The sequence below is a fragment of the Salmo trutta genome, chromosome 7 (genome assembly GCF_901001165.1).
Source record: "Salmo trutta chromosome 7, fSalTru1.1, whole genome shotgun sequence".
Taxonomy (NCBI): Eukaryota; Metazoa; Chordata; class Actinopteri; order Salmoniformes; family Salmonidae; genus Salmo; species Salmo trutta.
The window spans coordinates 24275112-24419290 of NC_042963.1; the positions used below are offsets into that span (position 1 = coordinate 24275112).

Genomic DNA, 144179 nt, shown 5'->3' on the forward strand with positions numbered 1-144179 from the left:
CGCTCAAGGTACTAAATGATATCATAACCGCCATCAATAAAAGACAGTACTGTGCAGCCATCTTCATCGACCTGGCCAAGGCTTTCGACTCTGTCAATCACCGTATTCTTATCGGCAGACTCAATAGCCTTGGTTTTTCTAACGACTGCCTCGCCTGGTTCACCAACTACTTTGCAGACAGAGTTCAGTGTGTCAAATCGGAGGGCATGTTGTCCGGACCTCTGGCAGTCTCTATGGGGGTACCACAGGGTTCAATTCTCAGGCCGACTCTTTTCTCTGTATATATCAATGATGTCGCTCTTGCTGCGGGCGATTCCCTGATCCACCTCTATGCAGACGACACCATTCTGTATACTTCTGGCCCTTCCTTGGACACTGTGCTAACTAACCTCCAAACGAGTTTCAATGCCATACAACATTCCTTCCGTGGTCTACATCTGCTCTTAAACACTAGTAAAACCAAATGCATGCTTTTCAACCATTCGCTGCCCGCACCCACCCGCCCGACTAGCATCACCACCCTGGACGGTTCCGACCTAGAATATGTGGACCACTACAAATACCTAGGTGTCTGGCTAGACTGTAAACTCTCCTTCCAGACTCATATCAAACATCTCCAATCCAAAATAAAATCTAGAATCGACTTTCTATTTCGCAACAAAACCTCCTTCACTCACGCCGCCAAACTTACCCTAGTAAAACTGACTATACTACCGATCCTCGACTTCGGCGATGTCATCTACAAAATAGCTTCCAATACTCTACTCAGCAAACTGGATGCAGTCTATCACAGTGCCATCCGTTTTGTTACCAAATCACCTTATACCACCAACCACTGCGACCTGTATGCACTTGTCGGCTGGCCCTCGCTACATATTTGTCGCCAGACCCACTGGCTCCAGGTCATTTATAAGTCTATGCTTGGTAAAGCTCCACCTTATCTCAGTTCACTGGTCACGATAACAACACTTACCCGTAGCACATGTTCCAGCAGGTATATCTCACTGACCATCCCCAAAGCCAACACCTCATTTGGCCTTCTTTCATTCCAGTTCTCTGCTGCCAGTGACTGGAACGAATTGCAAAAATCGCTGAAGTTGGAGACTTTTATTTCCCTCACCAACTTTAAACATCAGCTATCTGAGCAGCTAACCGATCGCTGCAGCTGTCATAGTCCATCTGTACATTGCCCACTCTACCTACCTACCCCTTACTGTTTTTATTTTATTTACTTTTCTGCTCTTTTTGCACACCTGTAACTCTACATGCACATCATCATATGCTCATTCATCACTCCAGTGTTAATCTGCTAAATTGTAATTATTTGCTGCTCTGGCCTATTTATTGCCTATCTCCTCATGCCTTTTGCACACACTGTATATATACTTTCTTTTTTTCTACTGTATCATTGACTTGTTTGTGTTATTGGCTTGTTTATTGTTTATTCTGTGTTGTTGTCTGTGTCACACTGCTTTGCTTTATCTTGGCCAGGTTGCAGTTGTAAATGAGAACTTGTTCTCAACTTGCCTACATGGTTAAATAAAGGTGAAATAAAATGTAAAAAAAAAAAAAAAGAAAGATATCTTCCACAACCATCTTTCCCATGTGAGCGAGAAAGATGGTCCATAAATGTTTGGCTGCTATAGGAAAATCACAATGGAACACTTGTGCAATGTTGGATAAGGCAATACTGTACTTTCAATATCAATGGATTAAAAAACAAATTGTTATTTAAAATTTGGCATTTTCAAATGGATTTTATTTTACATAAATCACTATTAGTAAACTATACGTGACTCATTGATTACTAATATGCTAAATAAGGGAAATATTAGTGAGCACTGAGTCAAAAAAAGTGTGATTTAGTTTCTGGTTTGTCACAAGTCCTTTACTTCACCAAATGGGTGTACCATAAATTACAGAAATGTTGCCATTCACATGTTTTTATTTCAGCTTTCATGTCTGGACTGGAAATGTAGAAGTCCAACTTTCTAGCAACACTCCTCTCACTGGGAGGCAGTGACATTTTGGTGGGGAAGTGCTATTGCTTGCTCAACAGGCAGCCAGTTCAATAAGCACAGATTAGCGTGCCCTTACAAAAAAACTGTGAAAAATCACGTGGGGAAAAAACATGGTTTTCGGACATATATATAAACACACGTTTGAACAAATTGATTCAGACTGAAGTATGTGACTGCAATCATTGAAGTCAATTGTGGTGATGACAAAATCAAGGTTGTTGCACGAAACAAAGTAATCAGCGATTGGATCATCTCTAACCAATCAGAGCATCAAAGCCATGGATGCATTTTCAAAACGTCGCTCCTTTACCTACGTGTGTTCTGGCTCTGGCCCAACCCTTCAGTTTCTGAGAACAATCCGAACGGTTACAAAGTTTTTCCATACTATAAATTAACAGGGACGTACTCAGATGCGGACTCATTGTGGAGAAGAAACTAACATCCATGGGCGTGGCATAGGGTCTGGCCAGTGCAAGGAAGCCAGGCAAATTAGAACCCGGGTCTCCCATGGGAGAAGCCAATTTCTTGACCAATAGACCAAGAGGGCCAACATTGGGTTTCTGTTCGAATGCATATTTATTATCAGTTTGTCTCAATCTCAGAAAATGGACTGTTCAATTCAAAATAGGACTGTGAAACATATTTTTTTTTTATCAAGTTAATCGCAAGATTTGCTGTGATTAATCACGATGAATTCGGATAAAAAAACTTTTGGGCTTAATACTTTTTTTTAATACTTATTGCTTTTAGATCACAACAGAATCACAATAAAATATACACTACATGACCAACAGTATGTGGACACCTGGTCATCAAACATCTCATTCCAAAATCATTCGCATTAATATTGAGTTGGTCCCCCCTTTGCTGCTATAACAGCCTCCATTCTTCTAAGAAGGCTTTCCACTAGATATTGGAACATTGCTACAGGGACTTGCTTCTATTCAGCCCCAAGAGCATTAGTGTGGTCGGGCACTGATGTTTGGCGATTAGGCCTGGCTCGCAGTCAGCGTTCCTAGGTGTTCGGAGTTAAGGTCAAGGCTCTGTATAGGCCAGTCAAGTTCTTCCACACCGATCACAGAAAACCATTTCTGTATGGGCCTTGCTTAGTGCATGGGGGCAATGTCATGCTGAAACCCGAAAGGGCCTTCCCCACAGAATTGTCTAAAAGCACAGAATTGTCTAGAATGTCATTGTATGCTGTAGCATTAAGATTTCCCTTCAATGGAACTAAGTGGCCTAGCCCAAACCATGCAAAACAGCCCCAGACCACTATTTCTCCTCTGCCAAACTTTACAGTTGGCAATATGCATTGGGGTTTCTCCTGGCAGCCACTAACGCAGATGCATCCTTCGGACTGCCAGATGGAGAGGTGTGATTCATCACTCCAGAGAACACGTTTCCAATGCTCCAGAGTCCAATGTCAGTGAGCTTTACACCACTCCAGCCGACACTTGGCATTGCAAATGTTGATCTTAGGCTTGTGTGCGGCTACTCGGTCATGGAAAACCATTTCATGAAGCTCCCGACGAACAGTTATTGTGCTGACATTGCTTCCAGAGTCATTTTGGAACTTAGTAGTGAGTGTTGCAACTGAGGACAGACGATTTTTACGCGCTACGTGCTTCAGCGGTCCCATTCTGGCCTATCACTTCACAGCTGAGCCATTATTGGTCCTGCATGTTTCCACTTCACAATAACTGTACTTACAGTTGACCGGAGCAGCTTTAGAAGGGCAGAAATTTGACGTATTGACTTGTTGGAAAGGTGGCCTCCTATGATGGTGTCACGTTGAAAGTCACTGAGCTGTTAGTAAGACTATTCGACTGTCAGTGTTTGTCTATTGAGATTGCATGACTGTGTGCTCAATTTTACACACCTGTCAGCAACGGGTGTGGCTGAAATAGCCAAATCCACTAATTTGATGGGGTGTCCACAAACATTTGTATATATAGTGTACTGTATATACACTGAAAACGTATAAACACAACATGTAAAGTGTTGGTCCCATGTTTCATGAGCTGAAATAGAAGGTCCCAGAAATGTATCATTCACACAAAAAGCTTATTTCACTCAAATGTTGTGCACACATTTGTTTTACATAATTACTGTTCGTGATTATTTCTCCTCTGCCAAGATAATCCATTGACCTGACAAATGGCATATTAAGAAACCGATTAAACATCATGATCATTACACAAGTGCACCTTGTGGTTGGGCCAATAAAGGCCACTCTAAAATGTGCAGTTTTGTCTCACAACACAATGTCACAGATGTCTCAAGTTCTGAGGGAGCATGCAATTGGCATGCTGACTGCAGGAATATCCACCAGAGCTGTTGCCAGAGAATATAATGTTAATTTCTCTACCATAAGCAGCCTCCAAAGGTCATTTTAGATAATTTGGCAGTACGTTCAGCCGACCTCACAACCATAGACCATATGTAACCATGCCAGCCCAGGACCTCCACATCCGGCTTCTTCACCTGCGGGATTGTCTCTGAGACCAGCCAGCAGGACAGCTGAAACTGTGGATTTGCACAACCAAAGAATTTCTGAGCAAACTGTCAGAAACCATCTCAGGGAAGCTCATCTGCGTGCTTGTTGTCCTCACCAAAGTTTTGACATGGCTTAACCTGACTGCATGGCAGCGTCGTAACCGACTTCAGTGGGTAAATGCTCACCTTCGATGGACACTGGCACGCTGGAGAAGTGTGCTCTTCATTGATGAATCCTGGTTTCAACTGTACCGGGCAGATGGTAGACAGTATGGTGTCATGTGGGTGAATGGTTGCTGATGTCAACGTTGTGAACAGATTGCCCCATGGTGGTTGTGGGGCAATGGACAATGAATGCAATTGCATTTTATCGATGTCAATTTGAATGCACAGAAATACCTTGACGAGATCATGCATACACACACTTGCACTTCTACACTCGCATACATGCAGTGACATACACATGTCCACCGACACCTGTCCATTTAAAACATGTACAATTTATCTCCTGTTAGGGCCTATAAATATTTAACAAAATAATGTCATTTTAAACAAATATACACAATAATATTTATCCTATATCAGATAGTAATTTGGTTACTTATTCTATCATTTCCATACTATAGATTTAATTAATTACTTATTTGTGGTGCCAGCGGTTTGAGCCAGTTTACAGTAATCTGTTTAAATGCTGTTATTCTCATAATTCTGAAGAGGTATTCGAGGACCAGTGCATGAGGCGCTCTCCCCATGATTATGTGGTCTGGATTCAGAGAAACTGAGTGTTCAAACATATTATCCAAAACTTTGTATTCTTTGGTCTAGAACTGATTGAGGACTAGGCAGGAATATAATGTGTGGGTGTGGTTAGTCCTGCTCTCCCCACAGTTATGCCAGCAATTTGGTGTGATGTCACGGTTGTATTTTGATTGTATTATAAGAGTTAGGAAAAATGTTGACTGAATTTTCCAAGAGTATCCCTCTAAAGTAGAGAGTTGGTTATCTTTGACGTATTTCTAAATATGTCCTCTCAGTCCTCTTGGGTTATTACTATTTGCAGCTCATCTTCCCAATTAGTTACCGCTCATCTTTTGTTTATTCTTTGATAATTCTGTATATGTGCCCCAGCACATTCTTGGTATTTACCTTGTTATATGTCTTTGCTATATATCTAATTAAAGGATGCACAGTGCATTAGGAAAGTATTCAGACAACTTGACTTATTCTAAAATGGATTACATTGTTTTTTCCCCTCAATCTACACACAATAACCTATAATGACAAAGCAAACACAGTTTTTATTTTTATTTTAACAAATGTATAAAATAGAAAAAACAGAAATATCACATTTACATACTGTAAGTATTCAGACACTTTACTGAATACTTTGTTGAAGCACCTTTGGCTTCTCTTAGAATGACGATACAAGCTTGGCACACATGTATTTGGGGAATTTCTCCCGTTCTTCTCTGTAGATCCTCTCAAGCTCAGTCAGGTTGGATGGGGAGCGTCACTGTACAGCTATTGTCAGGTCTCTCAAGAGATGTTCGATCAGGCCGAGCTCTGGCTGGGACACTCAAGGACATTCAGAGACATGTCCCACAGCCACTCCTGCGTTGTCTTCTGGTTTCCTCCAGAAGTGACACTTGGCATTCAGGCCAAAGAGTTCAATATTGGTTTCATCAGACCAGAGAATCTTGTTTCTCATGGTCTGAGAGTCTTTTGGGGTCTTTGGCAAACTCATAACAGGCTGTCATGTGCATTTTACTGAGGAGTGGCTTTCATCTTGGCAACTCTACCATAAAGGCCTGATTGGTGTTCTGCAGAGATGGCTGTCCTTCTGGAAGGTTCGGCCATCTCCTCTAGAGCTCTTTCAGAGTGACCCTCGGGTTCTTGGTCAACTCCCTTCTGCCCCGATTGCTCAGTTTGGCCGGGCAGCCAACTCTAGGAAGAGTCTTGGTGTTTCCAAACTAATTCCATTTAAGAATGATGGAAGTCATTGTGTTCTTGGGGACCTTCAATGCTGCAGACCATTTTTGGTACCCTTCCCCAGATCTGTGCCTCGACACAATCCTGTCTCTGAGCTCGATGGACAATTCCTTCGACCTCATGGCTTGGTTTTTGCTCTGACATGCATGGTCAACTGTTAGACCTTATATAGACCAGTGTGTGACTTTCCAAATCATGTCCAATGAATTGAATTAACCACAGGTGGACTCCAATTAAGTTGCAGAAACATCTCAAGGATGATCAGTTGAAACAGGATGCACCTGAGCTCAATTTCGAGATTTATAGCAAAGGGTCTGAATACTTATGTAGATAAGGTATCTGTTTTTTGTTTTTAATAGACTTGCGAACATTTCTAAAAACCCGTTTTGCTTCGTCATTATGGGGTATTGTGTGTAGATTGCTAAGGATTATTTGTATTTAATCCATTTTAGAATGTAATGTTATAAAATGTGGAAAAAGTCAAGGGGTCTGAATACTTTTTGAAGGCACTGTATATATCTATTAATACAGACTAGCTAAAAAGTAAGTGCATATTCTCACAAATTATCCAATGGATTATGATAATTTTCTTGTAAAAAAAAGTGGAGGTGCAAAAACATTTTCTCCATGCTCAGATGGCCAAGCAGACACAAGGCAATTTCAAATCAAATAAAAAAATGCTTGGTCACATACACGTGTTTAGCAGATGTTATTGCGGGTGTAGCGAAATGCTTTTGTTTCTAGCTCCAACAGTGCAATAATATCGAACAAGGAATATCAAACAATGTCACAACAATACACACAATATACACACATCTAAAGTAAAGGAATCAAATTAAGAATATATAAATATTTGGACGAGCAATGTCAGAGTGGCATAGACTAAGATACAGTAGAATAGAATACAGTATATACACTACTGGTCAAAAGTTTTAGAACACCTGCTCATTCAAGGGTTTTTCTTTATTTTTACTATTTTATACATTGTAGAATAATAGTGAAGACATGAAAATTATGAAATAACACATACGGAATCATGTAGTAACCAAAAAAGTGTTAAACAAATCAAAATATATTTTATATTTGAGATTCTTCAAATAGCCACCCTTTGCCTTGATGACAGTTTTGCACACTCTTGGCATTCTCTCAACCAGCTTCATGAGGTGCCTTCTTAACCTGTTTGGTATAGGGGGCAGTATTGAGAATTTTGGAAAAAATATGTTCCCATTTTTAACTGCCTCCTACACCAACTCAGAAGCTAGAATATGCATATTATTGTTCAGGTTTGGATAGAAAACACTCTGAATTTTCTAAAACTGTTTGAATGGTGTCTGTGAGTATAACAGAACTCCTATGGCAGGCAAAAACCTGACAAGGTTTCAAGCAGGAAGTACCCTGTCTGACAAGGAGTCGTGCGTCTTACCTCTTTTTATTGAAAAGTAAGGATCTTAGCTGTAACGTGACAATTCCCAGGGCTCCAATAGGCTCTCAGAGCCCGCGAAATAACTGAAGGTTTACGAGGGAACCTCAGGTTGAAACATATTATCGCCTTTTGTAAGTGGATGCTCGGAGGACCTTTCAATGATGCGCGTGCATGAGTCGCTTCTGAGGAGAAATTTTATTCGGCTGTTTAGGCTCAATGCATACTCCCGGTCGGAATATTATCACTTCTCTACGACATAAATGGCATAAAAATTGGTTTTAAACAGCGGTTGACATGCTTCGAAGTACGGTAATGGAATATTTAGACATTTTTGACACGCCAATGCGCCATGCGCGACACCGCGAAAAAGCATTCTAGAACTCACGAACAAAACGTCGCTGTTTGGATATAACGATGGATTATTTGGGACCAAACCAACATTTGTTATTGAAGTAGAAGTCCTGGCAGTGTATTCTGATGAAGAACAAGCAAGGTAAGAACATCTTTCTTATAGGAAATGTGATTTTGGTGGATGCTGACCTGGGTGGGTATCTAAATAGCTAGCCCTGTAATGCCGGGCTATGTACTTAGATTATTGCAAAATGTGCTTCATCCGAAAAGCTATTTTAAAATCGGACATATCGAGTGCATAGAGGGGTAATGTATCTATAATTCTTAAAATAATTGTTATGCTTTTTGTGAACGTTTATCGTGAGTAATTTAGCAAACTGTTAGTAAATTCACCGGAAGTTTGCGGTGGTTATGCTTTTTCTGAACGTCACATGCTAATGTAAAAAGCTGGTTTTTGATATAAATATGAACTTGATTGAACAGACATGCATGTATTGTATAACACAATGTCCTAGGTGTGTCATCTGATGAAGATTATAAAAGGTTAGTGCTGCATTTAGCTGTGGTTTGGGTTTATGTGACATGATATGCTAGCTTGAAAAATGGGTGTCTGATTTTTTCTGGCTGGGTACTCTGCTAACATAATCTAATGTTTTGCTTTTGTTGTAAAGCCTTTTTGAAATCGGACAGTGGGGTTAGATTAACGAGATTCTTGTCTTTAAATAGCTGTGAAATAGTCATATGTTTGAGAAATTGAAGTTATAGCATTTCTAACGATTCAAAAATCGCGCCACTGGATTTCAGTGGCTGTTACGTAGGTGGGACGAGTTCGTCCCACATGTACCAGAGAGGTTAAAGTTAATTTGTGTAATTTCTTTCCTCTTAATGCGTTTGAGCCAATCAGATGTGTTGTGACAAGGTAGGGGTAGTATACAGAAGATAGCTCAATTTAGTAAAAGACCAAGTCCATATTATGGCAAGAACAGCTCAAACATGCAAAGAAAAATTACAGTCCATCATTACATTAAGACAGGTCAGTCAATACAGAACATTTCAAGAACTTTGAAAGTTTCTTCAAGTGCTTTCGCAAAAACCATCAAGCACTATTATGAAACTGGCTCTCACGAGGAAAGGAAGACCCAGTGTTACCTCTGCTGGAGAGGATACATTCATTAGAGTAACCAGCCTCAGAAATTGCAGCCCAAATAAATGCTTCACAGAAATGAAGTAACACACACATCTCAACATCACCTGTTCAGAGGTGTCTTTTTGAATCAGGCCTTCATGGTCGAATTTCTGCAAAGAAACCACTACTACAGGACACCAATATTAGGAAGAGACTTGCTTGGGCCAAGAATCACCAGCAATGGAAATTTGTCCTTTGGTCTGGAGTCCAAATTGTCTTTGTAAGACACGGTGTTGTTGAACGCATGATCTCAACATGTGTATTTCCCACGGTAAAGCATGGAGGAGGAGGTGTTATGGTGTGGGGGTGTTTTGCTGGTGACACTTGTCTTATTTATTTAGAATTCAAGGCACACTTAACCAGCACTTAACCACAGCATTCTGCAGCGACACGCCATCCTTTCTGAGTTGGGCTTAGTGGGACTATAATTTGTTTTTTCAACAGGACAATGACCCAACACACCTCCCGGCTGTGTATAGGCTATTTTACCAAGAAGAAGAGGGATGGTGTGCTGAATCAGATGACCTGGACTCCACAATTCCCCGACCTCAACCAAATTGACAGGGTTTGGGATGAGTCGGACTGCAGAGTGAGGGAAAGCAGCCAACAAGTGCTCAGAATATGTGGGAACTCCTTCAAGACTGTTGGAAAAGCAGTTCAGGTGAAGCAGGTTAAGAGAAAGCCAAGGGCGTGTAAAGGGTGGTGTCATGACGTTGGCCTGTGGGTAAGGTTTATGACCCCCCCATAAATACCTTTCTCCCTTCCCCTCTCTTACTGACCCTACTGAAGGACTGCTGTCCTGTTAAATATAGAGAGTCTGGGAACATCAAACAAATGGGGAAAGGAACCATATTTTGGTAATAAAACCAGTTGGAAATATGCTTGATAACGTAATGAGTATGTATGTCAGTTCATTGTTATCTGAGACATTATGATTGATGACAGGACGACATAAACTGTACCTGAGAAAGTATACACCCTCTAGTTATCAGAGTCACATGGAATTGTTATACAATTGAAATGTTTGATATTGAAATTGTTTGTTAGGAGATTAAATGTAATTTTAGCTTCCAAATGAGAGAATTGGGTTTTCATAAGGAAAGTGACCAGCTCGATCAGTGGCCCAACCCTGTGAAGAGACAGGGGTTATAAACGATGAAACACCTCCTTTCCCCCTCTCCACTATATAAGCCTTTGATGAAAAGATAACCAGTAGTTCCAGTACGTGAGGTCTGCAGCCTCTACGTTAGAAGGACACATGTCAAGAACAGAACTAAGCCAACCTCGGCGTGAGCTATGGTATGAACTGGTATGAACTTTGAGCTTATTCACTACAGAAGTGATACTTCCTAGCCGTTGAGTTAGCAGCGGCCGCTGTAGACGGGGGCTAGGAAAGGACGGACGACGGATCGAGTCTAACAAACAGACGAAGATACCACCACGTATCCAATTTACCACCAGAGACATTGTTCCGAGTACAGGAAGATCTGTTGGCCAACCCGGCCAGCATCTACGACCAATCTACCGAAGCGCAGCTCAGAGTAAATATTTATTGCATTTTCCTTTTCCAAATGGGCAGTAATTTAGAATGCATAAGATAATGTATTTACGATAGCATAGCTGCTGTTTCTTTGTTCCTAAATCTTACCGCTCTTTCATTCAAGCCCAACCCCCTTTCCTTTGTGTAACCAGGTTCCGTCCACCGGGACGTTTTCTGTATGACCTCATTGGTGTTCTGTGTATTTGTAATTCTGTGTGATTAGTTAGGTATTTAGTAAATAAATAATTAAACCCAATTTTGTATTGCTGATTCAACTTGTTAGCCAGGGTTCGTGAAGATAACCAAGAATTTACAACTTTCATTATGAGACTGAAAATAAGATAAGGGTTAATATTGACTGCTATCGATGTAAAATATTACTAAGTATTTTAAGAGTTTAATCGGAAGATAACCGCTCTATAAACGTTCTTCCGTGGTGCCCCGACTTTCTAGTTAATTACATTTACATGATTAGCTTAATCAGGTGATATTAATTACAGAGAAATCATTTTATAAGTTAGCATGTCATATCACTTAATCCGGCATAGCCAAAACACGACATATGGTGCCCCCTGTGAGGACTCTAATACTAAGACGCGCGTTGGGCCAATTTGATAATAACATAATGACGCCCCGTGCGAGGAATCTAAAATAGGATGAAGCTTTCATTTTGATTCAGTATATATAAAATTGAAAAGCAGATTACATAATATACCAAGTTTATTATATACATCATGGGAATTATTGGTGCGTGTGTGCTCTGGAGAATCCCCTCCGTGTTGTGCTCTGAGGTAATCAGTGGCGAGCATAAGCTATATAGTTCTGTAGGAGGGCTTATAAAGCTATCTGAGAAATAGCGCGTTTGGCCAAACGCTGGGCTATTTCTGCCTCGCGCGTTTCAGACGCGTGTTGGCTAGGTCATTATTAATTTCTCGAGCAAGGACAAAGAGCCAGCCGATCGAAATTTAGGAGAGATTAGCTTGACCAGCGATAAGTATGTCTGTCTCTCGCGTTTCGATGCGAGTATACCACGGTGCATTTTGTTGTTTACCGCGAGTTCCGGTTAAAACATCGTCAAATATCGCCGAAAAGGGTTTGAACATAATACGTTATAAGTAAAACCTTTCCCTTGCCAAGGGAATCCTATGTTGAGCATTTTTCAGGCATAAAGTAGCATTAGCTTGCTCGAGATGCTAAGCTAACAAAAGGGAAAACAGCCATTTTGTTTGTGCCACATTGTAATTCATCCGACTTGCGGAACGAAAGTCCTGCCCTGGGGTACTTCAGTTTGATTTCAACGTGCGCCAGCAGACTCCCCTATGAGAGTCACCAGTACTTTCCTTCAAATAATTAGTCAGGTGACACTCAAGTTGTTACTCATGATATCCAGACGGATATCGATGTCTTATTCAATTGAACTAATAAGTGAAATTTCCAGATTTACATTCTGAAGTGGATCTTTTAAAAAAATATCCAGATTGATGAGTTTTCTAAATGAGACATTGTAATCTTTTTTCCACATTAACCTAGATGAATAAACCTCTCAGGTTAATTAAAGTTTAAATCCCAAATAGCCTATACAGGTTTGATTTATCATTAAAATTGATCAATCAGTAAAATTTGTTTTTTGCAAAACCCATTCAGTAATCCAGTACTGACAGAAGTCCCGCCCCCGCGGGAATCTCATGTGGCTTCGGCCCAAGGAAGAAGTGTACCATAGTGGGGAGTGTGCCCAACATTTGATCTACTGTTTACACATATGATATCCAATCAATGGAGATTGTATGGATTATCATCTCATTCAATTTAATAAGTTAAATTGTTGAACATACCTTAATGTTCTTCCAATCAAATGAGACACTTTTAAAACTTCTCATATTAACCTGGATGAAGCAACCTCTAAGGTTAATTCAAGTTTAATACCCAGATAGCCTACCCAGGTAGGATTAATCATTGGCATTGATTAATTCATTCAATTTGCTTTTGCAAATTCATTCACATCCAACTTCCACATTACTGGTACAGTACTGATGGTTCGTCAACATCTATAAATAGATTAAACTTGTCTTTGCAGCTTCCAATGAATTCCAAACCCAAACATTGAAAAAAAAAAATAGGAACATTTTTCCTCTAAATTTTTCTAATAATGTGCAAGCTACCAAAGGAGGTGGTCACCACTCCTCCGCTAATTAGTGAACCTCCACCCATAAAAGGATTGATCTCTGACCTCAGCAGCGATACCAACCCTAATTATGCCTTTAGTGAAAAATCAGCCGAAATTGCGAACGCTGTCCAAAATCAACCATCAAACACAGGCTTTGTGACGGTTCTCTCCACTTTAGCACTTATGTATCGCCATCAAAGGTTGGCATCGATCCAATACCACAGTGCACAGCTGAAGCATGTGCAAGACATGGCTAACATGAGGGCAAAGGTGGAGAGAACTGAGCAACTATTGACAAAAGCAGGAAATGAAAACATTCTGCTAGTCGAGGAACTGCTTTTGAAATCGGAACAATTAAAAGTAATTGCTAATACTTATGACGATGAACGAGCACAAGCTCTTCAACAAAATCATATGCTACAGGAACAACTCGATTTAGCCAAAACTAAATACGATGATGTCCACGCCAAACTAGATAAATCTGAAGAGTTATCTACAAACAGGAGCGCTCAACTTGACAACATGCATGCTGTTTTGTTGAATGCTCCTCAAAGCGCTGCAGACCAAAGACGATCAGTTAATGAACACAGTGACAAAGTTGGATGATAAATCAGCAGAACTTATTGAAGTTGCTGACCAAATGAATGATGAGAGAACTCAGGTGATGAGGATGGAAATATTGATTTCTAAGCAAGCAGAGGAAATCTCGTCACTGAATCTCTCACTCCGTACTCGAGACCTCTATCTGCAAACCATGACAGATAAGTTTGAGACCGAAAGGAGCAGGTGTGACACTCACGTGTCCAGAATTGGTACTCTAAGCGCTCAAGTGGACTCTGCAATGCAGCAGAAGACCACCCTTAGGTACCATCTGGAGGAAATCCAGAATGGTCACGCTCTACAGCATGACTACCCATCCAAGCAACCGGAGTCCGGTACTCAAAGGAGTGAAGACGATAGGTTTCAGACATTGCCTCCATCATGTGTCCCTCAGTCTTCTCCTCTTGGCCATTCGGCACTGAGTAATATGGAGCCTCTTGGCCAACAAAGCCAAAGCTTGGCTTCTCCTCTTGACCTTTCGGCCCCAATTTCTCCACAGGATGAAGCCAATCCTCTCCGCCCGCTTGGCGCGGAATACTTTGACAAACTCGTCAAGAATTTCCCCACCTTTGACCCCGTTCCAGGTCAACCAAACGATACTGAGACGTTCCTAGCTGACATAGAGGATGCGTTGGGTGGCTACCCGAATGCTACGGGTTCTGACAGGGTTTACCTGTTGAAGCGAACGTCGAATAGACACGTGACGAGGTTCATTCGCCTACAACAGCAACACGTGCTAAATGACTACGCTAAACTTGCCACAGCTTTGAAATTAGAATTCAGTGGTTCTGCGACTCGCAAACACGATAGCTCACTGGCTAACACGGTAAAACAAGCTCGGAACGAACACCCATAAGCTTTCTATCATAGGCTTCGTTCAGCTTACAATGGCCTACTCACGGAAACAGGAATGGAAGAGCTGTTACCATTCAAACAAATGTTTCTGTCGAACATGTATCCCACCTTCATTACCTACTTGGGCCCTGCAGCCCACGTTGGCTTGCCTATCTTACAACTCAGAGAGCTTGCAAGCACAGCTTTTGAGGCATCAAAAGCTCGCAACTCTAAGAGCCCTGACCACTCAGTTTTGAAGTTTGACCAGGAGCACTCACTCCAGTTAGAGGGTTCATTATCAGCTATTGGAGCGTCGAGAGATGACGCACAACAACAGTTTCTACCACGAAACCATGATTCCAATAACCGCCGCGGTCGAAATAACTGTAAAGTACGTAGCCATCAACATGACTACCGCTACAATCGACCCGTTCGCTACATTCCTGCACCCAACCCACAAAAAGTGTCGGATCACAAGGGTAACAAAGGGTTGAAGGACGATCAAAACGTAGACCAATGTTCTCCAGAAGTCCCACTACGGGAAGAACTTAAGCGAGAACAATTTGAGAAAAGGGTAAAAGATAAGTCAGAAGGACTAGACGGGGAATTACCGGACACCAGGTCCGAAGGAATTAACACCCATAGCATGGACGTTAAAGTTCAAATTTCTCCCGCTCTCATTCAAGACCCTATCCAGGGCTGGCTTGATCAAGAAACAAGCCCCCGGGCTTTGTCTATAGACTCTGATACAAAAGCTGCGAACAAAAAGGTCAAATGCTTCGTTAAAGCCAAGCCCACTCAAAATCGGAAAAGTCAATCTGCTTCCACCTTGAACAGAAAGGGCACATCACGTCGTTGCGAACGACCACTCCACTTTGTGGGGAATATGTCCACTAACCACGAATCTAAACGGCCATACCTGGAAACAGTCCTGGAGGACTGCTTAGCTTGTCATGCGCTAATTGATTCCGGTGCGACAATATCACTCATCTCTCAAACATTGTTTGATGATCTCAAAAGGGCTTTGAAGCCAACTAAACGTTGGTTAAAAGTGGAACGATGCGACACTAAACTTCGAGGGGTCACTCAGACTACCTCGCCTCTCACATTGAGAGTCATGCTGAAACTACACTTCCAGGACGTATCGCTCGTTCACCCTGTGTATGTTACCAGCCTCGAAACTGTAACCCTGCTACTTGGAGCAGACTTGATGGATCGGTTACTCCCATTGATGGATTGGAAAACCAACCAGGTATGGTCACAGGCCACAGTGCCTTCTCCACTGACCACACTGTCTTCCCCTAACGCTAGCTGCAACGCAGTCCTTCACGAGGGGTATCTGCCAAAAGCACCCCTTGGGAAAAAGACGTTTAGAAACCTCTTGGTACAAAATCCGATCCACGGAGATAGTACGATATCTCGACACATTCCATCAGCCAATCTGATTGACCATTCTTTTCATGATTTCGAGCCAGCTGTCTCTGTGAATGAGCAACTTCCCTCCTCCTTGCAGTCGTGCAATACGGTAGTTGAGATTAACTTCTCTTGCTCTTCGGACACTTACGCAAGCACCGCGGCCGTCTCAGCAAGAAAAACATTGATGTGCAGAGTACACTCTGCTTCCGATGATACACCTTCTGCTTTGTTGGGGACTGTCACCCCTTACAATGACACTAATGGCGTCAGTCCAGCAACTGACCCGATGACTCCCACTGGTGAAACACTTTGCGATATCACAGACCGATATCCTTGTCTCAGTTTGCAGGTACTGAAGAGGTTGCCACACGCGGACGCGGTGGTGACTGACAGACCTCGACAGCCACTGAGGGTGTTGAAGCACAAACACCAGGAGATTTGGTTGAAAGGTTACAGCCATTCTCATAATAACGCGGCCACTGACAACTCGTACATAGGGTCCGACCATTTCGTTTGCGCCTCGGACACCAACACCACACGCTGGTGGGGGGGTCCCGAGACACAAAGGGGGGGAATAGTAGCCCAGACCCATGATGAGCCTCATCGAGGCCGGTGGGGGGGTCAAGACTATGGACAACACCGTACGAGGCCGCCAGAGCATAAATCAAATCTAGTTGTAAACTCCCCTATGAGAACAGTGAGGAGCAGACAGGCCCCTAGACGGGGATTATCTTAGAACACATCTAAGATAGTTCTGAGGTGTACCACACTGGTCGTAATGGAAGTCCAATGGACTTGTCCACCTCCAAAACAAATGGCAACAATAATCATTCCTTGCCATGTGTAGGTTCAACTACAATACAACTAGTAATATGCTCCAATCATGTGTTCCGGTAGATAATATTTCAGAATAAATCGGTAGGACAACTGGACCCCTTGAATACCAGTACCAATACCACAGTCAGTCCAGCAACACTCAGTAAGAGGATTAGTAACCTCACAAGTTAAATTGCTATTGATAATAGCGACATAGGAGTCACTCAGAGTGCAGCACGGTGAAGGGAATCTCCATTGCACTCTTCCAATGGTTAACACATGCCACTAATAAATTGCCAAAGACACGACAGTGGCTACTTTGAAGAATCTCAAATATAAAATATATATTTTGATTTGTTTAACACTTGTTTGGATACGACATGATTACATATGTGTTATTTCATAGATTTAATGTCTTCACTAATATTCTACAATGCACGAACAAAACGGAGGTATTTGAATATAACTATGGATTATTTGGAACCAAAACAACATTTGTTGTTGAAGTAGAAGTCCTGGGAGTGCATTCTGACGAAGAACGGCAAAGGTAATCCAATTTTTCTTATAGTAAATCTGAGTTTGGTGAGGGCCAAACTTGGTGGGTGTCAAATTAGCTCGCCGTGATGGCCGGGCTATGTACTCAGAATATTGCAAAATGTGCTTTCGCCGAAAAGCTATTTTAAAATCTGACACCGCAATTGCATAAAGGAGTTCTGTATCTATAATTCTTAAAATAATTGTTATGTATTTTGTGAATGTTAATTAATGTTGAGTAATTTAGTAAATTCACCGGAAGTTTGCGGTGGGTATGCTAGTTCTGAACGTCACATGCTAATGTAAAAAGCTGGTTTTTGATATAAATATGAACTTGATTGAAAAAAACATGCCTGTATTGTATAACATAATGTCCTAGGAGTGTCATCTGATGAAGATCATCAAAGGTTAGTACTGCATTTAGCTGTGGTTTTGGTTTTTGTGACATATATGCTTGCTTTGAATATGGCTGTGTGATTATTTTTGGGAGGGTACTCTCCTGACATAATCTAATATTTTGCTTTCGCTGTAAAGCCTTTTTGAAATCGGACAATAAGGTTAGATTAACGAGAGTCTTGTCTTTAAAATGGTGTTAAATAGTAATATGTTTGAGAAATTGAAGTTATAACATTTTTTAGGTATTTGTATTTCGCGTCACGCGATTCCAGTTATATCCAAACAGCGGCGTTTTGTTCGTGCGTTCAAGACACTATCTGAAAGGGTAAAGAAGGGTGATGAGCACGACACATTTCGTGACAAAAAATGTCTAAATATTCCATTACCGTACTTCGAAAGCATGTCAACCGCTGTTTAAAATGCATTTTTATGCCATTTTTCTCGTAAAAAAGCAATACTATTCCGACCGGGAATCTGCGTTTAGGTAAAAAGACGAAAGAAAATAAAGCATGGGGTCGACTCGTGCACGCGTCTAAGCCCATTGTCCTCTGATCGGCCACTTGCCAAAAGTGCTAGTGTGTTTCAGCCTGGGGCTGGAATGACATCATTCAGCTTTTTCCCGCCTTCTGAGAACCTATGGGAGCCGTAGGAAGTGTCACGTTACAGCAAAGATCCTCAGTCTTCAATAAACAGAGGCAAGAAGCTCAAGGAATCGTCAGACAGGCCACTTCCTGTAAGGAATCTTCTCAGGTTTTTGCCTGCCATATGAGTTCTGTTATACTCACAGACACCATTCAAACAGTTTTAGAAACTTTAGGGTGTTTTCTGTCCAAAGCCAATAATTATATGCATATTCTAGTTACTGGGCAGGAGTAGTAACCAGATTAAATCGGGTACGTTTTTTATCCGGCCGTGTAAATACTGCCCCCTAGCCCTAACAGGTTTTAAGCCCAAATATATCGTGCTTTGACTAAAATTAAGACATTGATTTAAAACGTTTTGCAACATTATGGGTAAGCTCTGGCCATCGTCTTTCAGCTCGAAAAAGTTGATTTCCACAGGTGTGGGAAATTAAGGTCAAGACTTCCAGGGCTGAGTCTTCCACTATCACAAAGGCTGTCACTTCTCTGAACTCCAGTGGCCCAACCTTCTTTGAAAGTTTTTTGCCTAGAGCACAATTGCACCAATATATATACTAGCGCTGTTTTTTTAATTCTGTTAACCTGATTTTATGCTGTTGCAACCAATTGGGACAACCAAGATTTTCTGACTTTCTAAATCTGGTTTTAGTCTTATCTCAGAAACATACTTACTGGTTTCAATTGAATGGAGCCCATTTCTCTGCAAAAAACCCTAATAGAAAATTGAATATCGATAATAATGTAATCACTCCTTCAACACAGTTATAGCATTCTAATTACAGTTTGTTTGTAGGTCGTAGGTCAGGTAGATGACAGTGATGCTTACATGCCACCCTTAGCATACATACAACATGAGGCCTAAGCCAGCTGGTGCTATTCAGAATGCTGTTGTGTGGCTGGCTCTGGCATTAGGACTGGGTGGGAACAGCTTGTGTTTAGGAGATGGGTTATAGCGTTGAAAAAGCTCCAGGGTTTGATAAATGAGGCTGTGTGGCTGGTTGCAGTACTAAACTGCTTCGCTGCTCAGCTGTGGTGACAGTGTGATTAATATTTGCACAGCATTAAGATAATTTATCATGGCCACGTGCGAGCCTCTGGGAGAAAAGAGTCTGTCATATGGAGGCTGAGTCGGAGAGGAAAAAAGTGTTGGCAGAGTATGACAGCAATTAATTCAAGCAGGAATAAACAAAGAAATGGAGACTCTATAGACTAAGATGGGGGTCACATTTCTATAGGAGCAGGAGAAAGCAAGGTGCTCGCACAAGGTGTTGTTTCTGTCAGAATTGCCATGCAAGGTGGCAGCATTGCTTTGTGTGGACCCATATTGCTGCTGTATTTTGTTGCAAAACATTGTTTTCCCATAAAGTATAAAGGCTCATGAAATATGAGCAAACCAAACAGGTAAAGCTATTTTTGAAACTGACAATGCAATGCTTGAGTCCAGTTTAAACACGCAGCACTGAGCCACTGATATAATTGAAGTTTGTATTTCACCATTTGAATAAATCAAGTGTGAAATCATGTGAATCAGGCTAACTTAGAAGGGGCAACTGAAAGGCAAGGAATTGACAAAATGGCAAACACTAAATATTGCAACCTCACAAAATGCACCATCTGCAGTCTAACTTTTCAAATAAATGTGTAATCTCCAACACACAAAAGCCAAGATACACTACCATCTGCTACACTAAGACTCCAACTCTTGTGCTTTCCTATACTGAATGTAAGTCTTGTATTTTCCAAATCCCAGGTAAGATTACGAATTGCAGCAAAACATATCCACAAAGAGATTAGTGCACTTGTTTTGAGGGTGCCTTGAGAATGCACATACTTGGCCTTCTGAACTACATTTACACACTTTATCTCAGCCCAGCATCCCAATAATTTGATTTTCATAGCAAGCTAGGATGACTGATGGTTTGGTTAGCTACTGGAAACTAGCAAGTATTTGTTTGTTTACCAAGTTAACTACCGTAATTTCCGGATTATTGAGCGCACCTGAATATAAGCCGCACCCACTGAATTTAAAAAATAAATATTATTTTGAACATAAATAGGCCGCACATGTCTATAAGCCACAGGTGCCTACCGGTACATTGAAACAAATGAACTTTACACAGGCTTAAACGAAACACATTTTAGTCATTTAGCAGAAGCTCTTATCCAGAGCGACTTACAGTAGTGAATGCATACATTTCATTTCTAAACATCTTTTTTCTTTTTTTTCTCTGTGCTGGCCCCCTGTGGGAATTGAACCCACAACCCTGGTGTTACAAACACCATGCTCTACCAACTGAGCTACAGGGTAGGCCACTGAGCTACAGGGAATGCCTGTAACACGGCTTGCAACAAAAATAAATAGGCTTTAACGAAACATGGCTTGTAACAAAAACTAAAAAATTTGCAGTAAACAGTAGCCTACCAAGAAAGTCATTGGTCACTATCTTCCTCCTCCTGTGCACTGAAACCACTGAAGTCATCTCCTTTCAAAAAAAATGAAAGCGGGAAAAATCCATATATTAGCCGCGTCATTGTTTAAACCTCTTACATCTAGACGTTCCACTAGCGGAACACCTGCTCCAATATCCAATGAGGGGTGTGGCGCGAAATACAAAGTCCTCCAAAATCCGAAAACTTTCATTTTTCAAACATATGACTATTTTACAGCATTTTAAAGACAAGACTCTCCTTTATCTAACCACACTGTCCAATTTCAAAAAGGCTTTACAGCGAAAGCAAAACATTAGATTATGTCAGCAGAGTACCCAGCCAGAAAAAATCAGACACCCATTTTTCAAGCTAGCCTATAATGTCACAAAAAACAAAACCACAGCTAAATGCAGCACTAACCTTTGATGATCTTCATCAGATGACACTCCTAGGATATTATGTTATACAATACATGCATGTTTTGTTCAATCAAGTTCATATTTATATCAAAAAACAGCTTTTTACATTAGCATGTGACGTTCAGAACTAGCATACCCAACGAAACTTCCGGTGAATTTACTAAATTACTCACGATAAACGTTCACAAAAAACATAACAATTATTTTAAGAATTATAGATACAGAAGTCCTTTATGCAATCGCTATGTCCGATTTTAAAATAGCTTTTTGGTGAAAGCACATTTTGCAATATTCTGAGTAGATAGCTCGCCATCACAGGCTAGCTAATTTGACACCCACCAAGTTTGGCCCTCACCAAAGTCAGATTTACTATAAGAAAAATTGGATTACCTTTGCTGTTCTTCGTCAGAATGCACTCCCAGGTCTTCTACTTCAATAACAAATCTTGGTTTGGTTCCAAATAATCCATAGTTATATCCAAATAGCGGCGTTTTGTTCGTGCGTTCAAGACACTATCCGAAGGGTGACGAAGGGTGACGCGCCTGGCGCGTTTCGTGACAAAGAATTTCTAAATATTCCATTACCGTACTTCGAAGCATGTCAAACGCTGTTTAAAATCAATTTATGCGATTTTTCTCATAAAAAAGCGATAATATTCCGACCGGGAAACCCTGTTTTCGTTCAAAGACTGAAAATAAAAACATGGTGTCGGCTCGTACACGCGCCCCCAGTCTCATTGTTCTCTGATCGACCACTATCCAAATGCGCTACTGTTTTTCAGCCATGGCCTGCAAAGGCATCATTCAACGTTTTGCCGCCTTCTGAGAGCCTATGGGAGCCGTAGGAAGTGTCACGTTACAGCAGAGATCCTCAGTTTTCAATAAAGAGAGTGTAGAAGGCCAAGAAATGGTCAGAGAGGGCACTTCCTGTAAGGAATCTTCTCAGGTTTTTGCCTGCCAAATAAGTTCTGTTATACTCACAGACACCATTCAAACAGTTTTAGAAACTTTGGAGTGTTTTCTATCCAAAGCTAATAATTATATACATATTCTAGTTTCTGGGCAGGAGTAATAATCAGATTAAATCGGGTACGTTTTTTATCCGGCCGTGAAAATACTGCCCCCTATCCATAACAGGTTAAGCCGCGAGGTTCAATGCGTGGGAAAAAAGTTGCGGCTTATAGTCCGGAAATTACGGTACATGCTAGTGTCACATCCTGATCTGTTTCACCTGTCATTGTGCTTGTCTCCATCCCCTCCAGGTGTCACCCATCTTCCCCATTATCACCTGGGCATTTAAACCTGTGTTTTCTGTCGGTCTGTGCCAGTTCGACTTGTATGTTCCAAGTCAACCAGCGTGTTTTTCCCTTGCTCCTGCCTGTTCTATTATTTTTTTGCTAGTCCTCCCGGTTTTGACCCTTGCCTGTTTTCTGGACTCTGTACCGGCCTGCCTGTCCATTCTGCCTGCCCTGACCACGAGCCTGCCTGACACACTGTACCTCCTGGACTCTGAACTGGTTTTGACCTTTTGCTTGTCCACAACCATTCTCTTGCCTAACCCCTTTTTGGATTATTAATAAATATCAAAGACTCAAACCATCTGCCTCCCGTGTCTGCATCTGGGTCTCGCCTTGTGCCCTTATAGTACGAACTGACCATGACAGACCCAGCAGACTTGGACCAGCTCCACCACACTGTTTCCCTCCAGGGGGGCATGAGGAGCTACTGCTGGACCTTTTGGAAGGGCTTTGTTCCCTGACGGAACACCACGACCAAGGGTTCAAGGTTATTATGGACCGAACCAGTGAGTTAGCTCATAGGCATCCTGCCACCTCTGAGACCTCCCAACCACCCAGTAACCTGTCTACTACCAGTGGTGGGTTTGTACAGCCTACCCTGGCTCCCCGAGAACCCTGCTTATCTTCTCCAGAGCGATATTCTGGGTATCCTGGAACCTGCCATGGTTTTCTTTCTCAATGCTCCCTTATTTTTGAGCTACAGCCATCTTCGTTCCCTTCGGACCGGTCGACAATAGCGTATATAATTATTATGCAAATGTCGTGAATGGCGCTCTCCTGGGCTACGGCAGTTAGGGAGCAACAATCCGCCATTTGTCGTCATCTGGAAGATTTCATGGCAGAGGTGAGGAAGGTGTTCGATTTTCCAGTATCCGCGAGAGAGGCGACCCAACAACTACTTGAGGTACGTCAAGACTCCCGTAGTGTGGCAGACTACGCAGTAGATTTTCACACGTTGGCCTCCGAGAGTACCTGGAATCCGGAGTCCCTAATCGACACCTTCCTTCATAGACTCTCAGAGGAAATAAAAGAAGAACTAGCAGCTTGGGAGTTACCCCTGGCCAGATGGGACGCTAGGTCCCAGTTACATGACAAATGGTCCTTTTGTTCGATAAAGTCCCTCTTTATATCCATAAAAACTCAGTTTAGCTGGCGCGCTTCAGTCAATAATCACTCAGTTTCCCTCCTTCAAAATGCATACAAAATGAATCCCAATCCCAAACGTTACCAATAAACTTATCCAAACAAGTCAATCAACATTTATAATCTATCCTTAGGTACCCTAATACGCAAATAAACTATAAAATTTAAGATGGAGAGTCGTTATTGTCTTTACCGGAGATAAACAAAAAGAACGAGCTCTCTCGGCCATGCACTTGGAAACACTACAGCCAAAATGGGAGCCACTTAGAAAAACTACAACTTCTCCCTCATTTTTCCAAAAACCAGCCTGAAACTCTTTCTAAAGACTGTTGACATCTAGTGGAAGCCATAGGAACTGCAATTTTGCCCTATTATAAAAGTGCCAGGCATTGAAATCAGTGGTATGCTGTATTATTAGGTTTTTGTTGATGGTTTGTCCTCAGGGTTTCGCCTGCCATTTCAGTTCTGTTATACTCACAGACATTACTGTAACAGTTTTAGAAACTGTAGAGTGTTTTCTATCCAAATATACCAATCATATGCATATCCTAGCACCCTATCCCAAAGAAGTTAACTCCAGGCAGGCCCGGTGGGCTCTGTTATTCACCAGGTTCAACTTCACCATTTCCTATTGCCCAGGGTCCAAGAATGTTAACCTGTTATGGATAGGGGGCAGTATTTTCACGGCCGGATAAAAAAACGTACCCGATTTAATCAAATTATTACTCCTGCCCAGAAACTAGAATATGCATATAATTATTAGCTTTGGATAGAAAACACTCCAAAGTTTCTAAAACTGTTTGAATGGTGTCTGTGAGTATAACAGAACTCATTTGGCAGGCCAAAACCTGAGAAGATTCCTTACAGGAAGTGCCCTCTCTGACCATTCCTTGGCCTTCTACACGCTCTTTATTGAAAACTGAGGATCTCTGCTGTAACGTGACACTTCCTACGGCTCCCTTAGGCTCTCAGAAGGCGGCAAAATGTTGAATGATGCCTTTGCAGGCCCTGGCTGAAAAACAGTAGCGCATTTGGATAGTGGTCGATCAGAGAACAATGAGACTGGGGCGCGGAACGAGGCGACACCATGTTTTTATTTTTTCGTCTTTGAACGAAAACAGGGTTTCCCGGTCGGAATATTATCGCTTTTTTATGAGAAAAATCGCATAAAAATTGATTTTAAACAGCGGTTGACATGCTTCGAAGTACAATAATGGAATATTTAGAATTTTTTTGTCACAAAACGCGTCGGGCGCGTAACCCTTCGTCAGCCTTCGGATAGTGTCTTGAACGCACGACAAAACGCCGCTATTTGGATATAATTATGGATTATTTGGAACCAAACCAACATTTGTTATTGAAGTAGAAGGCCTGGGAGTGCATTCTGACGAAGAACAGCAAAGGTAATCCAATTTTTATTATAGTAAATCGGAGTTTGGTGAGGGCCAAACTTGGTGGGTGTCAAAATAGCTAGCCATGATGGCCAGGCTATCTACTCAGAATATTGCAAAATGTGCTTTCACCGAAAAGCTATTTTAAAATCGGACACCGCGATTGCATAAAGGAGTTCTGTATCTATAATTCTTAAAATAATTGTTATGTTTTTTGTGAACGTTTATCGTGAATAATTTAGTAAATTCACCGGAAGTGTTCGGTGGGAATGCTAGTTCTGAACGTCACATGCTAATGTAAAAAGCTGTTTTTTGATATAAATATGAACTTGGTTGAACAAAACATGCATGTATTGTATAACATAATGTCCTAGGAGTGTCATCTGATGAAAATCATCAAAGGTTAGTGCTGCATTTAGCTGTCGTTTTGTTTTTGGTGACATTATATGCTAGCTTGAAAAATGGGTGTCTGATTATTTCTGGCTGGATACTCTGCTGACATAATCTAATGTTTTGCTTTCGCTGTAAAGCCTTTTTGAAATCGGACAGTGTGGTTAGATAAAGGAGAGTCTTGTCTTTAAAATGGTGTAAAAGAGTCATATGTTTGAAAAATTGAAGTTTTTGGATTTTTGAGGAATTTGTAATTCGCGCCATGCCTATCATTGGATATTGGAGCAGGTGTTCCGCTAGCGGAACGTCTAGATGTAAGAAGACCTGACACCCTCTCTCGCATGTACAGTCCCTCTGCCACATCATCTGACTCCGAGACCATCCTCCCTACCTCATGCCTTGCGGCTGCTGTGAGCTAGGGTATTGAGACCCTGGTCCCCATGGCACAACGTTCCCAGCCTGCCCCTGGAGTGGGCCCAGCTAACCGGCTGTTCCTCCCTAACTCAGTCTGGTCCCAGGTCATGGAATGGGCTCATTCCTCCTGGCTTACCTGTCATCCGGGTTCCCGTCGAACCCTGGCCTTTCTCCGACAACGTTTCTGTTGGCCCACAATGGTTCCTGATGCATTTGCCTTCGTCACAGCTTCGTCACAGTTTGTGTTCAGAATAAGACCCCTTCCGGCCTCCTTCAGCCACTACCTGTCCCTCATCATCCCTGGTCCCATATCCCCCTGGACTTTGTCACTGGTCTCCCTCCTTCTGATGGCAACACCATCATTCTGATGGTAGCAGATCGGTTTTCCAAGGCCGTCCATTTCATCCCTCTCCGCAAACTACCCTCTGCCAAAGAGACGGGCCAGCTCATGGTGCAGCACGTCTTCAGGATCCACGAACTCCCGGTGGACATGGTCTCCGACCGGGGTTCTGGAAGGCATTCTGCACCCTTATTTGGTCGTAGGCCAGCCTGTCCTTCGGATTCCATCCCCAATCCAACAGCCAGTCGGAGCAGGCAAACCAAGACCTGGAAAAAAACTTAAGATGCCTTGTCTCGACCAAACCCACTACCTGGAGCCGACAACTAGTTTGGATGGAGTATGCCCAGAACACTCTTCCCTGTTCAGCCATGGGACTCTCCCCTTTTGAGTGCTCCATGGGGTATCAGCCTCCTCTCTTCCCAGAACAGGAAGTCAACTTACCCTCGGCCCAGATGTTCATCCACCACTGTCGGCATACCTGGAGAAGAGCCCAGGCGGAGCTTCTCAAGACCAAGTCCAGGTATCGTCGACAAGCGGATCGCCGCCGGACTCCAGCTCCTCGCTGTCGCAGAGTGTAGGGCTCTCCACACGGGACCTGCCCCTTCAGGTGGAGTCCCGCAAACTTTCCCCCATTTCATTGGCTCTTTCCCCATCTCTAGAGTCCTTAGTTCCACTACTGTTCATCTTTTGTTACCCCTTACTCTCCCTATTCACCTAAGTTCCATGTGTTTAGGATTAAGCCCGTGTCTCACAGCCCTTTGTCTTCTGTTTCCAGGCCCACCCCTCCGCCCGTGTCCTTGATGGCCATCCGGCGTACACTGTGAGACACCTCCTGAGTGTTCGACCTCGGGGCAGGGGTTTCCAGTACCTGGTTGACTGGGAGGGTTATGGCCCGGAGGAGAGGTGCTGGATCCCCGCTAGACACATCCTGGACCCAGCCCTCATCGCCGACTTCCACCGCCGGCACCCCAGTCAACCAGGTGTGTGCCCGGGTAGGATGCCAGGTGGCGCCCCTAGAGGGGGTGAGGGGGTACTGTCACATCCTGATCCGTTTCACCTGTGCTTGTCTCCACCCCCTCCAAGTGTCACCCATCTTCCCCATTATCCCCTGGGTATTTAAACCTGTTTTCTGTCTGTGCCAGTTCGTCTTTATGTTTCATGCAACCAGCGTGTTTTCCCCGTGTCCCTGCCTTTTCTATTCTCTTTTGCTAGTCCTCCTGGTTTTGACCCTTGCCTGTTTTCTGGACTCTGTACCTGCCTGCCTGACCATTCTGCCTGGCTTGACCTCGAGCCTGCCTGCCACACTGTACTTCCTGGACTCTGAACTGGTTTTGACCTTTTGTCTGTCCACGACCATTCTCTTGCCTACCCCTTTTTGGATTATTAATAAATATCAAAGACTCAAACCATCTGCCTCCCGTGTGTGCATCTGGGTCTCGCCTTGTGCCCTTATAGCTAGCTACATCAGTGGATGATGAACTACCAGCAAATGATCACATTTATAGTGGAAAATGTGTTAAATTATAGCCTTGGTGTAAGCTGGATATAGTCAACTCGGGCTTTATGCATTCTCTGGAAAAGAATACTACTCCATGAAAGGTTAGTGCCGCTACGTGTCTTGGCACACACCTTTGCTTACCCTTGCTTAACTCTTGTGTGGTGTTCATGTTTTTTTTATTCACCTTATGTTTGCAGGTCTGATGGACACACAACATTTTGGGATTTTTAAAACACAGCCATAACATTTTACCAAAAATACTTGGTACTTAGATATTGACTTATTTCAATTACAAGCAATATAGACAGTATACATGGTTCATATTTTCCAATTACGTCTGCTAGGTCACATTTATCAAAGAAGCGCTATTCGTTTAAAAAAAAAAAAAAATTGATTTTTGTAAACATCAATTATAATCAAGACATGGGTGGAATAAATCATGTTTATGTTTAACAAATATAAATGAAACAAGGCTTTCAGCACTATTAATGTGTATTGCTTTGAACTGAACAAATTGGAAGGACACATTTTACCTGCAGTATTTTATGGAAATGCTAAATGATCCCCATTGAACACAAATTAAGGCCGGTCTACACACCACTTGAGGGACAGTTTACTGTGTGCGTGTGTTGCAAATGTATTTCTTGCACTTGATGCATCTGTACTGTCTTCCTGTCCTTCTTGGGTCCACACACATCGCAGCGCTTATTGCTACCGGCTGCAATCTAGAATGATGAAAACACTCACTCACATATATAGTTACAGCAGGCCAAGGTTGGAGAGTCAGACACACACACACACACACGCAAAAATATCACTCATACTTACTTACAGTATTGGAGTTGTTGGTTCTGTGGGTCGGGCGGCTGGGGCACCAGCATCCTCCTCCTGAATACTCCTCATGATGGCTGCAGAATCTGGGGTCGTTGGGATATTTTGCCTCTGGATTTGAGGTCTTACCAAAACCTTGCCCAGCTCCTCGAGAAAGAGCCATCTCCTCTGGAGCTTCCCTCTGTTCCAATCTGGGTTCAACGCCATCCAGATGACAAATGTGTTGTACGCCAAGATGTCCAAGATGTTGAAGAATATCACAAGTGGCCAGTGTAGGGTTCTTTTGCAGCTGTAGCCAGTCCCCAGCTTGTCTAAATTGTCCACCCCTCCATTTATGGCATTTTAATCCATCATGATTTCTGGTTTTCGATCTTGCTGGCCACAGAGTCTCCCATCCCATCCCCACATTTTTGCCTTCCTTTGGCACGTAGGACACTAGGGACGTGTCAGCCGTGAACACAAACTTAGAAGAATTGATAGGCTGTTCTGTGTATCAACAGTTGAGGTGGGAGCTCTGGCTTGTTTTTTTTTGTACTGATCCTACCATCGTCAGCTTCCTCGTGAGGATTTCCTATCTCACTTGTGCGAATTAAAACAATTATTTCATGTTGTGGCCACATAGTCCCTGTGTCACGTCCAGGACAACCCGGATCCCTTGGTTCTTATCAGGGGCTTCTCCATCTGGCTTCCCTGTATACACTTGCAAGTTCCACACATTTAATGAAGCAGCATCACAGGCAGCCCAGATCTTGATTCCATATTTTGCAGGTTTAGATGCTATGTACTGCCTGAAGAGGCAGCGGCCCTTAAATGGCATAAGCTGCTCATCAACAGTAACGTTGGGCCCAGGGTTGTAAAGCAGGGGAAGGCGGTCCACCCACGTGTCCCACACATATCTGATTGCAGCTCTCTGCCGCCAAACTGAGATAATCCTGATAATCCTGAGATAATCCTGGAAATAATGTGGATGTTTTCCAGAGACATTGATCCACGGAAAAGTTATCTGCCAGTTTCTGCATCCCACAGGGATTCTGTGGATTCCGCACTGGATCTGAAACCACCAGCAAGGATAAGAAGCCCAAGATTAGAACTTCCATCTCTCCCCAAAAACACGCCTTCCCTCCAAATTAGTGCAATCCAGAATTCCTTTCTGAATGGTGTCTGGGATGAACAATACAAAAGAAGGATTTATGTCCTGCACATGAGTAACCGCCATCCGCGACAACGGCCCTGGTTGCATCCTTTTCACATTGGTTGCCATGCTGGTTGGCTCATTCCTTGGGCAAGAAGACCATTCAATTTCACAATTTTTTGACATCCAGGTCCTGGGGCTGGCTGCTGACGAGCTGGTCCTAGAGCTGGCTGAGGGTCAATCTCATCCTCTTCTTCCAACTCACTGTCATACTCCGAATTGACTGAGACATGATCCTCATATTCTGAAAACTCTTCATCTTCCAAAGTGGAAGACTGTCACGTATACTCCCTCTCCGGCGCTCTAGGTCACCAGGCTACTCATTATTATGCACACCTGTCACCATCGTTACGCACACCAGCGCATCATCAGACTCACCTGGACATCATTACCTTCCTGATTACCTTCCCTATATCTGTCACTCCCTTTGGTTCCTTCCCCAGGCGGTATTGATTCTGTTCCAGTGTTCATGTCTGTACGCTACCCGTGTTTCTTGTTTTGTTCTATGTTCGTTTATTTATTAACCTGTCTGGGCTAGGTGGCAGTATTTTCACGGCCGGATGAAAAACGTACCCAATTTAAACAGGTTACTACTCTGGCCCAGAAACTAGAATATGCATATTATTAGTAGATTTGGATAGAAAACACACTGAAGTTTCTAAAACTGTTTGAATGGTGTCTGTGAGTATAACAGAACTCACACGGCAGGCAAAAACCTGAGAAAAATTCAAGCAGGAAGTGGAAAGTCTGAGAATTGTAGTTCTTCTTTTGATTCTCTATCGAAACTACAGTGTCTGTGGGGTGACGTTGCACTTCCTAAGGCTTCCATTGGCTGTCAACAGCATTCTCCTGTCACTGGGCAGATAATAGGAGCTCAGTTTCTGAGTGGACTGCCTGGCAACAAAGGGATTGGATATGCTCGGTCCCGCGAGTGCGCCCCTCCTTCTTTTTCTTCTTGAATGAATATGCTATTGTCCGGTTGGAATATTATCGCAATTTTTTGTTAAAAATACCATAAAGATTTATTTTAAACAGCGTTTGACATGCTTCTAAGTACGGTAATGGAACATTTTGACTTTTCATCTCTCATTCCGCGCTCGCGCGTTATGCCTTTGGATAAGTGATCTGTACGCACGAACAAAACGGTGGTATTTGTACATAAATATGGATTATTTCGAACAAAAACAACATTTCTTCTGGAAGTAGCAGTCCTGGGAGTGCATTCTGATGAAGATCAGCAAAGGTAAGAGAATATTTCTAATACTAATTCAGAGTTTAGGTTGCTCCGAGCTTGGCGGGTGTCTGTATAGCTCGCCGTGATGGCTGAGCTATGTACTCAGAATATTGAAAAATGTGCTTTCTCCGTAAAGCTATTTTAAAATATGACACAGCGGTTGCATCCAGGAGTAGTCTATCTATAATTCTTTAAATTATTGTTATATATTTTGTCAACGTTTATGATGAGTATTTTTGTAAATTGATGTGCACATTCACCAGACGTTTTGGTGGGAATACTTTTTCTGAACATCATGCGCCAATGTAAAATGCTGTTTTTGGATATGAATATGAACTTAATTGAACAAATCATACATGTATTGTGTAACATAATGTCCTAGGAGTGTCATCTGATGAAGATCGTCAAAGGTTAACCTCTCTGGCGCAAAGCAAAACATTAGATTATGTCAGCAGAGTGCCCAGCCAGAAATAATCAGACACCCATTTTTCAAGCTAGCATATCATGTCACATAAACCCAAACCACAGCTAAATGCAGCACTAACCTTTTATGATCTTCATCAGATGACACACCTAGGACATTATGTTATACAATACATGCATGTCTGTTCAATCAAGTTCATATTTATATCAAAAAACTGCTTTTTACATTAGCATGTGACGTTCAGAAAAAGCATAACCCCCGCAAACTTCCGGGGAATTTACTAACAGTTTGCTAAATTACTCACGATAAACGTTCACAAAAAGCATAACAATTAATCCCTTATAGATACATTGCTCCTCTATGCACTCGATATGTCCGATTTTAAAATAGCTTTTCGGATGAAGCACATTTTGCAATAATCTAAGTACATAGCCCGGCATCACAGGGCTAGCTATTTAGACACCCACCCAGGTCAGCCTCCACCAAAATCACATTTCCTATAAGAAAAATGTTCTTACCTTGCTTGTTCTTCGTCAGAATACACTGCCAGGACTTCTACTTCAATAACAAATGTTGGTTTGGTCCCAAATAATCCATCGTTATATCCAAACAGCGACGTTTTGTTCGTGAGTTCTAGACACTATCAGAATGCAACATCACGGTCTCGCGCATGGCGCATTGGCGTGACAAAAAATGTCTAAATATTCCATTACCGTACTTCGAAGCATGTCAACCGCTGTTTAAAACCAATTTTTATGCCATTTATCTCGTAGAAAAGCGATAATATTCCGACCGGGAATCTGCAATAAGCTAAACAGCCGAATTAAATTTCTCCTCAGGAGCGAATAGTGCACGCGCCTCATTCAAAGGTCCTCTGATCCGCCACTTATCAAAGGCGATAATGTGTTTCAGCCTGAGGCTGCCTCGTCAACCTTCAGGTATTTCCCGGGTTCTGAGAGCCTATCGGAGCCCTGGGAATTGTCACGTTACAGCTAAGATCCTTACTTTTCAATAAACAGATGCAAGACGCACGACTCCTTGTCAGACAGGGTACTTCCTGCATGAAACCTTGTCAGGTTTTTGCCTGCCATAGGAGTTCTGTTATACTCACTGACACCATTCAAACAGTTTTAGAAAATTCAGAGTGTTTTCTATCCAAACCTGAACAATAATATGCATATTCTAGCTTCTGAGTTGGTGTAGGAGGCAGTTAAAAATGGGCACATATTTTTTCCAAAATTCTCAATACTGCCCCCTAGCCCAAACAGGTTAATGTTTTATTTTGCTGTGTTTTGGGTTTTATTGACACATGTCCTTGCTTGGAAAATGGCTGTGTGATTATTTTTGTCAATGTACTCTCCTAACATAATCTAATGTTTTGTTTTCGCTGTAAAGCCTTTTTGAAATCGGACAATATTGTTACATGAAGGAGAAGTGTATCTTTAAAATAGTGTAAAATAATTGTATGTTTGAGAAAGTTGAATTATGACATTTTGTTGTTTTTGAATTTGCCGCCCTGATATTTCACTGGCTGTGTCCCGCAGGTGGGACGCTAGCATCCCGCAGGTAGGACGCTAGCGTCCCATGTAGCCCATAGAAGTTAAAATATTCACTCCCTGTACTTGCTTCCCGACTCCCAGCATACACGTTACAGAAGACGCTCCATGCACACTATTGAGCTTCTCTCGCTGCAACAAAAACAAATTCTAAGGCCCTCTAAGCAGAGATTATTTTTGACATAATGATTGCAAATGCAAATCATTTTGTAACATTTTTGATATGCGTTTTTCTGGATTTTTTTTTTGTTATTCTGTCTCTCACTGTTCAAATAAACCTACCATTAAAATTATAGACTGATCATTTCTTTGTCAGTGGGCAAACGTACAAAATCAGCAGGGGATCAAATACTTTTTTCCCTCACTGTAGATGAAACTTTGCTGGTTGCATCTCAATTCCCAAATCTTTAATAAAAATTGAGAACAACACAGGAGCTAAAATGGAACCCTGGGGCACACCTCTATTAATCTCAAGAAAGCTAGACTTGTGATTGTCAGTGTATACACATTGTGTTCTGTCAGAAAGATAGTTCCTAAACCATTTTACTGCCCCTTCATTGAGACCAATGTTTCTGAGTCTAGCTAGCAACAATTCATGGTCAAGTGAATCAAAGGCCTTTGATAAATACACAAACAGAGCAGCACAATGTTGCTTTTTATCTAGTGCATTAATGATGTATTTTGCCACTGCCATAGCTGCAGCTGTGGTGTTGTGCCGCGATTTAAAGCCAGACCGAACCCCGCTCAGTATGTTCTTTTCAATTAAGACTTTTTTTTTACTGTGAGTTCACTAGGGATTCATAGACTTTGGCAAGGATAGGGAGTTTGGAGATAGGATGATAGTTATTAGCATCTGAGGGATTTCCAAATGCTGGGTAAGGAATTGGTCAAGAGACTCAAGTTGAAAATGTGAGCCACAGATTCAGTAATAATACCAGCTGCTATCTTTAAGAGGTAGGGACGCAGGTTGTCTGGACCTGCAGACTTTTTAGTGTCTATTGCCTTTAGTGCTTTATAGACCTCATTATAAGAAACAGGCTCAAAGTTAAAATGATTCACGAGGGCCTATATCATAGTTGACTGTAATAGAGCTTACATTAGAGGTTTGGGCCCCACCATTAACAAAAATAGATCTAGCAGATATAAAGTGCTTGTTAAAAAACCCTACAATATTGGCTTTATCCTTCACTTCATTAGAATCCATCATTAAATGGTCAGGAAGGCCAGAGGATACATTAGAACCTGACACTGATTTGATTAGCTTCCAGAACTTCTTAGGGTCGTTTAGGTTCTCTGTGACTGCATTTAAATAGTAATCTGATTTGGACTTCCTGATCAATCTTGTGCATTTGTTTCTTAGCGCTCTGAAGGAGGCCCAGTCAACAGCAGCATTTGTATGTCTAGCTTGAGCCCAAGAGATATTTTTCTCTTTCTAATTAATTCTGCCATGTTATCTGAAAACCAGGGATTGTCCCTTCCACGGATTCAACATTTCTTCACAAGGTTATGCTTATCACAAATGGACACACATTTCATATAAAAATAGTCCCAGGCAGTGTCAGCATTGGGAATCAGACTTACTCTGTCAATACTATGGTAGAGATCATGTAAGAACGCTTGCTCATTAAACTGTCTAAAATGTATTTTAAAAATATAACGAGGTTTGGCTTTGGTCAGTTTTTGTATTTCTAACACAAGCAATTGCACAGTGATCACTGACATCATTACAGAATATCCCAGTCGATGTGTATTTGTGAGGGGTATTCGAATAATGTCCAATAGCGTTGATTTGATAGGTGCTCTGGAATTCGGTCTTGTAGGCACATTCATTAATTGAGTGAGATGCAGAGTCACACAGTTCTTTAAAAGAGTCCGATACAGATGTAAGCATGTCCCAAATCAAATCTCCTAAAATAATGAATTCAGAGTCATTTAACTTGTGCAGGACATCAGAAAGAGAGTTAATTGCGTCTCCCGAAGCCGAGGGCGGTCTGTAGCAGCCGACTACAGTGATGTGGGAGTCCTTAAATACATTCACTTTAACCACAAGAGATTCAAAGTGTTTGGCTTTGGTAATTGAGAGAATTTCAGAGGTGTTAAACTCGGATTTAACATAAATTGCAACTTCTCCTCCTTTATTCATCCAATCCATTCTGAAAACCGAGTACCCATCAATAGAAATCGAGTTATTTGACACAGATTTATTTAGCCACGTTTCTGATAAAACCATTATGTCTGCATTTGTCATTTTGGCCCATATTCTAATCATGTCTATTTTTGGAAATAGACTTCTGACATTTACATGCAAGAGGCCAACATCTGCTCTGTTTTTAAAATCATAGGGAGTTGGTAGAGATTGCATGGTATCTACCGGCCCAGGGTTTGGTCGCACATTACCAGAGATCAACAATAAAAGCATAACAATATATCTCAGTTGCCCAATGTGTGAGGACTTGGTGGAGTCAGCACAATAAAACGAACTGAGTCTTTCGACACAGAAAAAAAGTCAATCAATAGTTTGAGATTTTAGAAGTATGCCATCAAATGTAGGTCCAGTTGAGTTTGAGAGTGGAACAAATGCAATTGCAGAGAGGCCAAGTTCCTGGTGGTATTGACATGAAGGTCTCATCGGAGTGTTTGTTAATTGTAGGGCATAAGGCGAAGATAATTCACTCACCCATTGTTCATTCAGCCTATTTAATCCAGGATGGCATTGAGTAAAGAGCAGGCACAGTAACAGATACATAATGCCGGTTTAGAGGTATTTCAGCACAGGTGTGCAACGACCAGTTTTGTAGAACAATGTAGATTTTCCCATGTGATCATTGGTGTATTCTTTCCGCTGATTCTGTTTAAAAACATTTCTTAAATGGAAGCAAATGGAACAAAATGGGGATAAACATACCTGAATTTGTCCAATAGAAACTTATGTTTGCAACTGTTGAACTACTGATTACACCCTAGATAAGCTAGATGCAGCCAAGAGTGTGCTGTTTGTCACCTAATAGCGACCTCATGTGGGTATAGGGAAAATTCTAGTATCATGTATTAGCCTAAACCTATTGATGTTGCATTGAGCTGGGAGAATGGAATATGAATGACAGTCATCCAATATGCTGTATTAGAAGCAAGGCCATGCTCATAAGAAAAATCTTAAACCTCACCGACCGCCACTGTTGTGTGTGTGTGTGCGTACATGTTCATGTGTCTCAGTCAACAGATCTCAACCCAATTAAACACTCATGGGATATTCTGGAGCGGCACCCGAGACCGTGTTTTCCAAGACAATCAACATCAAAGATTGTGTTGCATTGTAGAATCTATGCCAAGGTGCATTGAAGCTGTTCTGGTGGCTCGTGGTGGCTCAACACTATTACGACACTTGGTGTTTCCTTTATTTTGGTAGTTACCTGTATATCACATGATGCATCCTTGACTAGTCTACCTTTGTTAAACAAAATTCAAAAGGCATGTTTTGTGTATATGACCAATCTGTTTCATGCACATCCATGTGCTTTCACAGGAAAAAAAGATGTAAGAGGATTTTACAACATGTAATTTTATACTTGTACATCAACAAAAAAAGTAGAAGACACTTGTGCTGTGATGCAGTTACCCCATACTGCTGTGACTAACTGTTGGTGTGATGCAGTAAGCCTGGAGAAGGTGAGACAAAATGGATTGAATCCCACTTGGGGTAAGGTTTTTCTTTATGGAAAAATGCTACGCTGCTGGTCCTCAAGTCAAATGATACATATTTAACGAAGTAAATTATTATAATATTGCATTTAAAACATTATAGGCCTACATGTATGTGTACATGTCCCTGTAATATATGCAATAATATGGTGCATATTATGATTATTAGGCCCTAAAAGTGTGTTTGTATACAAGGCTGAAGAAAGAGGTAACTCCTTTTTCAATTCATTTTTAATCTTAATTTTCAAGGTTTTGGCTGCACTTCTGTTATCAATACACTAACACAATACATGTAATTCTACATTTCAAAGGGGAAAAACTTTAGAACAATTGCCACAATCTGATAATCTCAGCTCTCTACACGGTGAGTTATTTGAACAGTCACTTAAATACACGTTATCAAATTACTTTGATCATCTTACAAACTATAGACCTCCATTCTTTATTTTCTTTCCAAAACACTTGAGCGTGCTGTCTCTGATCAACTTTCTCATTTCTCTCTCAGAATGATCATCTTGACCCTAACCAGTCAGGCTTCAAGACGGGTCACTCAACCGAGACTGCTCTTCTCTGTGTCACGGAGGCTCTCCGCACTGCCAAAGCTGACTCTCTCTCCTCTGTTCTCATCCTCCTAGATCTATCCTCTACTTTCGATACCGTGAACCATCAGATCCTCCTCTCCACCCTGTCAGGGCTGGGCGTCTCAGGCTTTGCACACTCTTGGATTGGATCCTACCTGGCAGGCCGTTCCACCAAGTGACGTGGAGAGGATCTGTGTCTGCACCACATACTCTCACCACTGGTGTCCCCCAGGGCTCGGTTCTATTTTTCTCCTTCCCCCCTTCTGACACCCAGGTGGCGACACACATCTCTACATGCCTGGCAGGTATCTCAACTTGGATCTCGGGCCCACCACCTCAAGCTCAACCTTGACAAGACAGAATTGCTCTTCCTCCCAGGGAAGTCCTGCCCATTCACAGACCTCTCCATCATGGTTGGCAACTCCAGTGTCGCTCTCTCAGAGTGCAAAGAACCTTGGCGTGACCCTGGACAACACCCTGTCATTCTCTCTAAACATCAAAGCAGTGACCGCTCCTGCAGGTTTGTGCTCTACAACATCCGTAAAGTACGACCCTACCACACACAGGAATTGGCGCAGGTCCTAATCCAGGCACTTGTCCTCCTATCTGGAATACTGCAACTCGCTGTTGACTGGGCTCCCCGCTTGTGCCATTAAACCTATAAAATGTATCCAGAATGCTGCAACCCCCCTTCTTTTCAAGTTTTCTCATGTCACCCCTCTCCTCCGCATACTTCACTGGCTTCAGGTCGAAGCCCGCATCCACTACAAGAACATGGTACTTTTCTACAGAACAGCAAGAGGAACTGCCCCTCCCTACCTTCAGTCTATTCTCAAACCCTACACTCCAACCCAAGCACTCGGCTCTGCAACCTCTGCCACCTCCACCCCCAGTTCAAGCTCTTCTCTGTCCTGGCACCCCAATGGTGGAACCAGCTTCCCCCTGAAGCTATGACAGAAAAGTCCCTGCCCATCATCTGAAATCATCCGACACCCTACCTCTTCAAACAATATCTTAAATAATCCTACCCCTCACTTTGTAAGGAGTTAGGCCTATGACTTTCTTTGCCCTTCTTCACAAACACACTGCTAGGACCTAATAATATCATAGCATATAAGGATGCATGTACACTTGCCTACAGGTAGGTTATGCCAACAAAATGTTATATGCGTTTCTGTAATCATTATCTAGCCTATTTTGTCACTCGTGTAACAACGTGTAAATTGACTGGTCTGGCTAGGTTCCACAAGTGTCCAGTAGAGGGCGCATCTACTCCAGGAATCCACTAAGGTGAAGCCTAGCCTCCTCTTGGCTTTATACTTTCCTGTCAATTCTGTAACACATGCTATTGTCGGAGTGACCTAGCCTATATACAGTGGTACTTCCTAAAAGTTTTGAGCTTATGCTGCGACCGTTTGTGGTAGACGGTGGCAGATTGTGGTAAATTGCGTCATTCTGTCAACAATGACTGACACTTAACCTGTTGGGGATAGGGGGCAGTATTTGCACGGCCGGATAAAAAACGTACCCGATTTAATCTGGTTACTACTCCTGCCCAGTAACTAGAATATGCATATAATTGTTTGATTTGGATAGAAAACACCCTAAAGTTTCTAAAACTGTTTGAATGGTGTCTGTGAGTATAACAGAACTCATTTGGCAGGCCAGAACCTGAGAAGATTCTAAACAGGAAGCGCTCTCTCTGATTATTTCTTGGCCTTCTTGATCATCTCTAACCAAAACAGGGGATCTCTGGCATAACGTGACATTTTCTAACGCTCCCATAGGCTCTCAGAAGGCGCCAGAACGATGAATGGTGGCTTTGCAGGCCATGGCTGAAAAACATTAGCGCATTTGGATAGTGGTCGATCTGAGGACAATGAGACTGGAGGCGCGTGCACGAGCCGACACCATGTTTACTTTCTCTCTCTTTGAACGAAAACAACGACTCCCGGTCGGAATATTATCGCTTTTTTATCAGAAAAATAGCATAAAAATTGATTTTAAACAGCGGTTGACATGCTTCGAAGTACGGTAATGGAATATTTTGAATTTTTTTGTCACGAAACACGTCGGGCGCGTTACCCTTCGGATAGTGTCTTGAACGCACGAACAAAACGCCGCTATTTGGATATAACTATGGATTATTTGGAACCAAACCAACATTTGTTATTGAAGTAGTAGTCCTGGGAGTGCATTCTGACGAAGAACAGCAAAGGTAATCAAACTTTTCTAATAGTAAATCGGAGTTTGGTGAGTACCACACTTGGTGGGTGTCAAAATAGCTAGCCTGTGATGGCCGGGCTATCAACTCAGAATATTGCAAAATGTGCTTTCACCGAAAAGTTATTTTAAAATCTGACACGGCGATTGCATAAAGGAGTTCTGTATCTATAATTCTTAAAATAATTGTTTTGTTTTTTGTGAACGTTTATCGTGAGTAATTTAGTAAATTCACCGGAAGTTTTCGGTATGTTTGCTAGTTCTGAACGTCACATGCTAATGTAAAAAGCTGGTTTTTGATATAAATATGAACTTGATTGAACAAAACATGCATGTATTGTATAACATAATGTCCTAGGAGTGTCATCTGATGAAGATCATCAAAGGTTAGTTCTGCATTTAGCTGTGGTTTGGGTTTATGTGACATTATATGCTAGCTTGAAAAATGGGTGTCTGATTATTTCTGGCTGGGTACTCTCCTGACATAATCTAATGTTTTGCTTTCTTTGTAAAGTCTTTTTGAAATCGGACAATGTGGTTAGATTAACTTGTTATGGATTAAATTGTATTGTTTATTTACATATTAGGGTACCTAATGTTTGATTATAAACATTGTCTGACTTGTTTGGAAAAGTTTATTGGTAACGTTTGGGATTCATTTTGTATGCATTTTGATGGAGGGAAACTGGGTGGATTATAAACTGAAGCGCGCCAACTAAACTGAGTTTTTATTGATATAAAGAAGGACATTATCGAACAAAAATACCATTTATAATGTAACTAGAACCTTTTGGAGTGCCAACAGAAGAAGATCATCAAAGGTAAGGCATTTTATATATCCCTATTTCTGACTTTCATGTCGCACCTGCCTGGTTGAAATATGTTTTTCATGTGTTTCTATGTGGGGCGCTGTCCTCAGATAATCGCATGGTGTGCTTTCTGACACCGCGGCTGGATTAACAAGAAGTTAAGCTTTATTTTGATGTATTGTACTTGTGATTTTATGAAAGTTAAATATTTATAATACTGTTGTTTGAATTTTGCGCCCTGCAATTTCACCGGATGTTGGCCAGGTAGGACGCAACCGTCCAACCTACCCATAAGAAGTTTTAAAGGCTGTTTTGCACTCGTCTCCCTCCCATATCCGAACCAGAAGGTAGGTGTTCCGAAGGTCCAACTTAGAGAATATGGTCGCTCCCTGAAGAGGTTCGAAAGGTGAGGAGATGAGCGGTAGAGGGTAACGGTTTTTAACATGATGTTATTTAGGCCCCTGTAGTTGATACACGGGTGCAGGGTTTTGTCCTTCTTCTCCACAAAGAAGAACCCTGCACCGGTGGGAGAGGCCAATGGACGAATTCTCCCTGCAGAGAGAAAGTTTTCACTGTACTCCTCCATACCCTTGGTCTCCGGACTGGACAGGGAGTAAAGTCGCCCCCGGGATGGTATAGTGCCAGCAAGAAGGTCAATAGCGCAGTCATAGGGTCGATGCGGAGGGAGAGACGTAGTGCAGGCTTTGAATGAAGGCCAGCATTGATGTCTGGCTGCCATCTTTTGTATTCCCCAGAGAGTTGCACCACCTTCGGGGTCCCTTAAAAACCTGAAGGTTTTCTGTTGGGTTAGGATTGTCACTGGTCTCAGTAGCCACTTTCCCGGCTTCATTTTTAGCATTTTTCCTCTTATTCTTCTTATTTTTCATGGAATGAGAGGTCACTGTTGCAGATTCGGGCTCACCAGGTACCAACTCCAATGTTTCATCCACTCTGTCTTCGTCCTTGGGAGCTAAGGAATTATCCTATTCAACCTCAGACTAAAATTCAGTCATTTCAGCTGAGATATGTGATACTTCTGCCCTACTCATGGGAACAGGATTTTTGTCCTGCCTGCACATAGTGTGAAAAAGATTCCTCTATGCACCTTTTGTTCTCCAGTGTAGTAGAAATGTGTTATATCATCTCCTGACCCACTCTAGCGTGGGATTCTGTCAGCCAGTCCTGTCTACGCGTAGGACCTTGTCCATCATAAAATACTTTGATCCATTGAGGGCCCATCTTTACAAACCATGTTATAGGAATGATGGGTGCTGCCTCAACATATACAAAACAATCTCCATTGGAGCAGTTTGTAAGTTGACCCTCGTATCTTATCATGCCCCTCATCACTCTCCCCACCACCTTACATCTAGCTTTAGCCAGAAACTCAGTCACAACACTATCATCTGCTGATTCAGGTAGTTCTTTAATTGTAACTTGAATTGAGGTCTGGTCAGCCATGCGCGAATTCAAACTCAACGGATTATTTTCTTTGAGCACAACATGTTTTCCTCTGACTGTTGTTCCTCTGATCAGAAGCTTTGCCCTTGCTTCCTTACTGAGAATATATATATAAGCTAGAGTGCACGTACTCTCTATACTGACCTCAAGTGGTTTGGATGAATTTCCTGTATGAGACTGTAGTAGAGCTCCTCCTTCTTAATGTCGTTGGCTATGACCTCCTCCTTTGTCAAGATTTCTCTCTCCATGATAAAAATAGGTAAAAGAGTCTACTTTGGGGCATTTCGACCCACAACCTTGCTCCAGGTCTCATTTTCCTTGACAGCAGTCATACCGGCTGGTAATGTTCTTATCACCTTGCTTGCTAGCTAGCCAACTATGGCTAACTTACAGTCACGTCAAACAACAAAGCTGCTGAATTCCCATTTGTATAAGCTGTTTTGTAGTGATATTTATTTTGATCATTCATAACAATGAGCTAATGATGCGCAATTTCACCTGGCATAAAACAATGTGCTCTCTTGTCAGGACGCTGTTATTCAGAGGAGCTGAATAACACAATCACTTCAAACTGAAGCTGGAAAAATGCAAACTAGCTGCACTTCGTTTTGTTTTACCGGTTTTCTATTGAGAGTTCTTTGCATGTATCCATAAAAATAATAATGATTCATAATTTCGACTGAATGAGAAAAGCTGCCTGGCTGTCTGTCTCATCTCGACTGCCAACACATTCATTACTATGGGACAGCTGGAATTGAATTTGAATATTGAAACAATGTTGCAAATGTCAGAGAGAAAGACAGCAAGGTTTATACAAATCTCCACTAACTAAATGTTAGTCTAAAAGAAATGTGAGATCATGTCTAGATGCTTTTGTAGAGGATATCAAGTTTATAAATTGCCTGGCTGGGCTGATGAGACAATGGATTGCGCAGTCAGATGGAACAGAGTAAATAGGAATTTAAATGTCAAAGATTTAGCCGGTGATTTCAGCCCTTTGCTCCCTCAGTTATATCTTCTAAACCAGGGGTCGGCAACCCAAATGAGAGGGAGAGAAATTTTTCAACTTCCGGTCACCAAAAATACAATACCTCAGTGGGTCAAAGCCCATATAATTTTACATATTTGAGCCAATCATAATAAAAATTACTTGAGTAGATGCTGAGATAAGTATTTTTTATCTCAGAAAATGCAATTTGGGCTGCTGGAATACTGACAAAAGGTCAAGGTCATTGTGATTGAACATACATTGAGCTCCAAAAGTATTGGGACAGTGACGTTATTATATATTTTTGGCTCCAGTACTTTGGATTTGAAATGATACCCTGAATGAGATTAAAGTGCAGGTTGTCATCTTTAATTTAAATGTATTTTCATCCACATTGGGTGAACCGTTAAGGAATTACAGCACTTTTTGTACGTAGTCCCCCGATTTTAGCCGACCAAAAGTATATGGGTAAATTCACTTATGTGTATTATAATAGTAAAACTGTTAAGTATTTGGTCCCATATTCACAGCATGCAATGACTACATCAAGCTTGTGACCTTACAAATTTGTTGGATGCATTTGCTGTCTGTTTTGGTTGTGAATCAGATAATTTTGTGCCCAATAGAAAGTAATGCTAAATAATGTATTGTGTCATGTTGGAGTCACTTTTATTGTAAATAAGAATAGAATACATTTCAAACACTTCTACATTAACATCAATGCTACTTTGATTACGGATAATCCTGAATGAATCATGAATAATGATGAGTTATTACAAAAACAGCAGAGGTTAGCACTCTTGGCTGTGCGATTTACATTTTTAATTGGTCACATCATTGCGACTTACATATTCTAGCTGGTCTCCTCACTCAAAACTTCTTATTTTTGGGCGGCTAAAACCATTATTTAATCAAACAAAACGCCTAAGGAAAAGTGCATTAATTTATGCCGTGAAAGTGCCTGCCTTGCTCCTGACAGTGCCCGTTTCGCCGGGCTGCCTGCTGTGGCTCACTCATACTCTCTCTCACTCCAGCTGTGCGCTCTATTTAGAGGGAAAATGTGTTCTTTCAAAATGTAATCACGGGTAAAACTTTGAAAACTGGTATGATGTTGTTAGTTGAAGTGAGGAAGGTATCAGCTTTCTAGGGGTCTAAATATTTTTTCTCAACTCTCAATTATGAGCGATTTAAAAACCAAAGTTTCTCATATGTCTTTGAGATGCAGAGCGCGCAAGGTGCACTTTGGCCATTTGCGGTGAGTGCTAGTAAGCCTACCATTGGAAAGGTTTATGACATTCAATTTACTGTTAGATTAATCAATTACAACCAATCAGCGATATTTACAATTCGCGATCTAGCCAATGTGTTTTAAGTTTTTGAAAGTGACAAGGAGGGCAAGACAAAAATTGGCACCAGTTAGACCTTGACCGTTTTCAGTGACTGGCTGTCCACTCTGTGGTGACTTTAAATTGGCAAACTGCCTCAGAAAATAAAATAAATGAAACCCTCTGCATTTTTATGCTGAGCACTATGCAGTCAGCATTGGGACACTGGGACGCCGACATACAATCAATATTATAGCGAACAAGAACTTAACATCAAACAATGTTTTCACAGGCATAAACAAAAGCACAGGTAACAACGTCATCCTGCCATTTCCCCAGCGGACCTGCAGAAGCTAAATGCTTCACCTGTCCACTCTCCAATCACAGCCACAGGTCTGGTGCACAAAGTGTGGCTAGCCATCCAGCTACAGGTGAGGCAGAATTTAATTTAGTTTATTAGGATCCTTATTAGCTACTGCACATGCAGCAGCAATTCTTCCTGTGGTCCACATAAAACATACAAATGCATGACATTACAAAACAGTTATAGAAAATAACAACAAAAGATACTACATTCAATTCAAAATAAAAAGGTAGAAAATAAGAGTTATATATTGGAAAGACACAAAGAGACAACAAAAATACTGTTTACACATCAATCATGTTTTTACTGAACAAAAATTTAAACGCAACATGTAAAGTGTTTGTCCCATGTTTCATGACCTGAAATATAAGGTTCCAGAAATGTTCCATATGCACAAAAAGCTTATTTTATAAAATTCTGTGCACAAATTTGTTCCTTGTTTGTGAGCATTTCTCCTTTGCCAAGATAATCCATCCACCTGACAGGTGTGGCATATCAAGAAGCTGATTAAACAGCATGATTAATGCACAGGTGAACCTTGTGCTCAGGACAACAAAAGGCCACTCTAAAATGTGCAGTTTTGCCACACAACACAACGCCACAGATGTTTTTTTTTGGGCTGTTGACTGTCGGAATGTCCACCCGAGCTGTTGCCAGAGAATTGAATGTTAATTTCTTTACCATAATCCACCTCCAATGTAATTTTAGAGAATTTGGCATTATGTCCAACCGGCCTCTCAACCGCAGACTACGTGTAACCACGCCAGCCCAGGACCTCCACATCTGGCTTAATCACCTGCAGGATCGTCTGAGACCAGCCGGACAGCTGATGAAACGGAGGTTTATTTATATCTGTAATAAAGCCCTTTTTTGGGGAAAAACTCATTCTGATTGGCTGGGCCTGGCTCCCCAGCAGGTAGGCCTGGCTCCCAAGTTGCCTGCCCAGTTATGTGAAATCCATAGATGTCACGACTTCTGCCGAAGTCAGCCCCTCTCCTTGTTCGGGCGGCGTTCGGCGATCAACGTCACCGGCTTACTAGTTACCACCGATCTATGTTTCCCTGTTCGTTTGGTTTTGTCTTAATTATACACACCTGTTTCATATTCCCTGATTATGTTCATTATTTAACCCTCTGGCTTTCATGTTTGTCTTGTCCGTGATTGTTACATGTTTTGTAGTTGTTGGAGTCATTTCTCCCAGCCATGTTTTATTGCTGCGGGAGAAGTTGGATTATTGTTTTTGAGAAAAACGTTTTGTTTGCACTCATCCCTGTGTCCTGCACCTGACTCCGATACTTCTCCTATGAAAAGCATTACAATAGATTAGGGCCTAAATAATTCATTTTAACTGATTTCCTTATATGAACTATAACTCAGGAAAATCATTGGAATTATTGCATGTTGCATTTGTTTTTCTTCAGTATACATATTCTTATATACAGTGCACTTAAATTAGATCTTTAGAAAGAGGAGAGGCATAACAATGTTTTTAATCTGTTTCTTCAAGCCAAACTTGCTTTTTGCCTGAGTAACCTCTGATGGCAAAGCATTCCACGATGACATGGCTCTATATATAACTGAGTGATGCATTCAATCTGTTTTTGGGTTGGGTACCATGAAGAAACCCATAGTGACATGTCTGGTGGGGTATGTATGTCTGAAGTGTAAGCAAATAGATTATACAAGTGGTTAGGCATTTCCAACACACAAATGTTTATTTATGAGAGGTATTGACAAGTTTAATGTACTGAGCGGTCTGTCTAAACTACTGGCACACAGCTCAGACACCCATGCATACCCCACATGCATACCCCATGTCTGTGAGTATAACAGAACTGAAATGGCAGGCGAAACCCAGAGGACAAACCCCCCCCCTCCCCAAACAAATCAGCCTTCCACTGATTTCAATGGCTGGCACTTTTATTATAAGGCGAGAATTCCTCCCCGATTGCAGTTAGTAGGGCTTCCACTAGATATCAACAGTCTTTAGAAAGAGTTTCAGGATTGGTTTAAGTGGCTCCCATTTTGGCTGTAGTGTTTCCATGCGCATGTATGAGAGAGCACGTTCTTTTTGTTTATCTCCGGTAAAGACAATAATGATTCTCCGTCTTAAATTGTATTGTTTATTTGCGTATTAGGGTACCTAAGGTTTGATTATGAACGTGGTTTGACTTGTTTGGATAAGTTTATTGGTAACGTATGGGATTCATTTTGTATGCATTTTGAAGGAGGGAAACCGGTGGATTATTGACTGAAGCGCGCCAGCTAGACTGAGTTTTTATGGATATAAAGAAAGACTTTATCGAACAAAAGGACCATTTGTAATGTAACTGGAACCTTTTGGAGTGCCAACAATATCGCTATTTCTGACTTTCGTGTCGCACCTGCCTGGTTGAAAATTATTTGCTATACATTTGTATGCGGGGCGCTGTCCTCAGATAATCGCATGGTTTGCTTTCGCTGTAAAGCCTTTTTGATTCTGACACATTGGCTGGATTAACAAGATGTTAAGCTTTATTTTGATGTATTTTACTTGTGATTTTATGAAAGTTCAATATTTGTAATACTGTAGTTTGAATTTCGCGCTCTGCAATTTCACCGGATGTTGTCGAGCCTAAAGTAGTTTGCAATATCAGTGGGCTTTGTGATGAGTGAGCCATCTGATTCAATAAATGAGCCGAGTTAGCTTTTTTTCCCAAAATGTCATTTAAGGTACCCCAAAGCTTTTTACTACCATTCTTTATATCTTTGTTTCATAGTGTGGTTTATTTTTATTTAGTTTAATCACATGATTTCTTAATTTGCAGTATGTTTGTCAATCAGATGGGCTGCCAGACCTTTTGTGTCATCCCTCTCAACCATACAATTTTTTTAGCAATCCACAGGGATTTAACCTCTCTAGGACCGGCGAGACGAATTCGTCCCACCTACGTAACAGCCAGTTGAATCCTGTGGCGCGATTTTCAAATACCTTTAAAATGCTATTACTTCAATTTCTCAAACATATGACTATTTTACAGCTATTTAAAGACAAGACTCTCGTTAATCTAACCACACTGTCTGATTTCAAAAAGGCTTTACAACGAAAGCAAAACATTAGATTATGTCAGCAGAGTACCCAGCCAGAAATAATCAGACACCCATTTTTCAAGCTAGCATATAATGTCACAAAAACCCAGAAGAAAGCTAAATGCAGAACTAACCTTTGATCTTCATCAGATGACACACCTAGGACATTATGCTATACAATACATGCATGTTTTGTTCAATCAAGTTCATATTTATATCAAAAACCAGCTTTTTACATTAGCATGTGACGTTCAGAACTAGCATACCCCCCGCAAACTTCCGGCGAATTTACTAACAATTTACTAAATTACTCACGATAAACATTCACAAAAAGCATAACAATTATTTTAAGAATTATAGATACATTACTCCTCTATGCACTCGATATGTCCGATTTTAAAATAGCTTTTCGGTGAAAGCACATTTTGCAATATTCTAAGTAGATAGCCCGGCATCACAGGGCTAGCTATTTAGACACCCACCAAGTTTAGCCTTCACCAAAATCAGATTTACTATAACAAAAATGTTATTACCTTTCCTGTTCTTCGTCAGAATGCACTCCCAGGACTTCTACTTCAATAACAAATGTAGGTTTGGTCCAAAATAATCCATAGTTATATCCAAATAGCGGCGTTTTGTTCGTGCGTTCTAGACACTATCCCAATGGTAAATAACGGTCGCGCACATTTCGTGACAAAAGATTTCTAAATATTTCATTACCGTACTTCGAAGCATGTCAACCGCTGTTTAAAATCAATTTTTATGCAATTTTTCTCGTAAAAAAGCGATAATATTCCGACCGGGAATCTGCAATTAGGTAAAGAGCAGAAAGAAAATATTTCACTGGGTCGACTCGGGCACGAGCCTAAGCCCTTTGTCCTCTGATGGGCCACTTGGCAAAGGCGATAATGTGTTTCAGCCAGAGGCTGCCTCGTCATCGTTCAAGGTTTTTCCCGGGCTCTGAGAGCCTATTGGAGCCGTAGGAAGTGTCACGTTACAGCTAAGATCCTGACTCTTCAATAAACAGAAGCAAGAACAACAACACCTTGTCAGACAGGCCACTTCCTGCATGAAATCTTCTAATGTTTTTGCCTGCCATAGGAGTTCTGTTATACTCACAGACACCATTCAAACAGTTTTAGAAACTTTAGGGTGTTTTCTATCCAAAGCCAATAATTATATGCATATTGTAGTTACTGGGCAGGAGTAGTAACCAGATTAAATCGGGTACGTTTTTTTATCCGGATGTGAAAATACTGCTCCCTATCCCAAAGAAGTTAACAGTTTTTAAGTCATTTTGGGTGCGTGCTTATTAGCAACTGGAATAAGTAGTTTCATAAATGTGTGAAGTGCAGCGCCTGGTTGCTCCTCATTACACACCACAGACCAGAAAATATTCTTTACCTCATCAACATATGAATCACTACAAAACTTATTGTATTACTTCTTATGCACTATATTAGGCCCATCCTTTGTAACTTTGGTTTTCCTAGATATGGCTATTATATTGTGTTCACCACATCCTATGGATTTGGATACTTCTTTAAAGAAAAATATCTGCAGTGTTAGTAAAAATGTAATCAATACATGTTGATGATTTAATTCCTGTGCTGTTTGTAACTACCCTGGTAGGTTGACTGACAACCTGATCCAGGGTTGTCAGTGCTAACAGTGTAACTCTGGTTTATAGGCTATTAGATTTTTAGAAAGAAGAGAGGCGTGATACAATATGTTTTTTATCAGTTTTATAAAGCTAAACTTGCTTTTTGCCTGAGTAACCTCTGGTGGCAAAGCATTCACAATGATATGGTTCTATACATAACTGAGCGATTAATTACATCTGTTTTTGGGTTGGGTGCCATGAAGAAACCCATAGTGGCATGTCTGGTGGGGTATGTATGTCTGTCTGAAGTGTATGCAAATAGATTATACAAGTGGTTAGGCATATTCAACACACAAATGTTTCTTAAAACTTCTTGGGGCTATGTGGGACGTTAGCGTGCCACCCGTGGCGCACCCTATCAACAGCAGGTGCATTTCAAGAGCGGCAAATTTGAAACCAAATAAATGTCAAAATTCAAATTTCTCAAACATACAACTAACTTACAGCCTTTGAAAGATAAACATCTCCTTAATCTAACCACGTTTTCCGATTTCAAAAAGGTTTTACGGGGAAAGCATAAAGTTAGGTTATGTTAGGAGAGTACATTGACAATAGCTGTGTGTAGTGTATTGTCGATTCAAAGACAGGCGTCACCAAAACCATAAAATCAGCTAAAATTATGCACTAACCTTTTACAATCTCCATCAGATGACACTCCTAGGACATTATGTTAGACAATGCATGCATTTTTAGTTCTATCAAGTTCATATTTATATCTAAAAACAGCGTTTTACTATGGCGTTGATGTTCAGGAAATCGTTTCCCTCCAATACCGGCAGTCAAGTCATGACAACAAAATAATTAATTAATATTAGAAAACATTGGTAAAATATTATATTGTCATTCAAAGAAATATAGATTTACATCTCTTGAACGCAATGGACTTGCCAGATTTAAAATTAACCTTACTGGGAAATCACACTTTGCAATAATCTGAGCACTGCGCCAGAAAAATACGCATTGCGATACAGACTAACCGCCATGTTGGAGAGATCTAAAATCGAAAATACTATGTAAATAATCCATTACCTTTGATTCTCTTCATCAGATGTCACTTCCAAAGAATCCCAGGTCCATAACGAATGTAGTTTTGTTCAAAAAAGCTCATCATTTATGTCCAAAAACCTCCGTGTTGTAGCACATGATCTAAGCCAGCCGGACTTCACTTCACATCACGAACGGAAAAAATATATTTACGTTCGTTCAAACATGTCAAACGTTGCATCGCATAAATCATTAGGGCCTTTTTTAACCAGAACATGAATAAAATTCAAGGCGGACCATTGGGTTCTCTTTTAAAACGTTTCGGAATGAGAGTACCCACCATCAACTCGCACGCCAGGTGTCTAATGGGCCATCGCCGTTCCAAAGCTCTTCTTCAGTCAGATCTCACTGTAGAAGACTCAAAACACTTTGTAAAGGCTGGGGACATCTTGTGGAAGCAATAGGAAGTGCCAAAACATTCCTCACCCCCTTTGTTTTTCAATGGTATAGGCTTAAAGTCAATTCAACACATCAGGTATCCACTTCCTGTCAGAATCTGTCTCAGGGTTTTGCCTGCCAAATGAGTTCTGTTATACTCACAGACACCATTCAAACAGTTTTTGAAACTTTAGGGTGTTTTCGATCCATATATAATAAGTATATGCATATTGTAGTTACTGGGTAGGATTAGTAACCAGATTAAATCGGGTACATTTTTTTATCCAGCCGTGAAAATACTGCCCCCTATACCCTAACAGGTTAAAAATATTAAAAGAGAAGTAGTCAATTTCTCCTCAACCCTAAACTTTTAAAGATTATCGTGCATGTTGTTAAAATCAATTCAATGAATGTGCCGAATACAACAGGTGAAATGCTTACTTACAAGCCCTTAACCAACAATGCAGTTTTACGAAAATAGAGTTAAGAAAATATTTACTAAATAAACTAAAGTAAAAAATAAATAAATAATAATTAACACAAAACAACAGTAATTCGTCACCGGTATCTAGACAATGTGCTTAGGGGAAAGGTTAGTCAAGATCATTTGTACATGTAAAGTGACTATGCATAGTGTAACTCTGTGTTGTTGCATGTGTCGAACTGCTTTGCTTTACCATCTTGGCCAGGTCGCAGTTGTAAATTAGAACTTGTTCTCAACTAGCCTACCTGGTTAAATAAAGGTGAAATAAAATGTAAATAAAAAAATATTCCATGCAGATCATCTCAAGTTCTGTCAGGTTGGATGGGGAGCGTCGCTGCACAGCCATTTTCAGGTCTCTCCATAATGATGTTCGATTGGGTTCAAGTCGAGGCTCTGGCTAGGCCATTCAAGGACATTCAGAGACTTGTTCCAAAGCCACTCCTGTGATGTCTTGGCTGTGTGCTTAGGGTCGTTGTCCTGCTGGAAGGTGAACCTTCACCCTAGTCTGAGGTCCTGAGTGCTCTGGAACAGGTTTTCATCAAGATCTGTTAATCTTTCCTTCGATCCTGACTAGTCTCCATGTCCCTGCCGCTGAAAAACAACCCACAGCATGATGCTGCCACCACCATGTTTCACTGTAAAGATTTCCTTTACAGTGTAAAGTTTCCTCCAGACGTGATGCTTGGCATTCAGGCAAGGAGATCAATCTTAGTTTCATCAGACCAGAGAATGTTGTTTCTCATGATCTGAGTGTCCTTTAGGTGCCTTTTGGAAAACTCCAAGGGGGCTGTCATTTGCCTTTTACTGAGGAGTGGCTTCAGTCTGGCCACTCTACCATAAAGGCGTGATTGGTGGAGTGCTGCAGAGATGGTTGTCCTTCTGAAAAGTTTTCCCATCTCCACAGAGGAACTCTGGAACTCTGTCAGAGTGACCAGCAGCTCAGTTTGTCCAGGCAGACAGCTGTTTTGACAGTCTTGGAGGTTTAAAACTTCTTCCATTTAAGAATGATAGAGGCCACTGTGTTTTGAGGTACGTATTAAAATGCAATCAGTTATTGTCTTTTTCCACTTTTTAAACAACACATTTTATATTTACAGTAGAGCAAGGCAAGCTACTTTGCAAACTATACCATAATACTTAACCTCTCTGTAATGGCCTTCCGGTCTCTGCTCTTGATGTACGGCTCCATGTTATTCCTTCATACACACTGTGATGTTCTTCTGATTCTGGGAAAGAAAAAAACATACAGGTTAGTGTAAGTGGACTCTGAAAACATTTTTGTTAAACTACAGCCTAACTCAGCTACATGAGTTAACTAACTTACGAAGCACAACTCAATGGCTACGTAGCTACTTAACCTGTTGGGGATAGGGGGCAGTATTTGCACGGCCGGATAAAAAACGTACCCGATTTAATCTGGTTACTACTCCTGCCCAGTAACTAGAATATGCATATAATTGTTTGATTTGGATAGAAAACACCCTAAAGTTTCTAACTGTTTGAATGGTGTCTGTGAGTATAACAGAACTCATTTGGCAGGCCAAAACCTGAGAAGATTCCAAACAGGAAGCGCTCTCTCTGACTATATCTTGGCCTTCTTGATCATCTCTAACCAAAACAGGGGATCTCTGGCATAACGTGACATTTTCTAACGCTCCCATAGGCTCTCAGAAGGCGCCAGAACGATGAATGGTGGCTTTGCAGGCCCTGGCTGAAAAACATTAGCGCATTTGGATAGTGGTCGATCTGAGGACAATGAGACACCATGTTTACTTTCTCTCTCTTTGAACGAAAACAACGACTCCCGGTTGGAATATTATCGCTTTTTTACGAGAAAAATCGCATAAAAATTGATTTTAAACAGCGTTTGACATGCTTCGAAGTACGGTCATGAAATATTTTGATATTTTTTGTCACGAAAGGTGTCGGGCGCATCACCCTTCTTTACCCTTTGGATAGTGTCTTGAACGCACGAACAAAACGCCGCTATTTGGATATAACTATGGATTATATGTAACCAAACCAACATTTGTTATTGAAGTAGAAGTCCTGGGAGTGCATTCTGACGAAGAACAGCAAAGGTAATCAAACATTTCTAATAGTAAATCAGAGTTTGGTGAGTATCACACTTGGTGGGTGTCAAAATAGCTATCCTGTGATGGCTGGGCTATCTACTCAGAATATTGCAAAATGTGCTTTCACCGAAAAGCTAATTTAAAATTGGACATAGCGAGTGCATAAAGGAGTTCTGTATCTATAATTCTTAAAATAATTGTTTTTTGTGAACGTTTATCGTGAGTAATTTAGTAAATTCACCGGAAGTGTTTGGTGGGAATGCTAGTCACATGCTAGTCACATGCTAATGTAAAAAGCTGTTTTTTGATATAAATATGAACTTGATTGAACAAAACATGCATGTATTGTATAACATAATGTCCTAGGATTGTCATCTGATGAAGATCATCAAAGGTTAGTGTTGCATTTAGCTGTGGTTTGGGTTTATGTGACATTATATGCTAGCTTGAAAAATGGGTGTCTATTTCTGGCTGGGTACTCTGCTGACATAATCTAATGTTTTGCTTTCGTTGTAAAGCCTTTTTGAAATCGGACAGTGTGGTTAGATTAACAAGAGTCTTGTCTTTGAAATCGTGTAAAATAGTCATATGTTTGAGAAATTGAAGTAATAGCATTTCTAAGGTATTTGAATAGCGCGCCACGGGATTACACTGGCTGTTAACCAGGAAATGATTAAGATTCTGTCTATAGGTGCAATATTCTAAGTAGAGGTGACATCTAGTGGAAGCCATAGGAAGTGCCAAAACATTCCTCAGCCCCTTTGTTTTTCAATGGCATAGGCTTAAAGTCAATTCAACACATCAGGTATCCACTTCCTGTCAGAATCTGTCTCAGGGTTTTGCCTGCCAAATGAGTTCTGTTATACTCACAGACACCATTCAAACAGTTTTAGAAACTTTAGGGTGTTTTCTATCCATATATAATAAGTATATGCATATTCTAGTTACTGGGTAGGATTAGTAACCAGATTAAATCGGGTACATTTTTTTATCCAGCCGTGAAAATACTGCCCCCTATACCCTAACAGGTTAAATAGGTGGGACGCAAGCGTCCCACTGGCCCAGAGAGGTTAACTAAGCTACCTACAAAGCATATACCTTAATTAACTAGCGCTAGCTGGCTAGCTAGGTATGTTAGCTAATAAACTCAGCAAAAAAAGAAATGTCTTCTCACTGTCAACTGCGTTTTTTTTCAGCAAACTTAACATGTGTAAATATTTGTATGAGCATAACAACATTCAACAACGGAGACATAAACTGAACAAGTTCCACAGACATGTGACTAACAGAAATTGAATAATGTGTCCCTGAACAAAGGGGGGGTCAAAATGAAAAGTAACAGTCAGTATCTGGTTGCATTAAGTACTGCAGTGCATCTCCTTCTCATGGACTGCACCAGATGTTTCCCCGCTCTTCCACCAAGGCACCTGCAAGTTCCCGGACATTTCTGGGGGGAATGGCCCTAGCCTTCACCCTCCGATCCAAGAGGTCCCAGACATGCTCAATGGGATTGAGATCCGGGCTATTCGCTGGCCATGGCAGAACACTGATATTCCTGTCTTGCAGGATATCACGCAAAGAACGAGCAGTATGGATGGTGGCGTTGTCATGCTGGAGGGTCATGTCAGGATGAGTACCACATGAGGGAGGAGGATGTCATCCCTGTAACGCACAGCATTGATATTGCCTGCAATGACAACAAGCTCAGTTGGATGATGCTGTGACACTGCCCCAGACCATGACGGACCCTCCACCTCCAAATCGATCCCGCTCCAGAGTACAGGGCTCGGTGTAATGCTCATTCCTTCTACGATAAACACGAATTCGACCATCACCCCTGGTGAGACAAAACCGTGACTCGTCAGGGAAGAGCACTTTTTGGTAGTTCTGTCTGGTCCAGCGACGGTGGGTTTATGCCCATAGGCGACGTTGGTGCCGGTGATGTCTGGTGAGGTCCTGTCGTACAACAGGCCTTCAATCCCTCAGTCCAGCCTCTCTCAGCCTATTGCGGACAGTCTAAGCACTGATGGAGGGATTGTGCGTTCTTGGTGTAACTTGGGCAGTTGTTCTTGCAATCCTGTACCTGTCCCGCAGTTGTGATGTTCGGATGTACCGATCCTATGCAGGTGATGTTACACGTGGTCTGCCACTGCGAGGACGATCAGCTCTACGTCCTGTCTCCCTGTAGCGCTGTCTTAGGCGTCTCACATTACGGACATTGCAATTTATTGCCCTGGCCACATCTGCAGTCCTCATGCCTCCTTGCAGCATGCCTAAGTTATGTCCAAATACCAAATACCCCCGTTTTGTTCGTGCGTTCAGGTCACTATCCAAAGTGTAACGCGCAAGCGCATTTCCAGAGAAAAAAATTCTAAATGTTCCATTACCGTATTTAGAAGCATGTCAAACGCTATTAAAATCAATTTTTATGCCACTTTTCTCGTAAAATAGCGATAATATTCCAACCGCACAATGCTGTATTCATTCAAAGAGGAAAATAAAAAATGGCCTGATCTCGTGAATGCGCAACTCCAATATCTTTGTCACCAGGCAGTCCACTGACAAACTGTGCTCCTGTTATCTGCCCAGAGACAGGAGACGCCTCAGTTTGGTTTCTGAAGGCTTTAGAGAGCCAATGGAAGCCTTAGAAAGTGTCACGTAACAGCTCAGATACTGTAGTTTTGATAGAGAAGCAACAGAAGGACTACAAATTCGCAGACAGGCCACTTCCTGCTTGGAATCTTCTCAGGTTTTGGACTACCATATGAGTTCTGCTATACTCACAGACACCATTCAAACCGTTTTAGAAACTTTAGGGTGTTTTCTATCCAAATCAAACAATTATATGCATATTCTAGTTTCTATGCAGGAGCAATAAACAGATTAAATCGGGTACGTTTTTTAATCCGGCTGTGAAAATACTGCCCCCTATCCATAACAGGTTATCTTATTATGTGACTTGAAGTTAATGCGTTGCACCAGACATTATTTAGGATTTTCAAAGCAAAGGGGATGAATACATATGCATGCACCACTTTTCCTTTATTTTTTAAAATGTTTTGTAATTTTTCAAACAAGTAATTTTTTTCATTTCACTTCACCAATTTTGTCACGTCCTGACCAGTAAAGGGGTCATTTGTACTTGTACTATGGTCAGGGCGTGGCAGGGGGTGTTTGTTTTTGTTTTGTGTTTTTTTTTTTTTTGGTTCTAGGGGATTTTGGTTCTAGTTTTCTATGTGTGCCCAGGTATGGCTTCCAATCAGAGGCAAGTGTCTTTCGTTGTCTCTGATTGGAAGACATACTTAGGCAGCCTGTTTTTCCTGTGTTTTTGTGGGTGGTTGTTTTCCGTTATAGTCTTGTACCTTACGGAACTGTCGTTTTGTCGTTTGTTAGTATTTTTGTTGAAGTGTTCACTTTAATCAAAATAAAGAAAGAAGATGAGCACTATACCCGCTGCGCCTTGGTCTGTCCCTTTCGACGCCTATGACAAATTTGGACTATTTTGTGCATATCCATTACATACATTTTTTGTTGTTGAAAAAAGCACAAATATCATACCCCCCAAAAAATGCTAACCTCCCCTGTTATTGTAATGGTGAGAGGTTAGCATGTCTTGTGAGTATATTTGTGCGTCTAACTTTCTCACTCATTAAAAAAAAAAAATAATAATATTTAACCTTTATTTATTTAACCTCAACCTCATCATTATTCACAATTCATTCAGGATTATCTGTCATCATGGTAGCATCCACGTAGAAGTATTTACATAAATATTATATTCTTATTTACAATAAAATTGACACCAAAATGACAATTCATTTTGTACCATTAATTTCAACTGGGCAGAAAATTATCAGAAACACAACCAAAACATCACAAAATGTTTTGGGTCACAAGCTTGATGTAGTCATTACGTGCTATGAATATGGGACCAATTACTTAACTTTGCACTACTTTAATACACATACAGTATAAGTGAATTTATCCCAATACTTTTGCAATAAATACACTCAAATGAAAGCTGACAGTCTGCACTTTAACCTCATAGTCATTGTTTGATTTTCAAATTTAAAGTTTTGAAGTATAAGGTCAAAAGAAGAAAAAAATGCTTCAATGTCCCAATAATTTCAGAGGGCACTGTATCTACCTCGATCACTCCAAGATCCCTGTAGATTGTAAATATGGTACTGAAACTGACCCTGTATATAGCTTCTTAATTTCTCGTGTTCTTATTTTTTTGTGTTTTTGTTCAACCTTATGGTATTTTTAATATTACATTGATATTGATGACTGCATTGTTGGGTTAAGAATTTGCAAGAAAGGCATTTCACTCTACTTGTGCATGTGACATTAAAACTGTCACGTCTACTCCTTCTCCTACCCTACGGTGTGCGTCTTCACCGGAATACCAACCACCGGTCCTGGGAATCATCGTTGCGCACACCTGGCACTCATCATTATGATTCACACCTGGACCTCATTATCTCCCCTTTATAGGTCCCTTCCTTTTGTTCATTCCTCAGTTGGTATTGCACCTGTGTTCATGTTACCTCGCTTCTGTCACACTGTCTTGTTTCATGTTTGTTGTTTTCATGAAACGTTTTTCGTGCACCTGCTTCTCGACTCACGGCGTCATCGTTACAGAATACCAACTCAAACAATGGAAACAGCAGGAAAATCTGTCCGTGGCTGAGACCCAGGCCATGCAGGATAACATTCAGGAGGCGCTACAACAGTGGTTCATCTGCACGTCCACTTCTCCTGCGTCGGCTGGTTTCTTCTTCGTGGACAAGAAGGATGGAGGATTACACCCTTGCATTGATTACAGAGGACTCAATGAAGTTACCAAGAGGTATCGGTACCCCCTCCCATTGGTGTCATCTGCCATCAAGCAGTTCTGCATTTCCCGGTTCTTCACCAAACTGGACCTGCGGAGTGCCTACAATCTCATCCGCATCTGGAAGACGGCGTTCAGCACAATGTCTGGTCACTACGAATACTTGGTGATGCCCTTTGGCTTAGCCAATGCTCCGTCAGTGTTCCAGGCATTTGTCAACAAGGTGTTTAGGGACATGCTCGGATGCCAGGTTATCGTATACATTGATTGCATCTTGATCTACTCGGTTAATCTGGAGGATCACATCACACATTCGAGCAATCTCTAAAATGGCGCCGGAAGAAATGGCAGCAGTTTTACGGGCGCCCAACCAATTGTGCTTTGTTTTTTTTTTGCATTATTTGTAACTTATTTTGTACATAATGTTTCTGCAACTGTATCTTACTGCAAAAAAATAGCTTCTGGATATCAGGACAGTGATCACTCACCTCGGATTAGACTAAGATATTTTTTTATTCAACAAGCACAGGACATTCGCCAAACACCCGACAGGGCCAATATCCCCATTATTTGCAAGAAGAAGAAACGCAGGTACAGGAGACACAGAGCGGGATGCCTCGTGAGGACCCGCAGAAGGCGAGTGGAAAAGCTGCTGTTACCATCAATATTACTCGCCAACGTGCAATCATTGGACAATAAGTTACATGAGGTATGATCACGAATATCCTACCAACGGGACATCAAAAACTATTATATCCTATGTTTCACGGAATCGTGGCTGAATGACGACATGGATATTCAGCTAGCGGGATATACGTTAGAACAGCACACTCCGGTAAGACGAGGGGGTGGTCTGTGCATATTTGTAAACAACAGCTGGTGCACGAAATCTGAGGAAGTCTAGATTTTGCTCACCTGAAGTAGAGTATATTGTGATAAACTGCAGGCCACACTACCTGCCTAGAGAGTTTTCAGGTATACCTTTCGTGGCGATTTATTTACCACCACAGACAGATGCTGGCACTAAGACCGCACTCAGTCAGCTGTATAAGGAAATAAGCAAACAGGAAACCATTCACCCAGAGGCGGCGCTCCTAGTGGCCGGAGACTTTAATGCAGGGAAACTTAAATCAGTTCTACCAAATTTCCATCAACATGTTAAACGTACAACCAGAAGAAATTCTAGATCACCTGTACTCAACACACAGAGACAAGTACAAAGCTCTCCCTCGCCCTCCCTCGCCCTCCCTCGCCCTCCATTTGGTAAATCTGACCACAACTCTATCCTCCTGATTTCTGCTTACAAGCAAAAATTAAAGCAGGAAGCACCAGTGACTCGGTCTATAAAAAAGCGGTCAGATGAAGCAGATTCTAAACTACAGGACTGTTTTGCTATCACAGACTGGCACATATTCCGGGATTCTTCTGATGGCATTGAGGAGTACACCACATCAGTCATTGGCTTTATCAATAAGTGCATCGAGGACGTCATCCCCACAGTGACTGTACGTACACACCCCAACCGGAAGCCATGGATTACAGGCAACATTCACACTGAGCTAAAGGGCAGAGCTGACGCTTTCAAGGTGCGGGACTCTAACCCAGAAGCTTACAATAAATCCTGCTGTGCCCTGCGATGAACCATCAAACAGGCAAAGCGCCAATACAGGGCTAAGATTGAATCATACTACACCAGCTCTGACACTCGTCTTATGTGGCAGAGCTTAAACTATTACAGACTACAAAGGGAAGCACATCCGCGAGCTGCACAGTGACACAAGCCTACCAGACGAGCTAAATCACTTCTATGCTTGCTTCGAGGCAAGCAACACTGAGGCATGCATGAGAGCATCAGCTGTTTTGGACGACTGTGTGATCACGTTCTCCATAGCCAACGTGAGTAAGACCTTTAAACAGGTCAACATACACAAGGCTGAGGGGTCAGACGGATTACCAGGACGTGTGCTCCGGGCATGTGCTGACCAACTGGCAGGTGTCTTCACTGACATTTTCAACATGTCCCTGATTAAGTCTGTAATACCAACATGTTTCAAGCAGACCACCATAGTCCTTGTGCCCAAGAACACAAAGGCAACATGCCTAAATGACTACAGCCCCGTAGCACTCACGTCTGTAGCCATAAAGTGCTTTGAAAGGCTGGTAATCGTTCACATCAACACCATTTTCCCAGAAACCCTAGACCCACACAAATTTGCATACCGCCCAAACAGATCCACAGATGATGCACTCTATTGCACTCCACACTGCCCTTTCCCACCTGGACAAAAGGAACATTTATGTGAGAATGCAATTCATTGACTACAGCTCAGCATTCAACTCCATTGTACCCTCAAAGCTCATCAATAAGCTAAGGATCCTGGGACTAAACACCTCCCTCTGCAACTGTCCTGTGTGGCTCAGTTGGTAGAGCATGGTGTTTGCAATGCCAGGGTTGTGGGTTCGATTCCCACGGGGACCAGTACGGAGAAAAACATGTATGAAATGTATGCATTCACTACTGTAAGTCGCTCTGGAAAAGAGCGTCTACTAAATGACAAAAAAAATAAAAAAAAATAAAAAAATGGATCCTGGAATTCCTGACAGACCACCCCCAGGTGGTGAGGGTAGGTAGCAACACGCTGATCCTCAACACTGGAGCCCCACTGGGGTGTGTGCTCAGTCCCCTCCTGTACTCCCTGTTCACCCACGACTGCATGGTCAGGCACGACTCCGACACCATCATTAAGTTTGCAGACAACTCAACAGTGTTAGGCCTGATCACTGACAACAACGAGACAGCCTATAGGGAGGAGGTCAGAGACCTGGTCAGGTGGTGCCAGAATAACAACCTATCCCTCAATGTAACCAAGGCTAAGGAGATGACTGTGGACTACAGGAAAAGGAGGACCGAGCACGCCCCCATTCTCATCGATGGGGTTGTAGTGGAGCAGGTTGAGAGCTTCAAGTTCCATTGTGTCCACATCACCAACAAACTAGAATGTGCCAAACACACCAAGACAGTCGTGAAGAGGGCACAACAAAGCCTATTCCCCCTCAGGAAACTAAAAAGACTTGTCATGGGTCCTGAGATCCTCAAAAGGTTCTACAGCTGCAACATCGAGAGCATCCTAACTGGTTGCTTCACTGCGTGATACGGCAATTGCTCGGCCTCCGACCGCAAGGCACTACAGAGGGTAGTGCGTACGGCCCAGTACATCACTGGGGCTAAGCTGCCTGCCATCCAGGATCTCTACACCAGGCGGTGTCAGAGGAAGGCCCTACAAATTGTCAAAGACCCCAGCCACCTCAGTCATAGACTGTTCTCTCTACTATTGCATGGCAAGCGGTACCGGAGTGCCAAGTCTCAGACAAAAAAGCTTCTCAACAGTTTTTACCACCATGCCATAAGACTCCTGAACAGGTAATCAAATGGCTACCCGGACTATTTGCATGGTGTGCCCCCCAACCCCTCTTTTACGCTGCTGCTACTCTCTGTTTATCATATATGCACAGTCACTTTAACTACACATTCATGTACATATGTACATACTACCTCAATTGGCCCGACCAACCAGTGCTCCCGCGCATTGGCTAACCAGGCTATATGCATTGTGCCCCGCCACCCACCATCCGCCAACCCCTCTTTACGCTACTGCTACTCTCTGTTCATCATATATGGATAGTCACTTTAACCATATCTACATGTACATACTACCTCAATCAGCCTGAATGTATGTAGCCTCACTACTTTTATAGCCTCGCTACTGTATACAGCCTCGCTACTGTTTTTCACTGTCTTTTTACTGTTGTCTTTATTTACCTATTGTTCACATAATACCCTTTTTGCACTATTGGTTTGAGCCAGTAAGTAAGCATTTAACTGTAAGGTCTACTACACTTGTTGTATTCGGCGCACGTGACAAATAAACTTTTGATTTGAACGCCTCCTGGCCCATCACCTGTTCGTCAAGGCTGAGAAGTGTCAATGCCATCAGCGGGCGGTCTACTACTCGGGTTACCAAATTAGCCCGCAAGGAGTGATGATGAATGACAAGAAAATAGATGCAGTCAGGTCATGGCCAGTCCCAACCACCATTAAAGGGTTACAACAGTTTTGGGGTTTTGCCAACATCTACCTTAGTTTCAACTGGAATTTCAGCTCTGTAGCCCGCTCCTTTCACCTCTCTCCATAAGTGAGGGCCCCTTAGGTTTGTGTGGGGTCCAGCAGCCGACGAGGCCTTCCGTCTTCTCAAGGGACATTTCACCTCCGCCCCAGTGCTGAAACATCCAGATCCCACGATATCCTTTGTGGTGGAGGTGGATGCTTCCGAGGTAGGTGTAGTGGCAGTTTTGTCTCAACGACAGGGGAACCCACTGAAGTTGTACCCATTTGCGTTTTATTATAAGAAACCGTCCTCTGCAGAGAGGAACTACGATGTCGGCGATTGGGATCTCTTGGCAGTGAAGTTGGCATTAGAGGATTGGAGACAATGGCTGGAGGGCGCCAAGGAACCATTCGTCATCCTCAACGACCACAGGAACCTGGAGTACATGCGGACAGCGAGGAGGCTGAATCCACGCCAAGCAAGGTGGGCCCTTTTCTTCACAAGTTTTAACTTCATGCTAACATATCGCCCACGCTCAAAGAACACCGAGGCCGATGCCTTGTTCCGCCTCTACGATTCGGGAGAGGGCCCTGTCCTGAGTGAGCCTATAATCCCATCCTCCCGAGTCATAGCTCCTGTGGACTGTGACGTAGATGTGGAGATCTGCCAGGCTCTGGAGAGGGAGCCCGCACCCCTGAACTGTCCTCCCTGGCACACCCTGGCTGCTGACCTGGGCACACACAGCTGTCATTGCTGGACATCCAGGTATTTCTCGCTCCATCCACTCCATCGCTGAGAAGTACTGGTGGCCCACCTTGGTGCAGGATTTATGTCAACTCCTGTTCAATACGTGCCCAAACCAGGTCTCCCCCGGAATTCTCCAGTCATCGTTAAAAACTTGATATGTTAATAACACAACAACACCTTGATGGCAGTAGCTAACTAGCCAGCTAGCCTCTGTAGCTAGCAAGCGAAGCTAAAGAGATTACAAATGAGTTAGCATAACTCTAGCCAAACAAAAAGTAATTTTGCTAAACATTAGCTAGCTGGCAAGCATTTGAAAAGGTGCCTCTCTGTCCCTGTCATTGTTCCACCTGTCACCAGAGGGCGGCAGAGACCATCCTAGAGACAATTATGACACTCAGGTGTGTTCTAATTGTCATGATTTCCCTGTTAAGAGGTGTGTTTTCTGTTGTGCTTTGCAGAAGCTTGAATTGTTTACCATGTGCGGTCGTTTCCTGAGTGAGTTTGAGTAGTGTTGTTTTTTCAAGTGTACTGTGATCCTGCGGCTACCATTTCTTAGTAAAGTATTATGTTTATCCTTAACCTGTTAGGGCTAGGGGGCAGTATTGAGAATTTTTTGAAAAAATATGTGCCCATTTTTAACTGCCTATTACACCAACTCAGAAGCTATTCTATCCTGTTCTTCGTCAGAATGCACTCCCAGGGCTTCTACTTCAATAACAAATGTAGGTTTGGTCCCAAATAATCCATCGTTATGTTCCATCAACGACGTTTTGTTCGTGCGTTCTAGACACTATCCCAATGGTAAATCAGGGTCGTGCGCATGGCGTAGAACGTGACAAAAAAATTCTAAATATTCCATTACCGTACTTCGAAGCATGTCAACCGCTGTTTAAAACCAATTTTTATGCAATTTATCTCGTAGAAAAGCGATAATATTCCGACCGGGAATCTGCATGTCTGTAAACTGAGGGAAAAACCGAAAGACCGGGGCGGGGCAGGTTGCGAGCCTAAGCATTTCTCCACTGATTGCCCACTTAGCTTTTGCTCTCGTGTGCTTCAGCCAGGGCTTTGAATTACGTCATTCCTGTTTTTCACGGGGTCTGAGAGACCATTGGAGACGTGGGAAGTGTCACGTAAGAGCAGAGATCCTTTGTAATAGATAGAGAGAATCAAGGGCAAGAAATGTTCAGACAGGGTACTTCCTGAACAGAACCTTCTCAGGTTTTTGCCTGCCATAGGAGTTCTGTTATACTCACAGACACCATTCAAACAGTTTTAGAAACTTTGGAGTGTTTTCTATCCAAAGCTAATAATTATATGCATATTCTAGTTTCTGGGCAGGACTAATAATCAGATTAAATCGGGTACGTTTTTTATCCAGTCGTGAAAATACTGCCCCCTAGTCATAAGAGGTTAACACAGTGTCCAAAGAAGGGACAGATGAATACAGAATTGTGTAATCTGCGTACAGGTGGATCAGGGAATCACCCGCAGAAAGAGCGACATCGTTGATATATACAGAGAAAAGAGTCGGCCCAAGAATTGAACCCTGTGGTACCCCATAGAGACTGCCAGAGGTCCGGACAACAGGCCCTCCAATTTGACACACTGAACTCTGTCTGAGAAGTAGTTGGTGAACCAGGTGAGGCAGTCATTTGAGAAACCAAGGCTGTTGAGTCTGCCGATAAGAATGTGATGATTGACAGAGTCAAACGCCTTGCCCAGGTCGATGAAGATGCTGCACAGTACTGTCTTTTTCGATGGCGGTTATGATATCATTTAGTACCTTGAGCGTGGCTGAGGTGCACCCGTGACCACCTCGGAAACCAGATTGCACAGCGGAGAAGCTAAGGTGGGATTCAAAATGGTCGATGATCTGTTTGTTAACTTGTCTTTCGAAGACTTTAGAAAGGCAGGGCAGGATGGATATAGGTCTGTAACAGTTTGGGTCTTGAGTGTCACCCCCTTTGAAGAGGGGGATGACCACAGCAGCTTTCCAATCTTTGGGGATACTTTTAGAAAGAGAGGGTCCAGATTGTCTAGCCCAGCTGATTTGTACGGGTCCGGGTTTTGCAGCTCTTTCAGAACATCTGCTATCTGGATTTGGGTGAAGGAGAAGCTGGAGAGGCTTGGGCAAGTAGCTGTGGGGTGTGCGGAGCTGTTGACCGGGGTTGGGGTAGCCAAGAGGAAAGCATGGCCAGCCGTAGAGAAATGTTTATTGAAATTCTCAATTATCGTGGAATTATCGGTGGTGACCGTGTTTCCTAGCCTCAGTGCATTGGGCAGCTGGGAGGAGGTGCTCTTATTCTCTATGGACTTTACAGTGTCCCAAAACTTTTTGGAGTTAGAGCTACAGGATGCAAATTTCTGTTTGAAAAAGCTAGCCTTTGCTTTCCTAACTGACTGCGTGTATTGGTTCCTAACTTCCCTGAAAAGTTGCATATTGCGGGGACTATTCGATGCTAGTGCAGTCCGCCACAGGATGTTTTTGTGCTTGTAGAGGGCAGTCAGGTCTGGAGTGAACCAAGTGCTATACCTGTTCTTAGATCCACAGTTTTTGAAAGGGGCATGCTCATTTAAGATGGTGAGGAAATTACTATTAAAGATCGACCCGGTATCCTCAACTGACGGGATGTGGTCAATATCCTTCCAGGATACCAGGTCCAGGTTGATTAGAAAGCCCTGCTCGCAGAAGTGTTTTAGGGAGCGTTTGACAGTGATGAGTGGTGGTCGTTTGGCAGCGGACCCATAGCAGATGCAGGCAATGAGGCAGTGATCACTGAGATCCTGATTGAAAACAGCAGAGGTGTATTTGGAGGGCAAGTTGGTAAGGATAATATTTGAGGGTGCCCCTGGTTACGGATTTAGGGTTGTACCTGGTGGGTTCCTTGATAATTTGCGTGAGATTGAGGGCATCTATCTTAGATTGTAGGACGGTCGGGGTGTTAAGCATATCCCAGTTTAGGTCACCTAACAGAACGAACTCTGAAGATAGATGGGGGCAAACAATTCACATATTTATATCTTTAATATTTTAAAATAGCAGCATTTTTGTAAATGTTAACATGTAATGCTGGTGTGACTTTGTATTAGATTGATACCAGATTGCCCATTCAGCATATAAAAACATGGAGAGGTCTTGAAAAAGGCACAAACAGTGTTTCAAAGACAGCCAAGAAAAACAAAGGTTCGAGAGCACATTTGCCCTGCGGTATAAAGACATGAAGGATGGGATGGAGGGAAGGGGAGAGGGACGCATAGAGCATGAAAAGTGACTCACTGCATTTCTAAGTGATGAGTGCATTCGACTTCTGGAGTATTGTTGTTTCACTTCACGTTATCAGTCTGGAATTCCCATAATTGAAACCTGTTTGTGCCTATGTCTGTAATGAAGGGCATTATTCGAAACAGATTTTTTTGCGATTGTATCATCTTTTCTTTTTTCTGCGGTGCAATTCATTTTGAATTTTGATCTTAGTCCCTGTGTCGTCATACCACCCAGTCCATTTCTTCTCATGATACTCGTTTGGGATTTTCCAGCATATGCAATGCAGGTACCTTGCCATCTCAACATAGCGTGCTGTCCCTATTTATTCCGATAATTGTCTCAAGGCATTACCTGGGATGCACACAGATTCTGTCATAGCTTTCGCTCCAATTACTTTGCTCTTTCTTCTATCAAGGCTGCACTGAAAGAGGGGATGTGGTAGTCAGAATTGAGATGGTGGCCCATTAATCCCTAAAGAGATGTTGAAGTGCTCAGCAGGGATTTTCACCTAAGGCATCAATGTCTGCGTCACTGGACCGTACGGAAGGAAAACATTTTTAATGAAATGTATGCAATGTAAGTCGCTCTGGATAAGAGCGTCTGCTAAATGACTAAAATGTAAATGTAAATGTAATGTCTGCTCGTACGTATGTATTGGATGAGGGGATGGAGGTTGCATCATTCCCACGAGCAGTTGTAAATTTCATACACATTGTTGTGAACAGCCCCTCTGAACTACATGTATTGTCCAGTGTAAATCAAGCATGAGTTCCTGAGTGTGACTTCAGCCAGGGAAAGAACAAATAGTACTTTGAGCCAAATTGGAAGACTGTGTGCACTCACCACTAAATAATTTTCCCTCCACAGCAAATCTCATGATGACACAAAGAAAGCATTTACAATGGCATAACAATTTTGTGCAACTGATCTACACACAGTACCCAACAATATCAAAGTGGAATTTTGTTTTCAGAAATGTTTACAAATTAACAAATAATGAAACCTGAAGCTAACATATGGAACTAAGATAATATGGGGAATTGTTTTAAGATGGTCATATCATGGATATTTTTTTTATTTTTACTTTATTTCACCTTTATTTAACCAGGTAGGCCAGTTGAGAACAAGTTCTCATTTACAACTGCGACCTGGCCAAGATAAAGCAAAGCAGTGTGAAACAAACAACACAGAGTTACACATGGAATAAACAAACGTACAGTCAATAACACAATAGAAAGAAATCTATATACTCTATATACAGTGTGTGCAAATGAGGTAAGATTAGGGAGGTAAGGCAATAGTGGCAAAGTAATTACAATTTAGCAATTATACACTGGAGTGACAGATGTGCAGAAGATGAATGTGAAAGAAGAGATACTGGGGTGCAAAGGAGCAAAAAAATAACAATATGGGGATGAGGTAGTTGGATGGGCTATTTACAGATAGGCTGTGTACAGGTGCAATGATCTGTGAGCTGTTCTGACAGCTGATGCTTAAAGTTAGTGAGGGAGATATGAGTCTCCAGCTTCAGTGATTTTTTGCAATTCGTTCCAGTCATTGGCAGCGGAGAACTGGAAGGAAAAGCGGCCAAAGAGGAATTGGCTGGGGGTGACCAGTGAAATATACCTTCTGGAGAGTGTGCTACGGGTGGGTGCTGCTATGGTGACCAGTGAGCTGAGATAATGCGGGGCTTTACCTAGCAAAGACTTATAGTTGACCTTGACCAAGTAGACGAATATGAAGCGAGGGCCAGCCAACAAGAGCATACAGGTCGCAGTGGTGGGTAGTATATGGGGCTTTGGTGACAAAACGGATGGCACTGTGATATACTGCATCCAATTTGGAGGTTATTTTGTAAATGACATTGCCGAAGTCAAGGATCGGCAGGATAGTCAGTTTTACAAGGGTATGTTTGGCAGCATGAGTGAAGGTTGCTTTGTTGCGAAATAGGAAGCCGATTCTAGATTTAATTTCGGATTGGAGATGCTTAAACCTGTTGGGGATAGGGGGCAGTATTTGCACGGCTGGATAAAAAACGTACCCGATTCAATCTGGTTACTACTCCTGCCCCCTAACTATAATATGCATATAATTGTTTGATTTGGATAGAAAACACCCTAAAGTTTCTAAAACTGTTTGAATGGTGTCTGTGAGTATAACAGAACTCATATGGCAGGCCTCTATGTGTGGATACCAGGAGATACTAAATGTGTTAATTTTAATTAACAGTCAATTACTGTGAGATCGGCAGTTATTTGCTTGACAATCAACGGCTGACAAAATGTCAAGGCTGCCACAGCCCTAACACACGGGGGCTGCCCCTCAGAATGTTCCCGTGCTTCAACTACTCAGCCCCACATGTCTGGGCAGTGCTTTCTGATGGCCTCATTACATGTTAGTCATTTAGCAGACACTCTTATCCAGAGCAATTTACAGTTTTGAGTCCATACTTTTTTGTACTGTTACCCTGTGGGAATCAAACCCAATGTAGAGAATCAAAACCAATGTAGAGAACGACAGGGCAGGGTAGAGATCCCGGGTCGCAGGCGAGAAAGACTAACACCCTACACATCGTGCAAATAAGTTTAACCGACTTGGTGGGAATTGTAACATGGCTCATTTAGCAAAGGAGATTTGGCACAGACAGAGATGGACGCCTCGCTTCGCGTCCTTAGGAAACTATGCCGTATTTTGTTTTTTTATGTATTATTTCTTACACTGTTACCCCAGGAAATCTTAAGTCTTATTACATACAGCCGGGAGGAACTATTGGATATAAGAGCAACGTCAACTTACCAACATTACCACCAGGAATATGACTTTCCCGAAGCGGATCTTTTGATTGGACCACCACCCAGGACAATGGATCAGATAGCAGTAGGCGCCCCAAAACAACGGCTCCGCAGAACGGGCAGACGAAGCGGTCTTCTGGTCAGGCTGCGTAGACGGGCACATCGCTCACCGCTCCCGAGTATACTACTCGCCAATGTCCAGTCTCTTGACAACAAGGTAGATGAAATTCGAGCAAGGATTGCCTTCCAGAGAGACATCAGAGATTGTAACATTCTTTGTTTCACGGAGAAATGGCTTACTCGGGATACGTTATCAGAGTCGGTACAGCCACCCGTTTTCTTCACCAATCGCGCCGACAGAAACAAACATCTCTCTGGTAAGAAGAAGGGCGGGGGTTTATGCCTTATGATTAAATAGTTTTGGTGTGATCATAACAACATATGGGAACTAAAGTCCTTTTGTTCACCTGACCTAGAATTCCTTACAATCAAATGCCGATCGCATTATCTACCAAGAGAATTCTCTTCGATTATAAACACAACCGTGTATATCCCCCCCAAGCAGAAACCTCGACGGCCCTGAAATAACTTTATTGGACTCTATGTAAACTGGAAACCACATATCCTGATGCTGCATTTATTGTAGCTGGGGATTTTAACCTGTTAGGGTATAGGGGGCAGTATTGAGAATTTTTGAAAAAATATGTGCCCATTTTTAACTGCCTATTACACCAAGTTTTCCCATCTCCACAGAGGAACTCTGGAACTCTGTCAGAGTGACCAGCAGCTCAGTTTGTCCAGGCAGACAGCTGTTTTGACAGTCTTGGAGGTTTAAAACTTCTTCCATTTAAGAATGATAGAGGCCACTGTGTTTTGAGGTACGTATTAAAATGCAATCAGTTATTGTCTTTTTCCACTTTTTAAACAACACATTTTATATTTACAGTAGAGCAAGGCAAGCTACTTTGCAAACTATACCAAAATACTTAACCTCTCTGTAATGGCCTTCCGGTCTCTGCTCTTGATGTACGGCTCCATGTTATTCCTTCATACACACTGTGATGTTCTTCTGATTCTGGGAAAGAAAAAAACGTACAGGTTAGTGTAAGTGGACTCTGAAAACATTTTTGTTAAACTACAGCCTAACTCGGCTACATGAGTTAACTAACTTACAAAGCACAACTCAATGGCTACGTAGCTACTTAACCTGTTGGGGCTAGGGGGCAGTATTTGCACGGCCGGATAAAAAACGTACCCGATTTAAACTGGTTACTACTCTTGCCCAGAAACGAGAATATGCATATAATTAGTAGATTTGAATAGAAAACACTCAAGTTTCTAAAACTGTTTGAATGGTGTCTGTGAGTATAACAGAACTCATATAGCAGGCCAAAACCTGAGAAGATTCCATACAGGAAGTGCCCTGTCTGACAATTTGTTGCCCTTCTGTTGCATCTCTATCGAAAATACAACATCTCTGCTGTAACGTGACCTTTTCTAAGGCTTCCATTGGCTCTCAGAAGGCACCAGAAAGTGAAATGGGGTGTCTGCTGTCTCTGGGTGAAGAACAGCAGGAGATTTTGTGAGTGGTCAGCCTGGGGACAGTGACACTGGAGATGCACGTTCATGAGAATTCTAAATTTTTTTCTTTCAGCCTTTGAATGAATACAACGTCGCCCGGTTGGAATAGTATCGCTATTTTACGAGACAAAAAGCATAAATTGATTTTAAACAGCGTTTGACATGCTTCGAAGTACGGTAAGGGAATATTTTGAATTTTTTTGTCACGAAATGCGCTCGCGCGTCACCCTTCGGAAAGTGACCTGAACGCACAAAGAAAACGGAGCTATTTGAATATAACTATGGATTATTTGGAACCAAAACAACATTTTGTTGTTGAAGTAGAAGTCCTGGGAGTGCATTCTGACGAATAACAGCAAAGGTAATCCAATTTTCTAATAGTAATTCTGAGTTTAGGTTGTCCCAAAGTTGGTGGGTGTCAAAATAGCTAGCCGTGATGGCCGAGCTATGTACTCAGAATATTGCAAAATGTGCTTTCGCCGAAAAGCTATTTTGAAATCTGACACCGCGATTGCATAAAGGAGTTCTGTATCTATAATTCTTAAAATAATTGTTATGTGTTTTGTGAACGTTAATCGTGAGTAATTTACTAAATTCACCGGAAATTTGTGGTGGGTATGCTAGTTCTGAACATCACATGCTAATGTAAAAAGCTGGTTTTTGATATAAATATGAACTTGATTGAACAAAACATGCATGTATTGTATAACATAATGTCCTAGGAGTGTCATCTGATGAAGATCATCAAAGGTTAGTACTGCATTTAGCTGTGGTTTTGGTTTTTGTGACTTATATGCTTGCTTTGAAAATGGCTGTGATTATTTTTGGCAGGGTACTCTCCTGACATAATCTAATGTTTTGCTTTCGCTGTAAAGCCTTTTTGAAATTGGACAATGTGGTTAGATTAACGAGAGTCTTTTAAAATGGTGTAAAATAGTCATATGTTTGAGAAATTGAAGTTATAGCATTTTGAGGCATTTGTATTTCGCGCCACACGATTCCAATGGCTGTTGACTAGGGAAGTTAACCACTGATTCCTTGTCTGGTCTCTTTTCTGCACCTGGGTCCAACCTCACCACATCACACTTTCAATAGCTTGATTGCATCAAGGCTGAGGGGAAATCCGCACACATTGCATCCATGACCTTCTCCTGAGGTGGTCCGCCAGATCTGAACACAATCAGACCACAATGCAACCTGTCTTTTCATTGTAAACTTCATATTCTGATAGCCAAAGTCTGTTAGTGTCAAGTGTAGATATAGCCTATGATGTTCAATTGACTGTCTACCTATATGTATGTTTCTTCCTTTTAGAACTTTTGGTATCCAATAATACAACTTCACTGCAGAATGTTTTTCTATACATTGGTAACATTATGTTTAGACTCTTAAAAGTTAAGTCCCCAATATGGGGGACTTTGAGCGGTTCTGGACCGGTTCTGACTGACATTCGGTGTACAAAGTGCTCTGTGAACATAGGGTCCTGTGCCTTATAATGCTAGAAAGCCCCATCTGTCTACTCTCCGCTTCACACTCTCAGTGGAGCTGACTTGAAGTTTTAGGTTTCACACCCCACATTTGAATAGGGAGTGACATGTTCTGGCCTATCCAGACAAATAATTGACTTTATCTTCTTTTGAACGAGTGAGCTCAGGCTGCGAGATGGCAAATAAACAATGATAGTCTAGTGCAGTGGTGTCAAACTCATTACATGGAGTGTCTTCAAGTTTTGGGTTTATCCTTTCAATTAAGTCCAAGACAACCAGGTGTGGGGAGTTTCTTACTAATTAGTGCAGTGACCTTAATTCATCAATCATAGACATGGTAGGACCGAAAACCTTGGCCCTCCATTGAATGAGTTGATACCTGTGGTCTAACGTATCCAGTCATTGTGGTTTCAACTCACCTTGATTTCTCAGCCGGATTTAGAGCTCTCAACATGAAGAAAAAAATATATAGAATTGAAACAATACCACTTTCTCTTGGTCACAGATGGTAAAAATCACTTTGCTGAAGTTGTAACGAGTCTACACAAGTTTGAATGGTGTCTGCAAGGCGCTCAGTGGCGGCAGGTAGCCTAGTGGTTAGAGTATTGGACTAGTAACCGAAAGGTTGCAAGATCGAATCCCCGAGTTAACAAGGTAAAAATCTGTCGTTCTTCCCCTGAACAAGGCAGTTAACCCACTGTTCCTAGGCAATCATTGAAAATCAGAATTTGTTCTTAACTGACTTGCCTGGTAAAATAAAAAAAACATTCAGGAGAAAATTCTCTGTTGGCAGTTACTCTATGATTTTTCTTAATATTTGTACAACGTATCTGAACTTGTGTTGTCAAGTAAGTACACCGCTGCAATTTATAAAAATGTTTTACCAGAAAGGTGAGTTCCAGACCTTTATATAACTATGCAACATCATCATTTATTGTTTTTGGGCATCTCATGAAAAATAATTAAATTTCGGTATGTCTATTTAGGCAGAAATCGACATTTTTCCCTTTGATTCAAGACGTTGGTACTGTTATTATTATGGTATTGCAAATAAACCAACTCTATGTCCAACCTTTTCAACCAACATTACCAGTATTGTTAAGTGTATTAATGTAACATCACTGTAGCAGCAGCCACATTTTACAGGCTAAACCATCCTCCCCTTGTGAGAGGAATGTGTCCGTAAGGAATATAGAGAGGAGGAATGAAGCAGGATGTTCTATCTTTGAATTTTTGTCGAATTGATCCTTTTTTGAAAGTTAAGCAAACAAGTTTCCTCATATCTCTGGCACTTCCCCTCAGAAAAATATTCCAAAACTCAAATTTGTGAAAACCAAGAGATTTTTTGGGGGGTATAGATGTACTCTAAGAATTCCTCCTGTTTATTTTCAATGTTCAGAAGATTTAAAGATTTTGACAAGCTGCCTTAAGTTTTCTTAAATGTCAGGCCATAAATTATGATCATCACGGTTTGCTGCACTGTTGCTACACAGTTTGACAACTTAGGATAATAGTATACATTCCATGGACAATGTGTGCCATAAAATGACAAGGCATGTTATGGCAGATCTTTTTGTCATGGCAGTAAGAGCAGTAGGTCAAACTTAGGTCAATCTAACTGTCCTATCATCCTAAACTCACCATACCAAAGGGCTGAAGGTGGGTTTTTCCAATTCAATGACCAAGAACATACCAAATATGTCTCCCAGACTTATTTTCATCAGTCACTGACATAATTCCAACTATTGGGTGCACATAATTTTCAAAAGCTGCACTCTTCTTGAAGTGTCACCAGAGACAGTATTTATGACTTTTTTGTCAAATGACAGAAGCTGTGCCAAATATTATGTGTTAATTATAAAGCTGCTTTTAGTTTGAGTGAAAGCAACAACAGCAGACCCTACCCTACTTCAAAACAAAGGGGATAAAAGTATTACCCTGCAATAAAATGTAATTCAGTCACACAAAAGCTCTAAGAACTACAGCTCTTTTGTTTAGTGATTCAATTAAGTTTGCATATGGAACAATCCAATAGCGATGGAAAGCCAAGCTCACAACAAGGGAAGACAAAAGAGAATGCAGGGACGATTAAAAACTGCATTGATGATAAAGTTGTGGGTCCTCAATCCTCTCGTCTCTGTATTGTTGACTCTTTTGGCACATCGCAGCGCAGTCTGAACTCTTTCAGCATCCTGAAATGGAAGACAGCGTTTGGAAATGTGTGCTCAGAGTATGTTTCATCTACTTCCCTGTTATGATGCTACCCTTTCTCTAGATGGTTTATTCTGCTCAGAGAGGTACTGTTGCATTGTGTTAAAGACAGTTACAATATCCTGGCATTGGACTGGCTGTGATTGTAGGTTTAAGAGAATTTTATTGGACAAAAGTGAAGCCAGAGGGTGACTTACTTGGCCAATCCTAACTTGGTCCTCTTGTTCCCACTTAAAATAAGCATTCTACTCCATTTCCAGAGAGTCTTGTAACATCAGTGAATTAATCAGTCCTTTGACTCCTTTCTACAATACCACCAGCATATGCATATGCTTTTTCTGTCACCCATACAAGGGTTTTGGGGAGTATCCTGACCGGGAATTGAACCCACATAGGTCCTTTGTTAGTCCAAGCTTTGGACTGACACATTGTTGCCCATTGTTGTGAACCGTTCAGATATAAATATACAGTATTGTGTAGAACAGACATGTTTCTCTGACATGTAGAGTATGGAATCATGTCTCTATTAATAACATTTCTATCTGCAACATTCAGCATGCTGCACCCTCCTGAACACAAGGGTAACTATTGTGTACAGAACCCATAGCTAAAAACAAACCTACAGCATATCCAGCAGTTCATTCAAGGTAAACCTTTTACTGATGGCATTTCTCATCTCATTATAAGAGCTGACTATAATGAATTGGCAACATTAAATGTCACAGAAAGGGCAGAGATAGTTATACAAATGTTAAACATGGAATGTGTTTTCCCTTTCATACCCTCATGAAAAAGTACTACTGAATTACTACATAAAATTCTTGCAGTAGTGACTATGTAGAGACTTGTAGAGATTGTGTAGTTTATGCACTACTCAAGATACACAAGTAGAGTTTTGTAGTGTTCAGTAGGAAAACAGTAGTATTTCCAGCAGTAACCAGGCAGGGATTTGTACTATTTGATATTGATAGTAAATAAGTAGTCAAAACACTACAGCTTTACTGCACAAGCTTTTCAATAGTAATCGTGTAGAGTTTTTACTATTTGATGTTGGTAGTAAATAAGTAGTCACATCATTACAGCCAGACTACACTGGCTTTTCACGACCGCAGAAGAAGACAAAATAAGTAGTTGGTTGTTGTTAGCCTGCTACTGTTGATCATCTAATCATCTTCCATCCTTCATCATCCTGTCTTTCATAGGCCTTATGATGGCACCATCTGTAAGTTTTTAACTTTCCTTTATGTTTTATGAATAATTTAATGACGCTGTTTAGATGTTTATATAATGTTTTTCCACATCAAAAGATTGCTAACCGAAATGGTCTTGCATTTAGCCTAGCTGTTTGCTAGGCTAAATGTGTCTATGTAACCTGTGGAGCCTCTGTTGTAGCTATGTAGCCTCTGTTTTTAAAATGCTAGCTAATAAGTAATTCAGAAGTACTTTTTCATGCGGGTATTCTTTTTCCCTCTTAACTTCTATGGGCTAGGTGGGACGTTTGCGTCCCACCCTAGTCAACAGCCAGTGGAATCGCGTGGCGCGAAATATGTCATCAAGGCAAAGGGTGGCTTTTTGAAGAATCTAAAATCAAAAAATGATTTTGATTTGTTTAACACTTTTTTGGTTACTGCATGATTTCATAGTTTGTCTTCACTATTATTCTACAATGTAGAAAATAGTAAAAATAAAGAAAAACACTTTAATTTTTGGGTGTGTCCAAACTTTTGACTGGTACTTTATATCTGCTATTTGTTTTTCCAATGTTGAAGAATTTCATATTTAAATGTTAGCCTGACATGGGTAGGAATGGTTCTATACCTTGCCTCTATCAACACATCCATCAACTGTGCTCTCCTGAGCAGTCTCATTACAGACGACATGTAAGATGGTTCCATAAGATATTCTACATCTATATATTATCTAGGCCGGGATTCATTCAAAGGCGCATTGTGCAGTATGTTGACCTAGGGGCAATCCGCTGTTGCTACATTTGTTTTTGGATGTATAAATTAATTAGATATACCGACTAATTCTTGAAAAATATAACTTATAAATGTCTCATGAACTGAGTTTTACTTTTGTATCCCATCAGAACCCAAAATATAAGCTTGTTTTACTCCAATAGCCTCAAAACATGGTAAAACTATAATTTTGTTATAATGGATGATAAGTCCTTGTATCCATTAAAGTCTTTGAAAATGGTAACATTTCTCCAGCCCCATCCCTCAGCTTTTTACCAAAACAGTGTTTGGGTGACCGCTGTGTTATTGTTTCAACTATGGATTTGCCCTTTAAAGGCAATTTCCCTGACATACAGTATGAGTCAAGGGCAGTGCACTTGATGACAATGCGCCTTTGATTGGATCCCGGTGATTGTTGATGATTCCTCCTATGTGTATGACCCACACAACAAGTAAACAAAATGAAGGTTTCTAAATCCACCCAAAATCCAGGTTCACTCCAAAACACAAAATAAATCAACCAAAACCCATCAATGGCTTCTGACTCACCATTTAGGAAGCAATTATTATGTTCATTGCCCACTGAGGTTTGAAACAAAAGTACAATGTGAATGTCTAAAACTAAAGATACGGGAGCTATAGCCCTGCTGCCCCTTTGAGAATTAGTCTCGAAAACCTCAACCTAAACTCCATGATTGCTATCTTGCTGCTAGCGACTATTTTGTGTTTTATTCAAGCGGATAAAATAGTGACGTAGGCAAGATTCCTTGGGTAGATGAAAGTGTCAAGCAGGCAGGTCTCCAAAGAGATGATGAAATGCTAAATGTGTGTAGCACTTATTGTCACAGCACTTATAGGCTGTCAGAAAAAAGACACATGACGGAAGTGTGGTCAGGAATATGAGTAAAGGGTCAGTTTACCAGCAGTCAGATGCACTGAAATCTTTTTTTGTTGAAATATTATTTTTAGCTAACACTTTCACATTTCATCAGCATAATCTCTTGCGTGATTATTGTTTTCACTTCCAGACATTTCAGCAATCATTTGACATTTTTTCCCAGGATTTAGAAAATATATAAATCACTATAAATACCAAACAGGTAATCCAGAGCATTTGAAAGGGTCTGGAGGTCGAGCTTGGCCCCCTGAGTCCCCCATAGGCCCCAATATATGCCGGGGCCTGCAATGCACAGTAATATGAAAGAACTGTTCCTACAATCATATATGATGTTATTCCACCACAAACTACTACTGTACATCAATGAGGTTCAAAAATCTGCTTCATTAGTTTGGATGCATTTGTTGAAGTACAAATGTGACCCACAACCCACTTAGCCTCTTTCAGTCGCATTCTGTACCACTCATGGTTTCTAAAGCCATTACTAATTGATATTAATATGCGAACATTTGGACCGCATCAAGAGTTTCTGCCATTTTTACCCACTCTGAAGCAGTCGTAGAGAAGTAGTCCCCATGGGATTCCGCTTATAAAATGTTGGAGGGATATTAGTAGGCTGTTTTCTAGCGTATGTCACATTACCTCAAATGTCTTTCATTGAACTTCCACCAGAGGACTATTTCGTTTCCTGATTTATCTTGGGAGTTATAATGGGATTTTTCCTGTCTATTTCTGACAATGGAGCGATGCCATACCCATTTAAAAGGTGAAGAGAGCCCCCAGAAGGATACTGATGTATGTGATGCAGGATATAATTGAGATGGGTTTTGACTGACACATTTATTATTGAGCTGCTATGCCCCCAACAAGTAAACAGACCTAGCACTTTCATTGTGTATTATTGTTTCACATGGGTGATGTGAATAAATCATGTTATGAACCAAACTCAGCAAAAAAAGAAACGTTCCTTTTTCATCACCTTGTCTTTCAAAGATAATTCATAAAAATCCAAATAACTTCACAGATCTTCATTGTAAAGAGTTTAAACACTGTTTCCCATGCTTGTTCAATGAACCATAAACAATTCATGAACATGTACCTGTGGAAATGTCGTTAAGACACTAATAGCTTACAGATGGTAGGCAATTAAGGTCACAGTTATGAAAACTTAGGACACTAAAGAGGCCTTTCTACTGACTCTGAAAAACACCAAAAGAAAGATGCCCAGGGTCCCTGCTCATCTGAGTGAACGTGCCTTAGGCATGCTGCAAAGAGGCATGAGGACTGCAGATGTGGCCATTGCAATGTCCGTACTGTGAGACGCCTAAGACAGTGCTACAGGGAGACAGGACGGACAGCTGATCGTCCTCGCAGTGGCGGACCACGTGTAACACCATCTGCATAGGATCGGTACTTCCGAACATCACACCTGCGGGACAGGTACAGGATGGCAACAACAACTGCCCAAGTTACACCAAGAATGCACAATCCCTCCATCAGTGCTCAGACTGTCCGCAATAGGCTGAGAGAGGCTGGACTGAGGGCTTGTAGGTCTGTTGAAAGTCAGGTCCTCACCAGACATCACCGGCAACAATGTCTCCTATGGGCACAAACCCACCATCGCTGGACCAGACAGGACTGGCAAAAAGTGCTCTTCACTGACGAGTCGTGGTTTTGTCTCACCACGGGGGGATGGTCGGATTCACGTTTATCGTTAAAGGCATGAGCGTTACACCGAGGCCTGTACTCTGGAGCGGGATCGACTTGGAGGTGGAGGGTCCGTCATGGTCTGGGGCGGTATGTCACAGTATCATCGGACTGAGCTTGTTGTCATTGCAGGCAATCTCAATGCTGTGCGTTACAGGGAATGCATCCTCCTCCCTCACGTGGTACCCTTCCTGCAGGCTCATCCTGACATGACCCTCCAGCATGACAATGCAACCAGCCATAATGCTCATTCTGTGCGTAATTTCCTGCAAGAAAGGAATGTCAGTGTTCTGCCATGGCCAGCGAAGGGCCCAGATCTCAATCCCATTGAGCACGCCTGGGACCTGTTGGATTGGAGGGTGAGGGCTAGGGCCATTCCCGCCAGAAATGTCCGGGAACTTACCGGTGCCTTTTTTGAAGAGTGGGGTAACATTTCACAGCAAGAACTGGCAAATCTTGTGCAGTCCATGAGGAGGAGATGCACTGCAGTTCTTATTGCAGCTGGTGGCCACACCAGGTACTCAGTTTTACTTCTAATTTTGACCCCCCCTTTGTTCAGGGACACATTATTCCATTTCTGTTAGTCACATGTCTGTGGAACTTGTTCAGTTTGTGTCTGTTGTTGAATCTTGTTATGTTCATACAAATATTTACACATGTTAAGTTTGCTGAAAATAAACACAGTTGACAGTGAGAGGACGTTTCTTTTTTTGCTGAGTTTATGAGTCTTGGTATCACAGATAACCCTTTATAATACCACACAGTTTTTGAACTGGCAGGGTGTTTGACGCAATACTATTGAAATGTTTACATTGAGACAAACAGATATGATTTTAATACGTTTTTTTATAGAATTAGACATTTGTTGTAGACTATAGAATGTTTCAGCTTCAATTTCGGTCAAAAGATAATCCATGCATGTATTTTCTCCAGAAATGATTATGGGAACGCAGACCTTGGTGGCCTGCCTGCAAATTCAATTAATAAACTACAGTGCCACAAGGATTCTGACACAAACAAAAAGTCTGCCTACATAACCCTCATCCTTGCTACCTGTTCCTCTAAGAATTGACTATAACATTTCTCTTCAAAGCCATAAATGCCATAGGACCTGCCTACCTGTCAGATTTACTCTCCCCCTATGAACTTCCATGCAACCTATGTTCAAGCCACAACAAACTGCTCCATGCCCCCAGGACCAGGCTCTGCATAATGTGGGGGCCTTACCTTTTCCTCCATGCACCATGCCTATGTTCAGACTGTTGGAGCTTTAAAAGCAGGCCTTAAGACTCATCTCTATCGGCTGGCCTACCCTACCTCCTAGACTTTGATTGTTGCTTTCATGGTTAGATATATTTGTTTTGTTGTTTACATTTTTTATGTTTCATTTTATGCACTTTGAGATTATTATTATTGTGTTTTATTCTATGTTTTAACCCACATGAAACAAATACTATAGCATACTATGGTATAAATATGATAGTAATTACTGTAGTATTTTGGCAGAATTTACTGTAGTACTTACTGTAGTATACTGCAGTATTTATAGGTCGCTATAGCATAAATAGTGTAGTAAAAGAACTGTAGTACTGAATGTTGATCATCATGACCTGCTTACATTTGTACTCTCATTTCTGTTATAGACAGACAGGCCTCTTTAGGAAACTTTCAGAAGGGATATAGATAGGATTAGCGAACTAACAAACAAACCCTAAATGTCTACTATGAAAGGCTTCACTGATCACTCGTGAATTGGCATTAACAAAAATTAGCTCAGTGGGGAATCGGAGATACCTCTACAGCCTGGGTTTCATTAAATAGGCCTTTGCAAAACAAAAAAACATTGCACATTTAGTTAAACTGACGCATTTGTCGATGTTGCAGTTGAATTTCAATTCATTGGCACAAAACCTGCATCAGATCCCAATTCGTTTGTTGATGTCTCGGGCTTGCATAGCACAAGTGGTGGTCACCTAAATTCACTGTAGTAAGCAAGGCGTAATATAGGCTAGCATATGAATGGTGGATTAATAGCCCAGCCTATGAATTAACTTATAATTTATACATCTCTGTCATCACTAATCCCCTCTTGTGCATTTCATGCATCTCCCAGAAGTAGCAATATAGTTTGGTCACTTATTTAGAGAAATTAATATATATATTTTTGGGAAAGAAGCACCTTGCTTTTGCTTGCTGGATTTAAAATAGGCAACAGCATTCACAATGAACTGGCGGGGAAGTTTGAATGGCGAGAGCTTCTATGATGTGATATGATCACATTGGCTGGTAGTAAAAAGGCTTAAAGTCAAATTTATGAATTAAGTTAGGACGTTTTCCTATCAGTCTAATTTGCATAAACATTGTGATTGGAGGATAGCTGTGAGGGTCATCATATCATTAATGATAGAATGTTCCTATTTGAAGAGTGCTGAAAGGCCTGTCTCTTTTGCAATGACAAGGAGTGGAATGTTAGCTAAAGAGACTTGCACTCAGGCTATAGGTAGGTAGCACTGGGGTCTGAACAGATAGTTCGGAACTTTTGCTCTTTTCTATAACCTGTAGGTAACAAAATATATGGTCAATACTTGGCATATAGGTTTATCACTTATGGGTGGCACAAATTGCGATATGGAGGAGGGAAATGGGCAGGGTATATGCACAAATTCAATACGGTAGTATTTACCATAGTTAAAAAAGTGGTGTTTTAGCAAACTGTAGTTTTTTTAAACATTACTGTAGTATCGACTACGTTCTACAGTATACAAAACATTATATAGTAAGAACTACACATGATTGTAACCAATCCATAAAGTAACATTTAACATCAATATATGGCCAGCTATGAAAACTTTAACATATTTTAACTTTTGTTTAAATAGGCAAGTCAGTTAAGAACAAATTATATTTACAATGACAGCCTACCCTTGCCCGACCCGGATGACACTGGGCCAATTGTGCGCCACCCAATGGGACTCTCAATCACGGCTGGTTGTGACAAAGCCTGGAATCGAACCAGGGTCTGTAGTGTCGAGTCTAGCACTGAGATGCAGTGCCTTAGACCACTGTGCCACTCAGGAGTAGATGTCATTCAATTGGTAAAATACATTTTTGTCTTCTTCTACTGCCTCTTAATGGGAAAGTAATCTAAAAGTAACTGAATGTAATCAGATTACGTTACTGAGTTTGTAATCCAAAAATTACATTACTGATTACAATTTTGGACAGGTACTCACCCCTTTTGGCATTTTTCCTATTTTGTTGCCTTACAACCCGTAAACAATATTGATTTTTTTGGAGGTTTGAATAATTTGATTTACACAACATGCCTACCACTATGAAGATCCAAAATAAATGTTATTGTGAAACAAACAAGAAATAAGACAAAAAAACAGAACTTGAGCGTGCATAACTATTCACCCCCCCAAAGTCAATACTTTGTTAGAGCCACCTTTTACAGCAATTACAGCTGCAAGTCTCTTGGGGTATGTCTATATAAGCTTGGCACATCTAGCCACTGGGAAAATTGCCAATTTTTCAAGGCAAAATTGCTCGAGCTCCTTCAGTTGGATGGGTTCCGCTGGTGTACAGCAATCTTTAACCTGTCTGGGCTAGGGGGCAGTATTTTCACGGTCGGGTGGAAAACGTACCCAATTTAAACAGGTTACTACTCTGGCCCAGAAACGAGAATATGCATATTATTAGTAGAATTGGATAGAAAACACTCTGAAGTTTCTTAAACTGTTTGAATGGTGTCTGAGTATAACGTCTTACATCTAGATGTTCTGCTAGCGGAACGCCTCACCAATATCCAATGATAGAGCGTGGAGCAAATTTCAAACACCTCAAAAATCCTAAAACTTCCATTTTTCAAACATATGACCATTTTAAAGACAAGACTCTCCTTTATCTAACCACATTGTCTGATTTCAAAAAGGCTTTACAACGAAAGCAAAACTTAAGATTTAAAGCCTTTTTGAAATCGGACAGTGTGGCCTTTTTGAAATCGGACAGTGTGGTTAGATTAACGAGAGTCTTGTCTTTAAAATGGTGTGAAATAGTCATATGGTTGAAAAATGGAAGTTTTCGGATTTTAGAGGAGTTTGTATTTCGCGCCACGCCCATCAATGGATATTGGAGCGGTGTTCCGCTAGCGGTTAAGAGGGTGTGAATGATACTGAATAGGTGTAAACAAAGAACAGTTCTCCAGTAGGTGTACCAAAACATTTAAGGGCCATTTTCTCAAAAGTGGTGTTAAAAGTTTATCAACTTTCAAAGCAGAATTACTTACCCATTGTTCCTCAACTGTTGTGTATGGTATACTATTTTCTAGTTCTGAGTCTATACTTTTATCCAATGTTAAAACCTCTTACATCTAGACGTTCCGCTAGCGGAACACCACTCCAATATCCAATGATAGGGCGTGACGCGAAATACAAACTCCTCAAAAATCCGAAAACTTCAATTTTTCAAACATATGACTATTTACCACAATTTTAAAGACAAGACTCTCCTTCATCTAACCACACTGTCTGATTTCAAAAAGGCTTTACAACGAAAGCAAAACATTAGTTTGTCAGCAGAGTACCCAGCCAGAAATAATCAGACACCCATTTTTCAAGCTAGCATATAATGTCACAAAAACCAAAACCACAGCTAAATGCAGCACTAACCTTTGATGATCTTCATCAGATGACACTCCTATGACATTATGTTATACAATACATGCATGTATTGTTCAATCAAGTACATATTTATATCAAAAACCAGCTTTTTACATTAGCATGTGACGTTCAGAACTAGCATTCCCACCGAACACTTCCGGTGAATTTACTAAATTACTCACGATAAACGTTCACAAAAAACATTACAATTATTTTAAGAATTATAGATACAGAACTCCTTTATGCAATCGCGGTGTCCGATTTAAAAATTGCTTTTCGGTGAAAGCACATTTTGCAATATTCTGAGTAGATAGCACGCCATCACGGGCTAGCTAATTTGACACCCACCAAGTTTGGTACTCACCAAACTCAGATTTACTATAAGAAAAATTGGATTACCTTTGCTGTTCTTCGTCAAAATGCACTCCCAGGACTTCTACTTCAACAACAAATGTTGGTTTGGTTCCAAACAATCCATAGTTATATCCAAATAGTGGCGTTTTGTTCGTGCGTTCAAGACACTATCCGAAGGGTGATGCGCCGGCGCATATCGTGACAAAAAAATTCTAAATATTCCACTACCGTACTTCGAAGCATGTCAAACGCTGTTTAAAATCAATTTTTATGCGATTTTTCTTGTAAAATAGCGATAATATTCTGACCGGGAGTCGTTGTTTTCGTTCAAAACTGAAAAAGTAAAATGGACTCTTCACGTGCATGCGTGCGCCCGTCTCATTGTTCTCAGATCGACCACTTACCAAATGCGCTACTGTTTTTCATCCAGTAACTGCAGAGTCATCATTCAATGTTCTGGCGCCTTCTGAGAGCCTATGGGAGCCTTAGAAAGTGTCACGTTACACCAGAGATCCTTTGTTTTGGATAGAGATGACAAAGAAGGCCAAGAAATGGTCAGAGAGGGTACTTCCTGTACAGAATCTTCTCAGGTTTTGGCCTGTCATTTGAGTTCTGTTATACTCACAGACACCATTCAAACAGTTTTAGAAACTTTGGAGTGTTTTCTATCCAAAGGTACTAATTATATGCATATTCTAGTTTCTTGGCAGGAGTAATAACCAGATTAAATCGGGTACGTTTTTTATCCGGCCGTGAAAATACTGCCCCCTATCCATGACAAGTTAAAAAACACAATTTCAAATGTTGCTATATAAGACCTAATCAATCCGGTTGGTCACATTTGTTAATATCTAGGCATACAAATAAGATTATTTCTTGAAACATTTCAACCAAGGTCTAGTTCTGTCTGCAACCAAACTAGATTATGAACATCTCTTGGCCGGAATGGATTTTGATTGACAGTCATGTGGTTGATAAGCGTAATATAATTCGCAAACTACAGCCCCCCAACGATTTGTTTTCAAGTTGAAGTTTGTTGAGCAGAGGCTGTATACGTTTTTTTGGTCTTGAAAATATGTCCGTCACAATATTCAATAATCAAGTAATTGAATTAATTATTGAACCACACGATCAATTATCAGTTCTAAACATGATTTTTCTTCTCTATGCTGCGTGCTGCATGATCTATTATCCTGCGTGCATATATGACAGCCAATTGTTGGTCAGAGCACGTCTCTGATGCCGCTGAGCCGGAAGAGCGTGTATCAATCCAGCAGGTCAAACAAATGACTAAAATACACGAGTCACTTTCAAAAACGAATCATGACTCACGAGTCAGTAAAAAGAGTAGTTCAAAAATAACAATTTGGTATTTTGCTCTTTGCAAAACACGAGTTAAGGAAGCTGGCAAGTGCCTCAAATAATGCTAATTATTAACTAGTTAGCTGTCTACCTAAATGCCATTTAGTTAAATGCATTAGCTTGTGCAAAGCAAACGTTAGCTCTAATACAGGTTACAACCAGTGGTGGTATAGATCAGCATGTTGAAGTACCGATGCATCAAGTCTGGAACCAACAGGACCATGAACAGCTTCTACCCTCAAGCCGTAAGACTGATAAATAGTTAATTAAATAGTTAACCAAATAGCTAACCAGACCATCTGCATTGACCCTTTTTGCACTAACCTTTTTGACTCACCACATATGCTGCTGCTACTGTTTACTATCTATCACTTTAATCCTAGTTACTATATGTACATATCTACCTCAATTACCTCGTACCCCTGCACATCGACTCAGTACTGGTACAATTGTACAGTGGGGGAAAAAAGTATTTGATCCCCTGCTGATTTTGTACGTTTGCCCACTGACAAAGAAAAGATCAGTCTATAATTTTAATGGAAGGTTTTTTATAACAGTGTGAGACAGAATAACAACAAAAATATCCAGAAAAACGCATGTCAGAAATGTTATAAATTGATTTGCATTTTAATGAGGGAAATAAGTATTTGACCCCCTGTCAATCAGAAAGATTTCTGGCTCCCAGGTGCCTTTTATACAGGTAACGAGCTGAGATTAGGAGCACACTCTTAAAGGGAGTGCTCCTAACCGCAGCTTGTTACCAGTAAAAAAGACACCTGTCCACAGAAGCAAATCAATCAATCAGAATCCAAACTCTCCACCATGGCCAAGACTAAAGAGCTCTCCAAGGATGTCAGGGACAAGATTGTAGACCTACACAAGGCTGGAATGGGCTACAAGACCATCGCCAAGCAGCTTGGTGAGAAGGTGACAACATTTGGTGCGATTATTCGCAAATGGAAGAAACACAAAATAACTGTCAATATCCCTCGGCCTGGGGCTCCATGCAAGATCTCACCTCGTGGAGTTGCAATGATCATGAGAACGGTGAGGAATCAGCCCAGAACTACACGGGAGGATCTTGTCAATGATCTCAAGGCAGCTGGGACCATAGTCACCAAGAAAACAATTGGTAACACACTACGCCGTGAAGGACTGAAATCCTGCAGCGCCCACAAGGTCCCCCTGCTCAAGAATACATACACAGGCCCGTCTAAAGTCTGCCAATGAATATCTGAATGACTCAGAGGACAACTGGTGAAAGTGTTGTGGTCAGATGAGACCAAATGGAGCTCTTTGACATCAACTCAACTCGTCGTGTTTGGAGGAGGAGGAATGCTGCCTATGACCCCAAGAACACCATCTCCACCGTCAAACATGGAGGTGGAAATATTATGCTTTGGGGGTGTTTTTCTGCTAAGGGGACAGGACAACTTCACTGCATCAAAGGGACGATGGACGGGGCCATGTACTGTCAAATCTTGGGTGAGAACCTCTTTCCCTCAGCCAAGGCATTGAAAATGGGTCGTGGATGGGTATTCCAGCATGACAATGACCCAAAACACACGGCCAAGGCAACAAAGGAGTGGCTCAAGAAGAAGCACATTAAGGTCCTGGAGTGGCCTAGCCAGTCTCCAGACCTTAATGGTGCTCCGTAGAATGTTCAAATTTTCGAATATTTTTTTATAACCCAACCCTGATTTATACTTCTCCACAACTTTGTCCCTGACCTGTTTGGAGAGCTCCTTGGTCTTCATGGTGACTCTTGCTTGGTGGTGCCCCTTGCTTAGTGGTGTTGCAGACTCTGGGGCCTTTCAGAACAGGTGTGTACATATTCTGAGATCATGTGACAGATCATGTGACACTTTGATTGCACACAGGAGGACTTTATTTAACTCATTATTTGACTTCTGAAGGTAATTGGTTGCACCAGATCTTATTTACGGGCCTCAATGCAAAGAGGATGAATACATATGCATGCCCCACTTTTCAGTTTTAAACTTTCCAAAAAAAATTGTATTTTTCATTTTTTTTCACTTCACCAATTTGGACTATTTTGTGTATGTCCATTACATGAAATCCAAATAAAAATCAGTTTAAACTTTGTGGCGCAGGTGTTCCGCTAGCGACCCACCTCGACAACATCCGGTGAAATTGCAGATCGCCAAATTCAAAATACAGAAATAGTCAAAATAAACATTCATAAAAAATACAAGTGTTATACATCGGTTTAAAGATTAACTTCTTGTTAATCCAGATGCTTTGTCAGATTTCAAAAAGGCTTTACGGCGACAGCATACCATGCGATTATCTGAGGACAGCTCCCCGCTTACAAAAGCATACAAACATTTTACAACCAAGTAAAGGAATTACAAAGTCAGAAATAGCGATGTCACATGCTGCGGCCGCACCCAAGCGGACCTTAGCTACACGCCCAGTCTTATTACTAAGTCCCATAAAGACAAGTTTGTATCAGGTTAGAAAAAACACTAGCATATAACAAGAGACAAATATTTAAACAGTAAAACAAAGGATAGCATGACTAATTATGTAATTTTCCACAATAGGGCAAAAAAAAGAAACTCAAAAGGGGTGATGATATTAATTAAAAATAATTTCGATCCGAATGTGCAAACTGTCCAAACAGATCCGCAAGGAAGGCAGACCCCTTTAAATATGCTATTGGACCATAAATAGATTTGTTTAATTAATCGAAATGGTCCATGCTTCTTTGAAAATACAGAGCCAGTCAAAAGTTTGGACACACCTACTCATTGAAGGGTTTTTCTTTATTTGACTATTTTCTTAATTGTAGAATAATATCGAAGACATCAAAACTATGACATAACACATGGAATCATGTAGTAAACAAAAAAGTGTTTAGCCAATCAAAATATATTTTTCAAGCCACCCTTTTCCCTGATGACAGCTTTGCACACTCGTGACATTCTCTCAACCAGCTTCATGAGGTAGTCACCTGGAATGCATTTCAATTAACAGGTGCGCCTTGTTAAAAGTTAATTTGTGGAATTTCTTTCCTTCTTAATGCATTTGAGCCAATCAGTTGTGTTGTGACAAGGTAGTGGTGGTATACAGAAGATAGCCCTATATGGTAAAAGAACAAGTCCATTTTATATGCCCAAATTGTCAGAGACTCCAGTCACCCAAGTTACTGTTTTCTCTGCTACCGCACGGCAAGTGGTACCGGAGCGCCAAGTCTTGGACCAAAAGGCTCCTCAACAGCTTCTACCCCCAAGCCATAAGACTGCTGAACAATTCATAAAATCGCCACCAGACAATTTACACCCCCCCACCCCTCCCTTTTGTACACTGCTAATACTCGCTGTTTGTTTGTTACCTATGCATAGTCACTTCGCCCCCACCTACATGTACAGATTACCTCAACTAGCCTGTAGTTGAGGTGCCCCCCGTATGTAGCCTCGCTATTGTTATTCTTACTGTGTTACTTTTTATTAGAACTTTTTATTTTAGTCTACTTGGTAAATATTCTCTTCCTCTTGAACTGCACTGTTGGTTAAAACCTCACCTCGCACCCCACCTCGACAACATCCGGTGAAATTGCAGAGCACGAAATTCAAAATACCAAAAATCGTAATATTAAACATTCATGAAAATACAAGTGTCTTACATTGTTTAATAGCTTAGGGTTCTTTGGTTGTCCCCATGGAAGAAGCCTTTGAAGAATCCCTTTTGGGTTCCATGTAGTACCTCTTTCTACAGAGGGTTCTACGTGGAATCCAAAATGGTTCTACCTGGAACCAAAAATGGTTCTCCTGTGGCGAAAATGTGTACTATCAAAGATACTGATATTGTCCGAGGAGACTAACGTCAGAGTCTTCAATAGTTAACTCAGCCTCAAATTCATAAACCAAGCCTATTTAAAAATGTCACTGGACACTCTTAGAAAAAAGGTGTTATCTAGAACCTTAAAGGGTTCTTCTGCTGTCTTAAAATCAGATTTTAAGCCTAACCTTAACCTTAACCACACTACTAACCTTATGCATAATCCTAATCTTAAATGAAGACCAAAAAGCATATTGTTGTTTTCATTAGTTTTTACGATAGTCAATTTTGACTTTGTGGCTGTGTTATCTAGTGGAAACCCATTGTCAGACGTAAAGCTGCCTAACTATCTGGCTAGCTGCGTAAATGTTAGCCGATGGAAATAGCAGTAAAGCTTTGTCCACACTGCAGGACTTAAAGCCGTAATGCTCAAATCAGGTTTTTTTTGCTCAAATCTTAACGCTCAAATCAGTTCCGTTTTAGAGTACTGACTATACAAACAGCAAGTTACAAATCGGACTTGTGTGTGTGTGTGTTCACACAGAAGTAATTTGCTGACATGTCTATGCTAGTTGTCATAGTAATGATGGGTGTGTGCACAATGGTGTAGGCTGATTGGTGATGGTGCTTCCTATCACTCAGAAGTTATGTAGCAAGCTAAGGTGACAGATGTTTGCCAGTTGCTTTGAATGTTCAAAATCATAGTGTAAGAAGACTTTTAAAGCCTCAACGGATAAGAGGATCCAACTTTCAAAACGAGTCCTTTTTGGCTAGCCACAGTAGTCAACTAGCTAGCTAGGTAGCTGTTTAGCTTTCTAGCACATTCACTCATTTGTTTGTAAATAATTAACAAGCTACTTAGCTACTACATGTTCTTGTCAACAGAGTAGCTAGCAAGCAACAAGATATACCAAATAACAGTCTAAAAACCCCTTGAGGGAAAATATATCAGATTTGACCTTTCAGACATAAGTCGGATAGCCAGGAATCAGATTTGTATCAGATTTCAAACCACCTACGAAGGTGGTTTGAAATGTGTTTTTTTCCATGCCTCTTGTTGGCCCAACCAGTGACTCTCTGAACACATCGTCACGTGTCACCCAAAAAGTAGTATTACCCGTCATGCCACAAAAACCACAGATCTTGAAGAGAAAGGGAAACAACTACTTATAGGTCCCAGAGTGGGGGACATCACTGCTAGAGCACTGCTAGACATTTCACATACACACACATGAAACCACCAAAAACGAGTACTGTTGGGGGTACTTGAGGACTGGAGTTGGGAAACACTGGTCTATAAAATGTACTTCAGCTTTATTTGAAGTCATTTCAATGTTCTATGCGTAACAGATCTGTCATAGATTCCATTAGGTTTCCTGAGGGATTCATTCAATGTGGTGGGTGAAAAAAACAAACAAAGATGCTATGCCCACATCCATTACAAAGTAGTCAGCTTCTCAGGAGGTAGATAAATTGGTCCATAGAGAAAATTCAGAAATCAAAGTGTCATACAGCTTCAAAAGTCATTTGCACCCTGTCAACCAGCTATTATCGACCCACAATTTGTTTGCTGCTGTTTGTATGACTCAGGTTCGCCCACGGCCAACTTCAACAGCTATTCAGCTTTACTGCAAGGAAGGATGGCATATGTGACCTCCTGCCTCTTTCATTAACATTTTATACACCACTGTATAAAAGTTAAACTGTCATCGTGCATTAGGAAAAAGGGAATATGCCTGCTGCACTGTTTAAGCTCTCAAAGGTCCAGTGTATTGTGAACTGTACAGAGAATACAATAACCTTGGTCTTTGTGTACTGTTTACAATGCGAACCAGCATAAACAGCAGGCTCCCTTAATGTGATGAGCACAAATGTGTGTGCATGTGCACTTAACTAACTTTTCACTGTCAATTATAAACTCAACAGCAATAATGTCTGTTCTGTTACAGCCCCTGCACTGATATTAACATTAGACACATACTTGTGAGAGAGAATAAAGGAGACGGCATCGGTCAAAATCGTGATTTATGACCCTATGTCCGGCTGGTTCGTACATGCCCAAATAAGGGCATCCGGTCTGGACATCCTGGCGGGAAGGTGTCACGTGGTTAGGGTCATATAGTTTTATCCTGTTCTGTCACGTGTTAGAGTGTGTTATATCTATATTGCATCTCTTTGAAGTTGTCATGATGATTGATGTGTAGGGCCCTCATTGAACTGGGGGGGTTGTGTTTGAACATTTCAAAGAGGATGACCCCACACCCTCCTATTTTATTGCTCTTAGGGTTGTTGTCTATGAATTAGGAATGTCCGGGGGGTTATGTGTTGGAGGCAGACGTCTTATAAATACGCCACAGACACACATGCGGCCCCAGAATACTAAACAAGATTTAAAAAATAAAAACCCTGAACATTAAACAGAAAATTATGACTCCTTGGCCAATTCTCGGGGTACTATGCGTCTCTTGTCGCGAATGCAATGATAAAAGCATTGAGGATCTTTGGGGTGAGGCCCCAGAATGTTTTTAAGAGTTTTTGGATACTAGTGATGGCCACATGACATATATTTTCAAACCTGAGGATTCAACGGTCAAGATTTTCACAGACAGCGGCCCCAGACCCCTTTATCATGCAAAACCCGGGAGTTTTTCTCCTGCACTGCGTATGAGAGAATGGCTTAAGACACGGCTAGCGCTCTGTCAAATTGAACAGGCCCTGAGTGGTACAGCCGTGCCAGGCTATGCTATGGAAGAGAGGGTGGAGGGTCGCTATGATTTACAAGCCATCAGGATCTCTTCAATGGCTTATAGCCCCGACTCCAAAGTGACAATTTTAGCATGTGAACAATTTGATAGTACAAATGCTACGAAGTCTGTAAATTCATATGTATTATCGAAAGCCTGCAAGGATGTGAATTATTTTATGCCTGTGTTTAGCTTTAAATGGAGGGATTACCCTATATTCATAACCCTGATGAATAAGCTGGACAATCTTTTCAAAAATCGTGAACAATTACGTCGATGGCCGCTTCTATCCTTAAGACACACGGGCGAGAGTCTACAGGCAAGACGTAGGATCTATCCCTGGGGTGAAAACTTACCGAGTCTTGACGCTGGGGAGTTGGACACAGACGGCATTTGGGGTTCAGTGACAACCCTATAGCCGGGCCCGTTATCCGTAAGAAAGGAACAGTAAAAATGTATTGTATTAATTATGCAAAGGTCTGTACTAAATATTATGAATTAAATAAATGGTTTTAAAGCTACCCCTTAACGAACGGGAATCTGTCATTTCTTCAAACGTTGTTTATACATAAAAAACATTAATGCGTGTTACAATATTGCACAAGCTGTTTTTAAAAAGGTCTGTACTAAATATTATGAATTAAATAAAATGGTTTTAAAGCTGTATCTCACTTTTAACGAGCCATCCCCAGGCAGGATTTGAGAAAAAAGGAAATCCGGAAAGACGTGTGCGTGCGCAGGGGGTGTGTGCGTGTGAGGGAGGGTAATTGTGTATGTGTGTTTCAAAACAAAAAAGGGGGGGTGTGTCTCTGCATGGGGGGCTTTTGAAACCAGAAAAAGTGTGTGTGTACGTTTGTTTAGGACTGGCACGTGCGCAGGGGGGGTGTGTGCGTGTGAGGGTGGGTAATTGTGTGTGAGTGTGGGTGTGTCTCTGCATGGGGGGGCTTTTGAAACCAGAAAAGGTGTATGTAAGTTTGTTTAGGATTGCCGGCGTCTCTTCAATTGGTCTAGGCACTTTCCATTTTATTACCCCCCCAAGCCCTTTCAAATACGTATTTATCTCACCTTCAAACATGTGGGGGCTAAAAAAGTGAAAAAGCCCAGGCATAAGAGATCAGGTCTAGACGAACTTTACAGTTTAAAACATATGTTATTTTCTAATCAGCGCATATACTAACGGTCCCCCACCCCGGGATATAAATTTACAACGGACACCCCAACACTGTGCTATGAAGCATAAGTGCAATATCGGCAGACCGAATATGTTGAGACACCTGCCTGTGGTTTTGGGTCTCTAGACATTCGAGTACTTTATATGGCCTTTTTTTGCATACAGGATGACGCCCGAAAAAACGGCACCCCCGCTCTATAAACTCATTGCAGAATAGTGAAACTAGCCAGACGGTAAGACATCCTATAGCGCACCTCAAAAGACTCCCGGCCAACAGACCGAAGAGTTATCAGGCCAACAGATAATCTCGGAATCGGTCCTAATGGAGCTTTCTGAAGGTGAGTTAGTGAAAATAATATATTAGATTTGGAGAGGTATTTTCAGGGAATTGTATGGATGTTAAAAATGTGATATCACTATTCTAAAACTGATGGACAATGATTTTAAGGTATTATGTCAAATACCCGTATTCTCATATTTTAAAAATGTGTATATTTCGAATATATGTTAATATTATCTAACGTCTGTAGGCTCGCAATCCTTTACGCAGATGCTCCGTGGGCTAGATGATTTGGAACCGATTTTGTCAGAGAGGGATTCTCAGAATCAAACTGCGTGCAGCGCCGAAAGCAGCCAGTCTCCATCACACTATTGTAGACGTAAGTTCGATAATAAAAAATCCCTAAGAAAATGTATACATTAAAAACAAAAAGTGTGAACCCTATATTAAAAGCTATTTTTTGTGTTTACAGCGGACAAACCCAAAAGAAGGATCACGGGTGCTTCATGTACTCTGAACGAGGACACCGATGCTATTCTGCCTTTCTGTTCGAACGGGTTTACCCTAACACCACCCAGGAACCAAGCGAGATATTTCCGCCCCAAACAGGGCACAACATCGGCGCAAGTGCATTGCGAAGAATCTCCCCGGCCCAAAAAGTTACTTCTTCAAGAAACGGCCCTACACGGACATGGTATGAAGCCCTTATGTTATTAGTAATACAGAGTTTATTATAATTTATACATTTTTATGATTGAAAATGCTAAAACAATGACAAATAATGTTTTTACAGACTCCTCCCCGGCGTATAACGGCACAGAAGACCATACACACCGAGAACCCGCGGAGGATTTCGGAGCGCCTGACATTCACAATAAAACAATGAAACCGGATGATTTCAACGTTTTAAATGACATTTCACAGGTAGACGACTGGCTATTCTGTAACGCAGCCAATCTTCTTGATTCCTCCAATTCTTATGTAGAAACACCCAAACCTGAAATAGACCAAGCAGAGTTTATCAAGGCCTTTTCAAAGGCTCTAAAATCCAGAAATGTCTTGCTACACCAATGAATGGTTGATTTACTCGAGCGGCAATAGTCAGGATCTATCCTTCTGGCATAGAACAATGCCCCGGTTGTTAAAACCGTTTAAAAACGCAAATACCGGCGCTAAAACCAGTTACCGAAATGGACGTGCCTATAATTGAGACAGTTGAAAGCCTTTTGGCGAAAATACCCCCCGATCTACAAGCTTTAATTGAACGGATAAACGAGGGTGGGGTATCAGACATAATTCCGATAGACGAAAATCTATTTTCCCAAATTCCCGCCGACCTAATTGAAATAATTAAACATATGAACGAGTCAGGAACAACATATGAAAACCAATTATCTCAAATCCCGCCCGCCCTAGTTTTTTTAATAAACCAGATGAACGAGAGCCTGAGATCTTCTACACCTGACCCCCCAAGCAGCCCGCTATTAATGCCCCTTTCAGAAGAGTCTGTAACGCAATATTATGTTTTTGAGGAATTGGAAAATTGTCTAATAAATCAGGAGGGAGATGGCCTTGATAGAAGTGTCAGGGTTGTGTACAGAAATAAATTCAGCAATACAGAGATTAGACAGTTTTTCAATTTCACATGGGTGAATCAAAATCTCGATTATGCTGTTTTTTACGTGATGATTTTGGATACTCTGAACAAACTGTTAGAGAGGGCAAGAGATTATGGCGAACCTCGTGATGTCTTACAGTTGGAAATTTGTGGAGATAGCATGCAAAACACTGTATCTCTTATTTTACCCAATGGTGAAGCAGATCTTGAAAAATGTATAGCCCTGCTGGAACGACTTGTTCAATCAAATTTATCCATCATAGCCGATAGGTCGCTGGAGCTTGTTGTGCAAATAATACGGCAACCCCTGGGTGGTGGGGGGCAGAGAAGGAAGCTAGATAGCCTAATGCAATCAGAAATCATAAACAATAAAAGGGCATGCCTCATAAACGTTCACGGTAATAAGCTATGCTTTGCAATAGGCCTAGCACATTTACTAAACCCTGGATGTACGGATCTAGAGGCGTTGCAAAAGGCTAGAGAGCTTCAAAATGCTGTCGGTCTGGGCATGCATGATGCAGTGGCATTCTCTGCCATAGTCAAATTTGAAAACTTTCTGAACATCAAGATTGTGGTTTTGTACCACAGTAGAGCTAATGCTTCTCTCTTGAAATTCCAAAACAACCCCCAACCTCATCCTCAGATCCTGTACTTTTATGTGCAAAACGACCATTACTATGCAGTTACCAACATCGGAGCGTTTTTAGGCGCACCATATGTGTGTCCAGCCTGTCATACCGGCTACACGCGAAAGGGTGGCCACTCGTGCCGTTATAACTGTTCCGTATGTCTGGATGAAAAATGTCCGATGCAGCCCTTAACCTGTTACATCTAGGGGGCAGTAATTTCACGGCTGGATAAAAAACGTACCCGATTTAATCTGATTATTAGTCCTGCCCAGAAACTGGAATATGCATATAATTATTAGCTTTGGAGAGAAAACACTCCAAAGTTTCTGAAACTGTTTGAATGGTGTCTGTGAGTATAACAGAACTCCTATGGCAGGCAAAAACCTGAGATGCTTCTGTTCAGGAAGTACCCTGTCTGAACATTTCTTGCCCTTCTTTATTATCTCTGTCGTTTACAAAGGATCTCTGCTCTTACGTGACACTTCTCACGTCAACAATGGAGTCTCACAGCCCGGGAAAAACAGGAATGATGTCATTCAAAGCCCTGGCTGAAGCACACGAGAGCAAATGCTGAGTGGTCAGTCAATGGACTAAGCCTTAGGCGCGTGACACGCCCCGCCCCCGGCTTTTGGTTTTTTCCTCAGTTTACAGACAGGCAGATTCCCGGTCGGAATATTATCGCTTCTCTACGAGATAAATTGCATAAATATTGGTTTTAAACAGCGGTTGACATGCTTCGAAGTACGGTAATGGAATATTTCGAAATTTTTTGTCATATTTTGCGTCATGCTCGTGGCCGAGATTTAGCGTTGGGATAGTGTCTAGAACGCACGAACAAAACGTCGCTGTTTGGATATAACGATGGATTATTTGGGACCAAACCTACATTTGTTATTGAAGTAGAAGTCCTGGCAGTGTATTCTGATGAAGAACAAGCAAGGTAAGAACATTTTTCTTATAGGAAATGTGATTTTGGTGAAGGCTACACTGGGTGGGTGTCTAAATAGCTAGCCCTGTAACGCCGGGCTATGTACTTACATTATTGCAAAATGTGCTTCATCCGAAAAGCTATTTTAAAATCGGACATATCGAGTGCATAGAGGAGTTCTGTATCTATAATTCTTAAAATAATTGTTATGCTTTTTGTGAACGTTTATCGTGAGTAATTTAGTAAAATCACCGGAAGTGTTCGGTGGGAATGCTAGTTCTGAACGTCACATGCTAATGTAAAAAGCTGGTTTTTGATATAAATATGAACTTGATTGAACAGACATGCATGTATTGTATAACACAATGTCCTAGGTGTGTCATCTGATGAAGATCATCAAAGGTTAGTGCTGCATTTAGATATGGTTTGGGTTTATGTGACATGATATGCTAGCTTGAAAAATGGCTGTGTGATTATTCCTGGCTGGGTACTCTGCTGACATAATCTAATGTTTTGCTTTCGCTGTAAAGCCTTTTTGAAATCGGACAGTTTGGTTAGATAAAGGAGAGTCTTGTCTTTAAATAGCTGTAACATAGTCATATGTTTGAAAAGTGTAAGTTTTCGGATTTAGAGGAGTTTGAATTTCGCGCCCCGCCCATCATTGGATATTGGAGCAGACGTTCCGCTAGCGGAACGTGTAGATGTAACCTGACACCCTGTGCCGATTGTCACAGGACATGCCGTTCGGCCTACTGTTACGAAAAACACAAAATTGAAACATGGCACCCCAAGGCCTGTAAATCTGTAAGCAGTTGTGATATTAACAGGAAATGTCCAAAATGTCAATGCAATTACAACCTTAAAATAGACAGCCCTAAACCTCATGTGTGTGGAATCATTCATTGCCCAATCTGTAAAGGGCCTTTGAACAGCAGAGACTCTGAACTGGTTCAAGATGTGCCCCACGAGTGTTATATTCAACCCTTGGCTGAAGATGAACATTCAGAGAAATACGTTTTTTATGATTTTGAGACTAATCAACAATCAGGGGTTCATTTGCCTATTTTTGTATCTACCATGACTTTCAAGGGGGATAAGTGGTCAGCTGAGGGACCCAATTGTGCACTCCTCTTTCTAAAACACTTCAGAAAACCCCAGTACAAAAACTTTACGTTTATAGCGCACAATTCTAGAGCATATGATTCGTACCTTCTTTTGAACCCTCTGATACAGCAAGGCGTTGCACCCAGTGTCATAGCTCAAGGTAGTAAAATCTTGTGTTTTGTAGACCCCGCTTTCAACCAGAGATACATTGACAGTTTAAGCTTCTTACCCATGAGATTGTCTCAAATGCCTGAGGCCTTGGGTTTTGAGAACTCTGTGAAAGGTTGGTTTCCCCATTTTTTTACATCTGAGGAGAATTTACACTATATAGAATTTTATCCGAGACCTGAAATGCACGGTTATGATCAAATGTCTCCCAAAGAGCGAGAGAGATTCATGACATGGTATGAGACAGTATGTCACAGCACTTTTGATTTCCACAAAGAGATGGAGTCATACTGTGACAACGACGTGGTTATCCTTCGCGAGGGGTGCCTCAGATTCAGAGCAGAGGTCATCAAAGATGCAGGCATTGACTCCTGGAGTTGTACAACTATTGTATCGGCATGCATGAAAACCTATCGTACACACTTTCTACCTCTAGCATCTATAGCTATCCCCTCGCCTGACAACTACTGACGCCAATTTAAGTCATACTCTAGTGGCTCCATTCAGTGGTTGGAGTACTTGGCCCAGGATAAAGACATTTTTATTCAACATGCTTTGAATAGGGGTGAGAAGGCGTTTGGGCCTTATCATGTAGATGGATACACACAGATTGACGGTGTTGAGACCGTGTTTGAGTATAACGGTTGTTTCTTCCACGGTTGTAAATCTTGCTTTGAGCCACAGGCCATGTGTGTCCCAACCCAAAAGACTTTTGGTGAAATGTACCTAGAGTTTCAAGACAAATGTAAATCTTTACAGGCTACTTATGGTTTGAAAGTGAATGTTATGTGGGAGCATGAGTGGACCGCACTCAAAAAGTCTGATCCTCATGTTCGAGCTTTCCTTTCCAGCTTTGACCCACCAGAACCCTTGGAGCCACGACAGGCCCTGTATGGAGGCCGTACCAATGCTTTGATCTTGCGGTATGTAGCGCAACCAGACGAGACAATAGGTTATATAGATTTTACATCTCTTTATCCTCATGTACTGAGTTCCTCATGCTATCCTATGGGGCATCCTGAAATTATTCACCGCGACTTTGACTTACCCCAAAACTATTTTGGTCTGATCAAAGCAACGGTCTACCCACCTAGGGGTTTGTTTATACCAGTGTTGCCTTACAAGGGACCTCAAGGAAAACTTTTATTTCCCCTATGTCGCACCTGCAGTGAAAACAACAACCAGGAAAAGCCTTGTGATCACTCAGATCAGGAAAGAGCCCTTACAGCTGTCTGGGTTACACCTGAATTCACAAAGGCTCTAGAGAAGGGGTATCGTGTGGCCAAAATCTTTGAAGTGTGGAACCTTTCCAAGAAATCAGACACTCTTTTTAAAGAGTACATCAAGACCTTCTTGAGATGCAAGCAGATGGCTTCAGGCTATCCTTCATCGGTCACAGATCAAGAGAGCAAAGACAAGTACATTCGAGACTATCACGACAGAGAAGGCATTCTTCTTGACCCTGACAGAATAGAGGTCAACAAGACCAAACGAAATGTGTCGAAATTGTACTTAAACTCACTTTGGGGGAAGCTTTCGCAGAGATGCAATATGCTAACAACGTCGATCATTAAAGACCCCGAATAATTTTTGGAATTAGTTTTTTCGGACCAATACGAAATTTCACATTTTTCATTCTTGAGTCAAGACATTGCCCTGGTGCAATAAAGACGTAAAACGAAGTGGGTTCTACCCCCAGGTAATGTAAATGTGTTTCTTGCAGCATTTACCACGGCCTATGGCCGACTTGAATTGTACGCCCTCATGGAGCAGCTTCAGAGGAGGGTTCTTTACCACGACACAGACTCTGTGGTCTATGTAAGCAAACAGGGTGACTGGAGCCCCCCACTTAGCAACTATCTGGATGGTTTAACAAGTGAACTCAAAGATGGCGACCATATCACAGAATGGTCCTCCTGTGGGTCCAAAAGCTATGCTTTTAGGACTAAAGACAATCACGTGGTGTTGAAAGCCAAAGGCGTGACTCAAAACTATGAAAATGCCCCGCGTGTAAACTTGGAATCAATCACACGCTTGGTCGAGGGGTTCATAAACGATCGGAATAGTGACTTGGAGATCTTAATAGATTTGGGAAAATGTGAAAAACCAGGGGGAAAGCCGTAGGAATCAAAAAAAGTTGAGATTTTTCTTCCTCCTTCATCTTCTAGTGTCACAGCTAGCCAGTGTTCACCTGGCATGTGTTTAGGATGGGTATTGACAATAAACATGGCCGGCCGCTCAGGCCATTTCTCAATAGGTAATTCATCACAAGCCCACACTCCATAAAATTGTTTTCCAATCAAGCGGGTCATGAGCCCTTCCAACTCTTGGGTATTCATATCTTTGCTCAACAGTCCTTAATAATAATCCACTAAGACCTGTCTTCGGGCATTCACTTCCAAGATTGAATCAGAGCACGCATAAACAATCATGCTAACTGTACAGGCTAAAGGTGTACGGAAATGCATTTCCAGCCTGAGGTTGCCTTGGGACACCACAGACAGATTTCCTGAGGTGTCATCATCAGGGGATAAATTGAAAGCATACAATGTGTAACCCTCTGCAAAATCATTTCTGTCAATAGGTAAAGAGAGATATTTTAGATGCCTCCCGGTAGCCAGGAATAGATTGTAAAATTCTCGCACAGATATGTTGTTATTAAATTGCGGTTGGAAAGCCTTAGCAGGGACCTGACGTCCGTCCTGACAGAGAGCTACATACTCTGCATTGAAGTGTTGAAAATTAAATGGGTTTTTATGTAAGCTGCCCGTATTAGAGGCGTGATCAACCAAACCTATAACCACATAGCGGGGTAAAGGGCCTAGAAAAAGGTTTTCCTGACTGCAGATTCTACTGCCCACAGGTATGCTAAAGGTTTTCATGGTAATTCTTTGGAGAGGGTAGAGGGCATTTCCTTTCATCAAAGTCTGTGTGTGACCCAGACGAACTGCCGGAGATACAGACACTTTTTTAATAAAAAGCGTTGCCCCCAACACTTTTAGACTAAAGTCCCCGTCTTGGGCAGACATCAGACAAAACTCATCCTTGGCCCTGATTAATTTGAGTCTTAAATCAACCGAATTTAAGAGTAAACGTTCTTGAAAGAAAATGTCAGAGTGTATAGGCCCTAACAGATGAAACTCTCGAGATTCGACACAGTAGCGAGCGCGTGCCTCCAGTCCTTTGTTTGCACCGTTGGAAGGGTCTATCGATTCCATAGAGACTCCTGCAGTATCCTTGCTAAACAGCCCGGCGCTGAATTGTGTCTTGAGAGTGTCTTCGGAGTAGTTGAGTAAACACTCCATGATGGCCCTATAGGGGTATGTGGCACTGCTTTGACTGATTAGACGTTCACCCAAAGTCACATCCACTTGGGAGAAGATGGTGGCCAAGGGGTAATTAATGAGACTCACTTTGGCATCGTTTGCAATATTAGTACCATCTCTTTTGGTCACTTTTAGACATAAATGCACAAAGGTGTTGTTGAGGTCCAGATAGTTGTCACCGTGGTCTGGTATGAAACATTCTATAGGACCGTTGTCGGTAATGGCCGAGAGTGGGGCTATCTCCACATAACAGGACCTGTCTATTGAATGTTGGGTTAAGGGGGCCGTAAAAAGATTGAGCTCTGTCTTTATAGCTTCAGAGGACATGCGGTGTAAAAGAGCCATGTTTCTTGGTTCTTTTAGAAAATACTTCCGAGTACTCTTTTTGTCGTTTTAGGTCCAGACCTCCTCACTTTACCACGTCTTTGACTTACTGATTTTCTTTTAACGGTTAACCTCTGCTTTTTAGGGGCAGGCCTGCGCCTTATACGTGGAGGTCTCTTTTTTGGTCTTCGAGACAACATCATAAGCCCCGAGCCTTCTTGATGCTCGGCATCTGGTGACGCCCTTCGGGTCATAGCATTGGCTACAACCTCACTTACTATATTTTTAGCCGTTGATTTTAAATGCGGTTTGGCTATGCTGAGGCCTCTCTTCATAAACGGTAAAGAGGTTACGAAATATACCGCCTATCCCCGAACCGTACATGGTCGGGGATCCATGATAGCCGGGTAACCCATTACCCACTTGATCAACATAGTATGAGACGTAGCGGTTAGGGTCGAGATGGTGGTTTTGTTCCATAACCATTTTTAATTTATTTTGTATTATGTTTATAAAAAAAAATAATTAAATATTAATATGTAATACTAATAAGATATTATATATGTAGAGAGGCTTTGGAGGGCCTAAAGTGGAGTTTTACAATCGTTTTACCATAAGTAAATTCGATGTTTTCGTTCTGATCCCTTTTAAGCTCAACCAGAATGTTCTCAATATATTTCTTGCTTACAGGTACATAGTGTGGCTTGTCGTAGATGACAGTGACTATCCCTCCATCCTTTCCCTCTATATGAACTGTTCTCAGGAGGGGCACACAACTGTCTCCTACCCTCTGATATGATATGATGTCGGTATACACAAATATGTTGTAAAACCCTGCATGTATATCCGCAGGGAATGGGGTTAATTTATCTTTCACATACGTCCATTTATTGGGAACCAGCCCCAACATGTAGGCTAAATTACCGGTGGTCTTTATACCCCTATCCGCAGTCCCTGAGATTTGTACACGTTTATGAATAGGGTTGTAGCTCAAGAGTATTTCCGTATTGTTCTGGGTTAGGAGTTCATTCAACTCTGAGACGATCCTGTCGACGGTTCTATAGAACCCTTTTTTAACCTTTATAAGTTTTGCAGGTTCCGATATCCTTTTGCAATAAAAATCCCGGTCCTTCTCTTTGATATTATACCAGCTGTGGGGGTATGTAATCTCGCTGAGACCTACTTCCCAGGCCTTGGATAACTCTATAGGCTTTGGAAAATTGGTTGTATAATTAGAACTTTGGTTCTTACTATATATGTGTGCAGACGCATTACTGGGGAGGGTCAGGTAGAAGCCGCTGTGTTCCATGATGTACTCCTGTGTACACGCGAATGACGTTGTATTTATCATGCCTGAGGGTTTGAGTTAACCCCCGATGCCTCCACCACATCTTGCTCTAAAACCCAACTGTTAAACTTTTGGGGCCAGTTTTTCCAACGGACCAAGACCCATTTTTTGCCCCTTTCTCTCTTATGATCTAGAATTTCCTCCACGTGAAAGACTTTGTTTTTAACCACCTGTACCTTCTGTAGCTCCTTCTCGTAAAACGATCCCTCTATAAGCTCCCCGTCATAATCTTTTAATTTGTAGACAGGGGGTATGCGAGGTAGACATTCGGTAACGGTGAACACTTTGTCACTATAACCTTCCTCATATTTCTTGTCGAAAACACCCCTCAACTTTGATATACGTACCATGTCCCCCACTATGAATTTAAAATCAATTTTTTTCTTACGGCGAAGGGGGAACAAACCATACAGATTTTTAAAGACTTGAAAAGAGTTTTCAGAAGAGACCTCTGCTGGCTTCATCCTTATACTCTTATGGTAGCTGTAGTTGTAACACTTTACTAAATCTTGAACTATATCGATATATCTATGCGTGTTGTGAGCTGTAAAATATCTCCACATCCGCTCATTCAGAGTTCGGTTAAAGCGTTCGACAACTGAAGCTTTCAAATCCGAGCCTGTAGCAAAATGTACTATATTATGCTTCTTCATGAGTTTCTGAAAAGTATTATTAAAAAAGTATTTTCCGCCATCAGTCTGCACTTTCTTGGGGACTCCTCCTTCCTTCAAGATAGAGTCAAAGGCCCTGGTCACCTCTGCCCCACATTCTATTTCTTAAGACCCTTACAAAGGCCATTTTAGAGAAAATATCTATAACCGTTAGCATGTATCGATTTCCATCATTTTTATCTGCATGGGCCTGCATGTCACATAGATCCGCTTGAAACTGGGACAGGGCACGAGTCGAAAAAACTCTATTTCTTGGAAATTGTTTTCGTACAGGTTTATGCAGAGTATAAGCATCCTGCGCGGCTAACCAATCATCCACTTGAGCAACGCCTAACAGGCTACCTGTTCCCTCGGCCAAAGCTCTCTGTAAACGCTCCTTACCCCCATAAGACCCAGGGTTAGAGGGGGTGTAATACACGTTTTTCAACATCTGCTCCGCCATCCTTCCTGCCTCTCTGAGGTACAATAACGTTAATGAGCCACTTTCAAATAACGACAACATTTCAGTTTCATTTTTGTATTTTTATTTTTGCAAACATCATGTATTACATATACAGACAATTTGGGATTCGTTGCAGGATACTTGTCCCCGTTTTCTCAATGATCCCAGCATGCAACACCCTGTATATTTGGTTTAGATTTACAGGCTTTTGTCGCTGAATTTTTAAAACACACACATCAGCTATATAAGTATTTAAACAACAAATGTGATACATGTTACAATTAAACGGTGTTTCAAACAAATAAAGTAAAATCTTAGACAAGTTTGTTTCTAGTTCTTCAGAATCATCCACATGACGGGAGACCAGTTGTGTCCATTGCATACTCTCGCCCGTATGTCGTACATGATTCATGATTTGCTCCATTTTTAGCACACGCTCTACATTAGCCCAGGTATTATGGGTTGTGTAGAATGATACATTGTTCACTTTATTTTCAATAATTTGATGTATCACATTTGTAAGTTCTCTCAAAAGAAAAAACGTATTTATTCTTTCTAACAACGTATGTATATAGTTCCCCATTGCTTTACATCTAAATAACAAATAGGTATTGTCACTAGGTCTCTGGGTTTTTGTTGAGCCAGAAAGTCATCACGTCCTCCACCACAGCTTCCCGGTATTTGTTGTCGTCCACCAGGGTGTGTCGGATTTCTTTGAGTTTCTCGTGGATGTAGATCGCCTCCTTCAGTTCATGTAGGAAAGCCTCGGTTACCCCGTAAACTCTGGGAACAGACTGCACAAGACCCATAGACTCCAGGGCTCTGACCAGCGCAGGTATAAACCTGCAGGACCACAGTCTTTTCACCAGCTCCTCAAAATGGTTGAAGAAGTAGTATTTTGGGGGCTCGTATAAACACGGATGCCGGCACTGGCTGGGGTGATTGATCTCACAACCGATGCATTTTTCACGTATATACTCTCCAATCACCACGTTTAAAAGTGTGGCTACAACGGCCTTGATGGTGTCCACAAAAATAGTACTGACCACCCCATCAAACACATCCTCAGGCTGTGGACATGTAGGGGGTGTTGAGGGTCTTGGCTGGGGGGAGTAGAATGGTTGGCTGCTAGGCATACAGTCCTTAGGGTCTGGCCCCCATGACGTATCAGAGTCCAGGTATGTTGTAGGAATATCCATGGTATATGCTGAAATGAAGAAGTGGAGGCTTTAAGGGACCTCCTTTTATTGTAGAACCAGGCCTTTGGGTGGGGTCAGGGCGTGGTTAACGCAGCCGCGTACTTAGTTTTCTTCGGGGGCTGACCCTTCTGAGGATGACCCTTCTTGGGATTGCTTTGAATCATAATCCTCAGGATTCATATATATTATGCACTTCCTTAGCCGAACAATGCTCTGCCACTGTTGGCTCTGTACAAAAAGAACGTCCAACAACTCTAACATGCTCAATTCCATTAGATCCCAACTTTTAAAAGGAATAAGCATGAGCAACCTGAAATCCCCAGTCAGGCCACCATCACGAATGTTTTGGTTGCGGGTTTCCTCGTTGCTGATATAGAACTCCACGCAGCCACATGGAAGTCCATTCTTTCTCTGTATTTTCACCCTGTGAAATACTCTTCCTGAGGAGTCTGGGGTACCTTCCCAGCGGGTCTCGTAGCCGGTGAACAAGCTATACCCCTTGGTGATAACTCTCAGTTCGGGACACAAAACCTTGTGAAAAATCGCCCAGTCTTCAACCCCATAGTCCACTCCTAAAGTCTGGTCTGTATATTCTCCACCTTCGGCTACAGTATAGAGTTTCACTCTACGGGCCGGGTAATCAAACTGATACCCCCAGTGCTGTCCATTAGACATCGGCACTTGATCTTTCAGTGCAGTTGCGGGCGGTATTTGTGTTCTACACACACATAGAAACCGCTTTTTTGGCGCGTCGTATATTGTTGCTTTATACTGGGTCTTTTCTCTATGTTTCAACCGAGGTCCTGCTTCCATTGTTACGGTCATCACTGCTTTACCAAAAACTATGTTTATTTTTAAAATCTTGTTTAGTGTTCTGGGGCCGCATGTGTGTCTGGGGCGTATTTATAAGACGTCTGCTTCCAACACATAACCCCCCGGACATTCCTAATTCATAGACAACAACCCTAAGAGCAATAAAATAGGGGGGTGTGGGGACATCCTCTTTGAAATGTTCAAACACAACCCCCCCAGTTCAATGAGGGCCCTACACATCAATCATCATGACAACTTCAAAGAGATGCAATATAGATATAACACACACTCTAAAACGTGACAGAACAGGATAAAACTATATGACCCTAACCACGTGACACCTTCCTGCCAGGATGTCCAGACCGGATGCCCTTATTTGGGCATGTACGAATCAGCCGGACATAGGGTCATAAATCACGATTTTGACCGATGCCGTCTCCTTTATTCTCTCCCTTGTGAATTCCCCCTGAGTTGGGTTGAGTGTTGAATTTGGTTAAATGTAAGTGTTACAAATGAATCTCTAAAACTTTGGATGTTAATTCGCTGATAGGGATTTAAAACCTTTCATGATGGAAAGAGACATATTGTACAAAAACCAGACTACACTGAAGAAAGACAAGATGCTTAATCCAGTATGGACAGTATTGCTTGACCAACCACGAGAGTAGGGAAGCACGTCAACAGTGTCTTGCCTGGGAGGATAGCCATCAGAGTGCAACTGCATCCCACCTTGGTTGCTCTGCTGTACACTGAGTCAGAGCCACGTGGTGGCACACTAATGGAGTAACACTGACGGGAGCCGTATTTGAACTTGTCAATGTGTCATTGGAGCGGCTGGGTTATCGAAAGTGGCTTTTAAAAAGGGACAGCTAATGCACCATGCCAAAGGGGGTTTGCCTCTGAGGGCTTAGAGTGGGGTGTGTGTGTGTGTGTGTGTCTGTGTTTATGTATTTATGTGAATGAAAGAAAGTGGGTATGTACTGTATCTTTAGCACAAACAAGGCCAATTCGGACAAGTGGGAACACTTTGCCGGTCACCAGAAGGAAAAAGACTATTTTAGGGTTATGGGTTAGGTTTAGCAGTTATGGTTAGGTTTAGGGGTTTGGGGATAAGGTTAGGGTTAGGTGTTAGGGAAAACAGGATTTGAATGGTATCAATTGTTTTGTCCCCACAAGGATAGTAAAACAAACGTGTTTGTGTGTGTAGGACATGGGATGTCTGAAACTTACTCCTCAGCCTTAAGTATCCCGCTTGCGTCGCCTCATTAACTAGCTTTTGAGGTGTCACGATTGGCTAAAATGCTTGAGGGAGGACGGTCAAGTGTGTTTGTGAGGCAGAGGTCCTAAGTTTGCGGCAGGTATGGGTCAAATCGGGAAGAAGTGGTACTCGATAATCAAGCAGCGTGACGTCCTTTACGTGTATGTCGGGTGATGCCCACAGAGGGACAATCTGGATGGGCTCCAGGTTGCGGCTCAGTGCATCTCTTTTGAGTCACGCCACACAATTCATCCCCACAGCCTCCCAATAGCTATGTATCCAAATTAATAGTTTCCTTGTCCGGTTCCATAAGCCCCTACTACTCAGTAGGAAAATGTGTTAGCTAAGCTAAAAGTTTTGCATCACCTCACTAAAAAATGCATGAAGGTGTAACATAAGCATTTGAGCATAGGCCATCCCTGTCAGCATATTGAAGCTTAGGCAGTGTTGATGTACACTATTTTATATAAAACACTTTGCCAACCACTGGACTGTGACAGATAATGTATTTCTGTGCATTGTATGACAGTATCCCAGTTTAGGACCTTTCAGATAAATTCTTGTGCATTTTGTTTTATGGACAAACCTCATTCTATAGCCCTTTGTTTGAGGCAAGCTGTTTACATTCCTGTCTAAGTACAAATGTGGTGTGTCATGGGAACCTCACGCAATGAGTCATTCCTTTGTCACAATATAATTTTTTAGAACACCGCCAATATTTGTTTAGGATGAGAAAAATCTGTATTTGTTTAGGTTATGTATATCACCCTCTTTTCCTTCTTTGATAACTGACCACCAAGTTAGCACTATCAAATGGTTTGATAGCCATCATCTTAACATGATATGAACTACAGAAGACTCCAAATATACCTATCCTTACACCCAACAGGCAATATTTGTAAATAGCCTGCAAATCCTCCTCATTGTTTGAATGTTACATTTTACCATAACACTTAGTCCTGTCAAGAGAACTGTCTGAGAAAAGATAAAACAGGCTTATTCTTAAAGGCAACCCTCACTTTAGTCCTTACAGTGATGACTGAAGGTTAGCTGCTGAATGGAACTGCCATGATAATTGACATTTAGCGATGAAATGACTCACACGCTGAATGCTAAACCGAGAACTAATTACTGCCTATCCAAAGTGTCAATAGCGTCATCTGCTGTGATCTAAATGTCAGTTTTACATTGGAATGTTGGAAGGATATCTGCCAAGTACCTCTGGCTATCCCTTGCTGGCTACCTACAAACAGCAGTGGGCAGCAGTCTATGATGATAGTAATTTTTCCAAATTGAGAAAAAAGTGACTGACTGTACGAAAAATGAGTTCTACCGTAGTTCTGCTGCAGCCAGTGGAGTCAAGGATAAACCTCTTATTTACCTTGCCATGTGACGGGCCTTTTTTCTACCACCTGTGAGGCATGAAGTCTTTGTAAAACATTGCAACTCAGTCAAGAAAATTAAGTATCCGAAAAAATGTGTGGCCCTGGCAGGCGTTTCACAGTGGCTTGGCGCTGTGTGACTCTGCCTAATGCTTGTCATATGCATTATTCATGGTGCAGACCAAAACAGGACAGACACTATGGTAACTGAGGGATTAAAGTGAGAACAGGGGCAAGGCAGATAGAGGTCAGCCATGTTAGTGAGTGTGAAACTAAGCAGTCGAGAATACTTTTTTGCTATGTTCAATTTAGCGAAAGGCTAGCCCGTTTTTCTCGTGGAATAAAGTACATTTAGGAAGGGGTGTTGTAATTGGTAGATATGGTATTGTGCTCGAGTAGAAATAACTATTCCAATGTCCAAATTCGAAAGGTTTTCCAAACGTTTACAACATAAGCAAAACTACTGTATGTTTAATTACAGATATGTTTAATCATTTAATCTCTTCAATCACAGATAAGTAGATATCTCCAAATCATCCAAATTATACATTTCAAATCATTAAATTAAGGTGAGTGGACAGTGCATCAACCAATATGTGTTTTTGCCAAGATGGCCCAAAAGGGCAATATTCTTAATTCTGAGAAATCAATACATGTGTATTTTTCTACAATGAGATGGATTTGCGCCTCATTCTCTTGAAAGTGAGTGGGTAGGAGTGCTAAACTCAGCTAATCTTGACATTTGGCTGGCTTTTAGGCTGTGATTTAGACAGTAACAAAATTACCGTAAACAAGTACCACTTGTCTTAGATGTAGAAAAACACAGTTGATGGAATTGACTGTCTTGACAAGTATATGAGACTTAAAGCATGGGAGTAGCAACATCATATCTAAAACAAATTTTCACAAAAAATGTACTATCATCTCTTTTGACAAAAATGTTAAACAAAGCAATGCCACAGAGTTCTCAAGTTTTGAGGGAGCGTGACATTGACATGATGATTGCATAAATCTCCACCAAGGCTGTTGCCAGAGAATTGAATGTTAATTTCCATTCCATAAACCGCCTCCAACTCATTTGCAAGAATTTGGGAGGACATCCAACTGGCCTCACAACCGCAGACCACGTGTAACCATGCCAGCCCAAGACCTCCACATCTGGCCTCTTCACCTGCGGATCATCTGAGACCAGCCACCCGGACAGCTGATGAAACTGTGGGTTTGCACAACCGAATAATTTCTGCACAAACTGTCAAAAACCACCTCAGGGAAGCTCATCTGTGTGCTCGTCGTTCTCACCTGGGTCTTAATCTGACTGCAGTGCAGCGTCGTAACTGACTTCAGTGGGCAAGTGCTCACCTTCGATGGCCACTTTTTTTGTAGAAGTGTGCTCTTCACGGATGAATCCAACGGGCAGATGGCAGACAGCCTGTATGGCGGTGTGTGGGCGAGCGGTTTGCTGATGTCAACATTGTGGACAGAGTGTCCCATGGTGGCGGTGGAGTTACGGTATGGGCAGGCATAAGCTACGGACAACGAACACAATTGCATTGTATTGATGGCAAATTGAATGCACAGCGATACCGTGACAAGATCCTTAGGCCCATTGACGCGCCATCACCTCATGTTTCAGCATGATAATGCACAGCCCCATGTTGCAAGGATCTGTACATAATTCCTGGAAGCTGAAAATATCTCAGTTCCTCCATGGCCTGTATACTCACCAGACATGTCACACATTGAGCATGTTTGGGATGCTCTGGATCAACGTGTACGACAGCATGTTCCAGTTCCCACCAATATTCAGCAACTTCGTACAACCTCTGAAGAGAAGTGGGACAACATTCCACAGGCCACACTCAACAGCCTGATCAACTCTATGCGAAGGAGATGTGGTGCGCTTCATGGGGCAAATGGTGATCACACCAGACAATGACTGGTTTTCTAATCCATGCCCCTACCTTTTTTAAGGTACACTATATATACAAAGTATGTGGACACCCCTTCAAATGAATGGATTTGGCTATTTCAGCCACAACCGTTGCAGACAGGTGTATACTATCGAGCACACAGCCATACAATCTCCATAGACAAACATTGTCAGTGGAATGGCCTTACCGAAGACCACAGTGATTTTCAACTTGGCACTTGTCATAGGATGCCACCTTTCCAAGAAGTCAGTTTGTCAAATTTCTGCCCTGCTAAAGCTGCACCAGTGGCAACAACGCTGCCTTCCCCAATGCATAGTGCCAACTGTAAAGTTTGGAGGAGCAGGAATAATGGTATGGGGCTGTTTTTCATGGTTCGGGCTAGGCCCCTTAGTTCCAGTGAAGAGAAATCTCAACGCTACAGCATACAATGACATTTTAGATGATTCTGTGCTTCCAACTTTGCATCAACAGTTTGGGGAAGTCCCTTTCCTGTTTCAGCATGACAATGCCCTTTTGCACAAAGAGAGGTCCACACAAATGGTTTGTTGAGATTGGTGTGGAAGAACTTGACTGGCTTGTACAGAGCCCTGACCTTAACCCCAACGAACACTTTTTGGATGTACTGAAACGCCGACTGCGAGCCTGGCCTAATTGCCCAACATCAGTGCCTGATCTCACTAATGCTCTTGTGACTGAATAGAAGCAAGTCCCCACAGCAATGTTACAACATTTAGTGGAAAGCCTTCCCAGAAGAGTGGAGGCTGTTATAGCAGCAAAGGAGGGACCAACTCCATATTGATGCCCATGCTTTTTGAATTAGATTTTTGACAAGCAGGTGTCCACATACTTTTGGTCATGTAGTGTATCTGTGACTAACAGATGCATATCTGTATTCCCAGTCATGTGAAATCCATAGATTAGGGCCTAATTAATTTATTTCAATTGACTGATTTCCTTATATGAACTGTAACTCAGTAAAATCTTTGAAATTGAAGCATGTTGTGTTTATATTTCTGTTCAGTGTAATTTTTAGTAAAGATTTTTGGTTTGGCATGAAGCACTTGGCACTTATTCTATCAGCACACCTTGCACAGCACCAGTGGGAGTTGAAAGACCTAAGGAAAAAATGGGACTTGATACAAAATGACAAGTCAGGCCAGGTCATTGCACAACACGCACAGTATGTGTGCATACTGTACGTGTGTGTGTGTGTGTGTGTGTGTGTGTGTGTGTGTGTGTGTGTCTATATACACACAGTGCCTTCACAAAGTATTCAGACCCCTTGACCTTTTCCAAAATATTTAGGTTACAGCCTTATTATAAAAATGATTAAATTGTTATTTTCTCCTCATCAACCTACACACAAAACAACATAATGACAAAGCTAAAATGTATTATTATTATAATGTTTTGATAATTTATTAAAAATGAAATATCAAATTTACATTAGTATTCAGACCCTTTACTCAGTATTTTTTTGAAGCACCTTTGGTACCGAATACAGCCTCAAGTGTTCTTGGGTATGGCGGCACAAGCTTGGCACACCATAAGCAAACAAGAAAATGCTAATCCAGTGGCGGTGCTCCTAGTAGCCAGGGACTTTAATGCAGGGAAACTTAAAACTGTTTTACCTCATTTCTACCAGCATGTTAACCTGTTGAGGTTAGGGGGCAGTATTTTCACGGCCGGACAAAAAACATACCCGATTTAAACTGGTTACTACTCTTACCCAGAAACGAGAATATGCATATAATTAGTAGATTTGGATAGAAAACACTCTAAAGTTTCTAATACTGTTTGAATGTTGTCTGTGAGTATAACAGAACTCATATGGCAGGCCAAAACCTGAGAAGATTCCATGCAGGAAGTGCCCTGTCTGACAATTTGTTGTCCTTCTAGGGCATCTCTATCAAAAATACAGCATCTCTGCTGTAACGTGACATTTTCTAAGGCTTCCATTGGCTCTCAGAAGGTGCCAGAAAGTGGAATGAGAGCTCTGCAGTCTCTGGGCGAAAAACAGCAGGAGTGTTTGTGAGTGGTCAGGCAGGTAACACTGACACTGGAGCGCGTGTGCACAAGAGGACTCCATGTTTTTCTTTCTCTCTTTGAACGAATACAACGTCGCCCGGTTGGAATATTATCGCTATTTTATGAGAAAAATCGCATAAAAATTGATTTTAAACAGCGTTTGACATGCTTCGAAGTACGGTAATGGAATATTTTGAAATTTGTTGTCACGAAATGCGCTCACGCGTCACCCTTCGGATACTGACCTCAACGCACGAACAAAACGGAGCTATTTCAATATAACTATGGATTATTTCGAACCAAAACAACATTTGTTGTTGAAGTAAAAGTCCTGGGAGTGCATTCTGACGAAGAACAGCAAAGGTAATCCAATTTTTCTTATAGTAAATCTGAGTTTGGTGAGGGCCAAACTTGGTGGGTGTCAAATTAGCTAGCCGTGATGGCTGGGCTATGTACTCAGAATATTGCAAAATGTGCTTTCGCCGAAAAGCTATTTTAAAATCTGACACCGCGATTGCATAAAGGAGTTCTGTATCTATAATTCTTAAAATAATTTATGTATTTTGTGAACGTTAATCGTGAGTAATTAAGTAAATTCACCGGAAGTTTGCAGTGGGTGTGCTAGTTCTGAACATGCTAATGTAAAAAGCTGTTTTTTGATATAAATATGAACTTGATTGAACAAAACATGCATGTATTGTATAACATAATGTCCTAGGAGTGTCATCTGATGAAGATCATCAAAGGTTAGTGCTGCATTTAGCTGTGGTTTTGGTTTTTGTGACATTATATAGCAAAATGTCCCACCTTGCCTAGGGAGGTTAAGGGCTTGTAAGTAAGCATTTCACTGCAAGGTCTTCACCTGTTGATTTCGGCGCATGTGATAAATACAATTTGATTTGATTTGAAACTTGTATTTCAAATCAAATTCAAATCAAATCAAATGTATTTATATAGCCCTTCGTACATCAGCTGACATCTCAAAGTGCTGTACAGAAACCCAGCCTAAAACCCCAAACAGCAAGCAATGCATGTGAAAGAAGCACGGTGGCTAGGAAAAACTCCCTCGGAAAAACTCCCTAGAAAGGCCAAAAATCTAGGAAGAAACCTAGAGAGGAACCAGGCTATGAGGGGTGGCCAGTCCTCTTCTGGCTGTGCTGGGTGGATATTATAACAGAACATGGTTAAAATGTTCATAAATGACCAGCATGGTCAAATTATAATAATCATAGTAGTTGTCGAGGGTGCAACAAGCACGTCCGGTGAACAGGTCAGGGTTCCATAGCCGCAGGCAGAACAGTTGAAACTGGAGCAGCAGCACGGCCAGGTGGACTGGGAACAGCAGGGGGGAGTCATGCCAGGTAGTCCTGAGGCATGGTCTTACGGCTCAGGTCTTCCGAGAGAAAGAGAGAAAGAGAGAATTAGAGAGAGCATATTTAAATTCACACAGGACACCGGATAAGACAAGAGAAATACTCCAGATGTAACAGACTGACCCTAGCCCCCCGACACATAAACTACTGCAGCATAAATACTGGAGGCTGAGACAGGAGGGATCAGAAGACACTGTGGCCCCATCCGATGATACCATATTTGGGGATTTTCTCCTGTTCTTCTCTGCAGATCCTCTCAAAGTTCAAGTCCGGGCTCTGGCTGGGCCACTCAAGGACATTCAGAAACTTCAGACATTCAGAAGCCACACCTGAGTTGTCTTGGTGGTCTGCTTAGGGTCGTTGTCCTGTTGGAAGTTGAACCTTTGCCCAGTCTGAGGTCCTGAGTGCTCTGGAGCAAATTTTCATCAAGCTCTCTCTACACTTTGCTCTGTTCATCTTTGCCTCGATCCTGACTAGTCTCCCAGTCCCTGCCGCTGAAAAACATCCCCACAGCATGATGCTGCTACCATCATGCTTCACCGTAGGGATGGTGCCAGTTTTCCTCCAGATGTGATGCTTGGCATATAGACAAAAAGTTAAATCTTGGTTTCTCTCAGACTAGATAATCTTGTTTCTCATGGTCTGAGAGTCTTTAGGTGCCTTTTGGCAAACTCCAAGCGGGACGTCATGTGCCGCTTACTGAGGAGTGGCTTCCGTCTAGCAACTCTACCATAAAGGCCTGATTGGTGGAGCGCTGCAGAGAGGTTGTCCTTCTGGAAGGTTCTCCCATCTCCACAGAGGAACTTTAGAGCTCTGTCAGAGTGACCATCGGGTTGTTGGTCACCTCCCTGACCAAGGCCCTTACACCCCGATTGCTCAGCTCTAGGAAGAGTCTTGGTGGTTCCAAACTTTTCCATTTAAGAATGATGGAGGCCACTGTCTTCCTGGGGACCTGCAATGCTGCAGAAATGTTTTGGTAGCCTTTCCCAGATCTGTGCCTCAACACAATCTTGTCTCGGAGCTCTACGGACAATTCCTTCGACCTCATGCTCTGACATGGGCTGCAGACCCAGACGGCATCCCCAGCCGCGTCGTCAGAGCATGCGCAGACCAGCTGGCTGGTGTGTTTACGGACATATTCAATCAATCCTTATCCCAGTCTGCTGTCCCCACATGCTTCAAGAGGGCCACCATTGTTCCTGTTCCCAAGAAAGCTAAGGTAACTGAGCTAAATGACTACCGCCCCGTAGCACTCACTTCCGTCATCATGAAGTGCTTTGAGAGACTAGTCAAAGACCATATAACCTCCACCCTACCTGACACCCTAGACCCACTCCAATTTGCTTTAGGTCCACAGACGACGCAATCGCAATCACACTGCACACTGCCCTAACCCATCTGGACAAGAGGAATTCCTATGTGAGAATTCTGTTCATCGACTACAGCTCAGCATTTAACACCATAGTACCCTCCAAACTCGTCATCAAGCTTGAGACCATGGGTCTCGACCCCGCCCTGTGCAACTGGGTCCTGAACTTGCTGACAGTCCGCCCCCAGGTGGTGAGGGTAGGTAACAATCCACCCCGCTGATCCTCAACACTGGGGCCCCACAAGGGTGCGTTCTCAGCCCTCCCCTGTACTTCCTGTTCACCCACGACTGCGTGGCCATGCACACCTCCAACTCAATCATCAACTTTGCAGACGACACTACAGTGGTAGGCTTGATTACCAACAACGACGAGACGGCCTACAGGGAGGAGGTGAGGGCCCTTGGAGTGTGGTGTCAGGAAAATAACCTCACACTCAACGTCAACAAAACAAAAGAGATGATCGTGGACTTCAGGAAACAGCAGTGGGAGCACCCCCTATCCACATCGATGGGACAGTAGTGGAGAGGGTAGAAAGTTCCTCGGCGTACACATCACAGACAAACTGAAATGGTCCACCCACACAGACAGTGTGGTGATGAAGGCGCAGCAGCGCATCTTCAACCTCAGGAGGCTGAAGAAATTTGGCTTGTCACCAAAAACACACAAACTTTTACAGATGCACAATCGAGAGCATCCTGTCGGGCTGTATGACCGCCTGGTACGGCAACTTCTCCGCCCACAACCGTTAGGCTCTCCAGAGGGTAGTGAGGTCTGCACAACGCATCACCGGGGGCAAACTACCTGCCCTCCAGGACACCTACACCACCCGATGTCACAGGAAGGCCAAAAAGATCATCAAGGACAACAACCACCCGACCCACTGCCTGTTCACCCCGCTATCATCCAGAAGGCGAGGTCAGTACAGGTGCATCAAAGCAGGGACCGAGAGACTGAAAAACAGCTTCTATCTCAAGGCCATCAGACTGTTAAACAGCCATCACTAACATTGAGTGGCTGCTGCCAACATATTGAATCAACTCCAGCCACTTTAATAATGGAAAAATTGATGTAATAAATGTATCACTAGCCACTTTAAACAATGCCACTTCATATAATGTTTACATACCCTACATTACTCAATCATATGTATATACTGTACTCTATACCATCTACTGCATCTTGCCATCTTAATGTAATGTATCACTAGCCACTTTAAACAATGCCACTCTTATGTGTTTACATATCCTACATTACTCATCTCATATGTATATACTGTACTCTATACCATCCACTGCATCTTGCCTGTGCCGTTCTATACCGTCACTCATTCATATATTTTTTCGATGTACATATTCTTATTCAGTCCTTTACACTTGTGTGTATAAGGTAATTGTTGTGAAATTGTTAGGTTAGATTACTCGTTGGATATTACTGCATTGTCGGAACTGGAAGCACAATCATTTCGCTACACTCGCATTAACATCTGCTAACCATGTGTAAGTGACAAATAAATTAGATTTGATTTGACGTGCACTGTCAACTATGGGACCTTATATAGACCGGTGTGTGCGTTTCCAAACATGTCCAATCAAGTTGTAGAAACATCTCAAGGATGATCAGTGGAAACAGGATGCATCTGAGCTCAATTTCGAGGCTCATCGCAAAGAGTCTGAATATTTATGTAAATAAGATATTTCTGTTTTTTGTTGAAGAAATGAGCAAAAATATCAAAAAATCTGTTTTCACTTTGTTATCATTGGGTAGTGTGTGTAGATTGATGAGGATAAGGCTGTAACGTAACAAAATGTGGAAAAATTCAAGGGGTCTGAACACTTATGCCTGTGTGTGTGCGTGCGTACGTCTGTGTGTGTGTGTTTGTGTGTACATGCCTGTGTGTGTGGCTTCTCTCTCTGGATTTGCAACTTTTTCTAGCATTTGGCTCCAGGATGCCACTATATTAGACTTGAGGAAATGGAAAATGGCTGGGCACACAGGCTAAAGAGCTCTCTTTCACTCATTCCTGGCCTCCATGTCACAGCAAGCTCTAAACTGTCAGTCAGCGAAGCAGACAGGCACAAAATACAAGCTAGACAGAAAGACTAGCCGAGAGGAAACACATCAGATGCACACATGGTGGACTACTCAGCTACATTTAGAGGGGGAACACAATACTTATAAAAAAGGTGAGAATATTGCTAACAAGGCCTGGGGTTGAGAGAGAGGGCGCTTACAACATTTTAATAGGATTAGAATCTCTTTCCACACTTCACCAAATTGACACAAAAGGAAGAAGGCCACATTTTCATTCACTATTATGGGGAATTTTGCTCACCTCTTCAGAGGGAAACCGTACCATACTCTACCGAAGTGGTCAATTTTTGGCAACATCAAAATCCTTTTTGCCGGAAACGTGTAAATGTTTTATTTATTTATTTATTTATTTCACCTTTATTTAACCAGGTAGGCAAGTTGAGAACAAGTTCTCATTTACAATTGCGACCTGGCCAAGATAAAGCAAAGCAGTTCGACAACATACAACAACACAGAGTTACACATGGAGTAAACAACATACAGTCAATAATACAGTAGAAAAAAAAATAAGACTATATCCTCTACGGGCCACGGGGGCAGTATTGAGAATTTTGAAAAAAATATGTGCCCATTTTTAACTGCCTCCTACACCAACTCAGAAGCTAGGATATGCATATTATTAACACATTCGGATAGAAAACACTCTGAATTTTCTAAAACAGTTTGAATGGTGTCTGTAAGTATAACAAAACTCATATTGCAGGCAGAAACCTGAGAAAAATAGATTAAAAAAAATGAGAATTTTGTGGCTGTACTATTTAGTGTCATTGTTTTAAAGATACCACAGTGAGAAAGGATTCAGTTCGCAACTCCTACTGCTTCCACTAGATGTCAACGATCTTTAGAAAGTTGTTTGAAGCATCTGTGATAAATACACACCGAATTAGAAAGCTTACAAGTTGACACGTCATCACTTCATTTTTTGCGCCTGCGCATGAATCTGAGAAGAGTGCCTTTGTCATTATCGTTTATTCTAGACACTTGATAGGTTGTGTGAAAATATTACTGATGTTTACTGATGTTTCACGTTAAAAATGGAACAAAAGATTAGTGCTAAACAACATTTGACATGTTTAAACAAACGTAAATAGATTATTTACTAGGTTTTCTTTAGTTTTTCGACGTGACTTTACACTGCCCACCTCATTTTGTGGGAGCCTACTGAACGCTAACTATTTGGACATAAATTATGAACTTTGTCAAAAGAAACCACATTTGTTCTGGACCTGGGATCTCTGGCAGCGCCTTCTGATGGAGATAATCAAAGGTAAGGGGATATTTAGAATGTTATTATCGATATTAGATGATGCTAATGCTAACGGTATAGCTTAGCTTAGCTTAGCATATAGCTTATTGTTGTTAGCATAGTACCCAGTTTATACAAAATGTGATTTCCCAGTAAAGTTATTTTGAGATCTGGCCCTTCGGTAGCAATTACGAGATGATAATATATTATTCTTTGAATGACAATATTATAATTTACCAATGTTTTCGAATAGTAATTCCGTGATTTGTAATGCTGGATTCACTGGGTGCATTCGAGCCGAAAAAAATTCTGAATTTCACCGCGACTGTAAATGCTGTTTTTGGATATAAATATGAACTTGATGGAACTAAAAATGCATGTATTGTATAACATAATGTCCTATGAGTGTCATCTGATGCAGATTGTCAAAGGTAAGTGCATAATTCTAGCTAGTTTTCTGTCTGTTGATGCCCTTCTTTGAATTGGCTAAACATTACACGCAGCTATTGTCAATGTACTCTCCTCACATAACCTAACTTTATGCATTCTCCGTAATGCCTCTGAAAATCGGACAGCGTGGTTAGATTTAGGAGATATATCTTTCAAATGGAGGAAAATAGTTGATTATTTGATTTTTTGAAATGATTACTCTTGCAGTTTTGAATTCCCCGCCATGGTCACATGACAATGAATCCCAATACCGGGATAAGATCGGGATAAGATCCTCAACAGGATATACAATGTGAGCAAATGATGTGAGATAAGGGAGGTAAAAGCAAAAAAATGCCATGGTGGCAAAGTAAATAAAGTATAGCAAGAAAAACACTGGAATGGTAGATTTGTAGTTTGAAGAAAGTTCAAAGTTCAAATATAAATAATATGGTGCAAAGGAGCAAAATAAATAAAATAAATAAATACATTAGGGGAAGAGGTAGTAGTTTGGGCTAAATTATAGATGGGCTATGTACAGGTGCAGTGATCTGTGAGCTGCTCTGACAGCTGGTGCTTAAAGCTAGTGAGGGAGATAAGTGTTTCCAATTTCAGAGATTTTTGTAGTTCGTTCCAGTCGTTGGCAGCAGAGAACTGGAAGGAGAGACGACCAAAGGAGGAGTTGGCTTTAGGGGTGACCAGAGAGATATACCTGCTGGAGCGCGTGCTACAGGTGGGTGCTGCTATGGTGACCAGTGAGCGGAGATAAGGGGGGACTTTACCTAGCAGGGTCTTGTAGATGACCTGGAGCCAATGTGTTTGGCGACGATTATGAAGTGAAGGCCAGCCAACGAGAGCATACAGATCGCAGTGGTGGGTTGTATATGGGGCTTTGGTGACAAAACGGATGGCACTGTGATAGACTGCATCCAGCTTGTTGAGTAGGGTATTGGAGGCTATTTTGTAAATGACATCGCCGAAGTCGAGGATTGGTAGGATGGTCAGTTTTACGAGGGTATGTTTGGCAGCATGAGTGAAGGATGCTTTGTTGCGAAATAGGAAGCCAATTCTAGATTTAACTTTGGATTGGAGATGATTGATGTGAGTCTGGAAGGAGAGTTTACAGTCTAACCAGACACCTAGGTATTTGTAGTTGTCCACAAATTCTAAGTTAGAACCGTCCAGAGAAGTTATGCTGGATGGGCGGGCAGGTGCAGGCAGCGATCGGTTGAAGAGCATGCATTTAGTTTTACTTGTGTTTAGGAGCAGTTGGAGGCCACGGAAGGAGAGTTGAATGGCATTGAAGCTCGTCTGGAGGGTTGTTAACACAGTGTCCAAAGAAGGGCCAGAAGTATACAGAATGGTGTCGTCTGCGTAGAGGTGGATCAGAGATTCACCAGCAGCAAGAGCGACATCATTTATGTATACAGAGAAAAGAGTTGGCCCAAGAATTGAACCCTGTGGTACCCCCATGGAGACTGCCAGAGGTCCAGACAGTAGGCCCTCCGATTTGACACACTGAACTCTGTCAGAGAAGTAGTTGGTGAACCAGGCGACGCAATCGTTTGAGAAACCAAGGCTACTAAGTCTGCCGATGAGGATGTGGTGATTAACAGAGTCAAAAGCTTTGGCCAGGTCAATGAATATGGCAGCACAGTATTGTTTCTTATCGATGGCGGTTATGATGTCGTTTAGGACCTTGAGCGTGGCTGAGGTGCACCCATGACCAGCTCTGAAACCAGATTGCATAGCGGAGAGGGTGCGGTGGGATTCGAAATAGTCGGTAATCTGTTTGTTGACTTGGCTTTCGAAGACCTTAGAAAGGCAGGGTAGGATGGATATAGGTCTGTAGCAATTTGGGTCAAGAGTGTCACCTCCTTTGAAGAGGGGGATGACAGCAGCTGCTTTCCAATCTATGGGAATCTCAGACGACACGAAAGAGAGGTTGAACAGGCTAGTAATAGGGGTTGCAATAATTTCGGCAGATAATTTTAGAAAGAAAGGGTCCAGATTGTCAAGCCCAGCTGATTTGTAGGGGTCCAGATTTTGCAGCTCTTTCAGAACATCAGCTGAATGGATTTGGGAGAAGGAGAAATGGGTGAGGTTTGGGCGAGTCGCTGTGGGGGGTGCAGTGCTGTTGAATGCAGTAGGGGTAGTTAGGTGGAAAGCATGGCCAGCCGTAGAAAAATGCTTATTGAAATTCTCAATTATAGTGGGCTTATCGGTGGTGACAGAGTTTCCTATCCTCAGTGCAGTGGGCAGTTGGGAGGAGGTGTTCTTATTCTCCATGGACTTTACAATGTCCCAGAACTTTTTAGAGTTGGAGTTGCACGAAGCAAATTTTTGTTTGAAAAAGCTAGCCTTGGCGTTTCTAACTGCCTGTGTGTATTGGTTTCTAACTTCCCTAAAAAGTTGCATATCGCGGGGGCAGTTCGATGCTAATGCAGAACGCCACAGGATATTTTTGTGTTGGTTAAGGGCAGTCAGGTCTGGGGAGAACCAAGGGCTATATCTGTTCCTGGTTCTAAATTTCTTGAAAGGGGCATGCTTATTTAAGATGGAGAGGAAGGCATTTTTAAAATATAACCAGGCATCCTCTACTGACGGGATGAGGTCAATATCCTTCCAGGATACCAGGGCCAGGTCGATTAGAAAGGCTTGCTCGTTGAAATGTTTCAGGGAGCGTTTGACAGTGATGAGTGGAGGTCGTTTGACCGCTGACCCATTACGGGTGCAGGCAATGAGGCAGTGATCGCTGAGATCTTGGTTGAAAACAGCAGAGGTGTAATTAGAGGGCACATTGGTTAGGATGATATCTATGAGGGTGCCAGAGTTTGCGGCTTTGGGGTTGTACCTGGTGGGTTCATTAATAATTTGTGTGAGATTGAGGGCATCAAGCTTGGATTGTAGAATGGCTGGGGTGTTAAGCATGTCCCAGTTTAGGTCGCCTAGTAGCACGAGCTCTGAAGATAGATGGGGGGCAATCAGTTCACATATGGTGTCCAGAGCACAGCTAGGGGCCGAGGGGGGTCTATAGCAGGCGGCAACGGTGAGAGACTTGTTTTTGGAGAGATGGATTTTTAGAAGTAGAAGTTCAAATTGTTTGGGTACAGACCTGGATAGCAGGACAGAACTCTGCAGGCTATCTCTGCAGTAGATTGCAACACCGCCCCCTTTGGTCGTTCTATCTTGTCTGAAAACGTTGTAGTTAGGGATGATGATTTCACAGTTTTTGGTGGACTTCCTAAGCCAAGATTCAGACACAGCTAGGACATCCGGGTTGGCAGAGTGTGCTAAAGCAGTGAATAAAACAAACTTAGGGAGGAGTCTTCTAATGTTAACATGCATGAAACCAAGGCTATTACTGTTACAGAAGTCATCAAAAGAGAGCGCCTGGGGAGTAGGAGTGGAGCCAGGCACTGCAGGGCCTGGATTCACCTCTACATCCCCAGAGGAGCAGAGAAGAATAAGTATGAGGGTACGGCTAAAAGCTACAAGAATTGGTCGTCTGTGACGTCCAGAATAGAGAGAAAAAGGAGCAGTTTTCTGGGGGCGATAAAATAGCTTTAAGGTATAATGTACAGACAAAGGTATGGTGGGATGTGAGTACAGAGGAGGTAAACCTAGGCATTTAGTGATTATGAGAGAGATATTGTCTCTAGAAACATCATTGAAACCAGAAGATGTCATAGCATGTGTGGGTGGAGGAACTGAGAGGTTGGATAAGGTATAATATTTCATGCTTTCTGACAAAACAGTTTAAACTAGATGTAGGCCTTACCATTATCATTTCACTGAATATATTCCATTATCTTGTCAACAAGTACAAATGCCTTTTGAAGCTTTGTTATCTGTTCCAAGAGATACATTTTAGATTAATCCCATTTCAGAGTATTATATCCACATTTTCAGATTATAGTGTGGCTAAAATTCAAATCTTATTTGCTCGTAAACCTTTCTTGGCTTCGGGTGGCAATGGAAAGCTATGCTCTCAAGAAAATAAATCGGTTTACATAAACATATGAAAATTATTTTCAGGTAACATTTTTATTTTTATCAGTGACGGGATTAAATCCCTTTTTAGAGCCTTATACTGCCTTCAAATGCTTTCGGCACTTTGGATATATGAGGTTCCAACTGGAAGAATACACTAACCTCCAAGTCGGAATTAGGCCAACAAGTGGGAAAGTCGGGGATCATTTGAATACCTACAGTGAGGGAAAAAAGCATTTGATCCCCTGCTGATTTTGTACATTTGCCCACTGACAAAGAAATGATAAGTCTATAATTTTAATGGTAGGTTTATTTGAACAGTGAGAGACAGAATAACAAAAAAATCCAGAAAAAAACGAATGTCAAAAATGTTATAAAATGATTAGCATTTTAATGAGGGAAATAATTATTTGACCCCTCTGCAAAACATGACTTAGTACTTGGTGGCAAAACCCTTGTTGACAATCAGAGGTCAGACGTTTCTTGTAGTTGGCCACCAGGTTTGCACACATCTCAGGAGGGATTTTGTCCCACTCCTCTTTGCAGATCTTCTCCAAGTCATTAAGGTTTCGTGGCTGACGTTTGGCAACTCAAACCTCCAGCTCCCTCCACAGATTTTCTATGGGATTAAGGTCTGGAGACTGGCTAGGCCACTCCAGGGCCTTAATGTGCTTCTTCTCGAGCCACTCCTTTGTTGCCTTGGCTGTGTGTTTTGGGTCATTGTCATGCTGGAATACCCATCCATGACCCATTTTCAATGCCCTGGCTGAGGGAAGGAGGTTCTCACCCAAGATTTGACGGTACATGGCCCCGTCCATCGTCCCTTTGATGCGGTGAAGTTGTCCTGTCCCCTTAGCAGAAAACACCCCCAAAGCATAATGTTTCCACCTCCATGTTTGACGGTGGAGATGGTGTTCTTGGAGTCATAGGCAGCATTCCTCCTCCTCCAAACACGGCGAGTTGAGTTGATGCCAAAGAGCTACATTTTCGTCTCATCTGACCACTACACTTTCACCCAGTTGTCCTCTGAATCATTCAGATGTTCATTGGCAAACTTCAGACGGGCATGTATATGTGCTTTCTTGAGCAGGGGGACCTAAAATGCAAATCAATTCATAACATTTTTGACATAAGTTTTTTTGTTGTTATTCTGTCTCTCACTGTTCAAATAAACCTACCATTAAAATGATAGACTGATCATTTCTTTGTCAGTGGGCAAACGTACAAAATCAGCAGGGGATGAAATACTTTTTCCCTCACTGTAAGTTTACAAGGTGTGAAGTTTCATCACTGACCTTTCAACTGTTCAAATCATAAAAATATGATAGAACAAAGCTGTTTTTGACCATATTGTCAACATTAGCAAGCAAGCAAACTATCTTGTTATCATCATTAGCTAGCTCATCCAGCTAGCTGAAACCAGCTTACTGGTTAAAGAGTTGTTCGGACTTCAAAGCACTTCAACACAATCATGTTGTATTAACGACTTCACAACTGGGAAATAAGAAATTCCAAGGAGCAATTGCAGGCCACATTAGTACCAACAATTTATTTACCGGGTTACCCCTGTCTGATTTGAATATGTTGCATGAAAGAACAAGTTGAAAATTCTGTTGTTCACAGACTATGACCAGAGGACCAGAATTATTAAGCAATTTCTTGACATGATGGGCCAACCTTCATGTAGTAATACCAAGTGTGTCAGTTTTGACAATTGGCTAATGTCAGAAATGTCACAAATTTATATAATGCTCCAGTAGTCGCTTCAAATTTTTCTCATCCGTATGATCATATACCATTGCCTTTGACATGATTTCAGAGCATACAGCAAATACAAAATAATTAGATGAACTGTTTGATAACCCTGTTAGGAAAGCTAAAACCATAGCAAGCCAGCAAAGTCAGGTTACCTTTACCTTAATTTGAACCTTATGCCTAATGCAATGCTTAGTGAGTTTCAAAATAATTTGTATTTTTTTATGTTTTGGCTCTGTACTCCAGCACTTCAGACTCCAAAATGACACAATACATTATTTACCATTAATTTCTATTGGGCACAAAATAAACACAACCAAAATTAACAGCAAATGCATTCAACAAGTTTGTAGAGTCACAAGCTTGATGTAATCATTGCGTGCTAGGAATATGGGACTAAATAGTAAACTTTTGACTGCTTTAATACACATAAAGTATAAGTGAATTTGTCCCAATACTTTTGGTCCCCTAAAATGGGGGGACTATATCCAAAAAGTGCAGTAATGTCTAAACGGTTCACCCGATATGGATGAAAATAACCTCAAATTAAAGCTGACAACCTGCACCTTAACTCATAGTCATTGTATCATTTCAAGTGCAGGAATACAGAGCCAAAACAACAAAAAATGTGTTATTGTCCCAATACCTTTGAAGTGAAAAGAGCAGAATAGGAAAGTGTATATACACAACATGAAAAGGTGATAAACTAACATTCTAACAAGATTCAGCATCTGTGGCAGTGGAGGCCTGTTGTAGACCACTGCTCTCCTACCCCTTGATTGGCTGCAATCATCCTCGTTGAACCTTTGGGTTGTCTCCAAGCTGACCCTCACAGTCAGCTGTCACACCAAAACGTGCGATACTCATTACCAGTCACAACAAGGGGTCAATGCCACTCCGTTCTCCCTGAAACATGGGTCATGGCTAATAAAGCTGGCAGAGCAATCACAGGGGCTGAAATAGAAGTGTTAAATGTCAGGCCTCATTACTTCAACGTGAGACATATCAGTTAGCACGTCTTCACCTTGTTCCCCAAGAAGAACCCCACCCCCTCCTCCTCTGATCAGGATTTGTTCCACTCTGTGAACCCAAAAGGGGCCAATGCAGAGGATGAAATGAAATCAATTTATCACTTGCCACTTCATCTTATTTATATTAGATAATGTTTACATAACCTACATTATTCATCTCATATGTATATACTGTACGCCATACCACCTACCACATCTTGCCATCTTGATGTAATTAGATGTATCACTAGCCACTTTAAACAATGCCACTTTATATAAAGTTTTCATAACCTACATTACTCATCTCATATGTATATACTGTACTCTATACCATCTACTGCATCTTGCCATCCTGATGTAATGTAGCCACCTTAATAAAGAAAATGTGGAACGATACACACGCTGCGCTTTTGTCCGCTCATCCTTCGACATCCTACGACAACCGTGATAGAATCTCCCACCACCAAAGGACCAAGCAGCGTGGTAAACAGGAATGGACATGGGAGGAAATCCTGGATGGGGCAGGACCCTGGACAAGGCCAGGGGAGTATCACCGTCCTAAGGAGGAGATTGAAGCAGCGAGAGCAGAACGGTGATATTATGAGACGTTATACCATCAAGGCAAGCAGGCGGAGACAGCGAGAGAGGAACGGCGACAATACGAGGAACTAGCATGGCAACGACGAAAGCCAGAGAGGCAGCTCCCCCCCCAAAAATTTGGGGGGCACACAGGGAGTTTGGTGGAGTCAGGTTTGGGACCTGAGCCATCTCCTCGTGCTTACCGTGGTGAGCTGAGGGGTGAACCAGAGCCAGTCAGGGAGACGCGTGAGGAACTCGACGCAAGATTCCGGAGAGCGGTGTTAGCATTGAGAACGCTGCAGAGCGGGCGTGCTGAGGAGCGTGACACCAGTCGGTGTCATATGCACCTGTTTCACGCATCGGGCCTTCAGTGCGCCTCCCCAGTCCGGTACGTCATGTGTCTCCTTCACACACTTGCTTGCGGGAGCGTGTGACCGGTCAGGCACCGTGTTTTGCGGTGATACGCACAGTGTCTCCAGTGCGCATTCACAGCCCAGTGCGTCCTGTGCCAGCGCCCTGCACTTGCCGTGCTAAAGTGAGCATCCAGCCTGGACGGATTGTGCCAGCCCTATGCTCCGGACCTCCAGTGCGCCTCCACAGCCCAGTATGCCCTGTGCCTGCTCCTCGTACTTGCCCTGAAGTGCGTGTCACCAGTCTGGCGCCACCTGTGCCAGCCCCACGCATCAAGCCTCCAGGGCGCCTGCCCAGTCCGGGGTGTCCTGTTCCTGCTCCCCGCACTTGCCCTGAGGTGCGTGTTACCAGTCTGGCGCCACCTGTGCCAGCCCCACGCATCAGGGCTTCAGTGCGCATTCCCAGTCTGGGGTGTCCTGTTCCTGCTCCCCGCACTCGCCCTGAGGGGCGTATTACCAGTCTGGCGCCACCTGTGCCAGCCTGACGCATCAGGCCTCCAGTGCGCCTGCCCAGTCTGGGGTGTCCTGTTCCTGCTCCCTGCACTCACCCTGAGGTGCGTGTTACCAGTCTGGTGCCACCTGTGCCAGCCCCATGCATCAGGCCTCCAGTGCACATTCCCAGTCCTGAGCTTCCGGTGACAGTTCCCAGTCCAGAGCTTCCGGCGATAGTTTCCAGTCCGGAACCTCCTGAGACGGCTCCCAGTCCGGAACCTCCTGAGAAGGCCCACAGTCCGGACCCTCCTGAGACGGCCCACAGTCCGGACCCTCCTGAGACGGCCCACAGTCCGGAGCCTCCTGAGACGGCCCACAGTCCGGAGCCTCCTGAGACGGCCCACAGTCCGGAGCCTCCTGAGACGGCCCACAGTCCGGAGCCTCCTGAGACGGCCCACAGTCCGGACCCTCCTGAGACGGCCCACAGTCCGGACCCTCCTGAGACGGCCAAAAGTCCGGAGCCTCCTGAGACGGCCCACAGTCCGGAGCCTCCTGAGACGGCCCACAGTCCGGAGCCTCCTGAGACGGCCCACAGTCCGGAGCCTCCTGAGACGGCCCACAGTCCGGAGCCTCCTGAGACGGCCCACAGTCCGGAGCCTCCTGAGACGGCCCACAGTCCGGAGGTTCCTGAGACGGCCCCCAGTCTGGAGTCTTCAGCGGCGCTCTACAGTCCAGAACCTCCGGTGATGATCCATGGCCCAGGTCCTTCGGCGACAATCCAGGGTCCGGTGACACAAAAGCGGAGGGATCAGCGTGCAGAGCGGGGGTTACGCCCCAATCCGGTGCCGCCTCCTCTGCTGGCGGATTCACGGGATGAGAAGGTTCTTCGTCCTGCACCAGAGCCATCACCGACATTAGTCACCCACCCTAACCCTCCCTTTTTTAGTTTTTTGTTGTTGCTGTTTTAGGTGGCGTTCGGAGTCCGCACCTTTGGGGGGGGGGGGTACTGTCACGTCCTGACCATAGAAAGCTGTTATTTTCTATGGTAGAGTAGGTCAGGGCGTAACAGGTTTTTTTTCTAGTTTAGATTTTCTATGTTATGTTGTAACGATCGTCGTGCATGAAGGAAGAAGTGGACCAAGGCGCAGCTGGGAGCGAACACATGTTATTTATTTCAGACTGAAAAAAACACGGTCAAAACAGAGAATAAACGTATCGCTACTGCTCAAACAAAAAGAGACAACAACCCACAAACATCGTGGGGGGAAAAGGACCTTAAATATGATTCCCCAATCAGAGGCAACTAGCGACAGCTGTCTCTGATTGGGAATCGACAGAACCCAACATAGAAATACGCCCCAAAGCAAGGCTATACCAAAACATAGAAAATAAACTATAGAAATGCCACACCCTGACCAAAATAGAAGAGTTCACCTGGTCAGGGCGTGACAGTACCCCCCCTCCAACGGTGCGTACTCCCGGCGCACCAACCTAAAGTCTATTAGGGGGGGACCCGGGTGGGCGCCTCACCCTCGGTGGAGGCTCTGGCCCCGGGCGTGTTTCTCCCCCTGCCTCCACCCTAGCCCTACCCCTCTGGCCCGGACTGGACCACGGTGGAGTGGCATGCTCAGGCTCCGGAGCGGAGCCGCCGACCGGAACAGGACTGGTCACCGGTGGACCGGACACAGGCCGTGCCGGACTGTGGACACGCGCCGTGGGCCTGGTGCGGGGAACAGGGACGGGCCGGACAGGACCGGGGACACGCACCACCAACCTGGTGCGGGGAGCAGGGACGGGCCGGACTGGACTGGGGACACGCACAACCAACCTGGTGCGGGGAGCAGGGATGGGCCGGACTGGACTGGGGACACGCACCACTGGCTTGGTGCGGGGAGCAGGGATGGGCCGGACTGGATTGGACACACGCACCACTGGCTTAGTGCGGGGAGCAGGGACGGGCCGGACTGGACTGGGGACACGCACCACTGGCTTGATGCGGGGAGCAGGAATGGGCCGGACAGGACTGGGGACACGCACCACTAACCTGGTGCGGGGAGCAGGGACGGGCCGGACTGGACTGGGGACACGCACCACTGGCTTGGTGCGGGGAGTAGGAATGGGCCGGACAGGACTGGGGACACGCACCACTAACCTGGTGCGGGGAGCAGGGACGGGCCGGACTGGACTGGGGACACGCACCACTGGCTTGGTGCGGGGAGCAGGGACGGGCCGGACTGGACTGGGGACACGCACCACTGGCTTGGTGCGGGGAGCAGGGACGGGCCGGACTGGACTGTGGACACGCACCACTAACTTGGTGCGGGGAGCAGGGATGGGCCGGACAGGACTGGGGACACGCACCACTAACTTGGTGCGGGGAGCAGGGATGGGCCGGACTGGACTGTGGACACGCACCACATTCGCCCGGCAAGGGCGAGGTGCTGGCACAGGACGTGCTGGACCGTGACCGCACACCGGCGACACAGTGCGCATAAGGGGCGCCGGATATCCTGGACCGAGGAGGCGCACTGGAGGTCTGGAGTGCACAGCTGACATCACCCGTTCTGGCTCAACGCCCACCTTAGCCTGGCAAGTGTGGAGCGCTGGCACAGAACGCACTGGGCTGTGCAGCCGTACCGGAGACACAGTGCGCGTCCTCGGCGCAGGATACATCGGACCGAGAAGGGGCACCGGAGGCCAGGAGCGCTGAGCCGGCACAACACGTCCTCGCTGAACACTCCCCCTAGCCCGGCAAATGTGGGGCGCTGGCACAGAGCGCACTGGGCTGTGCAGGCGCACTGGCGATACCGTGCGCACCTCTGCCACCCAAGGCTCTTCCTCCACGCTGTCCCTACGCAGGTCCTCCAGGACCTGCCACATCTCTGCCTCCTCCTTCGCCGTTATCCCCCACGAGAGCAGTGGTCTGGGCTCCTCCTCTGCCCTTCCGGGCCCCCCCCAAAAATTTTCTTGGGGGTGTCTTCCGGGCCTCCTCGACCGCCGCCTGCGACTCCTTCCACCGGCTGGCATCACCTCCTCGACCTGGGAATCCCTCCGCCAGGGTGCTTTCCCCGACATGATCTCCTCCCAGGTCCAGAACTCCTTCCCCTCGCGAGCCCATCTCTCGCGCTCCTTATCCTCCCGCTGCTTGGTCCTGGTTCGGTGGGTTGTTCTGTAACGATCGTCGTGCATGAAAGAAGAAGCGGACCAAGGCGCAGCTGGGAGCGAACACATGTTATTTATTTCAGACTGAAATAACACGGTCAAAACAGAGAATAAACGTATCGCTACTGCTCAAACAAAAAGAGACAACAACCCACAAACATCGTGGGGGGAAAAGGACCTTAAATATGATTCCCCAATCAGAGGCAACTAGCGACAGCTGTCTCTGATTGGGAATCGACAGAACCCAACATAGAAATACGCCCCAAAGCAAGGCTATACCAAAACATAGAAAATAAACTATAGAAATGCCACACCCTGACCAAAATAGAAGAGTTCACCTGGTCAGGGCGTGACATATGTTCTAGTTTTTGTTTTTCTATGTTGGGCTTTTTTGGGATGATCTCCAATTAGAGGCAGCTGGTCATCGTTGTCTCTAATTGGAGATCATACTTAAGTAGTTGTTTTTCCCACCTGGGTTTGTGGGAGATTGTTTTTGAGTACGCGTAGGTTGTAACTCTTCGTCACGGTTTGTTGTTTTGTTCATTCAGTTTATTTGTATGTATTGCATAGTTTCACAGTTTAATAAAGAAAATGTGGAACGATACACACCCTGCGCTTTTGGTCTGCTCCTTCATCCTACGACAACCGTGACAGCCCCATAAATACTATATATATTATTCTTTTTAAAATATATTTCCTTCTTTATTATTTTCCCCTAACCCTACCACCCCTCACCTAATTGGATTAAACTAACGGACAACAATACTTAGGTTTTTACTTCCAGTTTATACATACTATATACATTTTATAGACACAGTACATTTTACACTAGTTATATTTTTTTTGTCCCAGCCTTCAGATACCCTCAACCCCTCCCATCTATCTCTGAAAACCATGCAGGTTTGATTGCTACTGGACATATATGTTTTACAAAAGTTCAGACCTATTTTATTCTCACAGTTTCTACAGATTGTAATTAAAGATCAACATTTTTACTAAGAGTATTATTACATTATTGTTCAAAACAGGAGACAAAGTGCTGTGAGACATAGGTTTAATCCCAGACACATGAAAAGTGGGATGTATATGAAGGGTACGGGGTGTCATGACGTTTTCCTGTTGGTGAGGTTTATGACCCCCATAAATACCTTCATAAGTAAAATATGCTCAGTCAGTGGCCATGCCCACGTAAATAGGCATTTGTTGGAAATGATGAACCAACCACTTTTCTACATTTCTATAAGAGCCCCCGTTACCCAATTCACGCAGACTAAGCCAACCCCAGCATGAGCTGTTAATGTTTGAACGACTACAACCAACCTAACAAAATTAACATTGTGTTCCCGATGAAGTGAGGACTGATGTCCAAACGTTTAAAAGGGCTAATTTCAACGTGGAGATGACAATCTCCACGCTGGAAGGATGACTATACCAGCCAGAATAGAGCATGAGATTAGTATGGCAACTTGGTGTGAACTTTGAACTCTTATTCACTAAAGAAGTGATACATCCTAGATGTCGTTTATCAGCAGCAGCTATAAACGTACGTGGCCTAGGAAAGGACGGACAATCTCTTCAGAACGACAGGGTACTACAACGTATGCGTTCCACTACATGACAACAGACTACAACGTATCCGCCCATAAATATTCTTCAAAGGACAAGGGAGATCTCTGCTGGGCAACCCAGCCTTCCATCTTCGACCAATCTATCGAAGCGCAGCTCAGAGTAAATATATTTCTTGCTTTTTCCTTTTCCAAATAGGCAGTTATTTAGAATGCATAAGATTCTGTATTTACGATAGCATAGTTTCATAAGGTCCAATAGAAACCCAATCCTTTTGTTCCTCAGTCTTCCCGCTCTTTCATTCAAACCCAACCCCCTTTCTTTGTGTAACCAGCCATCATATCAGTTTTGTCCGCTTGGGACATTTTCTTTTATGACATAATGAGTAATCAATGTATGTTCCATCCTGTGTATATTTAATTCTGTGTGATTATTTAGGTATTTAGTAAATAAGTAATGAAACCAAATTTTATATAGCTGATTGAACTTGTTAGCTAGGGTTCGTGAAAACCACAGAATTTTACGATGTTCAGATGAGACTGAATAAGGTGACAATTAATAATTTACTGCTATTGATAGAAAATATTACCAGATCTTTAAGAGTTTATTCGGAAGACAACTGCTCTATAAACATTATTCCGTGGTGCTCCGACTTCCTAGTTAATTACATTAATATGATTAGTTTAATCAGGTAATATTAATTACAGAGAATTGATTTGGTAAAATAGCATGTCATATATAATTTAATCCATAGTAAAGACACGACAGGGGCAACAGAAGATGAGCAGCATCTTGGAGATGGTGAAAGGGCCAATAAAATGGAGGGGTAGATCCCGAGTGGACAACCATACCCTCTGCTCAAGATGTTACAGGGGAGCCAGGGTCCGGTGGTGGTCCGCCTGTCGACGATACCTGGAGGTGGTCTTGAGAAGAGCGGACCGAGCTCTCTTCCAGGTACGCCGACAGTGGCGGTTAAACATCTAGGCAGAGGGTATGTTGACCTCTTCTTCTTGCTCTGGGAAAAGCGGGGGCTGATAACCCACGGAGTAGTAGAAGGGCGAGAGCCCAGTAGCCGAGCAGCGAAGGGTGTTCCGGGTATACTCCACCCTCATGAGTTGCTGGCTCCAGGTGGTGGGGTTGGCCGAGACGAGGCACCAAAGAGTCGTCTCCAGGTCCTGATTGGCACGTTCTGACTGGCCGTGAATTGGGGATGAAACCCGGAAGACAGGCTGGCCGATGACTCAATGAGTTTGCAGAACGCCTTCCAGAACCGGGACAAGAACTGAGGACCACGGCCAGAAACCATGTCCACCGGATGTCCATGGATCCGGAAGACCTGCTGCACCATGAGCTGGGCCGTCTTCTTGGCAAAAGGAAGCTTGGGGAGGGGAATGAAATGCTCTTTTTATAACACCTGTCCACCACCGTGAGGATAGTGGTGTTGCCATCAGACGGAGGGAGACCAGTGACGAAGTCCAGGGATATATCTGACCAGGGACGGCGAGGGAGAGAAAGGGGTTGAAGGAGGCCAGCAGGAGCTTGCCGAGGAGTCTTGTTCTGAGCACAGACGGTGCAGGCTGCAACGAACTCAGTGACGTCCGGAACCATGGTGGCCACCAAAAGTGATGTCGCACAAAGGCCAGGGTTCGACGGGAACCAGGGTGGCAGGAAAGCCTGGAGGAATGAGCCCATTTCAAGATCGGGGAGCGGGCAGCGTCTGGGACAAACATCCAGTTAGCGCCCCCCCCCGGGAACACTGTGCCTCACAGACCTGGTTCTCTATTCCCCAGACTAGGGTAGCCACGAGGTAGGAAGAATGGTCTCGGGGTCCAAGGGTGTAGAAGCGGGGCAATAGCGGTGTGAAAGTGCGCCCGGATGAACATTCTTAGACCCTGGACAGTAGGAGATGTGAATGCAGCCATCCCCGGGGGTGGTGAAATGCCCGGGAGAAGGTTGATCCCGCAGTCAATGGGTCAATGCTGATGAAGCGAAGCGGCCCGGGCCTTGCTAAAAACCTCCCGGAGATCCTGGTACTCCGCGGGAACTGCGGAGAGGTCCGAGGCTTCTTCCGACTTCAGGATATGGGCGTGGCAAAACGGGCTACAGCCCACAATAGTACCAGCAGTCCAGTTGATAAGGGGATTGTGGCGCTGGAGCCAGGAAAACCACAATTTTCCTGGCTCCAGGCTCAGGGTCAGGGCAGGCAGAATGATCAAAACTGGGAAAACAAGAAAACAATGACTAGAGAGAAAACGGGAGCATGGGAAAACCGCTGGTAGGCTTGACGAGACAAGGCAAACTGGCAATAGACAAACAGAGGACAGAGGTATAAATACACAGGGGATAATGGGGCAATTGGGTGGCACCTGGTGGGGGTGGAAACAAGCAGAAAGACAGGTGAAATAGATCAGGGTGTGACAGAAATAACACAAATATAACCATGTCGCAACCAAAAAAGTGTTAAACAAATCTAAATCTATTTTAGATTTTAGAGTGTTCAAAGTAGCAACCCTTTGCCTTGATGACAGCTTTGCAGACTCTTGGCATTCTCTCAACCAGCTTCACCTGGAATGCTTTTCCAACAGTCTTGAAGGAGTTCCCACATATGCTGAACACTTGTTGGCTACTTTTTATTCACTCTGCAGTCCAACTCATCTCAAACCATCTCAATTGGGTTGATGTCGCGTGATCTGAGGACATGGCTAAAGATGATGTCTAGGCCAGCAGCCTTGCGAGGGTTAACACATTTAAATGTTTTACTCACGTTGGCTGTGGTGAAGAAGAGCCCGCAGATTTTGGTAGCGGGCCGTGTCAGTGTCACTGTATTGTCCTCAAAGCGAGCATGTTTTGGAGCAAGACATCGGTGTCCGCGACAGGGCTGGTTTTCTTTTTGTAATCTTTGATTGACTGTATCCCTGCCACGTACGTCTCGTGTCTGAGCCGTTAAATAGCAACTCTACTTTGCCTTGCGGATGGAATACCTGCACTGTTTGTATTCGGTCATGTTTCCGGTCGCGTTGCCATGATTAAAATCAGTGGTTTGCGCTTTCAGTTTTGCGCGAATGCTGCCATCAATTCACGGTTTCTGGTTGGGGAAGGTTTTAATAGTCACCGTAGGTACAACATCACCGATGCAATTGCTAATAAACTCGCTCACCGAATCAGCGTATACAACAATGTTTTTGTCCGATGCTATCCGGAACATATCCCAGTCTACGTGATCGAAGCAATCTTGAGCGTTGAATCAGATTGGTCGGACCAGCGTTAATAAGGAAATGCCCGTGCTCAGGTCTGTTTAAGTTTCTGTCTATAGGCTGGGAGCAATAAAATAGAGTCGTGGTCAGATTTGCCGAAAGGAGGGCGAGGGAAGGTTTTGTAGGCGTTGCGGAAATTAGAGTAGCAATGATCCAGAATTTTGGCAGCCCGGGTCGCGCATTCGATATGCTGATAAAATTTAGGGAGCCTTGTTTTCAGATTAGCCTTGTTAAAATCCCCAGCTACAATAAATGCAGCATCAGGATATGTGGTTTCCAGTTTACATAGAGTCCAATAAAGTTCTTTCAGGGCCGTCGAGGTTTCTGCTTGGGGGGGATATACACGGTTGTGATTATAATCTAAGAGAATTCTCTTGGTAGATAATGCGATCGGCATTTGATTGTAAGGAATTCTAGGTCAGGTGAACAAAATGACTTTAGTTCCCATATGTTGTTATGATCACACCACAACTCGTTAATCATAAGGCATAAACCCCCGCCCTTCTTCTTACCAGAGAGATGTTTGTTTCTGTCGGCGCGATTGGTGAAGAAAACGGGTGGCTGTACCGACTCTGATAACGTATCCCGAGTAAGCCATTTCTCCGTGAAACAAAGAATGTTACAATCTCTGATGTCTCTCTGGAAGGCAACCCTTGCTCGAATTTCATCTACCTTGTTGTCAAGAGACTGGACATTGGCGAGTAGTATACTCGGGAGTGGTGAGCGATGTGCCCGTCTACGCAGCCTGACCAGAAGACCGCTCCGTCTGCCCGTTCTGCGGCGCCGTTGTTTTGGGTCGCCTACTGCTATCTGATCCATTGTCCTGGGTGGTGGTCCAATCAAAGGATCCGCTTCGGGAAAGTCATATTCCTGGTGGTAATGTTGGTAAGTTGACGTTGCTCTTATATCCAATAGTTCCTCCCGGCTGTATGTAATAAGACTTAAGATTTCCTGGGGTAACAGTGTAAGAAATAATACATAAAAAAACGAAATACGGCATAGTTTCCTAAGGAAGCGAAGCGAGGCGTCCATCTCTGTCTGTGCCAAATCTCCTTTGCTAAATGAGCCATGTTACAATTCCCACCAAGTCGGTTAAACTTATTTGCACGATGCGTAGGGTGTTAGTCTTTCTCGCCTGCGACCCAGGATCTCTACCCTGCCCTGTCATTCTCTACATTGGTTTTGATTCTCTACATTGGGTTTGATTCCCACAGGGTACCAGTACAAAAAAGTATGGACTCAAAACTGTAAATTGCTCTGGATAAGAGTGTCTGCTAAATGACTAACATGTAATGAGGCCATCAGAAAGCACTGCCCAGACATGTGGGGCTGAGTAGTTGAAGCACGGGAACATGTCTTCCCATTCTGAGGGGCAGCCCCTGTGTGTTAGGGCTGTGGCAGCCTTGACATTTTGTCAGCCGTTGATTGTCAAGCAAATAACTGCTGATCTCACAGTAATTGACTGTTAATTAAAATAAACACATTTAGTGTCTCCTGGTCTCCACACATAGAGGCCTGCCATATGAGTTCTGTTATACTCACAGACACCATTCAAACAGTTTTAGAAACTTTAGGGTGTTTCCTATCCAAATCAAACAATTATATGCATATTCTAGTTACTGGGCAGGAGTAGTGACCAGATTAAATCGGGTACGTTTCTTATCCGGCCGTGCAAATACTGCCCCCTATCCCCAACAGGTTAATATTTAATAATATTCTGCCCTCCGAATTCATATTCCTTATATAAATAGGCCCTTTTAATTTTGTCTGGCTTGCCATTCCAAATAAAATGTAATATTTTTTTGCAGGTCGTCAGGTGTTTGTAAAACTGTTTGAATGGTGTCTGTGAGTATAACAGAACTCATTTGTCAGGCGAAAACCTGAGAAGATTCCAAACAGGAAGCGCTCTCTCTGACTATATCTTGGCCTTCTTGATCATCTCTAACCAAAACAGGGGATCTCTGGCATAACGTGACATTTTCTAACACTCCCATAGGCTCTCAGAAGGCGCCAGAACGATGAATGGTGGCTTTGCAGGCCCTGGCTGAAAAACATTAGCGCATTTGTATAATGGTCGATCTGAGGACAATGAGACTGGAGGCGCGTGCACGAGCCGGCACCATGTTTACTTTCTCTCTCTTTGAACAAAGACAATGACACCCGGTCGGAATATTATCGCTTTTTTACGAGAAAAATAGCATAAAAATAGATTTTAAACAGCGTTTGACATGCTTCGAAGTACGGTAATGGAATATTAGAATTTTTTTGTCACGAAACGTGTCGGGCGCGTCACCCTTCTTTACCCTTCGGATAGTGTCTTGAACTCACGAACAAAACGCCGCTATTTGGATGTAACTATGGATTATTTGGAACCAAACCAACATTTGTTATTGAAGTAGAAGTCCTGGGAGTGCATTCTGACGAAGAACAGCAAAGGTAATCAAACTTTTCTAATAGTAAATCGGAGTTTGGTGAGTACCACACTTGGTGGGTGTCAAAATAGCTAGCCTGTGATGGCCGGGCTATCTACTCAGAATATTGCAAAATGTGCTTTCACCGAAAAGCTATTTTAAAATCGGACATAGCGATTGCATAAAGGAGTTCTGTATCTATAATTCTTAAAATAATTGTTATGTTTTTTGTGAACGTTTATCGTGAGTAATTTAGTAAATTCACCGGAAGTGTTCGGTGGGAATGCTAGTTCTGAACGTCACATGCTAATGTAAAAAGCTGTTTTTTGATATAAATATAAATATGAACTTGATTGAACAAAACATGCATGTATTGTATAACATAATGTCCTAGGAGTGTCATCTGATGAAGATCATCAAAGGTTAGTGCTGCATTTAGCTGTGGTTTTGTTTTTTGTGACATTATATGCTAGCTTGAAAAATGGGTGTCTGATTATTTCTGGCTGTGTACTCTGCTGACATAATCTAATGTTTTGCTTTCGCTGTAAAGCCTTTTTGAAATCGGACAGTGTGGTTAGATTAACGAGAGTCTTGTCTTTAAAATGCTGTAAAATAGTCATATGTTTGAAAAATTGAAGTTTTCGGATTTTAGAGAAGTTTGTATTTAGCGCCACGCCCATCATTGGATATTGGAGCGGGTGTTCCGCTAGCGGAACGTCTGGGCGACTCCGGGATGCTGGCCTTATTTGGTAAAAGACCAAGTACATATTATGGAAAGAAAAGCGCAAATAAGCATAGAGAATTGACAGTCCAACATTACTTTAACCTGTTTGGGATAGAGGGCAGTATTTTCATGGCCGGATAAAAAACGTACCCAATTTAATCTGGTTATTACTCCTGCCCAGAAACCAGAATATGCATATAATTAGTAGATTTGGATAGAAAACACCCTAAAGTTTCTAAAACTGTTTGAATGGTGTCTGTGAGTATAACAGAACTCATATGGCAGGCCAAAACCTGAGAAGATTCTATATGGGAAGTGCCCTGTCTGACCATTTCTTGGCCTTCTGTAGCCTCTTTATCGAAAATACAGGATCTCTGCTGTAATGTGACATTTTCTAAGGCTTTCATAGGCTCTCAGAAGGCGCCAGAACGTTGAATGATAACTCTGCAGTCTCTGGGCGAAAAACAGTAGGGGTTTTGGAGAGTGGTACTTCTGAGAACAATGACACTGGTTCGCGCGTGCATGTGACGACTCCATTTTCTTATTTCAATGTTTGAACGGATACAACGTCTCCCGATTGGAAAATTATTGCTATTTTACGAGAAAAATTGCATAAAAATTGATTTTAAACAGCGTTTGACATGCTTCGAAGTACGGTAATGGAATATTTAGAATTTTTTTGTCACGATACGTGCCGGCGCGTCACCCTTCGGATAGTGTCTTGAACGCACTAACAAAACGGAGCTATATGGATATAACTATGGATTATTTGGAACCAAAACAACATGGTTGTTGAAGTCGAAGTCCTGGGAGTGCAGACACGGCGGTTGGTGTATACTGATGATCTCCACATGTGTATTTCCCACCGTAAAGCATGGGAGGAGGTGTTATGGTGTGGGGGTGCTTTGCTGGTGACACTGTCTGTGATATATTTAGAATTAAAGGCACACTGAACCACTATGGCTTCCACATCATTCTGCAGCTACAGTATACACCATCCCATCTGGTTTGGGTTTAGTGGGACTATTATTTGTTTTTCACCTCCAGGCTGTGTAAGGGCTATTTTACCAAGCAGGAGAGTGATGGAGTGCTGCATCAGATGACCTGGCCTCCACAATCCCCCGACATCAAACAAACTGAGATGGTTTGGGATGAGTCAGACCGCAGAGTGAAGGAAAAGCAGTCAACAAGTGCTCAGCATATGTCGGAACTCAAGACTGTTGGAAAAGCATTTCAGGTGAAGCTGGTTGTGAGAATGCCTAGAGGGTTTAAAGCTTTCATCAAGGCAAAGGGTGGCTATTTGAAGAGTCTTACATATGAAATATATTTTGATTTGTTTAACATTTTTTTGCTTACTACACTATTCTATGTGTGTTATTTCATAGTTTTGATGTCTTCACTATTATTCTACAATGTAGAAATGTGTAGAAATAAAAAAAAACCTTGAATGAGTAGGTGTTCTAAAACTTTTGACCGGTAGTGTACATACATACATACATACATACATACATACATACATACATACATACATACATACATACATACATACATACATACATACATACATACACACGCACTGTATGCGCCTACAGTAGAAACGACAACATGATATAAGGAAAATAAGGAACTTACTTTGATAGGAACGCACAGATTTCCAAAGTTATTATTTGTAAGGAAAACAAAAAGGAAGCCAAAGTGAGCACCAACAAGAAAATGTTCCAATTCTAGCCAGACTGTGCAAATATATGCATACCTAATCTGCGCAAACATGAGTGAATTGCTGGTGGGCTCTCAAGAGAGTAGTTTATCCGGCCTCAAACATAAATTTCCGCAACGCTGAAATGGGCTCCTTCTACGTGAATTAATGAGGAGGCGGAACACACTTCAATTCAAACTGTTGTTAGAAAATACAACTTGTTAGAAAATAATTTGAAATTGACAAGTTGAAACAGCCTATAGATAATTAGCAGGCAGCGTGTGTTATCTGTCCTTTTGCGTTATCATCACATTTTGGAACAGTGAGTACATTCTGACATCACATGCATAAAACAACTTACTCTGGGGCGACCGTTAGAGATATTTGGAATTCATGTGTGAAAAGGTTAAATAGCGAATGGAGGACGCGTTTCCCGTGGTTCATTTTCATGCCAGTCAGGTTGGCTATACTCCTGTTGTAAAGATAAGCAAGTGCTTAATATTAGGAAAGTTGAGAAATAAATAATTAAGCCTGGCCTATAGTGTTTGATTAGATTTTTGATGACATTTGCATTGATGTCAGAGGGATTAAAGGGACAATAGAGTGCTGAGTACTAGGTAGTTAGCAAGTTTGGTAGGCTACTATTGACCATCAACAGCATCAGAGCTTGGAGAAGCATAATTACCGTGACTAAACGGTCACATGGAATTTGACTGCCTTCATGACTCGTGACCGCCGGTGTGGCGGTAATACGGTCACCGCAACAGCCCTACATGTGACTAAATATTTATGAAGAGGTTATCATTTATTTACAATTTATGAAGCAAGAAAGCACATGGAAAAAGTTTTGTCCAAAAAACAGATTTTCACAAAATCAAATGAATATTTTGTGTTATAGTTTCATGATGCAAGTATCTAAACCAAAATAGATTCAAGACTGTTTCATACATCAATTGGGATCTCCATAAGCTACAATATGAGATCCTAAACCAAACATGAAGGTGCATCCTTGTAGTTGTGTGGGCTAATATAGTCAAAATTGTAGCTTTGTGGTAAATTGTGACACTTGGCCAGGGGCAAGTTGAGCGAATGGCTCAACATACCCTTTACAAATGATGATTACATTCTGTCAGTTGTTTAAATATGCAAAGTATTTTTGCAATATGTCATGATTATGAACTCAAGATTGTGCATTTTATTGTTACATAGCAGACTTCATCATGCCCCATGTATACAAACGTAAAACAAGCAGGCGTCTTGCCCCCCTTGAGGTTCATAACAGGGCAGTCAATGAATTAAGAGATGGGAAGAAGTCCATTCGAGCAGCAGCAAGGGATGAAAAAATAGGTTGAATGACACTGAAGGGGTACATTGACAAAAAAATGTAACGAACATGTACCTGTGCGAAAGAGAGGCTATGATAGAGCAGCAGAGGCACACAAATTCTTGTCTGATGCCATGGAGTCTGAAGTTGCAAAAATCAACGTTGTTTCCAAGTAATTTCAACCAACAAATTCAATGTAATGATGTTAAATCAATGTGGAAAACTGCTTGGATTTGAAAAAAAGTAATCAACGTCAGGGAATTTCAACCTAAATCTTTTAACCTAAATTCAATGACATGTTGGCATTTTTTGTTAATTTCACATTGAATTCATGTTAGTTGAAAACACAACAAAATGTAAATCAAAACTAGAGGTTGAACTGAAGTCTGTGCCCAGTGGGATATCAAGAATCTTGCGGACTTGTTTCATGAGCTTAGAAGCCTCAAATGCAGAGAACTTGGATACGAATTGGCACACACCAAGGCGGCTCAACTTACCCTGTCTCTATGCTCAAATTACCCCATGCTCAGAGTAAGTTGTGCAATGAGACCACTTTTTTGGGATAAGATTCTTGGTCAAATAGCCCTTACACAGCCTGGAGGTGTGTTGGGTCATTGTCCTGTTTAAAAACAAATGATAGTCCCAGTGAGTGCAAACCAGATGGGATGGCATATCGCTGCAGAATGCTGTCGTAGCCATGCTGGTTAAGTGTGCCTTGAATTCTAAATAAATCACAGACAGTGTCGCCAAAAAAGCACCCCCACTGCATCACACCTCCTCTTCCATGCTTCACATGGGAACCACACATACAGAGATCATCCGTTCACCTACTCTGTGTCTCATAAAGACACAGCGGATGGAATCAAAAATCTCCAGTTTGGACTCCAGACCGAAGGACAGATTTCTACCGGTCTAATGTCCATTGCTCGTGTTTCTTGGCCAAATCAAGTCTCTTCTTATTATTACTATATCCTTTAGTGGTAGTTTCTTTGCAGAAATAGAACCATGAAGGCCTCTGAACAGATGCTGTTGAAATGTGTCTGTTACTTGAACTCTGTGAAGCATTTATTTGGGCTGGATTCTGAGGTACCTCTTACATCTAGATGTTCCGCTAGCGGAACACCGCTCCAATATCCAATGATAGGGCGTGGCGCGAATTACAAACACGTCAGAAATCCAAAAACTTCCATTTTACAAACATATGACTATTTTACACCATTTTAAAGACAAGACTCTCCTTTATCTAACCACATTGTCCGATTTCAAAAAGGCTTTACAACGAAAGCAAAACATTAGATTATGTCAGGAGAGTACCCAGCCAGAAATAATCACACACCCATTTTTCAAGCTAACATATGTCACAAAAACCAAAACCACAGCTAAATGCAGCACTAACCTTTGATGATCTTCATCAGATGACACTCCTAGGACATTATGGTATACAATACATGCATGTTTTGTTCAATCAAGTTCATATTTATATCAAAAACCAACTTTTTACATTAGCATGTGACGTTCAGAACTAGCATACCCACCGAAACTTCCGGTGAATTTACTAAATTACTCACGATAAACGTTCACAAAAAACATAACAATTATTTTAAGAATTATAGATACAGACCTCCTTTATGCAATCGCGTTGTCAGATTTTAAAATAGCTATTCGGTGAAAGCACATTTTGAAATATTCTGAGTAGATAGCTAGCCATGATGGCCGGGCTATTTTGACACCCACCAAGTTTGGCACTCACCAAACTCAGATTTACTATAAAAAAATTGGATTACCTTTGCTGTTCTTTGTCAGAATGCACTCCCAGGACTTCTAGTTTACACCCAATGTTGTTTTGGTTCCAAATAATCCATAGTTATATCCAAATAGCGGGGTTTTTTCTTGCGTTCAAGACACTATCCGAAGGGTGACGCGCCGGCGCGTATCGTGACAAAAAAATTCAAAATAGCATGTCAAACGCTGTTTAAAATCTATTTTTATGCAATTTTTCTCGTAAAATAGCGATAATATTCCGACCGGGAGACGTCGTTTTCGTTCAAAGACTGAAAATGTAAAATGGACTCTTCAAGTGCACGCGCACACCCGTTTCATTGTTCTCAGATCGACCACTATCCAAATGCGCTACTGTTTTTCAGCCATGGACTGCAGAGTCATCATTCCCCGTTCTGGCGCCTTCTGAGAGCCTCTGGGAGCCTTAGAAAATGTCACGTTACAGCAGAGATCCTCTATTTTCCATAAAGATGCTATAGAAGGCCAAGAAATGGTCAGAGAGGGCACTTCCTGTATGCAATCTTCTCAGGTTTTGGCCTGCCATATGAGTTCTGTTATACTCAGACACCATTCAAACAGTTTTATAAACTTTAGTGTGTTTTCTGTCCAAATCAAACAATTATATACATATTCTAGTTTCTGGGCAGGAGTAATAACCAGATTAAATTGGGTACGTTTTTTATCCGGCCGTGAAAATACTGCCCCCTATCCTAAACAGGTTAACTGAATTTATCCTCTGCAGCAGAGGTAACTCTGGTTCTTCCTTTCCTGTTGCGGTCCTCATGAGAGCCAGTTTCAACATGGTTTTTGCGACTGTGCTTGAAGAAATGTTCCGCAGTTCTTGAAATGTTCCGCATTGTCTGACCTTCATGTCTTAAAGTAATGGACTGTCATTTCCCTTTGATTATTTGAGCTGTTCTTGCCATAATATGGACTTGGTCTTTTACCAAATAGGGCTATATTCTGTGTACCTTGTCACAACACAACTGATTGGCTCAAATGCATTGAGAAGGAAAGAAATTCCACAAATTAACTTTTAACAAGTCATACCAGTTAATTGAAATGCATTCCAGGTGACTATCTCATGAAGCTGTATGAGAAAATGCCAAGAGTGTGCAAAGCTTTCATCAAGGCAAAGGGTGTCTACTTTGAAGAATCTCAAATATAAAATATAACACTTTTTTGGTTACTACATGATTCCATATGTGTTATTTTGTAGTTTTGATGTCTTCACTATTATTCTACAATGTAGAAAATAGTAAAAATAAAGAAAAACCCTGAAATGAGTAAGTGTGTCCACATTTTT

The 144179-nt window shown here is 42.3% G+C and overlaps 1 long non-coding RNA gene across 1 annotated transcript; it reads left to right on the forward strand.

Annotated features, from left to right (window-relative positions):
* The first annotated feature begins 93650 nt into the window (after nt 1-93650).
* On the forward strand, nt 93651-93975 carry LOC115197171 (uncharacterized). Its single transcript, XR_003878974.1, has 2 exons — nt 93651-93794; nt 93894-93975. It is a non-coding gene; the product is annotated as an uncharacterized LOC115197171 (long non-coding RNA).
* Nucleotides 93976-144179: the final 50204 nt, after the last annotated feature.